This window comes from Nicotiana tomentosiformis, chromosome 4 (assembly GCF_000390325.3).
Source record: "Nicotiana tomentosiformis chromosome 4, ASM39032v3, whole genome shotgun sequence".
NCBI classification, from domain to species: domain Eukaryota; kingdom Viridiplantae; phylum Streptophyta; class Magnoliopsida; order Solanales; family Solanaceae; genus Nicotiana; species Nicotiana tomentosiformis.
In genome coordinates this window covers 127,831,696-127,975,874 of record NC_090815.1, presented here as the reverse complement: position 1 = coordinate 127,975,874, position 144,179 = coordinate 127,831,696, and the positions used below count along the sequence as shown (strand labels likewise).

Below are 144,179 nucleotides of genomic sequence, written 5' to 3'. Positions count from 1 at the left end.
GAACTCGAAGGCAATAATCCTGGCTAGCCTCTTTTCCTTCGCGAATGCGAGGCTTCGGTCGCGAACGCGAAGCTTTGAACCTCAAGCCTTCGCAAACGCAGTCATTCTGTCGCGAACACGAAGCACAAAACATGCCAGCCCCAATTTGCTCTTCGCGTTCATGAGAGTACCTTCGCGAACGTGAAGAAGAACACACCAGAAGCCTGAAGTCTGCAGAAAACTAGATTTCCTAAGTCCGAAAATGATCCGTTAACCACCCAAAACCAACCCGAGCCCTCGGGGATCCAAACCAAACATGCACCCAAGTCCTAAAACATCATACGAACTTGCTCACGCGATCAAATCGCTAAAATAACATTTAGAACTACGAATCAGACATCAAATCAAAGGAAGTTTTTAAGAAAACTTTAAAACTTATATTTTTACAACCGGACATCCGAATCACGTCAAATCATCTCCGATTCTCACCAAATTTGGCAGACAAGTCATAAAATTTATAGTGGACCTATACCGGGCTCCGAAACCAAAATACGGACCCGAGGTCAATAAATCCAACATCAGTAATTTCTTAAAAATCATTAAGCTTTTAATTTTTCATCAAAATTTCATATCTCGGGCTAGGGACCTCGAAATTCGATTCCAGGCATATGCCAAAGTCCCAAATCACGATACAGACCTACCGGAATTATCAAAACACTGATCCGAGTCTGTTTGCTCAAAATGTTGACCAAAGTCAACTCAGTTGAGTGTTAAAGCTCTATTTCACATTTTAATCCATTTTTCACATAAATATTTTTCGGACAATTGTACGGATTGCGCACGCAAGTCGAGGAATGATACATGGTGATTTTTGAGGTCTTAGAACATAGAATTACTTATTAAATTTAAAGATGACATTTTGAGTCATCACAATACTGTTAGGACCCACAGAGGTCGGGTACTTGTTGAATTGCCTGCTAAATGCTATATGTACTCAGTCTCAGCTTTTACTTGCACATTTTATCTCAGTCTCTATTATTATTATTGATACATCATAACATTGTTATTTGGGCTGATTTCATGATTATTAAGAGCCTGAGATACTGGAGAGATTTATGACTGAGTGAGGCCGAGGGCCTGATTGTGAGATATTGATACTATAGCACGTGAGTTGTCCGCGCAGCATGTGAGTTAGCCGTACAGATCCTTATATTATACTATAGCAGGTGAGTTGGCCGTGCAGCACATGAGTTGGCCGTGCGGATCCTTATATTATACTATAGCACGTGAGTTGGCCGTGCGGATCCAGATATTTATATTATGGCACATGAGTTGTCCGTGCAGTTTATAGCGCTTGGGCTATAGGAGCCCCTCCGGAGTCTTTACACCCCCAGTGAGTGCTGGTACCCATTGAGAGTGAGTGAAGAGGGCTCGGAGCCCAGTGAGTGAGTGTTTTCCTAAGAGGTTGTACTTGATTTTCATTTGTTGTTGCACTTAGTTGCTATCTGCCATTGTTGTGAAATATCTGAAAGATTGTTGATATACGGATTACATGAACAGGAACTGTATAAAAAATGATTTGACATTAAACTGCCAGATTTGATAGCATGTCTATTCTTTGCTGGAATTACTGGAAATGAACCATAACTGTGTAGCTCGTTAGTATCTTCAGTTTCTTATTTATTATTTTTACTTGCTGAGTTGGTTGTACTCATACTACACCCTACACTTCATGTGCAGATCCAGGTGTTCCCGGACATAGTGGGTGTTAATCTTTTCGCGCAGTTGATTTTCAGGAGATTTTGAGGTAGCTGTCGTGTTTCGCAGACCTTATCTCTCCTTCTCTATCTCTTTGCTTACTGTATTTGGTATCAGACTATTATAAACTATATTTTCCAGACTTGTATTCATATTATATGCTCATGTACTCAGTGACACCAGGTTTTGGGGAGTGTTTGTATTGTATTTAAATATTATATTTTTAACCTTAAAGAGATATTTTGGTTTATTGAGCTTATTGGCTTGCCTAGTATCGAGATAGGCGCCTTCATAACAATTTGGGATTTTGGGTCGTGACAAGTTGGTATCGGATCCTAGGTTATATAGGTCTCACGAGTCATGAGCAGGTTTAGTAGAGTTTTGCGGATCGGTACGGAGACGTCTGTACTTATCTTCGAGAGGCTGCAGAACCCTTAGGAAAATTTCACTTTCTTGTATTCTGTCGTGCGGATTTGTTGATTCTGGAAACTAAATTTCTGCTATTCTATTCTCTCACAGATGGTGAGGACACGTACTACTGGATCGGACAATCAGTCACCAGTTAGGGTCGCGAGAGGCCGGGGTCGTGGTAGAGGCCGTGGCCGAGGTAGAGGTCGAGGTGTAGCTCGTACCATAGTTAGAACAACACCTGTATTACCACCAGTTATTCCAGCTCAGGAGCAGATTCCAGATATAGTTGAGCCGACAAGGTCAGCTCATGCACCAGCTGTGCCCATTGAGATTGCAGGAATTCAGGAGACTTTGGCCTAGATATTGGCAGCATGCACTGGTCTTGATCAGGTGGTTTCGGCTCAACCCGCACCTGCCACTTCTCAGGATAGAGAGAGGATGGGTACTCATACCCCTGTTGACCGTACTCCAGACCAGGTAGTATAGGGACTTCAGATACCGAGAGAGCTACCAGCCCAGTCGGTTGCAGCTACTCAGGCCCCGGTAGTTCCTGTTATGGCAGATGATGAGCAAAGGAGACTTGAGAGATTTGAGAGGCTTCGACCTCCACCATTTAGCGGTACTGATTCAGAGGATGCTCAGGATTTTCTGGATAGGTCTCAACGGATGCTTCGGACAACGGGTATCTGGAGACCAGTGGGGTCTCATTCACTACTTTTCGGTTTTCTAGGTCTGCACTCAGATGATGGGAGATTTATGAGAGACGTAGGCCTGTTGGCGCATCACCCCTTACTTGGCATCAGTTCTCCGTGGTCTTTTTGGAGAAGTTCGTACCTCAGTCCCGTAGAGAAGAGCTACGCAGACAGTTTGAGCAGCTTCGCTAGGGTGATATGTACGTGACGCGGTACGAGATGAGATTTTTTGAGTTGGCTCGTCACGCAATCTAGTTGGTTCCCACTGATAGGGAGAGGATTAGGAGGTTCATTGATGGCCTCACATATCAGCTGTGGTTACTTATGACTTGGGAGAGAGTATCTGGTGCTACTTTTGATGAGGTAGTGGACATTGCTCGACAGATAGAGATGGTTCGTAGCCAGGAATGTGGAGAGAGAGAGGCTAAGAGGCCTCGTGGTTTGGGTGATTACAGTGGTGTTCCTTCAGGGAGTCAGTTTCATCGAGGTAGGGGTCATTCTTACATACACACTCATACGGGTCGTCCAGCTCATCGTGGTGCATCAGCTAGCCATGGTTCTTACAGTGCTCACTCAGGCCAGTCTTCATTCAGTGCACTACCAGCGTAGAGTTCTCATCACGCCTCGTCCGCATAGGCTTCTGCAGGTCATTGCTCGGATTATCAGGAGCAGCAATTTCATTAGAGGAGGGGTTGTTTCAAGTGCGGAGAATTTGGTCATTTCAAGAGAGAGTGTCCTAGGCTGTTGAGTGGGGTTTCACAACAGAGTTCTTGACCGATGGCACCAGCACCAGCAGTTACACCACCCACCCTGCTATTTCGGGGTGGGGGTCAGGCAGCTAAGGGTTGCCCAAGAGGGTGAGGCCGATCAGGTGGCGGGCAGGGTCGATTCTATACTTTTCCCACCAGGCCAAATATTGTTGCCTCAAACGCAGTGATCACAGGTATTGTTTTAGTGTGCCACCTGGAGGCTTCTATATTATTTGACCCCGGTTCCAGTTATTCATATGTATCATCATATTTTGCTCATTATCTGGATATGCCCTGTGAGTCCTTAGTTTCACCTGTTTGTGTATCTATACCGGTAGGCGATATTATTATTGTGGATCGTGTGTATCGGTCGTGTGTGGTAACTATTGGGGAACTGGAGACTAGAGTTGATCTCTTATTACTTGGTATGGTTGATTTTGATGTAATCATGCATGTGGATTGGTTGTCTCCATGTCATGCTAATCTGGACTGTCACACAAAAATTGTGATATTGACGATGCCGGGGTTGCCAAAGATTTAATAGAGGGGTTCTCTAAATCTTGTTCCTAGCAGGGTAATTTCTTATTTGAAGGCCCAACGAATGGTTGGAAAGGGATGCTTGTCATATTTGGCCTTTGTGAGAGATGCTGATGCAGATGCTTCTATTATTGATTCAGTACCGGTCGTGCGAGACTTTTCAGATGTATTTCCTGCAGACCTATCGAGTATGCCACCCGACAGGGATATTTATTTCGGTATTGACTTGGTGCAGGGCACTCAACCCATTTTTATTCCTCCGTATCGTATGGCACCAGCTGAGTTAAAAGAATTGAAAGAGCAACTTCAGGAACTCCTTGAAAAGGGGTTTATTAGGCCTAGTGTGTCATATTGGGGTGCACTAGTTCTGTTTGTAAAAAAGAAAGACGGTACTATACGGATGAGCATTGATTATAGGCATTTGAACAAAGTTACAATCAAGAATAAATATCCATTGCCGCGTATTGATGATTTCTTTGACCAGCTTCAGGGAGCGAGGGTGTTCTCCAAAATTGATTTGAGGTCTGGGTATCACCAATTAAAAATTTAGGATTCGGGTATTCTAAAGACGACATTCAGGACTCGTTATGGCCACTATGAATTTCTTGTGATGTTTTTTGGGCTAACCAATACCCCAGCAGCATTTATGCATTTGATGAATAGTGTATTTCAGCCATATCTTGATTTATTTGTCGTGGTATTCATTGATGATATTCTGGTGTACTCACGTAGCCAGGAAGAGCATGCACAACACTTGGGTATTGTATTACAGAGGTTGAGAGAGGAGAAACTTTATGCCAAATTCTCTAAGTGTGAGTTCTGGCTTGGTTCGGTGGCATTCTTGGGACATATAGTGTCCAGTGAAGGTATTAAGGTGGATCCGAAGAAAATAGAGGCAGTTCAAAATTGGCCCAGACCATCCTCAGTTACTAAGATTCGGAGTTTTCTCGGCTTGGCCGATTATTATCGTCGTTTCGTGGAGGGTTTCTCGTCTATTGCATCGCTTATGACTAAATTGACCCAGAAAGGTGCTCCGTTCAGGTGGTCGGATGAATGTGAAGAGAGCTTTCAGAAGCTCAAGACAGCTTTGACTACAGCTCCAGTATTGGTGTTGCCTACAGGTTCAGAGTCTTTTACTGTGTATTGTGACGCATCGCGGATTGGTCTCGGCGCAGTACTTATGCAAGATGGTAGGGTGATTGCCTATGCGTCCAGACAGTTAAAGGTACATGAGAAGAATTATCCAGTCCACGATCTTGAGTTAACAGCTATTGTTCATGCCTTGAAAATTTGGCGGCATTACTTGTACGGTGTCCAGTGTGAGGTATATACCGATCATCAGAGTCTACAACATTTGTTTAAACAGAAGGATCTTAACTTGCGGCAGCGAAGGTGGTTGGAGTTGCTTAAGGATTATGATATCACCATTCTCTATCATCCCGAAAAGGCCAATGTGGTGGCCGATACCTTGAGTCGTAAGGTAGAGAGTTTGGGAAGCTTAACATACTTACCTGTAGAAGAGAGGCCTTTAGCCTTGGAAGTTCAGGCCTTGGCTAATCAGTTTGTTAGATTGGATGTTTCCGAGCTGAATCGAGTTTTGGCCTGTGTGGTTTCTCGGTCTTCTTTATATAATCGCATCAGAGAGCGCTAGTATGATGATCCATATCTGCTTGTCCTTAAGGACACGGTTCAGCACGGTGATGCCAAGGAAGTCACTATTGGAGATGACGGTGTATTACGGATGCAGGGCAGGCTATGTGTACCTAATGTAGATGGTTTGCATGAGCTGATTCTCCAGGAAGCTCACAGTTCGTGGAACTCTATTCATCCAGGCGCCGCAAAGATGTATGAGGATTTGAGATAGCACTATTGGTGGAGGCGGATGAAGAAAGATATAGTTGGGTTTGTATCTCGGTGTTTAAATTATGAATAGGTAAAGTACCAGCACCAGAGACCGGGCGGATTGCTACAGAGACTTGAAATTCCGGAGTGAAAGTGGGAGCGTATTACCATGGACTTCGTAGTTGGACTCCCACGGACTTTGAATACGTTTGATGTTGTTTGGGTGATAGTAGATCGGTTGACCAAATCTGTGCATTTTATGTCGGTCGGTACTAATTATTCTTCGGAGCGGTTGGCTGGGATTTATATTCGTGAGATTGTTTGCCTACACGGTATGCCGGTGTCCATTATTTCAGATCGGGGTACTCAGTTTACCTCACAGTTTTGGAGGGCAGTGCAGCGAGAATTGGGCACACAGGTTCAGTTGAGTACAACATTTCACTCTCAGACGGACGGACAGTCCGGGTGCTCTATTCAGATATTGGAGGATATACTACGCGCTTGTGTCATTGATTTTGGGGGGTTCTTGGGATCAATTTCTACCACTCGCAAAGTTTGCTTACAATAATAGCTATCAATCAAGCATTTTGATGGCTCCGTATGAATCTTTATATGGGAGACGATGTCGGTCTCCAGTGGGTTGGTTTGAGCCTGGTGAGGTTAGACTATTGGGTACTGATTTGGTTCAGGATGCTTTAGAGAAGGTCAAAGTAATTCAGGAACGGCTTCTCACGGTACAGTCTAGACAGAAGAGTTATGCCGACAGGAAGGTTCATGATGTTGTTCACATGGTTGGGGAGAAGGTTCTGTTCAAGATTTCACCCATGAAGGGTGTGTTGAGGTTTGGGAAAAAGGGCAAGTTAAGCCCGCGGTATATTGGGCCTTTTGAGATACTTAAGAAAATTGGGGAGGTGGCTTATGAACTTGCTTTGCCACCTAGTCTATCAGGTGTTCATCCAGTGTTCCATATATCCATGCTCCGAAAGTATGTCGGGGATCCGTATCACATTCTGGATTTCAGTACAGTACAACTAAACGGTAATTTGACTTATGATGTGGAGCCGGTGGCTATTTTAGAATGGCAGGTTTGAAAGTTGAGGTCAAAGAACATAGCATCAGTGAAGGTGCAATGGAGAGGCCAGCCAGTCGGAGAAGCTACTTTGGAGATGGAGCACGAGATGCGGAACAAATATCCACACTTATTTGAGACTCCAGGTATTATTCTAAGCCCATTCGAGGATGAACGTTTGTTTAAGAGGGGGAGAATGTAACGACCATGCCGAGCGTTTTGAGTGTTATAACTCCGTTCCCCCATTTACTACTAAATTTATGCTATATAGTTGTTTTTGACTTACCGGATTAGTTGGTTCGGGTCCGGAAGAAATTCGGAATGAAATGAGACACTTAGTCTCATAATTGAAAATTTTAAGTTAGAAAAATGGACCGGATATGGACCTATGTGTAAACGACCTCGGATTCGAATCTTGATGATTTCAATAGCTCTGTATGGTAATTTTGGGCTTAGGAGAGTGTTCAGAATATTATTTGGAGATCCGTAGTGGAATTAGGCTTGAAATGCCGAAAGTTGAATTTTTGGAAAGTTTAACCGGGGTGTTGACTTTTTGATATCGGGGTCGAAATCCAATTTTGAAAATTTGAATACCTCCGTTATGTCACTTATGTCTTGTGTGCAAAATTTGTGGTCAATCGGACGTGATTTGATAGGTTTCGGAGTCATTTGTAGAAATTAGAAATTTTAAAGTTCATTAGGCTTGAATCTATGTGTGATTCATGTTTAGTGTTGTTGGATGTGATTTGAAGGCTCGACTAAGTTCGTATGATATTTTAGGACTTGTTGGTACATTTGGTTGAGGTCCCGGGAGCCTCGGGTGAGTTTCGGATGGTTAACGGATCAAATTTGGACTTAGAAGAAATAGCTGAAGTTTCTGCCCTCTGTCACCTGCGGAATTCTATCGCAGGTGCGAGCTCGAAGAAGCGAGCCTGGCAAACGTAGATGCGCAAATGAACTATGGGGCAGTGGTCGCAGGTGCGAGGGAAATTCCGCACCTGCGTGAGCGCAGATGCGGAGGGACGCGCGTAGAAACGGCCTGCGCAGGAGTGCAAACAAGCGTGCAGATGCGGGCAAAGGCGCAAATGCGGGACTTTTTACGCACATGCGGTTGGCGCAGAAGCGGCCAAGTTTCCACATATGCAAAAATCCCTGGACTGTACAAAAACAGAGGGGTTCTGAGCTTTTGCCATTTTTGGGCATTTCAAGCTCGGGTTGGGCGGTTTTGAGCAAGGTTTTCATGGGAAAACTTGAGGTAAGTCCCTTGTGATCATTTCTACTCCATAATATTGAATTATCATTGAATAATCCGACTATATTACATGTTTTTTAGGTGTAAATCGGGGGTTGGAACTTAGGGATTTGAAAATAAGATTTGAAGCTTTGGGGGTCGAGCTGAGGTCGTATTTTGGCACAATTTGTATGGTTAGACTCGTGGTTGAATAGCCTTTCGGATTTTGTAACTTTTGTCAGGTTCCAAGACGTGGGCCCCACGGGGCAATTTTTGAGCTAAATTTCGGATTTTTATGAAAAAATTAGTATTTTCTTGTGGAATTAATTCCAAGAAATTTTATTGTCTGAAACGAATTATTTGTGACTAGATTCGAGGCATTCAGAGGCCGATTTGCGAGGCAAAGGCATAGCAGAGTAAAGAGTTTCACGTTTTGAGGTAAGTAACAATTTTAAATTTGGTCCTGAGGGTATTTAACCCCGGATTTTGGTATCATGTGATTATTTTGGAGGTGACGCACATGCTAGGTGACAGGCATGTGGGCGTGCACCGAGGGGATTGTGACTCGATCCGTCCCGGGAAACTGTAAAGCTGAATAATTTATTATTAGCTATATGCTCTCTATGTGTTGATAAAATTTGACTATAAATCATGTTAGAAATCATGCTTAGGCTATGTGATAGTACTTTTGGGACCCACAGAGGTCGCGTACTTGTTGAATTGCCTACTAAATGCTATATGTACTCAGTCTCAGCTTTTACTTGCAAATTTTATCTCAGTCTCTGTTATTATTATTGATACATCACAACATTGTTGTTTGGGCTGATTTCATGATTATTAAGAGCCCGAGAGACTGGAGAGATTTATGACTGAGTGAGGCCAAGGGCCTAATTGTGAGATATTAATACAATAGCATGTGAGTCATCCGTGCAGCACGTGAGTTGGCCATGCAGATCCTTATATTATACTATAGTACGTGAGTTGTCCATGCGGATCCTTATATTATACTATAGCACGTGAGTTGGCCGTGCGGATCCAGATATTTATATTATGACACGTGAGTTATCCGTGCAGCACGTGAGTTATCCGTGCAGTTTATAGCGCTTGGGCTGTAGGAGCCCCTCCGGAGTCTGTACACCCCGAGTGAGCGCGGGTACCCATTGAGAGTGAGTGATGAGGGTTGGGAGCCCATGGAGTGATGAGGGCTGGGAGCCTAGTGAGTGATTGTTTTCCTAAGAGGTTGTACTTGATTTCCATTTGTTGTTGCACTTAGTTGTTATCTGTCATTGTTGTGAAATCTCTGAAAGATTGTTGATATACGGATTACATGAACAGGAACTGTATAAAAATTGATTTGACATTAAATTCCAAGATTTGATAGCATGTCTATTCTTTGCTGGAATTACTGGAAATAAACCATAACTGTGTAGCTCGTTACTATCTTCAGTTCCTTATTTATTATTGTTACTTGCTGAGTTGGTTGTACTCATACTACACCCTGCACTTCGTGTGCAGATCCAGGTGTTCCCGGACATAGCGGGTGTTGATCCTTTCGCGCGGTTGATATTCAGGAGATTTTGAGGTAGCTGCCATGTTCCGCAGACCTTGTCTCTCCTTCTCTATCTCTTTGTTTACTGTATTTGGTCTCATACTATTATAGACTATATTTTCCAGACTTGTATTCATATTAGATGCTCATGTACTCAGTGACACCAGGTTTTGGGGAGTGTTTGTATTGTATTTAAATATTATATTTTCAACCTTAAAGAGAAGTTTTGGTTTATTGAGATTATCGGCTTGCCTAGTATCGAGTTAGGTGCCATCACGACAGGTTGGGATTTTGGGTCGTGACATAAACATAACAAAAGTGAACCATAATTAGGAAGATTTTCATGGTTTCAGCTCATTTGAGCATTTTATCAAACACTAGGTGTGCAAATTTGGTTACAAGGTTCTTTTACAAGATTTCCTTCATTCCACAACCCAATCTTTACTTATTTGATCTCAACCATCTTCCCATAAACCTTATTGGTACTAGAATATATACATAATACTCTTACACCCAAGAATCATACGCCCAACCACCAATCTTTTACCCCAAACTCGAAATTGAAGACTAGGGGTTGAATCTTACCTCTTTGATGAAGATCTTGTGATTAGCTTCCTTGATTCTTGAAGATTGGATGATTAGAATGTTAGGTTCCCTCATTGTCTCTAAAATGCTCTTACCTCTCTCTAAAACCCTCAGAAAAATACCCCAAAATAAGCCCCAAAGCCTATTTATCAAAATGGGGTTGGGTTATGAAAATAGAAAAATTAACCCTGCGAAAGCAGGTCTGCGGTCGCATAATGGACCACAGAATGGGTATGCGAGCTGCAAAATTGATCGTAAAATCAGTGCCCAGAACTGGGCTCTTCTGGTCCACTCTGCGACCAGTTTGCAGTTGCAGAAGCAGTTTTGCGATCGCATAACTGTTTTGCGATCGCATAATTGGTCGCAGAATTGTATTTTTTCCAGCCTTTGGTAATTTGGTCATAACTTCTTGTAGTAATGTCCAAATGATGAAAGGTTTGAAGATTTGGAAAGTAGACACATAAACCTTGATTTTTATGGGTAACACACCGTATAACTCTTCATATCAAGAGAGGTATGATTGTTTGAAGTTAGATCTTGTGCGAACTCACTGGAAACTTTAGTCAATTATGAAATTTCCAACTTCAACATTCGATGCCGAAACCTATCGAATCAAGTCCGATTGACCTCAAATTTTGCACACAAGTCATAAGTGGCACAACGGACCTATTCAAATTTCCAGGATCAGATTCTGACCTCGTTATCAAAAATTCAACCTTCGATCGAACTTTTAGAAAATCGTCTATTTTCCAACTTTCGCCAAAATGCGCCGAATTGTCCTACGGACTTCCAAATCCAAATCCGAACACGCGTCTAAGTCCGAAATCACCACACGAAGCTATTGACATCATCAAAATTCTATTCCGATGTCATTTGCTCAAAAGTCAACTCTTTGGTCAACTCTTTTTATTTAAGCTTCAAAATGAGAATTTCTCTTTCAATTAAATTCTAAATCTTCCGAAAATCAAACTCGACCTCACCCGCGGGTCATAATACATATTATGAAGTTGATCGGGATCTTAAGTTGTTGAACAGGGCATTAATTCTTAAAATGACAAGTCGGGTCGTTACACAATTACTTTCGATGGCATTAACAGTACTTTGGCAACATCCGAAAAAATGGGAACTGCTATTTTGATTAATGGAAGACGAAGTACATTGGCATGTTTATATGGTAAAGTGATTTACAAATGTTTGCTTATTTATGACTAAATTTGTAAATTAAAAATTAGTATCAATAATCTTGTAAAAGAATCATTATGGCATATCTAAATAATTATGAAACAAATCAGTATACAATAAATTTGTGTCGAGAAAATAATTAATGTTGGTCCAAATAAAGTTTGTTTTGATGATTGACAAAGGAACTCAAGCATGAACCGGGTCCATACATAGTGTACACAGACACGGGCGAATTCGAGCATAAGGGATGCATATGAAGGAGATAAGCTTAAGTTGTTATATCTGATATCTCATGATCGAAAAGTTTGCATAAATGATAAGGAGAAAGACTCCTTACTCTAAGAGAACTTTATCCAAGATAAGGGAGGAGTTAGAAGTTAAAGATAACTAGAACTATTCCATCAAGGAAGAATATAGTATTAGAACTCTAGTTATTTCCCATTCTACTAGCTCTATATATTGCAGGATGTTCTCATTTTATAGGTCGAGAGCAAAATAGCAAGGCATTTTGCAAGCAATTCTTGTGTGATTCAAGTGTGCGAATCTGAAGCTACATGAACCAGATAGAAGAACCAGTTCCAAGTATCTGTCTTTTATTCTAGTTTAATTGTAGTAGGGCTTTTCAAATTATACCTTTTAGCTTTATCTAGAGGCAATTGTATTAGGTACTCTGTGTATTCAAGTTAGAGTTAACTTGAAGTTATCGCAACAGTTAGAGGATGGTTGCCACAATGGGATTAGAGGTAATCGTTTACAAAGAATTTTGTAAATGCTGTTTTGGCTCAGTGATTTAGTGAAATGTTGGGGAAAATCCTACTGAGTAGTAGGTCGTGGTTTTTTCACCTTTTGAGCCGAGTGTTTTCCACGTAAAAATACTTGTGTTCTTTACTTTCCGCATTTACTATTTCCGCAACAATAGTATAAGGAACACTTAGAAGAACCAGGTCGTTCTATAGTCAGTGCATGCAAAAATCGGACACCACACAAATCACTCCCCCTCTTGTGTGGCATTAAAATATAAAACAACAGTTGGTATCAGAGCGGGTTATCCTTGAAGAGGCTAACACCTTAGGAATAGATCAAAATGAGTGCACTACCTAAAAACTATAAAGAGCAGTCCACTAGGCCACCACTATCTAATGGTCACTATCACTTGAAGATGATTGATGGATGCTTCCGGAACCAAAATGTAGTTCTTTTGGACTCAAAGAACAAAAATATGTGAAAAATATATATAGTGACCAAAATATATATAGCGTCTTTTTAAAAGATGCTATAACTTAACGGCCATTTGTCCAGTTAAGTATAACGTCTTTTAAAAAGTCGCTATATTTGAATTAAAAAGCGGGAAACTATAGCGTCTTTAGTTAAGACGTTATATATATATAAAAGACGATATATATATATAATATAGATCGTCTTCTTCCTTCACCCAAAACAGAATCATCGTAACCCCCCTCCCCCCCCCCCTCCCATTTTTAATCAAAAAAAACTTGTGTGGAGCCCACCCGTCCCACAAAAAGTAAAGATTCTCGGTCCCACGTGCTAGCTAAGGCGTTATCTCGGATACTGTTGCTTGTTTCGGCTCCAAATCACAAAATCTTCGACTTTCTAAAAACCTTAAATCGAGGTATTCCGACTTAGTTTTTATTAAAACTTGTATAAAAAATGCATATTAGTTATTTTTTATGTGCTCTATGTTATTTTGTGATTGTTTTGCGATTTAACTAATTTGTTGTTTTTTATCCGGACTATAGTTTTAGTGTGCTAAAAAAAATTCAAAAATAGAGAAACTATTACTAGTTGTCAAAAAAATGTTAATTAGTTACCTTTTACAGTGGTATATGTATTTTTGTGATTGTTTTGTGATTAAATTGATTTGTTGTTTTATCCGGTTTAGATTATTTATTTGCTAAAGACTAGTAAACTAGATAAATTGTTACTTTAGTTCCCTATAGTGGTATCTTGTGGCCTAATGTAGTGTTCGTATTTGTAATATAGTGAACTTTTAGCATAGTAAAACGTAGTACCCTTTAGCGTAGTATCCTTGTAGTTATAGAAATTAATCATTTAAGTATCTCTTATTCCCAAAAATACATCAAAAACTGATAGTTCAAACACAAATTATCTCCAATTATAGTCAACAAACGTAAGAACATAAGAATTCAGGATACATTCGTGCTACTGGGCCTCAAATATTGTGTCTGGAACCAAAATGTAAATATTTAATAATTAAATCTTGTATAGTTATGAAAATTAATTATTTAATTTTAGTATAGTAAAAAATAAGTCAGTAACAAACAAACAAACATATAAAATAACAAAACTAACATATTAAATAATAAAACTAACATATAAACTATTAAACTAACATATAAAATAACAGACCTGTTGAGTGAAAAATTGAAAACATTTTCTCATCATGAGCATAAGAATTCAGGATACATTGGTGCTACTAGACCTTAAATATTGTGTCCGGAACCAAAATGTGAATATTTAATAATTAAATCTTGTATAGTAAAAAATAGGTGAATAACTAACAAACATATAAAATAATAAAACTAACATATAAAATAATAAAACTAACATATTAAAGTAACATATAAAATATAAAATTATAATATTGAAAATGTATGAACCTAATTAACAATATAGTAAAAATATCGAATAAAATTTAATATTCAAGGTATTGCAATATATTTGAGCAATGGAAAAGAAAAATAATGTAATTAATTTTGTTCAATTTACAGTAGTCGTCATGGAGGTTCCGCCTTTGCATCCCGGACCTGCCTCCTTAGAGCTACTATTGCTACTGGCCGAGCATACGTCTTCCTATATATGGGAGGGGCAGTTATTGGCCCAGACTTTACGTTCTAGGAGAGTAGACGATATGTGGGACTTTCTTAAGACCCGCCTGCTCCATACCCATATAGTCAGACACCTGTAGGATATGGGTTTCTATAGGATCATTGAGATCAGTCGGCTGTAGCTGGATTGGTCGTTGATCATGACTTTGATAGAGCGGTGGCGACTAGAGACGCACACATTCCATTTGCCCATTGGCGAGGCCACTATGACGCTGCAGGACGCGGAGGTTTTGTATGGGTTGCCAGTTGATGGGCTTCTGGTTGCTTTGCTGCATGCCATGAGAGATTATACGGGAGATCAGTACCTAGAGACGTTGCAGCGACTCACCGATTTCCGGCCAGAGGATGAGGGTGTATTGGTTGGGGCTAGTCGTCTTGCGTTAACGCCCGTCCGGCTGCATTTGGAGGCCATGCATGATGACATTACTCATGATACACCGGATCTTCATATTAACCGGTATACAAGGTTGTTGTTGCTGCTTATGTTTGGAGGCATATTGTTCCCGAACACTTTGGGAAACCTAGTCAGCTTGAGATTTCTTCATCATCTTGATCGGCTAGATGATTTACATCAGTACAGCTGGGGTGTTGTTCTTCTTGATTACTTGTACAGGCAGATGTGTCGGGCATGCATGGGCACCCAGTGAGACGTTGCAGGATTTATGCCACTGCTGCAGGTGAAAACATAGTCAAATACTCTCTTCATTATAATATACATCATAAAAATATACCTTAAAGTTTACGTCCAAATGTTTAGGCCTTGGAGAGGTTCCTGCAGTTTCAGCCACCTCTACCACCCATAACTCAGGATGCACCACCTCTACTGTTTCTCCCTATGGCTAGGAGGTGGGTTGATAGGCGGGGATACGGACGCGAGTACGAGGCTCGACATAATCTCCCCTATTGCAGGGATTTGTTGGATTTACTGGAGGACGCGCACATAATTCTATACTTAAGTATACTTGGCCTGGATTAATATGTCTTGTGTATACTCACGGTTCTTGTTTTAACATAATAGTTTATTTGGAGGCCATATAGTGACGAGCTAATAGCTAGTTTTCCCGATTATTGCTCGACCGGGCAACTTATCTGGAGCTATTCCATCCCGTTGATGTGTCTCGATATTGTCGAGCATCATGCCACCGAGTGATTCCTTTACCAGTTTGGTCGACCGCAGCTTGTACCTCCACCGCCCGCTTGGCTTATGACACATTACCAGTGAGATGATCGTTCGAGGGTTGACCAGGCATATGAGGCATGGCTAGAGTTGCAGATCGAGACTTAGGACCAACGGCGTGACCTGATTCTGCCACCCCCTCCACCCGATCTTATGGATGGTAAGCATGCGTATATGGGCTGGTACCGCAGCATTACCCGACTTTTCGTCGGGAATCCCGTTCATCGAGATGGTGGTCGGTTCGTTCCATACACCAGGAGGCATGAGGCGCTGATATGTTATTTGGTATACTTAGTTATAACATTAACATTACCGTTTCGTAATTAATATTTTACATGTTGTGCAGGTTATTGTCCTACATCTGTTCCACCAGTTGGGACTGCAGATGCAGCAGCATACCGGAGAGAGAGCGGCCGCTTTGCACGACTATGGCCGGCAGGTTACAGATTTGGCTGCTCGGACATTGCAGCGAGCCCGGGATGATGAGCTCTTAGGACACGAGGTTGATTATATGGCACCAGAGCAGTACCATCATAGGCCAGCAGTGCAGCCTGCACGTGGTTAATGTGGCAGGGGTGTCCCACGAGGTAGGGATGTCCCACGAAGTAGGGTTATCTCACGAGGTCGTGGGGGTCTGCGAGGAGGTGGTCCCCAGCAAGGGGGCGTTGAAGCACCTATTGAGAATGTTGGAGTTGATCGGCTGGGTGACCACCCTGAGCCACAGTCAACTCCTAGTGATATCCCGTCATTTAGTATAGGGCTTACTCTAGGGACTTCGCAGGTGACCCCGTCAGCTCCATTGTTGATCGCGGGCATGACCTTTACCTCACATGACTAGGATGCGTATTTTCCTGACCCTCTAGAGGCATCGACTGTTGTTGTTGTTCGTCTTCTACGAGATGTGGATAGTGGGCGTCGACTGAGTTATGGCTCATCATCAAGGGATGCGAAGGATCTTTCACAGGATTTGGTTAGTTTATATTACTATTATTTATATTTGTGTTTATATCATTGATTAGTCATAAATATCTAAAGCCTATTTGTTTTTTTGAAGCCATCTTCCTCGCCCGTCACAGACAGACCTGAGACAGATGATTATATTGAGGAGGCCGCTGAGACCATGGTAAGACATTTTAATTGTTTTTAGCTAACACGTACATTACTAATATATATTTCATTTACTAAAATATCTCATTATTCTGTAGGTTACTGCTGGATCGACGGCCCGTTCTACCGAGCCTGCCAGCCTTACTGACGATCATGAAGCAGTGCATCCTCCGATAAAGAGGCGACATGATGAGGATGATCCTGAGAGTGTAGTCGGGCGGGATGGGATGCACCTCAGGCCAGTGGCTGCTTTAAAGCATAAAGGTTGTGGGACACATTGATTTTTTTTGATTTTATGTACATATGAAAATCAGTAAATAATAGCAACTTTATCTATGGTTTAGCATTATAGCAACTTTATTATTTCTGGGCAAAACAAACATAGCAACTTAACATAATTTAAACTCAATACAACTAATAAAAATACATGACACGGAAAATTTAAAGATAAAATACCACACTCAACACATACATGTGTTTGTTTAGTCACTACCGCCCATTACCCCCTGCTCCAACCACTTAATTTTCTCTTCCATTTTATTTTTTTATTCTTCCGCCTCTTTTAGTTTCTCCTGCAGTGCCTCAATTTCTTGTTGCATTTGTCACGACCCAAGCCGATGGGCCGCGGCGGGCACCCGGTGCCTTACTCAACCAAGTACCAACATAATGTATCTTTCTTATCGTACTATCATTGGAAAATGGCCAAACGGGCTGTCATGGGCTAACCAGAATAAATATAGAACGACCCAACCTGATATAGAAAGTTATATACGTGACATACGGGCCTATAAGGTCAACATGATCATTTGTAAACTCAAAACATAAGCCGACAAGGCCATACAAGTATTCGTATACATGACATCTGTCTACAAGCCTATAAGAGTACATAAGTATCATAAAGGTTGGGACCGGGCCCCTCCATACCCATCAATAGATGTCCTAATTATACTGACCAAATAAGCAACTCCGGAGCAAATAGAGCGCACCAACACCTTCCGCTGAGCTGATAGCCTACTTGAAGGACTCTCAACCTGTCTATCGGAACCTGCGAGCATGAAACGCAGCGTCCCCGGGCAAAAGAGACGTCAGTACAAATAATGTACCGAATATGTAAGGAATGAAATTCAGTAATTAAAAGACATGAGAGACATGTAAGTATGAATAGCTCTGTGAACCATTTAATACTTATAATGTCATGCATATGCATATAAATGTCATATCATGCATAGGTATATGCGTTCATGATATCATCAAGCCTTTGAGGGCATCCTATCATACCATCTCAGCCATTGTGGGCAAATCATCAACGTATACCAGCTGATCAGGTGGTGGTGTATATATAACGCCGTAACCTTTTCCCATATCCCATGTACATATAATATATATATATATATATATATATATATATATATATATACGCGTATATAACGCCATCTTGTCATGGGTCAATGTAAATGAATGCAATGCATGAGAAGTACATCAATAAAATCTCTCGGAATGTCATAAAACCATTATGCCTCTAATTAATATCATAAAATAAACTTTATCAACTTACGTATTTTCTGAGACTCATGAATAAATGATAGAATAATAGGACACATGGGGAATCAAGAACATAAGCATCTCTAGCATTTCTATGAATAGAGTCATTTGTGGAAGTTGTGCATTTTCTCATTTCGTTTGTAACGTATGGATCATGTGTAACGACCCGGCCGGTCGTTTTGAAAGTAATAGCCCGGATCTCGTATTTACTGCTTCTCCCATATCTATTATTGTGGCTTGTCGGGAGGGGTCGTTTTAGTTTTTAGAGTGTTTTGGGACACTTAGTCCCTAAAACGGAAGCTTAAGTCTTAGAATTGTGACCATAGTCGGAACTGTGTGAAGACGACTTCGAAATGGAGTTCCGTCACTTCCGTTAGCCCCGTTAGGTGATTTTTGACTTAGAGGCATGTCCAAATTGTGTTTTGGAGGTCCGTAGCTTATTTAGGCTTGAATTGGCGAAAGTTAAATTTTTGGAGTTTTGGACCGGTAGTGGAAATTTTGATATCGAGGTCGGATTCCGATTCCAAAAGTTGGTAGGTTTGTAATGTTGAATGTGACTTGTGTGCAAAATTTGGGGTCAATCGGACGTGGTTTGATAGGTTTCGGCATCGGTCGTAGAATTTTGAAGTTTCAAGTTCTTTAAGTTTGAATTGGAGGGTGATTCGTGATTTTAGCGTTGTTTGATGTGATTTGAGGGCTCGACTAAGCTTGTATGGTGTTTTAGGACTTGTTGGTGTATTGGGTTGAGAACCAGGGGTCTCGGGTGTGTTTCGGATGCTTAATGGGTCATTTTTGGACTTAGAGAAGTAGCAGATTTCTGGTGTTTTATTGCAGAAAAATCCTTCATCGCGTTTGCAAGAGGTGCCTCGCGATCGCGTAGAGCATCTTGGAAAGGCAGCTAAGTTGTTCTTCACGTTCGCTATATTGTTCCCGCATTCATGAAGGTGTGGGACCTTAAGCCTACGCGTTCGTGATATGGTCCTCTCGTTCGCGTAGAGGAACGGGGCAGAGGGAGCTTCGGGCATTAACCCTACGTGTTCGCGAAGAGGTTCCCGCGTTCGCAAAGGGTCCGTCAGTGGAAGGCACGCGTTCGCGAGAGTCCCATCGCATTCACGAAGGAGGAATTTTGGGCCAGTGAAGATTGTTCATCACGTTCGCGATCGTGATGTCGCGTTCGCGAAGAAGAACGGACCTGGGCAGAATTTAAGGTTCAAAAATGAGGGTTGAGTTCATAACACAAAAATTTGATTGAGAGCTCGGTAGAAGGTGAAATATGGAGAGATTTTCGGAGGAAGTTTTTGGGTAATGATTCCTAACTCCTTTATGGTTATATTCCACTAATCTATGGTTGATTTCACTATTTAATTTCGGATTTTGGGGTTGAAATTGGAAAAAATTTGGAAGAACTTCTTCAACAAAGATTTCGAGTTTTGAAAGGGGATTTGTGGTCGGATTTGAGTAATTTTTATATGGTTAGACTCGTAAGTGAATGGGTATTCGTATTTTGTGAATTTTACCCGATTCCGATACGTGGGCCCCACGGGCAATTTTTGAGTTAATTTCGGATTTTTTGTTAAAGTGTTGATTTCATTAATTAGATGAGTCTATTATGGTTGTATTTATGATATGTAATTGCTTTTGGCTAGATTTGGGCCATTCGAAGCCGGATATTCGTGGCAAAGGCATTGTGACCAATTGATTGAGCTTGGTTCGAGGTAAGTGGATTACCTAACTTTGTGGGGGGAAATCCCCTTAAGATTTGTAACTATTGTGATATGTGAGCGTCGTGTACGTGAGGTGACGAGTACGTACATGGGTTAGTTGTGTTAAAACCCGATTTTCTTACTGAACAACAACACGTTTTCCTGTTATTTTGAGTTATACCATTTTAATGAGTACTAATCTATTTTCATTCTTAATTGAGTTATTCCAATATGTGTAGCTATCATGTTTAGTCTAATACAACATGTCTACGTGTCTTAATTGTTTTTGTGAATTCTGTGCAACATGCTTAGTGAATTTCCTGCTTCTTCCCTGACTGGTACTTAGTCTAAATTATAAGAATTTCGTGATGTAGTTGTATTTCTATCGTTCGCGCTACATATTTACTTTGGGACTACAGAATGGTATTCCGGGAGATCCCCTTGTACTTCATATTTACTTTGGGACTACAGAACGGTATTCCGGGAGATCCCCATGTACTGCATATTTACTTTGGGACTACGGAACGGTATTCCGGGAGATCCCTTTGTCTTGCATATTTACTTGGGGACTACGGAACGGTATTCCGGGAGATCCCCCTGTACATTTACATTTGGGACTATGAGACGGTATCTCGGGAGATCCCCTGTTGTGTTTCTGTGTACTGAGCTGTTACCTTCTATGATTTCATTGTTGTTAAATTTCAGCCTTTATTTTATTGTGGTATTACACTCTATATTGTTTTTATTATATATCTACCAGTATGGCCCTGACCCGACCTCGTCACTACTCGATCGAGGTTAGGCTTGGCACTTACGGGGTACCGATTGTGGTGTACTTATGCTACTCTCTGCACATGTTTTATGTGTGCATATCCAGCTGCACCTTATCGGCCGCACTATCAGTGAGCTGGGACAGCTTTGGATATTTCAAGGTATATCTTCCACGCCCACAGACCTCGGAGTCCCCTTCTACTCTTTCTCATGTCCATTATCTTCTGTATTTTTCCTTGTTAGACTCTGATATATAGAGACACTAGATTTTTCCTTCTGTAGTTTGTGATTCACGATGTTCCGGGTTTTGGGATTTGTTGTGTATTTTTGAATAGTTGGTTAAATTTATATTTTTATTTCATTATTCCGCAAAATGTTAAGCTTACCTAGTTGTAGAGACTAGGTGTCGTCACGACATCACACGGGGGGGAAATTGGGTCGTGATATCATGCCAAAAGAAAGAAGGGATAACCTTAACATACCTGAGTCGATTCTCTTGATAATCCCTCTAATACACATCACTTGCGACAACACTTAATGACAGATCAAAGTAGGAAAAAATTCGTATGATATTCTTGACAAAGATTGTACAGTGCTTTCTTAGAATTGCATCTCACGCATAATAGGATCTTGTATGATTTTTTGTTGAATCACTTTATGTGCCATAGCAGATCCGTATGATGCCTTTCCCAAAATGAATGAACGAATTTGAAAGGTCCCTTATTATAGTGGTGTGGGCCCCACTTGATAAGGCTTACTTAACCAGCCAAAAATCTCCTAAAATGCCACCTAAATTTCCTAAACCAAGAGTCACTACTTGGTTCTTTATCTAACCTCATGGGCTGCCACGTGGGGAGCCCTTACTCTTATCCAAATACCCACCCATATTTCCTTAATCAACTTTGTTAATACCCCACTAATTCAATAATTAATTAATTACTCATATAATTAAGAATTATCTCAAAGTACTTAAAATACTACTTACTTTTAACACACTTTATACACCTTACTATCATGGTCACATGGTATCTTGTATGGCACTAGTCCATAAATACCGGGTCTTATAGCTCGAACCGTATTTTATCTCAAAATGACAACCTTCGACGAAACTCATTTTCTTCGATTCACTTATCCTCTCACCTTCATAAATTTACTTATCACTTGTTTGAAATAGCATAATATTTAAAACTTCAAAATAATCTCATTTCCGAGCTTTCATCAATTTACTTATTGCATACTTTCACGTATGAAAACATGGGGTGTAATACCATTCTCCCCTTTGGAACATTCGTCATCGAATGTTGACTGATGCACTTATTATCATCATAACCTACAGCTCTTGTGAATACTTTTATACTCTCCTTGCCCTCTAGGCAACTGTTCTGTGAATAAATCCAAAGTCCAGGGTATTCCCACCTGTAGGTCTCTTTCTCATACGACATCTTGTGGTCGAAATTCTTCCAATCTCGTAACTCTTGCTACCTTTTGTCATGAGCCTGTATGACTTTTTTCTTATATGTGCGCCTATGCGACTCTTCCCTCCAGCTATTAGCCAATCTCTAGGCCTTACTTTGTAAATATATACAGAGCTTGACAAGATGTCCCCCTGGGCATCTATAGGTATACTGAAGTTCTTCGCTCGGTACTTTGTTGAACTCACGAATATTGCTATATCTTATCTCATAGACCCGGTTATCTATCCGTATGACTTTACTGCATGTAGGTAGGTCATACTATACCATAACTCTTACTTCGATTTATCGTTGCTGAGGTCTGCTACCAAATTCTAGCTTACTCTCATTGCTTATCTTATATGTATAAGTCTAAGTCCTTTAATGCTTCCTCATTACTGTTCATCTTAAGAATGACGGCCTAATCTCATCTCATACTTTGTAACTTTTATCCATCCATTGTTGATTCACCTCAATATTGATCTACAATCTACCACTGATAACTTGAAACTTCTTACGTAATACATTGCCACTAGGGCTTACGTTGCATCAAGGAATATTTGAAGCGATTTTCCTGATCCACTTAGGGGCGATACTATACTATACTTCCATAATCGTATTACATAGCATCCCAATGTGATTTACCTTATGTGGTATTTTAATCATGTACAATTCATGAAATCATTACTCAATCGAAGGCCCAAACGTCATCCTTAATCTATCACAATTGCACCTTCATTCTACTACCAGGGCAGCATTCCATCTCTTCTAAATGCTACTAGTCTTAGACTCCTTTGAGTTCATTCAGGCTATACTGAGCTTTCTATAACTTAGAGAAACCATCAGCTCTCTTGTTTTCATTGGCTTAATCCCGAGGACTTATCCATTCTCATCACCTTCTCACTCGCCCTTTCTTATCCTTACTCATGTCTTCCAAAAACCTTGTCGCTTTACCATACTTTAGATTGCGACCTACATATCTATTTATATTATTCGCAACCTTCCTTCAACTTGCTTGCACCATAAATTTCCTTATGTTATGCTGGAACATCAAGCGAGACATCACATCATCTCCAACCCTTCTTTGCTCTCTTGACTAGATCTCTCGGTACCTAGAGACCATAGGCTGGAAGACATGCCACTGACGATGCCGCTATCACTCCTGGATACTGAATCCCCGCGCTTCTAGCCTTCTATCCGAAGTATGAACTGTTCACAACCTTCTGTATTTGAGTATCTCGTATGTTGTTCACCTTTACCTTACTTACCTTAAAATCTCGCATCATATCTTCTATCTCTTTCATGACCTCTCTTTAACACAGGTATAATTCACATCCACAACTTGAAGCTCTATTATAATACTTGCCCCTCTGGTGCATACACAATCCTGTGAAAGCTTCATACTAACTTCCTATGAGGATGGTACTCTTTCTAACTGGCTTTATCGTAGAGCCATTATAGAATATGGTTGTTGTACTATCTCTCTTGTACCTCTGATATTAAGAGTGATTTCGCAATGTTCTCAATCATGATATCTAAAATTTTCTAGGTCCAATAATCAGACTCCTAATTTTCTTCGTTGATGTAACTCTTTAATTTCCTCTTCCTTCTGATCAGCCTTTATGTAGGCTTAAGCTATCTTCCGATCTACGGCTCCTGATATTAGTTATTACTTTAGCCTTCCGTGGACGCTAGGGAATATCCATGATACAATCTTCTAACAATTCAATCCTTTGTCTATGACCTGGACTCAATTCTTTCTTTTAACTTATATCGGAGTCTTCTACGGCTGTATGATTGTCAACATATATGCTGCATGGATTATACTCCAAAATCTTGAGTGCATTCATAACGTAACTAACTCTGGATCATCGATCGAATAATTCCTTCCGTTCCTTCTCAACTTTCTTTAAATGTAAGCAATTAATTTTCCTAGTCGTTCTGCCACTTGTTGCATGAATACTTAGCTTATCTTAGTGCCCACACATATTGGAATTCCATACAACCCATATGATCATGAATATCACCTTTTGAATATTTTCTTCTTCTCGTTTATTAGCCACGGTAGGTGCCACTTTCTTATGGAGTACATACAATGTTGTTGTGAGACTGCTGTTACAAGACTATTTCTTCTTCAAGTTACTATGTTTAGGTTGAAGCCTTTTTCCTTATTTCCTTAGCTAGTCTTTCATTGTAGTATTTAGGGAGGACCTTCTGACTCTTGTAAAGTTGTGAGCTTATTACATCGTATACTTGACGGAATTTTTGATGTCCTTCCTCGCCTATAATTATCCGTAGTTACTTATTTCCACGCCCTTGTGCTTGTAGGGTTGCTTCTGAACTAATATTTTGATTGTCTTCCCAGTGGCATTCTCTTTTATTTCTGTAACACTCATACGGTACCTTTAACTACCCCAACTCCTATATGAATATTTCTCAAGGATCACGATGTCGTATCTGCGAGACTGAATTCCCCATGTTGGGGTTCACTATGTTTATCTCGCACGATCTGTTGATTTGTTTGTATCCTCTTGTCTAGCCATAACTAGGCTCTTCCTGAATCAACTACTCGTTGGCCCATTCTCATATAAATATTCATTGTAATCTTTCTTGGGTTATTTCTTTTGTCTTAACTTACCTCTCGCACTGGCTCCTTATTTATCCATAACATCCTGGGCAGGAACCCTTACTTTCTTTCTTTGACGTCATGTTTGCATAATGTTCTGGAATCGTAGCATATCTGTAGGATTCGGATAAGTGCAATCCCATTCCTTTATTATTTTTATCTCATTCTTCCTTTACCATTCCATAATTACTAGAACTGCTTAATTCTGTCTTAATGCCACATCACTCCATATTCCCCCTTTTAGGGGAGTACTAAGATTTAGTGTTACGACGAGCTACCTATAGATGTTTTACCTCTTCCTCTTAGGCATCTTTTCACATCATCGATGATCCTTACTCACCTTGCGGTAATCCTTCTATACCAAGGATAACAAATTTCCTTACTCGCAAGGGTGACACTTAGTATACTGGCACATACAGTCCCTTAAGCTTAACTTTCCTCACATTGCTTGCTTTAGGAAAGCGTCTTCCTGAATGACCTTCAAAGGTTATTCTTCTGTCGTCCATTCTATTATCACTGGAACACAATCTCTGAATTTCTCACAATGCCGACTATTATCAAATCACTCAGTCCCTAATTCATGTTTAGTTTATCTTGTTCACCAGTCCATACTGATTTCTGTTACTCTGGGGTCTAACTTTTCCTTCTGGTAGTCGCGTTAGAGTCACGAACTTATTTCTCGAAATGAGGATATGACTTTATGCCCTATACTCTTTTGTTGTCTCAAGGCTTGTCACCTCTCGTCCTTTCCCTCACTTGACTATAAACTCTGTAATATTGTCATCATTTTGATCTACCGTTATCATACATGTATCACATTAATGTTTCATTAACTCTTTGCTTATTTCCCGCTAACATTCTTTCTCTACTAGGGACGGGAGCCACACTAAGGTAATATTTATCCCCTCAAGGCTTCCAGTGTCTATCTTTGTAGTACTCATATCTAGCTGTACTATTTTAGAGTGCACCATATGGGTGTCTCACAAGGAGATCTATTACCACATTGGCAATATCCTTCGAAAATGTCAACTAGCACAAACAACCCATTCACCATTTTGGGTTACTCTAACCCCAGCTGGATCCTGATATCCTGCCCTTCTCTTAAACTACACATGTCATCCCCCATAGGGCATAACTGAAATGGGCGTGATCAATTGTATATATCTTTGTTACTGTTGAAAGTAACTCAGAATGCTTATATCTCCCTTCCTGAATGGTAAATAATGATAATCTTCACTAGCTGGGTACCCCCTACCCTTTTTCATCTTGCTTCTTTTACTTGCTGAAACTTGTGTCTACCTTTAGGTTCTCTTATTTCGTTTTACCGTAAGAGTGGATAGATATTCTTGCCTTAGGGATCCTTATCAAGAATCTTACACGTCTTAGTAGACACATGTTCTGTTAAAGACCTCACATTTACTCATCATAAGCATGATGCAAAATCGAATTCCTCTAACTCCACTCTTCCACAGCCACATTCAATCTTTTACCAACTATCTTTCTAGATGTAGGTATCGTCTTATTACGAATAAAATAGAATTAGGGGTTTGAATTCTTACAAGTGAGCTCTACCACACGGTCTAGAGTAAGAAGAAAGAGTGACAGTCCTAAATGCCCTGTTGTATCCTACTTATAAGTGTGGTGCACAACACACCTATAAACAAGACTCTACTAGACACGACTTGTAGACTCCCTAGGACGTAACTACTTTGATACCACTTTTTTCATGACCCAAACCGATGGGCCGCGACGGGCACCCGGTGCCTTACTCAACCAAGTACCAACATAACGTATCTTTCGTATCATACTATCATTGGCAAATGGACAAATTGGCTATCATAGGCTAACCAAAATAAACATAGAACGACCCAACGTGATATAGAAAGTTGCATACGTGACATGCGGGCCTATAAGGCCAACATGATCATTTCTAAACTCAAAACATAGGCCGACAAGGCCATACAAGTATCCATATACATGACATCTGTCTACAAGTCTCTAAGAGTACATAAGTATCATAAAGGTTGGGACTGGGCCCCGCCATACCCATCAATACATGTCCTAATTATATTGACCAAATAAGCAACTCCGGAGCAAATGGAGCGCACCAAAACCTTCTGCTGAGCTGATAGCCTACTTGAAAGACTCTCAACCTGTCTATCGAGACCTGCAGGCATGAATCGCAGCTTTTTCCAAGCAAAAGGGATGTCGGTACAAATAATGTACCAAATATGTAAGGAACGAAATTCAGTAATTAAAAGACATGAGAGACATGTAGTAAAAGACTCGACACGTAAGTCTGAATAGATCTGTGAACCATTTAATACTTATAATTTCATGCATATGCGTATAAATGTCATACCATGCATAGGTATATGCGTTCATAACATCATCAAGCCTTTGAGGGCATCCCATCATATCATCTCGGCCATTGTGGACAAATCATCAACATATACCAGCTGATCAGGTGGTGGTGCGTATATAATGCCGTAACCTTTTCCCATATCCCATATATATATAATATACATATATACGCATATATAACGTTATCTGGTCATGGGTCAATGTAAATCAATGCAATGCATGAGAAGTACATCAATAAAATCTCTCAAAATATCATAAGACTATTATGCCTCTGATTAATATCATGAAATAAACTTTATCAACTTACGTATTTTCTGAGACCCATGAAAAAATGATAGAATAATAGGACACATGGGGAATCAAGAACATAAGCATCTCTAGCATTTCTATGAATAGAGTCATTTGTGGAAGTTGTGCATTTGCTCGTTTCGTTTGAATCGTATGGATCATGCCAAAAGAAAGAAGGGATAACCTTAACATACCTGAGCCGATTCTCTTGACAATCCCTCTAATACACATCACTTGCGACAACACGTAATGATAGATCGAAGTAGGAAAATATTCGTATGATATTCTTGACAAAGATTGTACAGTGCTTTCTTAGAATTGCATCTCACGCATAATAGGATCTTGTATGATTTTTTGTTGAAGCAATTTATGTGCCATAGTAGATCTGTATGATGCCTTTCCCAAAATGAATGAACGAATTTGAAAGGTCCCTTATTATAGTGGTGTGGGCCCCACTTGATAAGGCTTACTTAGCCACCCAAAAATCTCCTAAAATTCCACCTAAATTTCCTAAACGAATAGTCACTACTTGGTTCTTTATCCAACCTCATGGGCTGCCACGTTGGGAGCCCTTACTCTTATCCAAATATTCACCCCTTTTTTCCTTAATCAACTTTGTTAATCCCCCACCAATCCAATAATTAATCAATTACTCACATAATTAAGAATTATCTCAAAGTACTTAAAATACTGTACTTACTTTTAACACACTTTATACACCTTACTATCATGGTCATATGGTATCTTGTATGGCACTAGTCCATAAATACTGGGTATTATAGCTCGGAGCGTATTTTATCTCAAAATGACAACCTTCGACGAAACTCATTTTCTTCGATTCGGTTATCCTCTCACCTTCACGAATTACTTATCACTTGTTTGAAATAGTATAATACTTGAAACTTCAAAATAATCTCATTTCCGAGCTTTCATCAATTTACTTATGGCATACTTTCACGTACGAAAACATGGGGTGTAACAACATTTCATAGATATGGCATTGGTATTCAGCGTTCATATTCCAAACATATTGCAAAATTGATTTGTAGTAATGGGTTTATCATACCATTCCTCAAACATACAATGATTTCTGTCATTGCCTCCAAACCTATATAGACACGTCCAGTAGTTGCGCCCAACATTACCATCGGACCAACATGCCTTAATAATCGCATGTTTGCCACAATAGCACATTGGTTGGTCATTGCGTCCAGACATTTGTTAATGCAAGAAAAATGAAAAATTTATGGAAAGTTTTGCTATTTGTTTTGGCTAAGCGCAGATAATAACTAAAATGCGCTAGTCATTTATAAGCAAAAAAACACATAACGTGGTATGTAACCGCGCTATGCTTCGCATGCTAATGATTCTTTAGCTTTTCCAGAAGACAACTTTTCCAGAAGGGCAACTTTATTAGGTTTACAAGAAAAAAACACATAACGTGGTATGTAACCGCGCTGTGCTTCACGTGCTAATGATTCTTTACGGTAAAATAATGCTTTTCCAGAAGACAGCTTTTCCAGAACGACAGTTTTATCAGGTTGACAAGACAATACACATAACGTGGTATGCCACCGCGCTATGCTTCGCGTGCTAATGATTCTTTAAGGTACAATAAGAAAGCTTCTTAAACTGAACCAAGTCATATGTATTTCTAAGACCTTTTGAATAAACATTACAACATCCATTAAAACAAATGCCACTACGTGTATTAATGTTAAATATCAAAAAGATTGTTTTGAAGGTTGTTTTTTAAAAATGGGTTTATGTTAGATTATTGTACTGAAGTATTAATGTTAAATATCAAAAAGATTTAACAATAATAGAAACATAATTTTATTTCATACATTTTGCAAGATAAATAAGTACATACACTTATTACAACCACATAACGGGGAAAAAAACACTACGTGTATCCTTGATTGTTGGGCACATTAGATGAACTTCCACCGGGAGCAGGATTACCACCGACACCCAAAGCAGCTGAAAGATATTTACGACTGTCGTGTCCTGTTTGCGAGCATATGCCACATTTACGCGCATAAACGGTATTACCAACATCCATTTGGTTTTGTATACGCGTTCTTTTTTGCATTTGTAGCTTACGCAAATACTCCTTGTTACACACCATTTAAATGGTTTTGGCGGACAATAATGCTCAGCACCCACTGGCTGCAACTGCCCACTATAAGTGTTTAAGTATGCAGCAATACTATATTGCTTATCAACGTACCGGGTTGCCGCAAAACCTGTATGTTGAAAGCACTTCATGGCATGAGAGAATGGCATGTGGTAGATGGACCATTTCCCACAAGAACATAACCTACTGGCTTTATTTATAGTGTGTGTATTATTCCCCCGGTTTTGATGGATAGCGATGCGAGCTTCAAAAATATTTTGCTCGTTGCAATACTGTAAAAATGAATGCCAATGTGCTCGCCTCCTATATTTCTCAAATCTTTTCATTGGTGTTGGCCCAAATTCTACACCCCTCTCCATCAATTCTGATGCACCTATATGCCTTTCAACAAACCTCTCTGCCATATGTTTGAATGACATCCGCACCATGGCAGTGACAGGCAATCCACGTGCAGACTTCAATAACCCATTGAAAGACTCTGACACATTTGTAGTCAGGGTTCCCCATCGTCTACCACCATCCGCATACAATTTCCACTTGTCAAGCTCATGTATCATCAACCAATGATAGGCTCTTTCAACTTCTTGCCTGATAGATTTCATGCGCCTCCTGAATTTGCACTCCTGGTGATTAGTTACAGCCATCCACATTAAATCATGCAAGTCCTTGTTGGGATGTGCCTTCTAGAAATTGGCCTTCAGGTGCCTCACACAATAATAGTGGTATGCATATGGTTCCTGCCATTCAGGAAAATGTTGTACATAACTTAAAATACTGCCATGCCGATCAGATATTAGACAAATACCTGAACGTTGTTTGACAACGTGCTCCTTCAAGTGGTTCAAAAATAGTGTCCACGTCTCTTGGCTTTCATTGGCACAAATAGCAAAATCTAGGGAAAATATTTGTTCATTAGCATCTACTGCAATGACGATCAACAGCTTAATATCATACTTTCCATAGACATGAGTGTCGTCTATGGATATTACCGTCTGGCAATGCACAAAACCATCAATTGTTGGTTTGAAGGCCCAGAAAACATATCTGGATATATATTCCGGTATTCCTGGACTCTGCTCAAGCTTCCATTCAACAACAGTCCCGGGGTTAAAGTGTTGCAATGTGGCCATGTACCTGGGTAGAGATGCAAATGACTTATCCCAATCACCACAAACAATTTCAAACGCACGTTTGCGCCCGAGAAATGCCTTTCTTTTGGTAATGGTATACCCATATTCCTGGTGGACAGATGTAATACACTCTTTGATCTTGTACCCTATAGAGGCTTCAATGTGTGGAATCAAGACAAGAGAAATCAAGTCAACATCTAAGTTAAAGTGATTCCCGCTGAATGTGTCCATTTCACAATTGTGGGTGACAATGTATTTACCCACAACTCACATATTTGTTTTCTTCTTCCTTGCACGCAACATCCAATTACAACCCGTAAACCATCTATGACAAATAGCCTTGTATACATATGGAGATAACTCACATACTATCATCTCACGGCACTCTTTTACGATGTATATTTTCACCGCCCTTATTAGGCGCACCTTATCAGGAAAACGCATGCTCTTTGACAGCACCGTTGGTCTAGATTCATTCCACATTGCTGTCCGAATTTCGTCAATATCCCTTGTGAGGGCATCCATATCCGGCATACTTGGAAAATGATCAAGGTAGGGAATATACCTTGAATGAAACGGCATGTGGGACTCGTATACTCTTGGTCTAACGGGAGGTGGAGCATGCTCCCTCGTCAAATCAGGTTCGGCATTCTCTTCCTCTTCATCATCACCCTCGTCAGGGAAGGGTGTGTCATCTCCAGACTCATCGGCATTATTGTCATAATCACTATTCTTTTCCTGACTCTGCGCATCTGCCAGATCCCAATTAAATACATTATCTTCGGAAAATTGAGTAAGGACAGGACCATCAAGTTGCTCGTTTTCATTGCACAACCAAAGAAATAATGAGTTACTCAAATTGGTCCAAACAATACATATAACTTTATATATTCACTTACAAATCATAATGTGTTGATATCCCATGATGCACATTATCTTGTTGATGCTGACTCCCGGATGGACCACCATGATCCAACACACCAAAACTCGGAATATTCCAACTGGCCGTTGGTTCATAACTTGTAAAATTCATATCTGGTCGGTACCCCATGTGGAATATATGAGTGTTAATACAAATACAATACACAAAAATATACATCGTAACATAAAGGAAAATTAAAGTTTACCACTCTGCTTGTGGATTATGTATACTAGGGGAGAAATTATTTCCTCGCTCCTCATTCGCCCGTGGAGATAAGTTTAGATCCGGCCAAACTCTTTCAGCCGGAACCTGTTCGGCTAAAAATGCTCCAAAATAACCACCCGATGATTGAGGGATTTTCCTACTTTGCGCAACCACATTATTGCGAACGTCTCCAGCCTTGACGTACATTTTCAACATTTTTATCACAATAAATTCTTGGTATTCATCCGGAGTCCTCAAACAATCTCTCAGAGTTTCATCGTCTTCAATGTTAAACTCATCATAACAAGCAACCCCTTGCGGAGTCACAGAATATAGATATCTTCCGGTTATTTTAAGATTCACCAAACGTTTGCTCGCACTCATTTTTTTACATAACAACGATACCAATGTATCGTACTCCATTGTAAGTGACAACTTAACATGAGACTGTGGAGATAAACTATAGCTTACTGAGTTATTCACCACCACAACCTCACCCCCCCCCCCCCCAATATAATAAAACCCTAATTCTTCGCTCTTCAGACATTATGACAAAATGCAAAACAACTTAACAAAGAAAAATTTCACAACACTTGAGAGTATTTCTGAATGTATTTTTACAAAATCCTTAACGTCCTTATATAAGTCAAAAACTAGTCTGGGGGTGAATTATTTGAGGTATATCGTCTTAGCTTAAGACTCTATACCCAGTTGAATTATTGTTATGTCAATTAAGCCCAGAAGAATTATTTGTGGGCCCACATAATACATATAGCGTCTTAGTGAAAAATGTTATATATATAGCGTCTTTTTAAAAGACGCTATACTTAACTAGCCAAACGGCCGTTAAGGTATAGCGTCTTTTAAAAAGACGCTATATATATTTTGGTCACTAAGTATTTTTTTCATATATTTTTATTCTTTGAGTCCAAAAGAACCACATTATGATTTCGGACTCGATAACCAGGACCACATGATCAAGAATTGTCCTAAGTGGGAAGTTGAGTAGAAAGAGGAGAGATCTGAAAGAAGGATCCATAAGAAGGAACAGGATCATGATAAGAAGAACTACAACAAAAGGCCATTCAAAGCAATGGTTGCTACTTGGAAAGAGGGTTCAGATGAGGACAACGATGATGATAATGTTAAATGAGCTCTTATGGCAATTGGAGAATCTGTAGATAAACCTGATGAAGAATGTGAGATAAGTTTTCTAGACCTTAAATAAAAAATTAAATTCCTTTCTAAAGATAGACTATTAGAATTGTTGCTAACTTTAATTGATGAATCTAAGAATATAAGTTCTGAAAAAGAACAATTGTCAAAAGAGTGTAACCTTTTAAAAGCAAAATGCAAAAACTTGAAAATTAGGGCTTGTGAAACTAAAAAAGAAAATACTACCTTGAAGAACCATGTTCATGCATTTGACATAGCTATCTTAGAACTTAGATCTAAAAATTTGAAATTGAAGTTTGGAACAGGTAAAGAAATAGCTAGTGTCACACAACTCACACTAGAAGAAGATCTAGGAAAGGTAAAAGATGAACTATACAAAAGGGATGAACATGTAAGAGCTTTGAATGAGGACTTGACTAAAATTAAGCATGAACTTGATAGAATATGTAAATGGAACAGGTCCTTCGATGCACTTTCATGGCTACAAGAACATCATAGTAGCAATAGAAAGGGACTAGGCTTTGGGAACTCTGCACCTAAATGGGATTCCAAAAGCATGTACCTAACACTTTATGAGAATAAGATTTGCACTCACTGTGGTAATACTGGACACTATAGGAGTGAATGTGTAGCAAAAGAAAAGGCAAGTCTAAGGAACAAAACATTTTTTCCAAGGAAGAATAAGTTGCCAAGTTGGGCAAAGAAAAATTTAATTTATCCATTTGCCCATTAAAAGGGACCCAAACTATTTTGGGTTCCTAAGACTAATCTCTAATTTTCTTTTGCAGGTCCAAGTGAGAGAGAGTAGCCAAAAATGATATATGGAAAGAGGTTGCTTAAAACACATGACAGGAAATAAGAAAAGGTTCCTTTCACTTGAGGAACTTTTAAAATGGGAAGAAAGGTGAGATCATTGGGGTTGGAAAAGTAGGTAAGACTGATTCTCATTCTATTAAGAACGTCTACTTGATAGATGGACTGAAATACAGTCTAATAAGTATATCACAATTGTGTGATATAGGTAACATGGTAGCATTCACCTCTACAAAATACTTTGTGATTAATCTTACCACTGACAAGATAGTTTTGCAGGGAAAAAGAGTGAACAATATATATGTTGTAGATCTGTCCACACTTTCAGATAATGAACTCACTTGCTTAAGTGTGTTGGATAATGATCCCCTCCTTTGGCACAAGAGACTTGGACATGCCAGTCTAAGTCAACTCAACAAACTAGTATTTAAGGACTTGGTGATAGGGCTTCCTAACATTAAGTTCAAGGAAGATAAAGTTTGTGAGGCTTGTCTAACAGGGAAGTAGGTAAGATCCTCTTTCAAAATCAAGAAAGTGGTAAGCACCACCAGGACGATGGAACTGGTCCATATGGATCTTTGTGGACCAATGAGAACATTGAGCATAGGTGGTAAGAGATATGTGATGGTGCTTGTTGATGATTACTCTAGGTTTACTTGGACATTGTTTTTAACATCTAAATATGAAGCATTTGACATGTTCACTTCTTTTGTTAGAAAAACTCAGAAACAACTAGGTAATCAACTTGCATCAATTAGGTCTGATCATGGTACTGAATTTGAGAATGCTAAATTTGCCGAATTTTGTGATGAGCATGGAATAAATCATAATTTTTCTGCTCCTAGGACTCCACAACAAAATGGAGTAGTTGAAAGAAAGAATAGGACATTGGAAGAAATGGCTAGGATTATGCTTCTTTCTAGTAAACTGCCCCATAGTTTCTGGGCAGAAGTTGTGAACACTGCATGTTACATCATAAATAGGTGCATGACTAGACCTCTTGTTGAGAAGACTACCTATGAGTGACTTAAAGGGAGAAAGCCAAGTATATCCCATCTTAGGGATTTGGATGCAAGTGCTTTGTGCGCTATAATGGTAAAGACTCCCTAGGTAAGTTTGATCCCAGAAGTGATGAGGGAGTATTCTTGGGATATTTTTCACATAGTAAAGCTTATAAAATTTATAACAAAAGAACAATGTGTGTAGAAGAAGATGTACATGTGGTTTTTGGTAAAACTAACATTCTTTCTGAGAGGTAGGAACATGATGATGAAGCAATTGGGCTGGTAAGAAACTCAAATGAAACCACAGCCTAGATTGAAGCTGCACCAGAGGGAGGAACATGTGATGGAACAGGTCCTTCCACCTAGGGCAACTTGATAGGGGGAACTAAACAAAGAGGAGCTGATCCTCAAACCTCGAGAGAACATGTCCATGAACCTGTTCCTCAGTAACAAAACATTGAAGGAACATCTAAGGGAAACCAGCTGGTTGTGAAACCTTACAAGTATCAAAGTTCTCATCCCATTGAGAACATAATTACTGACCCAACCTCTAGAATCAAAACCAGATATTCTTTGAAGAATCCTTGTGCTTTTGATGCTTTTTTATCTCTTATTGAACCTAAAAATTTTGTTGAGGCTTTGCATGATGATGATTGGGTGAATGCAATACAAAATGAACTCAACCAATTTGAGAGAAGTCAAGTTTGGCATATGGTACCAAGACCCAAGAACAGATCAGTAATTGGTACAAAATGGGTCTTCAGAAACAAACTTGACGAAGATGGAACAGTTACAAGGAACAAGGCAAGACTGGTGGTTCAAGGATATAGTCAAGATAAGGGCATAAACTATGATGAGACTTTTGCTCCAGCTGCAAGATTGGAAGCAATTAGACTCCATATAGTCTTTGCTGCCTACATGGAATTCACTCTCCATCAGATGGATGTCAAGAGTGCCTTCCTCAATGGCTATCTAAAGGAAGAAGTGTTTGTCAAGCAACCTCCGGGATTTGAAAGCAAGGAATGTCCTGATCATGTGTACAAGCTTGACAAGGCACTTTATGGGCTCAAGCAGACTCCAAGAGCATCGTATGAAATATTATCAAAATTCTTGCTTGAGCATGGCTACAAGAGAGGTAAAATTGACAATACTTTATTCTTGAAAGAAAAAGATAAAGATCTATTGGTAGTTGAGATATATGTTGATGATATAATATTTGGAGCAACTACTGATAAGTTAAGTAAAGAATTTGCTAAACTAATGGGGAGTGAATTTGAAATGAGTATGATGAGTGAGCTTAATTTCATTTTAGGCTTACAACTTAAACAAAATTCAAATGGAACTATGATCCATCAATAGAAGTATGTAAAAGAGTTGTTTAAAAGGTTTAAAATGGAAGACTCCAAAGAAATTGACACCCCTATACAATAGCCACAAAATTAGATGTAGATGAACTTGGTTCATCTATTGATCAGAATCTGTATAGGGGAATGATTGGCTCTTTGTTATATCTCACTGCTAGCAGACTTGATATTATTTTCAGTGTAGGCCTTTGTGCTAGATTTCAGGTCAATCTAAAGGAGTCTCACTTGACTGTTGTTAAGAGGATTTGGAGATACCTAAAAGGCACCACTGAACTTTTTCTATGGCATCTAAAAGGTAGTAATTTCAACTTAGTGGGATATGCTGATGCTAATTATGCAAGTTTTCTTGTGGATAGAAAGAGCACCTCAGGTATGCCACGTTTTCTTGGCTCATGTCTTGTGTCTTAGGCCACCAAAAAGCAAAATTTTATGGCCTTATCTACTGCTGAAGCTGAGTATGTTGCTGATACCTCATGTTGTGCTCAATTGTTGTAGATCAAACAACAATTAATGAACTTTGGAATTGATGTAGGTTGTATTCCCATCTTTTGTGATAACACTAGTGCAATTAGTATGACCAAGAACCCAGTTCATCACAAGAGAACTAAGCACATAGATGTTAGGCATCACTTTTTGAGGGACAACTATGAAAAGGGTTTGATCACCGTGGAATTTTGTGCTACTGACAAGCAAATAGCTGACATATTCAAAAAACATCTCTACGTAGAGATCACTTTGAAAGGAACATGTTAGAATTAGGGATGATTAAGATCACCTAAAAGGAACCGGTTCTAACTCAAAAATCTGGTTAGAAAATCTGTGAATTTTTGTACATAATTAGATTAGATTTTGCTCAGTCTCATACTTTCATCAGTATACTCTTGTGACATACGCTAAAATATCTCATTAATCTCTAATGATATTATCTTTATTTTCTTGGAAAATTCAGACTTACACAAGAGATTTCTCAGTGAAGAACCTGGTTCATTAAGATTACACAGTACGTACTCTCCACTCTACATATTTTGAAATAATTATATTTGGATTACGATCAAAAGTAGAGTCCCAATTAATCCTAACCTCCTTGAGTTTATTCGTTACGAAATGGACCAATTTCATCCAAATAGAGTCCCAAAATGCAATAGGTTCCTAGATTCTAGGGAGAGTCTTCAACGTCTTTTCAAACTGACTCCTAGTTGATTAGACTTCTGAGCTTTTGAAAAAGTTTTCGTTACCCAATTAAACTCTTCCCCTTTATATTAATTAGGCCTTATTTGTTTTTTCACTGCTATTTCACAACCGCCAAACAATTCCCTCTAATCTTCTCTCATCTTCCAAAAAACACATAATCATCTTCTCTCATCCTCTAATCATCAATGGCTAACACTTCTGAAAATCTCTCATCACCACCCAAGAATCCATACCCACTTCTTCGACCACACCCTCAACCACACCTATCTCTAAGAAAGAAAGATTCAAAATGCTTGCTCATAAAGTAGTCGCTGGAGGAGAATAAATCAAAAAAATCAATGAGCAACTGAAGGCAGGTCAGGAAGATGAACCCCGAAAATCTGAAGATTCTTTCAAGTCTGTAACGGAGGGGGAAGAAACTGTTTCTTTTGAAACAGAGCAGGTAATATCTGGTCCTAAAATTTCATATGAAGTAATCTCTAAGGTTGTTGTAAATCTGGAAAATAGATGTTTTCTTGTAGGAACTATGGCTAGGGTAGAGACCACTGAGTTTGGGAAAATTGGTAGTAAAAATAAAAGGATAAAAGAAAATGAGAGTGAGGGTGCTCAAGGCGATGTGAGGGGAATTGGAAAATGAGTGATTGAATCTTCACCCACTCCTATTGGTTTGACTGTAGAAATTGGAACTATGGTAGTATGGAGTGAGGAATATACTGGAGAAGAAGAAAGTGTGAGAGAAAAAGGGGGAAGTGGGTCTGGCGAAGCTGCTGAGGGGTTGGCTAGGTTGAGGGAGAGACTCCAAGAACCTATTCCGTCTGTTCAGGAACCCCTCGCAGACCTATTGAGAAGAGTGTCTGATAGATACAATCCTAAAAAGAAAAGGATTTCAGTAGTATAAATTCATGGTACTGCGAGGGCAAACAAGAAAAGAAAGATTGCCTCTTCTATACCTGTAGTGACTCCTCCTACAAGAGGAAGAGCTACAACGAGTCAGAAGAAACAGAGTGAGGCTGAACTGGAAAAGGCCCTAGATGAAGGTAAGAGAAAAGTTGCTGCAAAGGGAAAGAAGAATGTTGTTGAGCCTGTTCATGCAGTTGAAATAGAGGAGATGGATCTGGTTCTTCGTGATGAAGAGGAGGCGGAAGAAATGGAGGTTGTGACTCCAAAGGCAAAGAAGATCAATACTTCCACAAAGAAGTCTGTTTCAAAGACAAAGTTTGCAGTGCCCTCTACCTTGGCTAAAAGAACCAGGTCTGCGTTGAAGTCTAGAAAAGTGAAAAAGGTGGAAGAAGAATAGAGTGAATAAGAAGAAGAATATGATGCAGAGAAGGACAAGATGGTTAAGTTTGGGAAGAGAACCATCTTAAAAGGTAGACTCCTCAGGGACTTAGAGGAGGAAGGCATGATGATGATGCTGGAAAAGTTACAACTGCATGGTTGGAAAGGCATGGTCCTTCAAATAGATGGAAAGCTTTCCAGAACTGAGATTGTGGAGTTCATGGCAAATTGTGAGATCAACAATGGCAGAGTCCCCAGTAAGGTGAAGAGGGCGACAGTGAGTTTTGATGACAAGGAAATGGGAGAGATCTTAGGTGTACCTGCTGAAGGGTACAATGATTACAAGAAACTCAAATGGCCAAGTTTAGAGAATCTCTCTACCTCCATTGCCATTACAAGGAAGTTTGGTGACAATGAATAAGAGCTTGAGCCCAAGGCTATATACAAAAGTGATATGAATCCACCCCACAAAGTGTTGTTCGAATTTGTTAACAAAGTTGTGCTACCTAGGCAGGAAATGAGGCATATTGCCACATTCATAGACCTGATCCTTATGGAATGTGTGGATAGTGGAAGGCAAATCAATTGGCCTGGATTCATCATCCAGCTTCTCGATAGGGTTCTGACTAGCACCAAAACTCATGCCATACCCTATGGGTTCATTCTCACGGCTATACTCGCACACTTAAAGGTACCCATCAAGAAATGGGAAGTTGGTACAAGCAAGGATCACTTTGGGGAAAATACTTTGACTGCTTGTGACTATGAAGTCCACACCACTCCCAAAGAACCTGGTTCATCCAAGAAGGTACCTGTTAACAACAAAGTTTGAGCCTTAGTGCAAGAAAGTGGGGCTAAGGATGCTGAGATTGATAGGCTGAAGAAGAGGTTAGCAGAGGTGGAGACTGAGAAAGATGCTCTCAGAGCTGAGCTTGTAAAGGAAAAAGAGAAGAATGATGGCATTCTTCATGATATCCTGAAACTGCTTCAAGCCAAGAACTAGAACATGGTCCTTCCCAGCCTTAAAACCTTTCCTAGCCTAGTTAGACAAACCAGTGACTCGAATGGAATTTCTTTTTGATCTTTTTGCTCATGATCCAGTGGTTTTATTTCTCTTTATGCTTTATAGATGACTAGTATCAATGATAATCAACTATTTTTGTGCTCTAACTGTTTGTTGATGCTTCTTAGTTGACTAATATAATTAGATTGATAAATGATACTTGATTCCATGATTGCATTTGAAGTATCCCCAGTGGCCATGAGTAATTTCTATTAAAATTTGGTTATCTAACATAATTATGCAACTTTTCGATGATGCCAAAAGGGGGAAGATAGGTTGTTCTTTTTACTTTGGACTATGATGTTTATAACCTAATGAACCGGGTCCTTGATGATTTGTGACTTTCAAATGGAAAGTGTTCTAACATTCTGTCGATGTTGAGCTGAGTTGACACACGGCCTATACTTATGAAAAGCACAAAGTTTGTCATCATCAAAAAGGGGGAATTTGTTGGCCCAAGTGAAGTTTGTTTTGATGATTGACAAAGAAACTCAAGCATGAACCAAGTCCATACACAGTGTACATAGACACGGGCAGAATCGAGCATAAGGGATGCACATGAAGGAGATAAACTTAAGTTGTTATATCTGATATCTCCTGATCAAAAAGGTTGCATAAATGATAAGGAGAAGGACTCCTTACTCGAAGAGAACTTTATCCAAAATAAGGGAGGAGTTAGAAGTTGAAGATAAGTAGAACTCTTCCATCAAGGAAGAGTATAGAATTAGAACTCTAGTTATTTCCCATTCTAGTAACTCTATATATTGCAGGTTGTTCTCATTTTACAAGTATGCACAAACGCTGAAGTTAAACGTGAGTTGAGAGCAAAATAGCGAGGCATTTTATAAGCAATTCTTGTGTGATTTAAGTGTGCGAATTTGAAGCTACATGTACCATATAGAAAAACCAGTTCCAAGTGTCTCTCTTTTATTCTAGTTCAATTGTAGTAGGGCTTTTCAAATTGTACCTTTTAACTTTATCTAGAGGCAATTGTATTAGGTACTCTGAGTTTTCAAGTTAGAGTTAACTTGAAGTTGTCATAACAGCTAGAGGTTGGTTGCCACAATGGGATTAGAGGTAATCCTTAGGTTTACAAAGAGTTTTGTAAATGCTATTTTGGCTCAGTGATTTAGTGAAGTGTTGGGGAAAATCCTACTGAGTAGTTTGTCGTGATTTTCTCACCTTTTGAGCCGGGTATTTTTCACATAAAAATACTTGTGTTCTTTACTTTTTGCATTTATAATTTTTGCAATAGTAATATAAGGAACACTTAGAAGAACCAGGTCCTTCTATAATCAGTGCACATGAAAATTGGACACCACACAAATCACTCCCCCCCCATGTGTGGCATTGAAGTATAAAATAACAATAATCTAGACTGAAAAATATGACAACAATCGTAGTATTTTATTACGAGTAATATGAGTGTTACAGTCTCTATGAATCCTCTGATTCTGCTATCCAATAGTAAATAAATTTAAGGACCCTTGAGCTTGATTTTGAATCTATATTTGTTGCCATGAACGATGATCTTGAATTCAACTAGCACGAACTTTGATTTGAACTCGTACTCCTTGAACCTTGATTTGTTCTTCGTTTTTGAGCTTGAACTTGATTTCTTGAACTTGAACTTGATTGTTTGAAGCTTGAAACTTATAGAGAAATTTGAGGCGTTTGATCCACGAGCTCTCTTTTGCTTCTTGTTATAACTTCTGGTGTTTTTTCTGTGTTATGAAGACCCATATTTATAGTTGTGGAAGAGAAGAGTTGTGATGAGAACAAACTCTTTTCGACCAATCAAATTGAAGCGTGATAAGGCTGCATTTGATTGGCCAGAACATGCCACTTGTACGCGTGGCGCACTATTATTGTCCTTTTATTTGACTTGGTGTGCCTTATCATTTTTGACACATGGCATACTTCTTGTGATGACCCAAAAGGCCATCTTATGTTTTAGAACTCGAATTTGTGCTCTTAAGCCTTAAAAATCTCATTTTTACCCTCCTCAATTTGCGTGCGCAGTCCGGGCGTGTTTCCAGAAAGCTTTTATGTTAAAAATTGATGAAAATGAGAATTTATGCCTTAAAAGTTGATTTTAGTTGACTTTGGTCAACATATTTGGTAAACGGTCCCGGATCCATGTTTTGACAGTCCTGGTGGGTCCGTATCGAATTATGGGACTTGGGCGTATGCCCGGAATCGAATTCGGAGGTCCCTAGCTCAAGTTATGAATTTTTGATGAAAATTAAAAGTCTGAAAATTAATTATTTTTAAGAATTGATTGATGTTCTGCTTTGTTAGTGCCAGGTCCGTATTCTAGTTTCGGAGCCCGGTACAGGTTCATTATGATATTTAAGTCTTGTCTGTGAAATTTGGTGAGAAACGGAGTTGATTTGACGTGATTCGGACGTCCAGTTGAGAAGATATGAATTTTAAAGTGTTCTTGAGAAATTCATTTGATTTGGTGCTAAATTCGTAGTTCTAGGTGTTATTTTGGCGATTTGATCGTGAGAGCAAGTTCGTATGATATTTTTAGACTTCTGTGCATGTTTGGTTTGGAGCCCCGAGGGCTCGGGTGAGTTTCGGGTAGGCCACGGGATGTTTTGGACTTTGAAAATCTGGTATTTTGCTGCAGCAGGTGTTCTGGGAGGTTCTTCTTCGCATTCGCGAAGGTACTCTCGCGAACGCGAAGAGTAAACTGGGCAGCTGAAGTTTTCTTCTTCGCGAACGCGAAGGCTAAGTCGCAAACGCGAAGCGATGGGGGCGTTACCCTTAGCGAACGCGTAGTGTTAGGCATACCTGGGGGAGGGTTGGTCGTTCCTTTATCGCGAACGCGAGCAATGTCTTGCGAACGCAAAGGCCGGGGGGGTAACCATCGAGCATGGTCTCGCAAACGCGAAGGCTTGGCAGCCAGTACCCTTCGCGAACGCGACAGTGGCCTCGTGAACGCAATGCACATTGTCGCCCAATGCATAAAACAGAATCAAACACGGGTTTAAGCCATTTCTTCAATATTTTTCAAGAACCAAATGGGTAGAGGAGATTTTCAAGAGTCATTTTCTTCCCCAAAGTGTTGGTAAGTGGTTCTAAATCATTTTCTTTCAATTACCCATTACATTTTTTGAATTATCAACCTAAAATCTAGAGTTTTCATGGTAGAATTAGGAGTTAGGGTAGAAACTAGGAATTTCGGAAATTTAGGGATTTAGACCTCAATTTGAGGTCGGATTCCAAAACCAATTATATATTCGGGCTCGGGGGTGAATGGATAAATAGATTTTGGTCCGAACCTCGGGTTTTGACCAAGCGGGCCCGGGGTCGTTTATTCGACTTTTTGGAGAAAAATTAAGAAAATTTAATTTATGCAATATAATTAATTTCTTTAGCAATTTTGATATTATTGAGTTATTTTTGAATAGATACGAGTGGTTTGGAGGTGAATTCCAAAGAAAAAGTTGTGATTCAGAATTAAGTGGCCTTCGGAGCAAGGTAAGTATTGTGTTTAACACTGACTTGAGAGAATTAGGAACCTTAGATTATTTGCTAAGTGAAATTCATGAGAACGGCGTATATGTGAGGTGACGAGTATTTATGCGCCGCCAATTTACCTGTATTTCATGTTTCTTCCATTTTCTTATATTGTCTCTTTCCTATGCCTAATTGCTACATATTTATACTAGTGTTGTTAAATTGATCGTCATTATCATAGTTACAGATTTTCTATTAGTAATCGAGTATTCATTTAAAAGTTGAGATTTATATTGTGGAACCAAATATTGAAGTAAGGTTTGTACTTATTATTCTATCTCCCTGTTGTTATTTATGCATTGCATTATGGTAAGGGAGAGTGTTAATGCACGAAGGGTGATGTCGTGCCATATTGTGAGTGTTAATGCACGAAGGGTGATGCCGTGCCATATTGTAAGTGTTAATGGATGAAGGCTGATGTCGTGCCATATTGTGAGTGTAAAAGCACGAAGGGTGATTCCGTGCCATGATATGAGAGTTAATGCACGAAGGGTGATGCTATATCGTTTCTATTAATTTTATGGTGAGATTGAGAGTAAAACCACGAAGGGTAATGCCGTGCATTTTTCCTTTACTGTATTCACCATTCCTGTTGATTCATGGTATATCGACTGCTCCGGTGATCATTCTGTTGTAGTTCTTTATCTTGTATTCCCCTCAGTATGTTCCCCTCCCGATATTTCCTATATAGTTCTTCATTTTTGTTATTTGTATATACACTGTTAAATTGTACATGTTGATTTGTAGGTGCCTTGCCTTAGCCTCGTCACTACTTCGTCGAGGTTAGGCTCGACACTTACCAGTACATGGGGTCGGTTGTACTGATACTGCACTTTGCACTTTCTGTGCAGATTTTGATACCGGCTAGGGTTGATCGAGATTTTTCTATTGGTCCGCTGTCCGGAGACTCAAGGTAGATTTGTCGGCGTTCACATATCTTGAAGTCCCCGTTTATCTTTTATGTTCTACTGTTTCTTTCATTCAGACAGTTGTATTTCTTTCAGACTATTACTTGTAGTAAATTCTAGAATGCTCGTGAATTGTGACTCCAGATCCGGGTGGTAGTAATTAATACAATTTTATGATATTCCGCACTTATTATATTTCATCTTAGTTAATTATTGATAATTACTTAATGGGAATAAGGAATTGGTTTAATGATTCTCTAACGTTGGCTTGCCTAGCAAGTGAAATGTTAGGCGCCATCACGATCCCGTCGGTGAGAAATTTCGGGTCGTGACACTTCTATTGGCTCTTTTGTTTGACTTGGCGTGCTATATCATTCGACACGTGGCATGAACATTGGGCTAATAAAGTGGGTTTTTCTCTTGAAGGCTAACTCAATGGACTAGCCCAAATAAAGTTGGACTTATAGTTTGAATCCATGTCTTAGGCTTAAATAATACAACTTGATTTGGTCCAACATCTTTTGTATTCTGGAATTATAATGACAAGGCTTGAAGTATAGACTTGTTAAAGCTTAGAGATGAGGCTTGAAGTACTTGTCGATCGACAATCTTTACGTGAAGTGATCGGCTTGTTTAATTCTATTCCTTGCAAGAAATTACAAGTTGCATGCTATGGTAATGTACAACCAATAACTCCATCTATTTAGTCAAATAAGAACTTAATTAAAATTTACAGTCCCCTAACTGATTAAGTGATGCACCTGAACCAAAATAATTCCATGTATCTGTGCAACAATTCTGCATAAACATATAAGCATATATCAATTTCAATAAAGTTCCAAATGTCACCTAGTTAGGAATCTTCGTAGAGACCATTGTTTACTGCTTTTGGAATTTAATTTGGAGAGTTTGGCTTCCACTTGACTTCATATGCAATTATAATGTCTTATCTTTGACACATTACAAATCGCAACAGTAGCAGCAAACTACTACGCGGATACAAGTCCATTCCCCTTCCTTTTTGCTGCCACTTTGCAAACAAATTGAATTCCAACAATTTGAAAATCAATTCCGTGAAACATAGCAATTCCACTTTGATTAGGCCTTTAGGTGCCAGAATCAATGTAGAACTCTTTGGATGAGAGTATAACTCAAGATAGGACTTCTAGCTTCACTTACGCCTATAAAAGGAGCTTGTGTGATTTATTTTGTATCAACCACTACTTGAGGTCTCTAAGGGAATACATGATGGTGGCTATCACTGTCCTGCACACTTCGCAACTATTACCGCAAATACAGACTAACAAGGGTCCTTATTTTCTTTCTCTTTTAGCACTTGATAAACACGTGATTTCTTTTTTGTTTTCAGAATCATTGAAGGATGCACCAGCACAAGAAGTCTCAAATCTGCAAACCCTTGAGAAACAGAGATAGAGTTCGTGAATAAACTTGGCCACAAGTTGTAGTTTCGTGCATTCTCGCCGAATAAGCCATAACTTGAGGCTGGAGCCTCTAAATCACAAATGGTTTGTGTTTCTTAAAATTAGACATCTAGAACTTCAACATATTTATATTTCAGGTCATAATTCCATGTCGATAGACCGGTACAATGTTTTTCGAAGTTGATCGAGACGTCTGACCAGGTAGCATTCCAGTTTTGCATACTTTCATGAGCTCTTTCATCAGACTATCCCTATATCTCCCCAGATATTTTCTTGAAGTCAAGCAACGAAATCTGTCGTGTTAGCTTGTCTTCAGTTTTGCGTGTTTTCATGAGCTCTTTCTTTTTTTTTTTGCAGATTGTCAACGCGTAGAGAACCTTGAACCCCATAAGCAAAGACGCACTTCAGTCATGATAACCATACCCGTTCCTTGAGATCGTTGGCGGCAAGTAAAATTCGCGCGCCGAAGTTCTTGCTTTGAAAGTTCATCCTCTGGTGAGAGGTGCCTTCCTTTTACAGTTTTTGACCTGGCGAGGGACTAGTTGGTATATCCACCTCTCTTGAAGAAGCACGTGATTCATCTCCTTTTTGCTGCTTGATAAAGTAGTACATGCGCGTCTCCTTCTTGCGGCTTGGTGAGAAAGAGGCTTGGACCAACCATATTCCATCCTTGCGGCAGTGGCGAGGAGTAACTTCTTCTGGAACTTGGTGAAGAAGTCATGGAGTTTCCTAACCTTAAGGCTCTGACTTGGGACTACATCTTCAAGTCATTACGAGTTGATCCTTCTATATACATCACAATACATAGATAACAAATCCATATCACCATATAGACGGATAAATCTACATCACCATATAGGACAAATTCTCAACAACATATAGATGGATCAACTCGCAACAAGACTGGCTTAAGGTGCAAAGGAACTTAAATGTCCATCTTAAGCTTGGAAAATTGCAGATCCTTTTAAGAGCAAAACCATGAAGAGGGCAACTTAAGGTGCAAAGGGACTTAAACGTCCACCTTAAGATTGAAAAATTATAGTTCATTTTAACAACAAACCAGTGAATAGGCCAACTTAAGGTGTAAAGGGCCTTGAACGTCCACCTTAAGATTGAAAAGCATAGTTCCTTTTAAGGACAAACCGTAAAGAAGCCAACTTATGGTGCAAAAGAATTTAAATGCCCACCTTAAGATTGGAGAATTAGAAAGCCTTAACTTAAAGACGTAGTGAATTTGTAGACCTCAACTTGAAGACCGACAAACTTGATAATTTGGCAGACTTTGACGCGTCAACTTGAAGAGCGATGGACTTTAAACTTCAACTTGAAGAATTAGCAGACTTGAAGGCTTCAACTTAAAGAATTGGAGGGCTTAAAAAACTCAACTTGAAGATCGATGGACTTGAAGACTTGGAGGGCTTGAATACTTCAACTTAAAGATTGGCAGACTTGCAGACTTTAACTTGAAGGATAGTGGACTTGAAGACCAACAAACTTGAAGGTTTGTCGAACATGAAGACATAGCGAATCCCCGGATTTCAATGCAAATACTTGGTATCCTTCTAAAGTCGTCCCATGGAAGATACCAATTTACCATAGAGGATTGCCCCCTTTAAATCAAATGAGATCCAAAGTTCCACAGAAGAATAGTGTTTCAGCTTGATTTTACATTCCTTCATACTTCACTCGGACAACAATTGGGGCAATATGTATCTTTTGAATTTATGCGACTGAACTTAGAATGAAACTCTAAGTTGCCTACGTACTTCGGTGAAGAGGATCAAGTCATACCGTAGTTCAAAATGGGTTATTTTGTTTTTAATGTCCTAACTTTTGCGCCTAGGCCGCCTCTTTCAAGGTTTTCAACCTAGCGGACTTTATTTTTTGGCCGTACACAGTTTATACTCTAGTGCCAGGAGAAACATACAGTTTATGCTCTTACGTTAAGGAGCATAGCGACTTGTAGTTTAACCTCGCATTTTGAGCAGCTTTGCAACTTGAAGATTTTGCTCAAACTTGAAGAGCATTACAACTTGAAAATTTAGCTCAAATTTTTGGAGCATCATGACTGCAGTTTAGGCTCGTGCCTCTAGGAGCATAGTAATTTAAAGATTTACCTTACATCACGAAACGCTTTGCAACTTGAAGACTTGCTCAATTTTGAAGAGCTTTGCAACTTAATATTTTGCTCGATTTTGAAGAGCTTTACGACTTGAAGTCTTTGCTCAACTTTGAAGAGCTTGCGACTTAAATATTTTGCTCGAATTTAAAGAGCTTTATAACTTGAAGACTTTTCTCGAATTTGAAGAGCTTTACGCCTTGAAGATTTGGTTCAAATTTGGAGATCTTCGTGACATACAGTATAGGCTCATGTGCCAAGAAGCATCATAACTTGCAGTTTAGCCTCGTGTGTTGAGGAGCATAATAACTTGCAGTTTAGGCTCGTGCATTGAGGAGCATAGTGACATGCATAGACTCTTCAATTTCATCTTCGAATGAATACTTGCCCCCATTCTCAGCATCCTGTGCTTCTATTTCATCATGAGGCTAAAAGCCAAAAAACCTTTGATCTCCACTTGTAGCCATACTTAATTCCATTTCATGTGTAGAGTTGCTAGTTCTTCAAATGTTTTGGGCTTTATGCCTTGTAAGATATAGCGAAGACTCCAATGCATGCCTTGAATGTACACTTCGATGCCAGAAGTTTCGCTAAGGCGATCTTTGCAGTTAAGGCTTAAGCTCCTCCAGCGGTTGATAAAGTCAATAACTGGTTCATCCTTTTGTTGATGAGCGCTTGTAAGTTCAATCATTCTTACGACGCGTCTTGTGCTATAGAAACGATTGAGAAACTCATGTAACTGCTTTCAACTATCGATAGAACCAGATTCGAGATCTGTGTACTAATCGAATGCATTATCTTTGAGAGATAGAATAAACTGTTTGACAAGATAATCACCGTACGTTCTAGCATTATTGCAAGTTTCAACAAAGTGCACTACATGTTGTTTCGGATTTCCCTTACCGACGAATTGTTGCAACTTAGGAGGCTGATAACTAACATGCATCTTCAAGTTATCAATTCCTTGTGTATACGGCTTTGTATATGTGAGAGATATTTTGGACGACGGTTAAGGATTATCTTTGATAGCCTCCATGATGAAGTCCTTCAATTTCTCAACGGGAATCAGACCTTCAGCGGAAACTTGGATCTCCTTAGTTGTTGTTGCTTGCTTTTTGGATGAGTCTCCTTTCTCTTGTGACCTTTGAAGATTTAAAGATTCTTGTGTGGATTCTCCTTCTACTAGGCTATCCAACTTGTTTGTTAACTTAAAAAGTTTAGAATCTTGATCTTGCACACGCTTTGACAAGCCTTCAACTGCTCTTGTCAAATTTCAAGTTGTTCTTCTATGGTAGAAGCTTCAATAACCATTGCTTGCATTATCGCCGTAAAGGATGAAGAATGATATGGATCATTATTAGGATAGAGCTCAGAGGTCGTATTAATGTTGACTAGAGTAGATCCAACGCTTAAGTCGTCATCCTCGGCTGGCATGAAAGGTTTCTCGAACTTAGATGAACTAAGTTGGGCAAGAACCTTTTTTTATCCTTTTGACGACGTCATTTCCTTTTGGGGTCGTGCTTGTAAAGGATCTTGCTCCTTTTGAGGATGATGATCCGAAAATAGGGGTTGATGTGGACGACACTTGGAGTGCTTGTTGTACTAAAAAGCTTGCTTTGCTCCTTTTAGTCGGCCCAAAGCTTCCAAAGGTAACATGGAGGATGCTTTCCACATCAGCATAGAACTTGGAATTAGCAGCCTTAGTGGAAGTTGATCTGGAGTTGATTTTTTGTGAAGCCATTTCGATATTCTTGAACTTTGGTTATTGAAAAGTTGAGATGAGAGGTAGAGATTGTCCCACTGGGTATGCCAGATTTTATAGACAATAAATTTGCGTCGAGAAAATAATTAAGATTGAAAAATATTACAATAATCGTAGTATTTGATTTCGAGTAATATGAGTGTTACAATCTCTATCAATCCTCTAATTCTTCTTTCCAATAGTAAATAAATTCAAGGGCCCTTGAGTTTGATCTTGAATCTATATTTTTTACCACGAACGATGATCTTGAATTCAATTAGCACGAACTTTGATTTGAACTCGTACTCCTTGAACCTTGATTTGTTCATCGTTTTTGAGCTTGAACTTGATTTCTTGAACTTGAACTTGATTGCTTGAAGTTTGAGGTGTTTGATCCATGAGCACTCTCTTGCTTCTTGTTATAACTTCTGGTGCCTTTTCTGAGTTATGAAGACCTCTATTTATATTTGTGGAAGAGAAAAATTGTGATGAGAACAAACTCTTTTCGACCAATCAGATTGAAGCGTGACAAGGCCGCATTTGATTGGCCAGAACATGTCACTTATACGAGTGACGCACTATTATTGGCCTTTGGTTTGACTTGGCGTGCCTTATCATTTTTGACACGTGGCATACTTCTATTGGCATTTGACTTGGTGTGCCATGTCATTCGACACATGGCATGGACATTGGGCTAATAAAGTGGGCTCGTCTCTTGAAGGCTAGCTCAATGGACTAGCCTAAATAAAGTAGGACTTATAGTTTGAATCCATGTCTTAGGCTTAAATAATTCAACTTGATTTGGTCCAACATTTTTTGTATTTTGGAATTAAGACCAAATTTTATATGGTTAAAATTCACTAAAATTTGAATGTCTACAAAATCAACTCTAACTAAAATATTATTTCTAAAGTTTTTCTTTTTACTTTTATGAATGATGTGATTTAATTTACAACACTTATTAAAAAATATTTTTAAGTCTCTAAATTTATTTTCTTGTAAAAAAAGGTTAGTAGCCAATTTTAATATCTTCTAATATGATAATTTAATATCGTTTGATGAAAGGAACATCATGTTTATACAACTTCAAGAGTGAAATCGGATACTAATTGTTCCTTTTTTCACTAGAGAATTTGCAAAATTACCACTATTGTTAGTTTGTTACTATATGGAGAGGAGAGTCAAAAAGTTATTTTTCCGTCTACAATATTTCCAAACTTTTCTCAATATTTTCAGTTACAAAAGATTGTGATCGGTTGTAGACTTGTAGTTTTATGTAATCCTTACTTGTGTAAATTATTTCCAAAAAAACAGCTAAATCATTTTGGAATTATAGAAACAAAATTTTAGATGATGTTTTTACCATGTGACATATAAAAGGGGAGGAAATAATCCTAAGTTCACTTAAAATTTAAATAGAAAAAATATCACTATAAAGATTTCCCGATTTTGTATGTTAAATTTTTTTATTGATCTCCTATAAAAAAAATTATATAACTAAAATAACATTTATAATAATAGATATAAACCAAATCAAATTCAAAAGAAGGAAATGAGTAATAAAAAGCGCCGTTTTTATGTAAGGTAATTTCACTAATTTGGTGCCGAAGTATGCCCTAAAATGCAGTAGAATCCTATTCATATACCACCAGAGGAAACCCTCATACCCTATTTCTATACATAGAATCAATCGATCTCTTGTACATATTTATACACCAAAATACATTTCCCCTACCAATAGAGTTTGAAAGCTTTTTTTGTATCCTGTAAGTTTTATTCTCTAAAAAAATTACCAACTTTTCTAATAACGACCTATGGATCAGAGAAGGGAGGCACAAGCTAACGAGATTAATGGGAGTCGGAGCAATGAAAACGACAGCGTTTCGTCGAAGGGGCCAGCGCTGCGGCTGTACCCATGTGTAGAGAAGAAGGCGGAGAAGTATGAGGATTTAGAAGAAGAATTGGAGTTCAGCCCACATCTATACAGTGCTCTTGAGCGGCATCTTCCGACCAGCGTCCTCAGTTCATCTCGAGACAACAAGGTCCAATACATGACTGATATTCTCCTCCGTTACTCTCCCCGCTCCGATCGCAGTCGCGTAAGTATAGTACTGTATTTATAATTTTATATACAGTTTGCATGCATGGGATCATTGTTACATAATCGCCTTTGCCCGGAACACTTTATCTCCGATGTATGACTTCCTAGTGCAGAAGCACTTTTTTGAAAAATCAAGCTTTTGGAAGAAGAAAAAAAAATAGCTTCTTTTCAAATACACTTTTGAGAAAAAATACATTTAGAAGCGATTTTTGAAAGGCTGTTTAGAAGTGTTTTTTAAATTAATTAGCCAAACACAGAAGTGTTTTTCAAATTAATCAGTCAAACACAAACTGCTTCTCACAAAAAATATTTTTGAGAAAAACACTTTAATTTTGAGAAAAAACACTTCTCAAAATAAAATAAAGCTATTAGTGGGGTCCTTACTGAACAGCGGGTGGAAATCAAGGAGATTCAACGCTTATACGGAGTAATAAAAAAGTTCACTTTTGGCCTATTTGCATACAGTATTAATGTTGTTTCAAGTTCTTTCCTACAGCCACTGTTTGTATGTAAGCGTTGTTACTTATGCATAAAAATTCACTTTTACCGCTGCTGATCTGAAAGTTATTATTTGATCACTAGTATACTATAGTCCATTTGTGGGTGGTATACTTGCTGCGATTGTGGCATGGTTGGATTTAGAGTATTGAATTGAGGTTAGAAGCTAAGGCGTGTATATAGTCAACTCTACATTAGCATTCATCTTTGATAAGTTTTTACCATTTGACTTCAGTAAAAAGAGGATTTTTAATGATATGACTAGTATTTTTCTTAAGGATTGCCAATCCTTTGTGAGCTAATTAGTTAAGGAGCTTATGGAACAAAAAAGTTGAAGCTTTTCAGTTTAAATTTGTAATAATAGGTGGAGATTTTTCTTTGACTTTTGGAGCATGTTGGTATGTATATTTGGTGGGTGAACATGTCAGTGCCCCAACGTGAAAGCTGTCTTCAATTTATCCTTTAGGTCTTCTTCCTTTCCAAATTGCCATCCATATTTTATGCCTATTTTTGCTGAATTCAGTTTTTTTAGTATAATGAAACTTCTTTATTATGCTTAGGTCTTTTACCAATCAACTCATCTTGATATCTTTTAACTGTGTTGCTACTACATATCAGTTGCAGAAACATGGAGAATATAGGCAGAAAATCATATCAAACTATCAGGTACATCACACATTATATGTTTTTTGTAAATAAGCTAGTGTTTAATAAATTAAATAAACATGCTTCCCGGACCTTCAGTGCCGCAATTGCGAGGTTTTAGTCGGAATTGCGTGCGAACCCATATCGCAATTGCGATAACTGCAATTGAACATAAGGTCTAAAAGCCTGGATTATTATAGCGCCTGGGCTGAAGGAGCCCCTCCGGAATCTGCACACCCACAGTGAGCGCAATGGATATTATATTTGGGATGGAGTTTTCTAGGCATGGAATTGCCCTATATATTCACATTTGGGTAAAAAACAAAAATATCCTATAATTCATAGTACCGAGCCTTTCTTACGTGTCATTGATATTGTTTTTCATCTATTTTCTGGTACTTATGATGCTGTTATTATTTCTATGCTTTCTGTTATTGGTACTGATATATTGTCTTTTTCGTCTGCTGGAGCCGAGTGTCTATCGGAAACAACCTCTCTACTTACTCAGACCCCACTTTGATCCTATAGTATATAAGCAAATCTCAATCTTCTTCCTTTTTAATTGTCTTCCCTTTTATCTTTCAGCCTCTACATAGGGTGTTATATACCATGCACGCTGCAGATTTCTTTGTGCCTTCATTTATTAAGGCGATCAGTGAGAATACGGAGGAAAGCTTCAGAAAAATAATGTCTGAAGCTTCTCCAGGTGTTTTTACATTTGAAATGCTTCAACCACGTTTTTGTGAGATGATGTTGGCTGAGGTACTAATTTAGGATCTGTTTTTCCTCTGTGTAATTTATTTCTTTTCTGTTTTCTTATCAAATTGTGATAATATCTACTCTAATTAGGTACAAAACTTTGAGAAATGGGTTCGTGAAACAAAATTCAGAATCATGCGCCCCAATACTATGAACAAATTTGGATCCGTTCTTGATGATTTTGGCCTTCAAAACATGCTTCAGAAGTTTATGGAAGATTTTATACGCCCTATTTCAAGAGGTAACAACTAATTATATGAAGAATCTAACGAAAAATTAACGAAACGGAGACGTTAGGATTGATCTCATGTTGATCTTAATTATTCTTTGATATAATTGTGCAGTTTTTTTTACTGAAGTTGGTGGATCCACACTCGATGGTCATCATGGTTTTGTCGTTGAGTATGGGACAGACAGAGACATTGACTTGGGTGAGTATGTAACGATATCTAATTCAGTAGTTACATGAATAGACTCTATTATGCGACATTGAGCATAGATTTTTGCAGTATATATATTAATAGCTTTACTTTTCAGGTTTCCATGTTGATGATGCGGAGGTCACTTTGAATGTGTGCTTAGGAAAGCAATTCACAGGTGGAGAGTTGTTCTTTCGAGGTGTGCGGTGCGAGAAGCATGTGAATTCTGATACACAACCAGAGGTAATTATTACTCTCTTCGTTTCAAACAGATCGTCTTAGTTTGACTTGACACAAACTTTAAGAAAGAATGGAAGACTTTTGAGACATGTGGTCTTACACAAGCCATAACATTTGTGTGGCTGTAAAACTTTTAAAACTTGTGGTCTGAAATCTGTCGTAGCATTTGTATCGCTATAAATACTTCTTATTAGAAAAATAGACTAATAAAGAAAGAAATAGTGTCAATCTTTTTTAAAACATAGGGAGTACTACTATTATTCGTCAAGTTGATGAATAATAATTCCTCTATATTTTGGTAGCAAGTGATATTCTACTATTAATTTGGTTCCGTGTAATTGATATATTGATCTAGTTCTATATAATTATTTTTTCAACAGGAGATCTTTGATTATGCGCATATCGCGGGGCGTGCAATTCTTCATTGTGGTCGCCATAGGCATGGTGCTAGAGCGACAACATCTGGGCAGAGGATCAACTTGTTGATATGGTGCAGAAGGTACTGATCAATTCCCTGGCTTTCTATATGTTCTTGTTGATCTTTACTGGCCATCTTGCTTCTAATACATATTCATAGAGGCGGAGCGAGAATTTGAAGGTTATGGTTTCGGGGTTCTGATCCTTTTAAAGTTACTGGATTCTGAATTAGTAATTAGTACATATTTAATGAATTTCACAAGACAAATATAGGATTTGGACCAAAAGCTACTGGATTCGGCCGAACCCGCAGTTGATTGGCTATCTCCTCCCCTGCATATTCACATAAATGTCGTGATATTTTTATGATAATATTTAACAGTTCTTGGCAACATTAGAGAGCGTTTATGTCAGTATAATACCAATTACGACTGAATATGCAAACTAATCATGTGGAAGAGGGTAGTAGCATGACATAAAAGAATAACTCTCTGATTATGTATATTAAGTACCTAATTATTTACTATTTTCAAAATATACTAATATCGATTATGTAATTATAGTTACTTTCATCTTGCAGCTCCGTTTTCAGAGAAATGAGGAAGTACCAAACAGATTTTCCTAGCTGGTGTGCAGAGTGCAAACGTGAGAAGGAAGAAAGGATACGGCAGAAAGTTTCTACTCTCAAATCGGTAGGTTCTCTAGTATTTTTCTATTTGTTTTTCCTTTCGACTGGTAAATAATAATCATTCCGTTTTATTGTATACAATAATATTCAACAGGGCATAAAGCTTGAGTAATAAAAAAAAGATTTTAGACACATAATCTAAACAAAATATACATTCGCAGTACTCTGTATATCTTGCTTCTATAATATGTCACGTACTCTTGCGTAATATGGCCATTAATTTGACTTCTTCTCAAGTGGGCGTCAAATTTTCATGACATTTGTCATGACATAATATCCACTATAACAAAATTTGTGGATCGTGACATTTGGCATGACATAATATCCACTATTAGGCCAAGAATTTCTTGCTATAAATAGAGGTGTTTCTCCTTATTTGTAAACACACAAATTCAAGAGTTTTTCACTCTTGTCTTTTCTTTCTCCTCCTTTATTTTATTATAGAGTATTTTGTAAGAGAGTGAGTGTTGGGAAACACTTGTGTGAACCCTTTCTTTGGAGTGATTTTGTGAGGTTATTCTCTTGGGGTATTTGGGAATTAGAGTATTTACTCTAATTTTGTACTCTCTTTTGTACTCTTGTTGGTATAGTAAAATTGTTATCTCCGCTTGTGGACGTAGGTCACCTTGACCGAACCACATTAAATTTGTGTCTTCTTTATCTTCTTTAATTGTCGTTATTATCAACTTGCATTGTCTTTGTTATTGTCATTATAACGTTGTTTGGCTTAATTCCGCGCTACCTGATTTTTCGATCCTAATAAATTGGTATCAGAGCCAGATCTAACTTGGTTAGTTTAAATAACCAAAATGACTCTAACAAAGTCTTATATTGATAAATTTGACCGAAGTGCAAATTTCGGAATGTGGCAATTAAAGATGGAAGCTATCCTAATTCAGGATGGCTTAGATTTGGCATTGCAAGGAAAGGAGAAGATGCAGGATAAAATGACGAACGAGGAGTTTGCCATTATAGACAAAAGATAAAAGCATGTATTATTTTAAATCTTTCAAATGAGGTTTTGCGTGAAGTTGCAGAAGAAAGCCCAGCCAAGGGCATATGGGAAAAGCTTAAAACCCTATATATGAAAAGAACAATAGAAAATAGGCTTTACCTAAAACAAAAACTCTACACTTTTCGTATGGCTGAAGGTAGCTCTATACTTACACATCTTGATACTTTTGATTCTCTTCTTATGGATTTAAGTAACATAGATGCTGAAATCAAATATGAGGATCAATCTGTGTTATTACTTATTTCCTTACCCCAGTCGTTTAAACATATAAGAGATATTATCCTTTATGGAAAGGATAATATCTCTTATAAAGATATCAAATCTATTTTGAAATCAAAAGAACAAATAGATAGAGATTTTTACTGGGAAACTAGTGGGAACCAATGGGAAGGCTTTCATAAGAGGTAGATCCAATAAGAAAGATTCAAGTAGTGAGAAACCTAAATCAAGGTCAAAATCCAGATACAAAAATGTCATGTGCAAATATTGTCACAAGAAATGTCACATTATTTCTGAATGCTTTAAATTAAAAAACAAAGAAAAGCATACAGAAAAGAAAAATGAGCACAAAAATACTGACACTGTCGAAGCAAGTGTAGCTGCTGATGAGACTGAGGGAACTATTTTTTAGCAACTAATAATAGTTTCAAATCTAACAATTAGTGGATTTTAGATTCGCATTACTTTTTCAGTTGTCCATTTTCTCCCCCTATTGTTGGGATCACCAACACATATCCCTAGCATTATTTGGGGATCCATCTTTATGCATTGTGGTGGAACAATTAAATCATATAGCACATTCATATTTCTAGATGTAAATTATTTGGTTCCTGACCCTTAACCGATTGTGATAGGGAGAACTTATCATAACTTGGCTAGATGCGTAAAAGTGCTGTTGTATATTAAATAATACATCACGTACCAAATTTTATTTTGACAGTTTTGTTCTCATAATCAATGGTTTAGATATAATTGGAGGCATAAAATTTCTGCTAAACCAACTTAGATTTAAACCAGTATTATCAAGATAAATCATCATAATTTATATTCTGGAACTGTGCTCTAATAATTTGAGCAATCAATCTTGCAAAAGCCAAATTGCAAGTTGATAACAAATGCACATGTGACCATAGAATAGATGCATCTATTAAAATTATATAATAGTAAACGGTCTACATGGCATGTAACTGGCCCCATATATTTATCACCTTTTATTTGTTTCAGAAATCAAGGGATTCAATCCCAACCTTAACTGGTATATCATGAGAATAAGCAGCACAAGAGAATTCTTGAAAAATCTTCTATTTCTTCAATATATGCCAATGTAATTTTTAATTAATTTTTTGCATCATAATTGAATCGGGATGGTCAACCGGTCATGCCAACTAATATTTGTTTCAGTAAACCTCTAGTTTACTTGTGCCATATGATTCCATCATCATACTTATATTTGTGTAGTACAAATAGAAAGAAAATCGGGTAACCTTTCATATTTACCTGGTATGATTATAGAAATATGAAGATATTCAATATTTCTTTCATTTATAGTCTCAATATGCCAACCACTTTGACTTATACATTTGAAACTCAAAAAGTTTCTTTTGAGACTTTACAATATCAATGTCGTGAATAATTTTATTCATCCGGGTAATAATAAATTACTTTTTCCGGAGCTCTTAATAACTTTTGTACTACAAGATCTTTTGTCACACCATTCATATGGTAAATGTCTCCTTCAAGGAGGAAATTATATCATAATAAATTGTCATTGTCAAAATCATCATAAGCAAAATCATTTCTTGCTTTAATTTTGCCTTTAATAACTTTTTATAAAGTACAAAAAAATATTTTTTTTTGGCGTATCACATGTACGCGACCAATGACATATTCATGTAACCACACAATAATATTTATTCTCTTTATTTCATTCAAACCTCCCTTAGAGGTGAGTTGTGTGGTATTCATCTAATCATGCATTGCATGTCTTTATTCATTACTTTTATCACATATTGCCACATTCACCTTTAGGAATGGGTCTGCATTCTCAATGTTTATCACAAGTCACATTCTCTTCAAGGAATGGATCATAATCAACGGCGTGCTTTATTATTTTTCATACCAATTTGATGGTAAGCATTGCCTTCACATTTTGAATGACTATTTTGAGAACCCTTATTGTTCTCCTTTTATAATCATAGTGATTATTATTATTATTTTGATCTTTGGAACGCCCACGTTCATTGTTCAGCCACTTGTCTTCATTTAGACTTATTATGCGCCGCTACCACATTCGCTTCAAGAATGGAGCAAATCAAGTGGGACAATATTCATACCTTTTCATGAAAAATATATTATTTTTCTTTAGTTATCATTATATCATCAATATGGTATAGTGAGACTCAAATCCAATGTCTTACCAATATAAAGGCATGTTGGGCCATAATGAACCGGGACTCAAACCCAACTCTTATCATCATGGAGCATCAAGACTTGATCTTGATGTCTTAACCTCATAGTGCATTGCGACTTGAACTTATTGAAGTTGATATCATTAATAGCAAAGGACAAAAACAATTTCAAATACGAAGGAAATGCTTACCTCTTGAGTTAAACTCTTCATAATGTTATTTGGATATAATTCTCAACAATAGACTTTCGTTTACTCAAATCAGCTAAGTAATTAGTGTCAAACATATATATGAAAATACAAAATAATATTGAAAATTCACATGTGGTTTTTGCTGCAATAAGCTTACTTCAAGATGAAAATGATATGACCAGAACATTAAGGAAAAATTATGTATCAAACAGAATAATAGTACTACTAATTACCATGCACTTTTGTGGGAACTAAGTATTATGCTCTCTAGAAAAATAAAAAGATATAGCAGAACCTTTAAGTCAATCAGGGAATTAAAAAAATAGTGGACAAATCTCATATGTGTGCCAATCGGGATTTATTTACCATATATAAATCTATTGGAGGTGGAGTTGTCTTGATGAGCAACAATGTTGCCTGCAAAGTTATTGAAAAAGGTACAGTCCGAATCAAAATGCACGGTGGTATGGTGAGAACTCTCACCGATGTTAGACATGTTCCTGACTTGAAGAAAAATCTCATCTCTTTGGGCACTGTAGAATCTCTTGGGTGCAAGTATATAGGTGAAGGTGAAGTTCTGAAAATTTCTCATTATGCTCTTGTGATCATGAAAGCACGTAGATCTTGTACGTTGTATACTCTTTTGGGATCTACTGTTACAGATGTTGCTGTTCTTTCAATATCAGATAAATTAGATTCGGATACCACCAAATTATGGCATATGCGATTGGAACATATGAGTGAAAAAGATCTTTCCATACTCAGCAAAAGAGGTCTCTTATGTGGCCAAAGTACCGAAAATATGGAGTTCTGTGAACACAGTGTGTTCGGGAAGCAGAAAAGAGTCAGCTTCAAATCTCCAACGATTCATAGAACAAAAGGTACTTTGGATTACATTCATTCAGATCTTTGGGGTCCTTCACGTACCCCATCAAAAGGTGGTGCCAGGTATATGTTAACTTTCATTGATGATTATTCAAGGAAAGTTTGGGTTTATTTCCTGAAAAATAAAAGTGATATTTTCTTAAATTTCAAACAATGGAAAGTTTTGATTGAGAAGCAAACAGGAAAACAGGTTAAGCGGCTTAGAACAGATAATGGCTTGGAATTTTGTAATGATGAATTCAACGAATTTTGCAAGAATGGAGGAATTGCTCGACATCGTACTGTGAGAATGACACTTCAGCAAAATGGTGTGGCGGAAAGGATGAATAGAACTTTTTTGGAAAGGGCTCGTTGCATGATTTCAAATACTGGGTTGACAAACGCCTTTTGGGCAGAAGCTATCTCTACAGCTTGTTATATTGTCAACTGAGCTCCTTCTGCACCTTTGAACTTTAAGACTCCAGAAGAAATGTGGTCAGGTACTCCTGCTAATTATTCTGATTTAAAAATATTCGGTTGCCTTGCATACATGTATGTAAATAATGGAAAATTAGAGCCAATGGCTAAAAAGTACATTTTCCTTGGGTATGCATCTGGGGTGAAAGGATACCAACTATGGTATCCTGATCCCACGGCACCAAAATTCATAATTAGCAGAGATGTAACCTTTGATGAATCATCTATGTTACATTCTAGAAAAAAGTTTTCTAGTTCTTGTAATACAGATAAAGGAAAGAGTACACGGAACCATGTGGAGATTGAGATTGACATTCCTTCTGATCCAAGCTCATCAACTTTGGAGCAAAATACAGTTGAAACTCCTGAAGTTGAGAAAGAAGCTGAAATTCCTGAAGTTGAGACTCCTGAAGTTGAACCAGAAGAAGATAAGCCAAACATAGACCAAGAAGAGAAGGTAAACAACCATTAAGGTTTGGAGATTATGTTGCATTTGTTTTTTCAGTTGCACAGGAAACTAAAGAAATTGGAGAACCATCAAAATATTCAGAAGCAGTTTCTGGTGCTGACTCAGCCAAGTGGCTGATTGCAATGAATGAAGAAATTGAGTCTCTCCACAAGAATGGTACTTGGTCTTTTGTGAAGCCGCCATTAGTAAAAAGAATTATTGGTTGCAAATAGGTCTTCAAGAAAAAGGATGTTATTCCAGGGGTTGAAGATGCGAGGTATAAGGCACGATTAGTTGTAAAGGGCTATAGTCAGGTACAAGGAGTTGATTTTAATGATATTTTCTCACATGTTAAACATAGCTCTATTTGTGTCTTGCTTGCCTTCGTTGCCATGTATGATTTGGAATTAGAACAACTTGATGTTAAGACAGCTTTCTTACATGGCGAACTTGAGGAACAAATATACATGCATCAACCCGAAGGATTTGAAATTGAAGGAAAAGAAGATCATATTTGCTTGTTGAAGAAATCATTGTACGGATTAAAGCAGTCTCCAAGACAATGGTATAAAAGGTTTGATTCATTTATGTTGGGTCATGGTTATTCGAGGAGCATGTATGATAGTTGTGTTTACTTCCGGAAGTTAAATGATGGTTTATTTGTGTACCTATTGTTATATGTTGATGACATGCTCATTGCTGCTAAAGATTTAATAGAAATTCACAATTTGAAAGTTCAGCTGAAAAGTGAATTTGAGATGAAAGATTTGGGAGCAGCTAAGAAAATCCTTGGCATGGAGATCAAAAGAGATCGAAAAGCCAACAGGCTATTTCTGACCCAGAAGAAGTACTTGGAGAAAGTTTTGGAGAGGTTTGGCATGAAAGATGCTAAACCAGTTAGTACCCCTCTTGCTGCTCATTTTAAGTTATCAGTTGCTCAATCCCCGCAGTTAGAGGAAGTAGAGAGGTACATGGCACAAGTTCCTTATTCCAATGCAGTCGACAGTATTATGTATGCAATGGTTTATACACGTCCAGACATTTCACAAGTAGTGAGCGTGGTAAGCCGGTATATGGCTTGCCCTGATAAAGCTTATTAGCAGGCTGTGAAATGGATTCTCAGATACTTGCGAGGTATTTCAAACACACATTTGGAGTTTGGGAGAAATACTAACACTTAGGTTGGTTTTGTAGACTCAAATTATGCAGGTGATCTTGACAAAAGAAGATTACTAACAGGCTATGTATTTTGCATTGGTGGTTGCGCTATTAGTTAGAAAGCTACATTATAACATGTAGTAGCTTTATCTACTACCGAAGCAGAATATATGGTAGTGACCGAGGCAATCAAAAAAGCCTTATGGTTGAAGGGTCTATTTGCGGAACTCAGTTCACACCAAGGTGGTCTTACCATTTTCTGTGATAGTCAAAGTGTCATTCACTTGACTAAAGATCAGATGTATCATGAGAGGACGAAACACATTGATATAAAGTATCATTTCATCCGAGAAACCATTGTTGAAGGAAAAGTATATGTTCAGAAGATCAACACTAGAGACAATCCTGCTGACATGTTCACAAAACCTCTTCCAGTGTCCAAGTTCAAGCTTTGCCTGAACTTGATTGGCATTTATGAAGAATGATTTTGCCCATTGGGATTTTTGCGGAGAAGGTGGAGCAAATTTACTATATATAAGCCGAAATTAGGCCAATGTGTCGATTTGTAATATGGCCATTAATTTGGCTTCTTCTCAAGTGGGCGCCAAATTTTCATGACATTTGTCATGACATAATATTCACTATAATAAAATTTATGGATCATGACATTTACCATGACATAATATCCACTATTAGGCTAAGGATTTCTTGCTATAAATAGAGGAGCTTCTCCTCATTTGTAAACACACCAATTCAAGAGCTTTTCACTCTTGTCTTTCTTTCTCCTCCTTTATTTCATTATAGAGTATTTTGTAAGAGAGTGAGTGTTGGAAAACACTTGTGTGAACCCTTTTTTTGGAGTGATCTTGTGAGGTTATTCTCTTGGGGTATTTGGAAATTAGAGTATCTACTCTAATTTTGTACTCTCTTTTGTACTCTTGTTAGGTATAGTAAAATTGCTCCTCTCCGCTTGTGGACAAAGGTCACCTTGACCGAACCACGTTAAATTTGTGTCTTCTTTATCTTCTTTAATTGCCGTTATTATCAACTTGCATTGTCTTTGTTATTGTCATTATAACGTTATTTGGCTAAATTCCGCACTACCCGGTTTTTCGATCCTAACATCTTGTAAGATCACTCAATTAAAGATAAAATGATAACATTAAAATTAAAGAAATTTCAAATATAAAAATATGTTAATATTTTGAATCGGCTAAAAAAAGAATATCATAAAAAATGGAACCAAATACCTAGTAAATATCAAATACAATCAATGACACAGCTGTCTCATTATCGTAAAGTGGTCAATATATACTTTAAAATTATTTTTCTTACCTTTTCAGGAGCTGCGCCTGAGAACTGTATAGCAATTTTTCTTATCCATTGCGAGAAGAGTAGGGGAAGCAGCTGCATATCTGTTTGGTGATTTTATTTGACTTTCACCTGCTGTATAGGATTGGCCATCATTTTCAAGCGATTTTCTTGCAAATGATATATGAATGGATGCTAGTTTTTGCCATTTGCAGAATAACGTGCTTTACATAAAAATGAACCTTTTATTAAGAAGGGAAAAAAAAATCAAAACAAGAATGAGAGTTTTGGCCTTATTTATTTGCATTTAATGGAGGTCTGAATCGTAATCATTCAGATCTCAAGTTTATTTATTTTTTTTATTTCACAACTATTTAATGGGTATGAATAGATCTATATGATTAAGATATATAACAAAAATTTAATTTCATTAATATGCTACCATCTGCATTCATTACTAACTACGGCCACCGCCTATCGTTATCAATTACCGCAACCGTCACCACTACCACCACTATCCTCAACCATAACCACACACTTACTCACCTCAACTATCACCACCACCAACCCCATCACCATCAATAATCATAGCCGGCACCGCCCACTATTATAAAATACCACTACCCACCATCACTTTCCTCAATCATAATCACAACCACCACCCACCATTATTAACTATCATCCCCATCCCTATCTCCATTACCGCCATCCTCAACCATAATCGTTACCGCTACCAATCACCACTAGTTACTACCTAGAACCACCACCATCAACCAAAATCACCACCAACTGCCGTCTCTAGTCAGCACTCACAAGCACCTCTGTTAACTATCACCACCACCAACTACCATATATATAAAGACCAATTCTATTAGTATTTTTTAGATGTATTCATAAGTATTTTATTTGAATTATATTTATTAATTTTTAAATAAAGACCAATTCTATTTATTTAGATGTTTAAAAAACAAACCGTCTTAATTATTCAGTATTCAAATTTTAAAATACATCTTAATATTGAGACGTGTATTTAGATTCAAATGTCTTATAGCATGTTTGGCCAAGCTTCTCAAGAGGCCAAAAGTGTTTTTCTCTCAAAACTATTTTTTTCCTAACTTGAGGTGTTTGGCCAAGCTTTTTTGGGGAAAAAAGTGCTTTTGGGAAGAAGCAGAATCAGTTTCTCAGAAGCAAAAAAAAGTAGCTTGTTCCCAAAAGTAGAAGCAGAAGCAGTTTTGACTTTTTTTCTTACCAAAAATACCCTTAACAAAATATAGTATATACCAAAATAACCGTTAAACCTAATACTTAGGATATTAATGTATAAATATTTCTTATTATTTTTAGGATAGCTTTCTAATATATAGTGACTTTAGGGGTGAATACTTTTATATTTGTTGAATGATTTTTAATATATTTAACTTATATTTGTGAGGACCTAATTTTTTTCCCACATAGGAAATTACTCCTAAAAAATAGTCCAAAAATAATTTTTATAAATTTTAGGAGTTTTTCTTTTATTTGTTTTGCATTTATTCGCATTGTTCACGCATATTTAGAAATATTTTAAATCATCAAAAAATCATCAAAAAAAAATAGTTTATCTTTCATTTAGTGTGTTAATTGCATTTAGTAATTAATCATAAGTTAAAAGCATGATTAAAATAAAATTTATTTGATTAATTGGCCAAAATATGAATTTTAACAATGAGGGAAAGAGAGCTGCCTGAAATTGGGCTAATTTCCAGTGGCCCAAGTGAATTTCACAAGCCAGCAGCCCAAATTCCCCCACAATTACCCGGCCCGGCCTCCTTGACTTTCAGTCACCCAAACGATGTAGTACCATATCAATACTACGTCGTTTCTTCTTCTTCAATTATTACCCCCATCTCCCCAAATTGCGAGAGAGAAAAAAATCGAACCCCCTCCCTTTACACCAAAACCCTAGCCGCCTTTCAATTCCAAAACCCCTCGACACATTCATTGATCTCTCACTCATCTGCATCCACACACCATCATTCTCTTTTATTATTCACTCATATCCCACCTCACTCTCCCTTTCACTTATACGAAAATCTAAAAAAAAAAATCTAAATTCGAAAATTGCATCTCAAATCTGGAAACAAAAGCTTCATAAAAATGAAAAACAAAACAACAAAAGAGGGGAATTCAGAATTACTTCAATCTCTATTCATCCGGTATACAAATTAAAAACTTATATACAACTTTCATACATTATTTCTACCCTATTATATACAACTACAATATCATATCAATTAAATACAAATTTTATACAATATGTCTTTTGTATATTTTGTATCTGATTTATACATAGTAAAAACAAATTTCAACAACTAATTATATATTATACAATTTATCTACAACTTTCATATATTATTTTTACCCAGTTATATACAACTACAATATCATACCACTTAAATATAATTTTTATACAAATTTTATACAATATGTCTTTTGTAGATTTTGTATCTGATTTATACATAGTAAAAATAAATTTCATACAACTAATTATATATTCTACAACTTATCTATAACTTTCATACATTATTTCTACCCAATTATATACAACTATAATATCATACAATTTAAATACAATTTTTATATAATATTGTTCAACTTTCATACAATATTTAAATAAAAAATAATTATATAAGTGTCAGGACCCGAAATTTCCACATTCGGACCGTGATGGCGCTTAACATTTCACTTGCTAGGCAAGCCAATGTTAGAATAATATTAACTAATTTTTAAATAATTTTTTAAATTATTAATTATCAAACAACAAATACGGAAGAAAAGTTTGAAATATAATGAATAATCTATAAAAATAACGGTGTCTAAATACCATCTCATAATTGGTGTCACAAGTGCACGAGCTTCTAGAATAAATACAAATAAAGGTTTGAATAAAATAAAGTTGTCTGGAAATAAACACACAGTTAAAGTAAAATAGACGGGGACTACAGAACTGCGGACGTCATGCAGTTATACCTTAAGAAGTCTCCTCTTGTAGCTGAAATTCGAGCAAGTCTATGGTACGCCGCTAGGATCAACTCCAAAATCTGCACAAGAAGTGCAGAGTGTAGTATCAGTACAACCGACTCCATGTACTGGTAAGTGCTGAGCCTAACCTCGACGAAGTAGTGGCGAGGGCTAAGGCGGGTCACTTACATTACTTGTACGCAATATTAGTAACAACAACAATAATAGAAATAAATCAAATAACTCATTTATAATAATTGAAGTCAACGCAGCAGTCATAATCAATTATCATTTCCATCAATTCTGTTGCAGCGTGCAACCCGCTCTCACAATATATTCACATTCAATTCTGTTGCAGCGTGCAACCCGCTCTCACAATATATTCACATTCGGTTCTGTTGCGGTGTGCAACTAGCTCCTGCAATATATTCATTCTAATCAAGTCGGTTGCGGCGTGCAACCCGATCCCCAATATATATATATGTATGTCGACTTTTAAATAAGTCTGTTGCGGCGTACAACCCGATCCTCCAATATGGACTTTTAATAAGTTTGTTGCGGCGTGCAATCCGATCCTCCAATATGGACTTTTAATAAGTCTGTTGCGGCGTGCAACCCGATCCTCCAATATGGACTTTTAATAAGTCTGTTGCAGTGTGCAACCCGATCCTCCAATATATGGAATTTTAATAAGTCAGTTGCGGCGTGCAACCCTATCCTCCAATATGGACTTTTAATAAGTCTGTTGCGGCGTGCAACCCGATCCTCCAATATATTCATTATAATCAATCATGTTGCGGCGTGCAACCCGCTCCTCCAACATATTCATTTACCAATTCTTATAGATGAAATTTTTCCAATAAATGTAACAATTAATATAAAATTATAAGACAACAAGCATACAATAATTATAATTTAATTATGAAACATACAATGACAAATAACAAATTATTATGAAAATCAGGGAGAAAATACGCAGTTTAATATTTAATATGTTAAATGTCAAATAACAATTAAGGCACATAATTCAAATAACATGTAACAATTAATGCAGGAATTCACGAATTAATATTTGACAAAGAATAGGAGCGAAATAATTATTATAATAATTAATTCATGATTTAAAATAATTTATGATTTTTCAAGTAAGCAGGCAAACAGTTAATTTGACGACGTATAGACACTCTTCACCTCGCCTATACGCCGTTCATATGCAATTCACATAAAAAATAATTTAAGGGTTCTATTCCCTCAAGTCAAGATTAACCACGACATTTACCTCGCTTTGCAAATTTCAATCAATTACTCAACCACAACTTTTCCTTTTAAATTTGTCTTTGAAAGCTTCAAATCTATTCACAAACAATTTAATATACTCAATCCGAATCATAGGAATTAATTCCATATGAATTTATTAATTTTTCGGATAAAATCGTAAATTCATTAAAATATTCGGTAGTGGGACCCACGTCTCAAATCTCGGAAAAACTTACGAAATCCGAACACCCATTCCGAGACGAGTCCAACCATATAAAAATTATTCAATTCCGATATCAAATGGAACTTCAAATCTTAAATTTTCGTTTTTGGAATATTTTAGAAAAATCTGATTTATCTTCCATAAATTCACGGATTTATGATATAAATGAGTATGAAATCATGAAATATAATCAATATAGGATAAGGAACACTTACTCCAATGTTTTCCCGTGAAAATCGCCCAAAATCGTATCTTGAGGCTTTAGGTTTTGAAGATTTGGGAAATGAATCAAAACTCCCGTCCAAAAGTCATTTTGTTCAGCTGTAGGTGTCGCAATTGCGACCTGAGCTTCGCAAATGCAAAGGAACACTCGCAATTGTGATGCCCTTCACAATCCCGTTGCCTTCGCAAATGCGAAGATTATGTCGCATTTGCGACAATTGGCCAGATAAACTCGCAATTTCGAGAACGCGCCTAGGCTTTCTTCGCAATTGCGATAAAAACCTCGCAATTACCATACCTGCTTGGTTCGCATTTGCGATGCCTGATCTCGCAATTGCGAAATCAGAGGCCTGCAACAGGTTCAGTTATACCAGCAAAATTTTCTAAGTTCAAAACATCATGTGGCCTATCTGAAACTCACCTGAGCCCTCGGGGCTCCAAACCAAACATGCATGCAAGTCTAAAAACATCATACGAACTTGATCGTGCGATCAAATCTCAAAAATAACACCTAAAACTAAGGATTTAGCACCAAAACTCATGAATTCCTTTAGAACATTTCAAAACTACTATCTTCTCAACTGGACATCCGAATCACGTCAAATCAACTCCGATTTCTACCAAATTTCACAGACATGACTTATATATTATATTAAACCTGTACCGGGCTCCGAAATCAAAATACGGGCCCGAGATCAATAAATCCAACATCAGTAATTTCTTACAAATCATTAAGCTTTTAATCTTTCAAGCTTTCAAGCTTTCCGCAAGTCTAGGAATGATAATTGGTACTTTTCGAGGTCTTAGAATACAGAATTACTTATTAAATTTAAAGATGTCATTTTGGGTCATCACATTCTCCACCTCTAAAACAAACGTTCGTCCTCAAACGGAGTTAGAAAAAGTACTTAAATTGGAGAAAATGTGTGGATATTTACTCCGCATGTCCGACTCTGACTCCCAGGTAGATGCCTCTACCGGCTGACCTCTCCATTACACCCGAACTGAAGGATAACTCTTAGACCTCAACTGTCGGACCTGCCGGGCTAGAATAGCCATCGGCTCCTCCTCGTAAGTCAAATCTTTGTCCAACTGGACAGAGCTGAAATCTAACACATGGGATGGATCACCATGATATTTTCGGAGCATAGACACATGGAACACCGGATGAACCGCTAATAAACTAGGTGGTAATGCAAGCCTGTAGGCTACTTCACCCACCCTTTCAAGAATTTCAAAGGGTCCGATATACCTAGGGCTCAACTTGCCCTTCTTTCCGAACCTCATTACACCTTTCATCGGTGAAACCCGGAGCAATATTTTTTCTCCAACCATGAATGCAATATCACGAACTTTACGGTCGGCATAATGCTTTTGCCTAAACTGAGCTGTGCGAAGTCGATCCTGAATAATCTTGACCTTATCCAAGGTATCCTGTACCAAATCGGTACCCAACAACCGAGCCTCTCCCGGTTCAAACCAACAAACTGGCGATCGGCATCGTCTTCCGTATAATGCCTCATATAAAGCCATCTGAATGCTCGACTGGTAGCTATTATTATAAGCAAACTCCATAAGTGGCAAGAAATGATCCCAAGAACCTCCAAAGTATATAACACAAGCGCAAAGCATATCTTCCAATATCTGAATAGTGCACTCTGACTGTCCGTCTGTCTGTGGATGAAATGTTGTACTCAACTCATCCCCCGTGCCTAACTCAAAATGTACAACCCTCCAGAAGTGTGAGGTAAATTGTGTACCTCGATCTGAAATAATAGACACGGGCACACCGTGTAGGCAGACAAATCTCACGAATGTAAATTTCAGCTAACCTCTCTGAAGAATAGGTAACTGCCACTGGAATGAAATGTACTGACTTGGTCAATCTATCCACAATGACCCAAACTGCATCAAATTTTCTCTGAGTCTGTGGGAGCCCAACAACAAAATTCATGGTGATATGCTCCCACTTCCATGCAGGAATTTCTAACTTCTGAAGCAAACCACCAGGTCTCTGATGCTCGTACTTAACTTGCTGACAATTCAAACACCGAGCTACATATGCAACTATATCCTTTTTCATTCTCCTCCACCAATAATGTTGCCGCAAATCTTGATACATTTTGGCGGTACCTGGGTGAATAGAATACCTGGAAATGTGTGCTTCTTCAAGAATTAATTCACGAAGCCCATCCACATTAGGCATGCAAATACGACCCTGCATTCGCAGAACCCCATCTTCCCCCACAACAACTTGTTTGGCATCACCGTGACGCACCGTGTCCTTAAGGACAAGTAAATGAGGATCATTATACTGCCTCTCTCTGATGTGCTCGTATAAAGAAGACCGAGCGACTGTGCAAGCTAGAACCCGACTGGGTTCTGAAACATCTAACCTTATGAACTGATTAGCCAAAGTCAGAACATCTTCAGCGAATGGCCTCTCACCAACCGGAATATACGCAAGACTGCCCATACTCACAGCCTTTCTACTCAAAGCATCGGCCATCACATTGGCCTTTCCGGGGTGATACAAAATGGTGATATCATAGTCTTTCAACAACTCCAACCATATTCTCTGCCTCAAATTACGATCTTTTTGTTTGAACAGATACTAAAGGCTACGATGATCAGTAAATACCTCACACGAGACACCGTAGAGGTAATGCCTCCAAATCTTCAGCGCATGAACAATGGCTGCCAATTCTAAGTCATGAACAGGATAATTCTTCTCGTGAACTTTCAACTACCGCGACGCATATGCAATTACCATGCCACCTTGCATTAATACTACACCAAGTCCAATGTGAGATGCGTTATAATATACCGTATACGATCCTAAACCTGTGGGTAATACCAACACTGGCGCCATAGTCAAAGCGGTCTTGAGCTTCTGAAAGCTCAACTCACACTCGTCTGACCATCCGAATGAGACACTTTTCTGGGTCAATCTGGTCAATGGGCTTGTTATAGATGAAAACTCTTCCACGAACAGACGATAATAACCTGCAAAACATAGGAAACTCCGGATCTCTGTAACTGAAGTAGGTCTAGGCCAATTATGAACAACCTCAATCTTCTTAGGATCCACCCTTATGCCTTCTGCCGATAAAACATGCCCCAAAAAGGCAACTGAGTCTAACCAAAACTCACATTTTGAAAACTTGGCATATAACTAATTATTCTTCAAGGTGTGAAGCACACTTCGAAGATGCTGCTCATGCTCCTCTCGACTGCTGGAGTAAATCAATATATCATTAATGAATACAACCACAAAAGAATCAAAATAAGGCTTGAACACCCGATTCATCAAATCCATAAATGTTGTTGCGGTATTTGTCAACCCAAATGACATCACTAGGAATTCGTAATGCCCATACCGAGTTCGAAAAGCTATTTTAGGGACATCAGATGCCCTAATCTTCAACTGATGGTGACTAGACCTCAAATCGATCTTCAAAAATACCTTGGCACCCTGAAGCTGATCAAATAAGTCATCAATTCTTAGCAGCGGATATTTGTTTTTGATAGTGGCCTTGTTCAACTGTCGATAGTCTATACAGATCCGCAGAGAGCCATATTTCTTCTTTACAAATAATACTGGTGCACCCCAGGCGAGACACTGGATCTAATGAATCCTTGATCAAGCAAGTCTTGTAATTGCTCTTTCAATTCTTTCAACTCTGGCGGGGCCATACGATATAGTTGAATAGAAATGGGCTGAGTGCCCGGAGCCAAATCAATACAGAAATTAATATCTCTGTCGAGTGGCATCCCCGGCAAATCTGTAGGAAATATTTCTGGAAATTCACGAACAACTGGTACTAAGTCCATAGAAGGAACATCCGCACTGGGATCGCGAATATAAGCCAAATAGGCTAGACACCCTTTCTCTACCATACGTCGAGCTTTCATATAAGAAATAACCCTGTTGGCAGAATGACCAGGAGTTCCTTTCCACTCTACCCGAGGTAACCCGGCATAGCTAGGGTCACTGTCTTGGCATGACAATCCAATATAACATGATAAGGGGACAGCCAATCCATACCCAAAATGACATCAAAATCTACCATATCAAGAAGTAGAAGATCCACACTAGTCTCAAGATTACCAATAGTAACCATACACGAACGATAGACATGATCTACTACAACAGAGTCTCCCACCGGTGTAGATACACACACAGAAGCACTCAAAGAATCACAAGGCACAACCAAATATGAAGCAAAACAGGAAGACACATAGGAATAAGTAGATACTGGATCAAATAGAACTGAAGCATCTCTATGGAAAACTGAAATAATACCTGTGATCACAGCATCAGATGACTCGGCCTTAGGCCTAGCTGGAAAAGCATAAAATCGGGGTTGGGCCCCACCACTCTGAACTGCGTCCCTAGGACAGCCTCTGACTGGCTGGCCTCCACATCTAACAGTCTGACCTCCACCTCTAATGGCCTGACCTCCACCTATAGCTGCCTGACCCCTACCTCTAACTGGCTGAGCAGGCGGTGAAGAAATCGGTGCTGGTATGATGGCACGAGAATCTTACCGAGATCTGTTACTCGCCAATCTAGGGCAATACCTCCTGATGTGACCAATGTTCCCACACTCATAGCACCCATCCTGATGTCGTGGATGCTGAAGCTGACCCAAATGGGCCGGATAACCACTATAGTAACTCTGGAGGGGTGGTGCACTAATAGGAGCTGAATGTGCACTAAATACTGGCTGACCAGAGTAAGGCATAATAGGACTGTGACTCCCTGAAGAACCGGGAAGATGACCCCTCCCAAAATTACCCCTGCCTCCAGATGAGGCACCACTAAAACTGCCGAACTAACAAGGCCACTTATCGGACCTCTGCCCTCTCTCCTGTGCAAGAACCATCTCGATCCTCCTTGCGACATTAGCAGACGCCTGAAAAGAAATCTCACTTCCGGTCTCCTTGGCCATCTGAAGTCTGATAGGGTGAGTGAGTCCCTCAATAAACCTCCTCACTCTCTCTCCATCCGTAGGTAGTAAAAGGAGAGCATGACGGGCCAAATCCACAAAACGGGACTCATACTGAGTAACAGTCATACTGCCCTGCTGTAGACACTCAAATTGCTTGCGAAATTCCTCCCTCAGTGTGATAAGAAGGAATTTCTCTAGAAATAGTTGAGAGAACTGCTCCCAGGTAAGTGCAGGCGATCCAACTGGTCGGGTCAATGTATAATCTCTCCACCACCTCTTGGCGAAACCCGTCATCTGAAATACAGCAAAATCAACCTCATTGGTCTCAACTATATCCATGTTCCGCAGCACCTCATGGCAGCGTTCAAGATAATCTTGTGGGTCCTCAGAAGGTGTACCACTGAAGTGAATTGGAAAGAGCTTAGTAAACTTATCCAGTCTCAATAAGGCCTCAAAAGACATGGCGGGCCTATCACCGATCTGTGCCACAACAACTGGCTGAACTATCCCAACTGGCGGGGCTACTGGAGCCTGATTCTGGGGAGCCATCTGCTCTGGAGAGGGAGTAGTGGGAGTTTGTGCTCCTCCCCCAGCCTGTGAGACGGCTGGTGCCACTGGAAATATTCCATTTTGGGTCACGCCCTCCATAAGACTTACCAAACGGACTAGAGCGTCCTGAAGTACTAGAGTGGCTATGAATCCTTCTTGGACCTGAACTGGTCCAACTGGTACATTCTGAATTGGAACCTCCTCCTGAAGGTCCACCTGAGGTTCTACAACAGGTGCAGCTGCTCGAGCTCTGGACTGAGCTCTACCTCGGTCTCTGCCTCAGCCTCTAGCACGACCTTGGTCTCGACCTCGACCCCTGGCCATAGTTGTCACCGAGGGTTCTGTTCCTTGTCTATCGGTAGAGGTATTACGTGTTCTCACCATCTGCGAAAGAATAAGAGTAGAATGGTTCAATCATCGATGATAGAATAAAATCACACGACAGAATAAGAAAGAAGTGATATTGTTCCTAAACTTCATAGCCTCTGAGAGATAAGTACAGACGTCTCCGTACCGATCCTTCAGACTCTACTAAGCTTGCTCGTGACTCGTGAAACCTATGTAACCTAGTGCATTGATACCAACTGTCAGGACCCGATATTCCCACCTTCGGACCGTGATGGCGCCTAACATTTCACTTGCTAGGCAAGCCAACGTTAGAATAATATTAACCAATTTTTAAATAATTTTTTAAATTATTAATAATCAAAGAACAAATGCGGAAGCAAAGTTTGAAATATAATAAATAATCCATAAAAATAACTGTGTCTAAATACCATCCCATAATTAGTGTTACAAGTGCACGAGTTTCTAGAATAAATACAAATAAAGGCCTGAATAAAATAAAACTGTCTGGAAATAAACACATAGCTAAAGTAAAATAGACGGGGACTTCAGAACTGCGGACACCATGCAGTTATAACTTAAGTCTCCTCTTGTAGATGAAATCCGAGCAAGTCTATGGTACGCCGCTGGGACCAACTCCAAAATCTGCACAAGAAGTGCAAAGTATAGTATCAGTACAATCGACCCCATGTACTGGTAAGTGTTTAGCCTAACCTCGACGAAATAGTGACGAGGCTAAGGCGGGTCACTTACATTACTTGTACGCAATATTAGTAACAACAACAATAATAGAAATAAATCAGGTAACTCATTTATAATAATTGAAGCCAACGCAGCAGTCATAATCAATTATCATTTTCATCAATTCTGTTGCAGCGTGCAACCCGCTCTCATAATATATTCACATTCAATTCTATTGCAGCTTGCAACCCGCTCTCACAATATATTCACATTCGGTTCTGTTGCGGCGTGCAACCCGCTCCTCCATTATATTCATTCTAATCAAGTATGTTGCAGCGTGCAACCCGATCCCCCAATATATATATATATATATATATATATATATATATATATATATATATATATATATATATATATATATATATGTGTGTGTGTGTGTGTGTGTGTGTGTGTGTATGTCGACTTTTAAATAAGTCTGTTGCGGCGTGCAATCCGATCCTCCAATATAGACTTTTAATAAGTTTGTTGCGGCGTGCAACCCGATCCTCCAATATGGACTTTTAATAAGTCTGTTGCGGCGTGCAACCTGATCCTCCAATATGGATTTTTAATAAGTCTGTTGCGGCGTACAACCCAATCCTCCAATATGGACTTTTAATAAGTCTGTTGCGGCGTGCAACCCGATCTTCCAATATGGACTTTTAATAAGTCTGTTGCAGTGTGCAACTCGATCCTCCAATATATGGACTTTTAATAAGTCTATTGCGTCGTGAAACCCGATCCTCCAATATAGACTTTTAATAAGTCTGTTGCGGCGTGCAATCCGATCCTCCAATGTATTCATTATAATCAATCATGTTGCGGCATGCAACCCGCTTCTCCAACATATTCATTTACCAATTCTTATAGATGAAATTTTTCCAATAAATATAACAATTAATATAAAATTATAAGACAACAAGCATACAATTATTATGATTTAATTATGAAACAAACAATGACAAATAGCAAATTATTATGACAATCAGGGAGAAAATAGGCAGTTTAATATTTAATATGTTAAATGTCAAATAATAATTAAGGCACATAATTCAAATAGCATGTAACAATTAATGCAGGAATTCAAGAATTAATATTTGACAAAGAATAGGAGGAAAATAATTATTATAATAATTAATTCATGATTTAAAATAATTTATGATTTTTCAAGTAAGCAGGAAAATAATTAATTTGACGGCGTATAGACACTCTGCAATTCACATAACAAATAATTTAAGGGTTTTATTCCCTCAAGTCAAGGTTAACCACGACACTTAACTCGCTTTGCAAATTTCAATCAATTACTCAACCACAGCTTTTTTTTTAAAATTTATCTCTGAAAGCTTCAAATCTATTCACAAGCAATTCAATATACTCAATACGAATCATAGGAATTAATTCCATATGAATTTACTAATTTTTCGGATAAAATCTAAAATTCATTAAACTATTCGGTAGTAGGACCCACGTCTCAAATCTCGAAAAAACTTACGAAATCCGAGCACCCATTCAGAGACGAGTCCAACCATACAAAAATTATCCAATTCCGATAACAAATGGACCTTCAAATCTTAAATTTTCGTTTTTGGAAGATTTTAGAAAAAACTGATTTTTTCTTCCATAAATTTACGGATTCATGATACAAATGAGTATGAAATCATGAAATATAATCAATATAGGATAAGAAACACTTACCCCAATGCTTTCCCGTGAAAATCGCCCAAAATCGTCTCTTGAGGTTTTAGGTTTGGAAGATTTGGGAAATGAATCAAAAATCCCGTCCAAAAGTCATTTTGTTCAGCTGCAGGTGTCACAATTGCGACCTGAGCTTTGCAAATGCGAAGGAACACTCGCAATTGCGATGCCCTTCACAATCCCGTTGCCTTCGCAAATGTGAAGATTATGTCGCATTTGCGATAATTGGCCCTTCGCAATTGCGAAGATAAACTCGCAATTGCGTGAACTGCTGGCCTATGCTTTCTTCGCAATTGCGATAAAAACCTCGCAATTGCCATACCTGCTTGGTTCGCATTTGCGATGCCTGATCTCGAAATTGCGAGATCAGAGGCCTGCAACGGGTTCAGTTATACCAGCAAAATTTTCTAAGTTCAAAACATTACGTGGCCTATCTGAAACTCACCCGAGCCCTCGGGGCTCCAAACCATACATGCACGCAAGTCTAAAAACATCATACGAACTTACTCGTGCGATCAAATCACAAAACTAACACCTAAAACTATGGTTTTAGCACCAAAACTCATGAATTCCTTAAGAACATTTCAAAACTACTATCTTTTCAACCGGACGTCCGAATCACGTTAAATCAACTCCGATTTCTACCAAATTTCACAGACATGACTTATATATATTATATTAAACCTGTACCGGGCTCCGAAACCAAAATACGGGCCCGAGATCAATAAATCCAATATCAGTAATTTCTTAAAAATCATTAAGCTTTCAAGCTTTTAAACTTTCATCAAAATTCCATATCTCGGGCTAGGGACCTCGGAATTCGATTCCGGGCATACGCCCAAGTCCCAAATCATGATACGGACCTTCCGAAATTGTCAAAATACTGATCCGGGTATGTTTGCTCAAAATATTGACCAAAGTCAACTCAGTTGAGTTTTAAAGCTCTATTTCATATTTTAATCCATTTTTCACATAAAATCTTCCCGAAAAATTGTACGGACTGAGCACACAAGTCGAGAAATGATAAGTGGTGCTTTTCGAGGTCTTAGAATACATAATTATTTATTAAATTTAAAAATAATATTTTGGGTCATCACAATAAGCAACAGAATATATTTTTTCTACAATTATACTACAACTTTACTACAATTTCGTAAGTATAATGTATGTCATGTTTTCTTCTTCTTCTTCTTTTTCTTCTTCTTCTTCGAGTTTCAATCTGAAATTCTGCCAAAATCAAGTCTAATCTTCACAAAAACACCCTCAAAATTGAGATATAAACTCCAAACAATATTTTCCATTTGTTTGCAACAATATCCAATCCAAACAAATAACGGTTTCTGAAAACCCAAATTCAAATTCAAAGTTTCAAAACTTTTTAATGGTTGTCAATTGTGGAGAGTCAAACACCTTCAAAATTTATTGATTGACAATTTCAATTTGAACACCAATTGTGCAACATTACTGGAATTTGAACACCAATTGTACAACACCTTTAGCTCTACGTTACTGAAATTTCAATAAGCATAGAATTGCTGCTCTCTTTCCCTTTACTCTACATTACTGGAATTAGGGATTGAGAGATAGAGAGAGACGTAGAGAGAGAGAGAGAGAAAGCGCAGGAGAGAGAGACGGAGAGAGAGAGAGAGCGATGGAGAGAAAATAAGGATGTGAAATAATTGATTCGTAATATAAATGGATACTCATTTAATTTCTAAAATGTATATAATTGGTAAATTTGTATATAATATGTAATTAAATTGAGACTTGAGTATGAAGGATAATAAAATTTCAAATAGTATATAAGAATATAAAATTTTTTTTTTTATTCAAAAAATAATTTTCACACACAGACAGTAAAAAATATTTACGAAACGGGACCACTTGAAGTCTTGAACCACCAATGTGGGCCCGCCCCCGGTTAAAACCACGAGTCTCATTCATTCTTTTTCTTTTTGGCCAGATCAAAATCATTTTCCAACCATCTTACTCCTGTTCCAGATTCAAACCATTCTATTTCTTCTTAAATCCATATTTTTCTTTCTTTTTCTTCTCGATTCAAGATCCATTTTACTCCTCCATTCAAACCCATTTATTCAGCATAAAGCAGGGACTAGGTTAAGAGGCAAAGTCAAATACCTTGAAGTAGTGGATTCAATTTTGACGGAAGCACAGGTTGCAACTGCAACCGTGAAATAGCTGGATTGTCGGAATCCGAGGGAAGACAGTGGCAGGGAAAAATTACCGGCAGCGGCAGAGTTTGAAGAACCGAACGGGTGGAAGTGGAAACCACGGGTGTGATTTTTGTGCAAGTGTAATGAGTCGGAGCAGAGGGGGCATAAAGTGGTTATATAGAAGAATGGGATGAACTTTTAACCGTGGTCTAAAACAGAGCTAAACATGAGATGACTAAAACTGAAGCAAAAACAATGTGGGAATTAGGGGCGTTCGTCGGTCGTAACGGTACGGTATTTAGATGTTTCGGTTCGGTATTTTTAGTATTCGGTATCCTAAAATGCTATACCAATACCGTACCTAATGAAATTCGGTATGGTTCGACTTTTTGCCTTTCAGTTTCGGTTTATTCGGTATGGTAACTTCGGTTTATTCGGTTCTAAGACAGCTTCTGAATGTTATATTTAGGGGAGAATAACACCTTAACTAGCAGCAAAATTAAAATTATAACTAGCCAACAAAATCAATCTTATGAATGCAATAACACTACACATCATATATGAGACTTCTATAAACAAGAGCATAAGATTAGAATAATGTTTACAAACTTCATCAACATGTAAGCATGTCTGGTTTAAAGTTGTAACTTGCATCTCCAGACACCAATAAGCTTCTCAAATGTGACCAATATAAGTTTTTCACAAGTGTTGTTTACATAAATCATTTGGGTAACATCTATTAACCATATAGACAAAAATATGTGGTGCACAGGCTTTAACTAAAGAACATGGAACTAGAAACATTCTCCTTAAGCTCTCTGGTAACTGCGGGCTGCAAGGATGGCAGGATATTTAAAATTAATCCAATATATATTTCGATATGGTATCGGTATTTCGATATTTTTAAAAAAAATACCAAATATCATACCTAATACAAAATTTTTTTTAAATATAAACCAAATACCATACCAAATACCAAAAAATTCAATTTCGGTATGGTAATTCGGTATTTACCAAATTATGCACAGCCCTAGTAGAAATCCTCACTGAATTTCAGACATAATTTATTCAAGAAAGAGCAGTTGTTACAGATTTGGAGAAGAAGAAGATTCGAAAAACCTAGGGTCGGATCATTAAGTGGGTCGAAATAAGATCCATTTTTGTTTCAGCCCGAGATTGCCACGTGGCCCAAGTAAAAATTGCCATGTTATTAAATTGAAGGCCTACGGGTTTATTAATTGCCACGGGTTCAGCCGTTAGACGTGGGGGCGGTTTTGTTAATATAATTAACGTCGTGTGTATTTTTTAACGGATAAATAGACCGAGGATATTTATAAATTATTTACCAAATAATAGAGATAGTTTAGGCCCATTTCTCTACTTAAAATACAGAAAGTATTATTTAAGGAATATTTAAGTTAAACAAAAGTTTTCGCTGACAAATTTCAACTTTTTTCTAAATGAAGTATATATGTCTAAACTTAACTTTTAACTTTCAATACTATTTTTCAATTTCATTTTTATTTCAACCTTAACCAAATATTGTCCACACTTCTATCATAAAAAGACAATTACATAAAAAGGTAAAATACGAGAGAGCTTTGTAATATTCGAAATGAGTACGAAAAGCAAACTTAAAAGGTGTTTCATGTGATTCAATGTTATTGGCAAACAAGGGCGTACATTTGGTTTAGAAAATAGTCAAAATACTAGTGCAAAATTTGAGCCATATGTTAGAGAAAATTAAATTATGGTAAAAAAAAAAAAAAAGAAATATTCGTATCCGATTATCTCTAAGCTGTCAAAGTTATCCGACACTATCATTTCCCTTGTTTGTTAAACGTGTTCTATTGGTCGTTGTCACTAGCAAAGACTAGAAACTTAAAACTCCTATTGTTTGTTTCGACTGTAAGAATCTGGAGGCTTACAAAAGAGAAACTTGGAGCCATTCTGTACCAATAGAAAAAAACCATGTTTCTCTTAATCTTTGGTTACTAGCTCCGATATTTATTCTTAACTGCAAAAATCAACCAACCCCCTTTACATTTTTCTCCCACCTCTCCAATTTCTAAGGCACCCTTTAACTAACATGAGTTGGTTATGTCCATCTTTGGTTCTTGTACTTCTAATTTTTCAAGGACCAATTTGCACTTGTTCATCAATTTCTGATCTTTTTGAAAGTTGGTGTCAGCAAAATGGAAAGACATATTCTTCTGAACAAGAAAGGGTGTACAGACTCGAGGTGTTTGAAGAAAATTATGCTTATATTATAGAGCATAATAGTAAGGGGAATTCCACTTATACCCTTGATCTCAATGCCTTTTCTGATCTCACTCACCATGAATTCAAGAACTCTTTTTTGGGTTTGTCCTCTTCTGCTAATGATTTTATTAGATTGAAAACTGGGTCGTCTTCTGCTGGAGTTTTTAATGATGTTGGTGTTGTTGATATTCCTTCTTCTTTGGATTGGAGAGAGAAAGGAGCTGTTACTAAAGTCAAGAATCAAGGCAGTTGTGGTATGCTCAGTTTATTGCGTTATCTTTTAGTTGTATCTTTATAGTGATTTCATTTATGTGGAGGATATATAACTTGTGCATAGTAGAGCCAACATTAGAAATTTTTACAAAGTTTGGATTTTGATGATTTTTTTCTCAAATGACAATGGAAACTTGTGATGTTAGTTTTGCCTTTTTCTCTTGTCTGGGAGCTACCCTTTTTTGCTTTTCCTTGTATTATTTGACAGGTTGAAGTTCAGGACTAATTTACTTCATTGAAACCTAGCCTCAGCACTTACTTTAGTTCATCAGTATTAGACAGGAGCACTTTCAGTTTGGTTAGGATTTGAATGTTTGTATAAGGAGAAGTGTGAGATTTAGAGAATTCTTAGCTTTAGGAACCCTTGAGTTGCCCCAAAAGACAAATTATTAGGTATTGGAATCAAGATGAAGTGGAATAAACAAGCATATGGTTGTTGTTGTTGAAACTTAGTCTCATGAGCTCGTCCTTTCATGAGTTGATTAGGAATGAATATACTGTTTGTTTCTTACTTTCAATTTTCTCACTGTTCTTGAGCCGAGGGTCTATCAGAAACAACCTCTAAGGTCTGCGTGCACATTATACTCCCGGACCCCACTTATGTGATTCCACTGGTTTGTTGTTGTTGTTTCTTACTTTCAATTTTTGTCTCTATGTATGTGAAAATCATTTCTTCAGAGTGACTGGAAGACAACAATAATAGGACATACTGATACAGTATCTCATTCTTTATTGATTAGCGGATTAGCGAGAAATATTAAAAAGATCATGAACGGAGCACATCGGAGGAGTAAAATATGGTTGAGTTGTCATTCTTTTTAACCACTGGACCATAAACTTCACCAGACTGCTCGGAGATCCGCCATTTCATTGTTTGTTTCTTTCCAATGAACTTTGTTGAATAGATTAGGGGAGATCTACTCACTATCTTGGTCTGAGCAACTGAGGTGGTTAGTGGTCTTCTGTCTTCCAGAGAATATTACTCTCCACATCCATTCATGTGCATCACAATCAAAACTGGATTACCAGCTTCAGTCTTCACATCATGCCCTTTAAGTTTTAAAAATAGAAATAAATATAAATATCCACTGATCCATTTCTTGGTCCTGTTTTCGACCATTGAATCATTGACTCACAATTCATTGTTTTAGCTCTTCTTTCTTGTTTTTGGAACTGTGTACACAATTGTATCCTATGATTCTCTACTTGCTTGTGCAATCGAAGGAACATGTTTTATAATTTTACTGTCAATATTGAGTCACATACTAGTGTGATGTTTTATAGCAACTAATTTGGCTGTCATATACGCGGAAATATACTTTCCTCCCAATGCAGAATTTGCTTCAGGGACTTAGACTTGTTACTTTTATGACTGCACACAATTCTCACTAAGTATAGTTTATTCTTAAAATTTATCACTGCCTTTATGTTTCTCAAGTAATTATTTTCTGTAGATATGTCTGGTAATGTCAGCCTGAATATAGGACGGAAGTGAAGATCTAGCCTTTTTGTGAATTTGTTCTGAGATAATATGAATCAAATTTGCCCTTGTCCACAACACTGTCATTCTATTGTCATTCCATATACTTAATCTCAGCAACTAGCTTCTGTAACTAAAACCAGTTACTTCTGTTTCATTTTCCCAGGTGCTTGCTGGTCATTCTCAGCCACTGGAGCAATCGAAGGTATCAATAAGATTGTCACTGGATCTCTTGTAAGTCTCTCTGAGCAGGAGTTAATTGATTGCGACAAAAGTTACAATGACGGCTGTGGAGGTGGATTGATGGACTATGCTTTTGAATTTGTCAAAAAGAATGGTGGTATTGACACTGAAGAGGATTACCCCTTTAATGAAAGAGAAGGAACATGCAACAAAAACAAGGTACATAATTGTTCTCTCATCTTCTTGCTCCTATTCTTGTACTAAATCTTTTTTTGTCCTATATATGCCCTCCTGCTTCTGGATTTCATAATTAATATAGAGAACCTAGGACAAGTTTATTCCAGATAAAACATAATGAACAACGTTAACATATGATTGCTTGGCTTAACTTGTCGACTTTGCAGCTACAAAGACGTGTTGTAACCATTGATGGATATACTGATGTTCCCCAATATGATGAGGACAAGCTTCTAAAGGCGGTGGCAAATCAACCCGTGAGTGTTGGGATATGCGGCAGTGAGAGAGCATTTCAATCATATTCAAAGGTATCTTCCATCTCCAAATTACCAATCTCCTAATCAGTTAAATTGTTTGTCGGAGAGAAATATAAAGGTGCTATCTTTGTGTTGCAGGGGATATTCACTGGACCGTGTTCTACAGTACTTGATCATGCGGTACTGATTGTGGGCTATGGTTCTGAAAATGGAGTTGATTACTGGATTATAAAAAATTCATGGGGAACAAGCTGGGGAATAAATGGTTATATGCACATGCAGCGTAATAGTGGGAATCAAGAAGGGATATGTGGGATCAATAAGCTAGCTTCATATCCAACTAAGAGTAGCCCAAATCCACCATCTCCTCCATCTCCTGGTCCAAGCAAATGCAGTATGTTTACCTCATGTGGTCAAGGTGAAACCTGCTGCTGTGGGTGGAGGCTTCTTGGAGTTTGCGTTTCTTGGAAATGTTGTGGGTTGGATTCTGCAGTGTGTTGCAAAGATGGACGCCACTGTTGCCCACATGATTATCCTATTTGTGACACAAGTCGGAACCTCTGCCTCAAGGTATATCTCCACTTCTGCCATTCCTTTCTGTATTTGATGCATTTCTCATCCTATTAGGATCCATACAACATGAAATATCAATTTAGAGATTAGAGGAGACATCTCTTGTTATCTGTCTCTCATTAATGAGATAAGCCAACTTATTCTGAAAAGGTTCACTCATTGTCATTTCATTGTTGACAGAGATGAAATAACCGTTAAAGCAAAGCCAATTTCTCTTGACGTGCTGTTCATGTTCGTTTTCTTTAACCTTTTGCTACTGTAGTTTTCACAGTTAATTTGTTTTAAATGCAGCGAATGAGCAATGCAACTATAGTGCAACAGCCTCAGAAGGAAGCATTTTCTGGGAAGTTCGGAGGTCTCATTTACCCTTTTTAGGTGTAGGAGCTTGCCACAGCATCATTATCTTTTAGCCATATTCATGATGTTGTGAGTTTAGAGCACGGAAATGTTCAGCTCGGTAATTACACTATGTGGGGTACACATCTACCCCTTAGTAAGTATATATATATATATATTGTTGTTGCTAAATATAATATTGTCAGTGCAAAATCTGATATTGTCGCTGGTGGTCAGATGATAATTCCCACTGTAACTCTTGCATCACGTTATCAGCTTGTATTTTAGTAGTATTTCAGATTTCAGATGATGACCTTGTTATCACCATGTTACTATATTATTCTGTTAAAAAATTAGTAGTTGAACTGCTGAGCTATTCCTTTCATCTCATAAAATAATAATAGTAGTAGTAGTAGATTCTTGAAACTATATATTATATATTACTACATTAGTGTTCGGTTGGGTGAAATATGTTTTGGAAGCAATCTATCATTTCCATTGAGCTTGCATGTTGAAGGTGGGTGAATATCATGAGTGCAAATTATACCATCTTTTACCTCACCTCATATACAAAACCTTCAATGAATCTAATTGGAGGCGCATGCAATGGTGGATTCTGCAAATATACTGCTGAGAGCATAGGAAAATACTCATAAACATTGCTATTCGTTAATCTCTTTGAGGAAGAGAGAGCATGACTTAAGATCGCAGCATTTGTTTGTTTATAGTTACATATAAGCAAACAGAGAAACTGTTGATGCATTATTTAACATTAAGTTCTAAGATATTTATACAATCAAGTCACTCAAAGTAAATCTCTGTAATGAACATTAATAGGTGTTATAGCAAATATGATAACTGACCTGCTATTCTTAATCAGCTAAGATTTCCCCGTTTGAGAATGACTGTCGCGCCTTGTTGGTGAGGGGGGAAGTTTGAGTTCTCTGAGCATCCTAATGATTTTTCATTGAAAATTTTCAAAAAATTATGAATGGTTTGCATCTCACCCTTCAGGTAGACTAACCTCTTCTTAGCGCTATAAATTTGTTTTCGGTTTTGAGGAAAATGACAATAGAAAGGAAATGGCTACTTCATCAGATGAGGGACAAAACATCAGCTGCCACAAGGTCGAGAGCTGGAGCCTTGAAGGAACATTTTTAGGTTTATTCCACTATTTTACTCTTTTCAGAATGGTAATTTTGCAGGGGTTTTAATTACTTCATCCTGCTCCAACAGTCCCCCAGCTTCAAATACAGAACTGTCCTTTAAAGCAGATACATCTTCACATTAAGTCCCCAAGAGTGCAGCTGGGAGCTAGTTGGTAACATTTGCAACTTCTAGTCTCAACATTAGCAAGAAAAGATGTTTTCATCAGTAAGCTGAAATTTGAAGATCACTGTAAAGAAAAACAGTCGTGATGCAATGTCTCTCTGGCTTATGAGAATGCATAGTGTGGGTTCAGGGTTGGCCAATCTGTTATTGAGATCCAAAATTTTCAGCAAAACGGTACAACTTAAACAGTTAAACCTTACATACCTTTGCAGTACTAAAGACAGCAAGAATACTGATAGACCAAGGACTAAGAAGGCAATCAAAGTGCATGTTACTAAATATTACTCTTGCAGCATAGTTGCTGTCATAGTTAGACGAAATGCTTCACAGTTCTTTCCACTTGGTGGACGTTGTAATTAGACTGCTGTGAGATAGTAAAATACTCCTGAACATTTTTAATCATAACTCTTTGAAGAAGAAGAGAGCATGATACAAGATTGCAGCATCCAGTTGTGTGTAATAACACAGTAACTAGCAAGAGAAGATGTTAAAGCCCCCATCTGCAAAAGACTACTCTTTCTTTGCTGGTTTAGCTAGCATCTGCAGATGCTGAATGCGAGATCACATTAACTGCTCGAAATCAAAGATGGTATACACATACTCACAAGCCTAAAAAGATAATTCCTTTTTGATCAATTCATATTCAAACTAAGGCAATCTCCCTAATCCCTACTGCCGAAGATGCTGGATGCAAGATCACATTAACTGCTTGAAATCAAAGATCGTATACAACTACTCACAAGCCTAAAAAGATCATTGCTTATTGATCAATTCATATTCAAACTAAGGAGGTAGATCAACGTACCTATAACTAAAAAACTACTCTTGCAGCATAGTTGCTGTCATAGATTGACAGCAACACTACGCAGTGATGGACATCGTAATTAGACTGTTGCAAGCATAGTAAAATACTCCTGAAGAGAGAACATGATGCAAGACTGCAGCATATATTTGTGTATATAAACAGAGTAACTAGCAAGAGAAGATGTTAAACTCCCGTGTGTAAGAGAGTGTTCTTCCCTTGCTGGTTTAGCTTACATTCTCAATATTGCTAAAGACATGAATGTAGATCATTGCTTTGGGCTTTGGATAATATAATAAGCTAACATTAACTGCTTGAAATCAAAGATGGATCATAAAATCTATCTCACTTACAAGCCTAAAAAGATCATTGCTTTTCGATCAATTCATATTCAAACTAATTCGAGTTGCACGGAAAACACACAATTTCAGCAGAAGTTAATCCATCCAAACAACTGCAGCAAAACATAAACCAAGACCAACACTATAAAACCTTTCGAAACTAGTATTAGGTATCAAAATTTACAAATTCATAACACAATTCATCATCACCGTGTATATAAATTACAGAAACCGCGATTTCCATTAATAATAAGTAAACCAACCTAACAAGTCATTTTTCATCACGAAGATGGGAAGACATCCTTAACAGCAGAAGCAGCAGTTAAATAATTCAAAGTATTCCTCAAAGTCTCCTTTTCCCTTTTCAATCTCACAGTTGTATCTTCTAACTCAAGCAACGCTTGTTGTTCCCGTGGGGCTCCTTCAAACGTACTCCCAACGAAAAACGAAAACGGCGTCGGAAATAAATTCCGTCGTAAATCTGTTTCCTCCTTTTCAGCTTTCCCGTTCAATCTGTTAGACAAACGGATCACGTCTTTCATGTAATTTTCCACTTCGTTAGCTAAACCTTCCACGTCATCTTCTCCGTTAGCTGACGGACGGTCTTCCAGCCACGTCACCTCAGCAACTAAATACGGTTTGGACCGGACGAGTTTACTGACCCGGAACCGCTCTTGACCTTTACAGATTAGAAAAAACCGGTCGTCGACGAGGCGTTCGTGTTTAACGACTTCGCCGACGCAGCCGACGTCGGCGGTGCCGGTAGCGCTATCGGAGTAAATAACGCCGAAACGGAGGTCGGTTTGGAGGAGTGTATGCATCATTATACGGTAACGGAACTCGAAGATTTGGAGAGGGAGGATTGCGCCGGGGAAGAGGACGAGAGGGAGAGGGAAAAGTGGGAGCTCAACGACGTCGTCGGAGTTGGGTGAGCTGCCGGTGTGGTGTTTCTCAGGGAATGATGAAGCGGAGCAACGGAGAGTGTAGTTATTAAGGCGGCGCCGGCGGTGGAGGAGTGATTGAGGGGTAAAGTGACATTGGGGATTAGATTGAGGGGTTAAAAAGAAATTATTACTAGGGTTTATTAAGTGGGGTTTGTGAGTGAAAGAAGAAGAAGAAGGTAAGATTTGAGGCAAAGCCATGGGAATAAAAATGGGTTCTTGGAAATCAGATAGTAGACATTGATGAAGAAAACAGAGGAAAATAAAAATAAAAAAAATCTGAGATTGGTTTTGAATTAGCGCAAAAGTAGTAAGTGTAGAAGCATAAATTTCTATCTATCCAAATCCACAAGTTTGTAAACCTAAATATCTATAGGGGATGAGTATTTGAGTGTGGTGTGGAGATTTACACGTGGAAATATGTTATCTTAAGCTTATGTGGCAAGTGTGTTACTTACTAGTCGACGAGTCTTATGGTGAATGGTTCCTACCATCTGCAACATCAATTTTTGGATTTTTATTTCCTCATCCTTAAAAAAAATAAAATAGAGAAATTGATCATCTCTAAAAGGAGATCCATCTTAGTAATAAAATCATCAAAAGTAAGTAGCGAGACAGTAGGTATTACCCTCCTGTCATTAATCAGAATTGTAATCCTAAAAATAAAATTATTTTTAGTATGGAGTATTTTACTCCCAAAATGGGACTTATTTGCTTGAATTCGAATTAATCAATTAACAAAGCAAGTAGTAGTGACGAGAAACAGAAAATTATAGACATTAAATTTGCAAAACTTGTGTAGGTAGATTGGTATCAATACCCCATTTGGGGAGAAAGAAGTTGGAAAATGGAGTAGTAGATTCACAATTAGCTAGTGAACATGCTTGGGCGAATAAAATTACGAAGCGTTTGTAGGGTTTGTGAACCAGAAATCCGAATACATGTCCCTAATGGAATAATGCACATAAGCACGTTTCGCGATTGTTCATAGTTAGTTCGCAATTCTTACAATTATATAAGGTCATTAGACTAGCCATTGTTTTTATTAAGCTATTAATTTTTCATAAATATTTATTTTCTTATAGTTATCTAATAAGTAACTTGGTTGAATAAGGCCTTATTTGTTTGCACTTAGGCCATCTCCAATAATGCAGTCGGTTTTTGGAAAAATTTGACTCCAATGCTGTTACATTTTTTGCTTCAAAATGGAGGATGAATAGTGTCACTCCAAAGGTCATCTCTAACGCTACTTTCATTTGCCATAATATAGTCGATTTTTGGAGAAATTTGACTCCAATGATGTTGTATTTTTTGCAGCAAAATGGGGATGAATAGTGTCACTCCAAATTTGAAGTGATACTATTCATCTTCTCCAATAATATTCTCTATTACTTTATTATTATTTAACTCTTTCAATTTATCTCTTTATAGATACGTAATTATGTTTATGTAATATCTTTTATAATATTAATTTTACATCTTAACTTTGGCGTATAATTTCGATAAATTAATTTTCGTGCATTTATTATTTTTATGTAAAATTGTAAGTTAATTTTATTATAAGTTATAATTGTACAAAAAATATATAATCATCTCAAAAAATGAATGGTGCAAATATAAAATGGTAAACCCTTGTGCAAACTATTCGTAACACACGTTCGCCACAACAGAAATATTTCGCGATGAAACAAGAATCATGTGAAAAAGATGTTAAACGTGCATTCGGAGTTTTGCAAGCTCGTTTTGCAATTGTTGCAGGACCAGCACGTTTTTGGAGAAAAGAAATGCTACATGATATAATAACTATGTGTGTTATACTGCACAACTTGATAATCGATGATGAGCGTGATTTTAATGCACCAATTCAAGATGATTGAGAATGTCCACCTCCAACGGTAGAAATGGTAGTAGATGAAAATCACCGATTTGAATAATTTTTAGCTCGACACAAAAGAATTAAGGACAAAGATGCTTATTTTGCACTTCGTAATGCATTCATAGATCATTTATGGGAGTATACTAGAGGTGAAAGTTGAATATTTATGTAGTGTTTAATCTGAATTTTATCATAATATAATATGTATTTAATTATTTTGTTTCTCAATGATTTCACTTTTATTTGAATTATCTGTTAATATATATAATCTATACTATTTGCTTACAAATTATATTATTTAAAAATTTATGGTATAAAATAATTTTATATTAAATAGCTATATAAGAAAGGAATATAAATTATATGTGATGAATATGTAAAAAAGAAAAAAAGATAGAATTTATTTAATAGAAATAAGAAAATAAAATTTAAATAAAAGATAATAATATAATATTGAAGAGAGAGAAGAATATAAAATAGAATATTCTTTTTTTGAGTAAAAAATGGAGTAATTGTTGAAGTAATTTTACTTCATTTTGGAGTAGAAAATGGAGGGAAGGGTTTGAGATGGCTTTTTACCTCCAAGCCCCATTTTGGAGTAAAAAAAAGGAGGAATTTTTGCTCCAACCCACCTCCAAATTTACCTGTATTTTGGAGGGTGAATAATGATTCATCTACTCCATCACTATTCTCTATTATTTTATTATTATTTTTTATTATTTAACCTTTTTAATTTATCATATTATATCTACCTAATTATGTTTATGTAAAATATTAATAATGTTAATTTACATCTTAATTTTGGCGTATAATTTTGATAAATTAATTTTCGTGCATATATTATTTTTATGTAAAATTGTAAGTTAATTTTACTATAAGTTATAATTGTATAAAAAAAATATATAACCATCACAAAAATGAAGGTTCAAATATAAAATACAAGATGTTTCTAAAATCGAAAAGATGTTCAACGTGCATTCGGAGTTTTGCAATTATTATAGGACCATCACATTTTTGGAGAAAAGAAGTGCTACATAATATATTAACAACATGTATTATATTAGACAACATGATAATTGAGGATGAACGTGACCTTAATGTACCAATTCAAGATACTTGGGAAGGTCCAACTCCAATAGTAGAAATGGTAGTAGATGAAAATCACCGATTTAAACAATTTTTAGGTCAACACAAAAAAATTAAGGACAAAGATGGCTCATTTTGCACTTTATAATGCATTAATAGATCATTTATGGAAGCATAATGGAGGTGGAAGTTAAATATTTAAGTAGTATTTAAACTAAATTTTAAACTACATGTAATATGTATTGAATTATCTTGTATCTCAATGATTTCACTTTTATTTGAATTATCCATTAATATGTATAATTTATAATATTTGCGTACACATTATATTATTTAAAAATTTATGGTATAAAATAATTTTATAATGGTTATATAAGAAAGAAATATGAATTGTATGGGATGAATATATAAAAAAGGAAAAAATAGGATTTGTTTAATAGAAATAAGAAAATTAAATTTAAATAAAAAATAATAATCTATATCTATATCTATATATATATATATATATATATATATATATATATATATATATATATATATATATATATATATATATAATTGAGGGACATTAGCATGTGATGTGGCATGTCTCATTGGCCACGATTTGGTTTTATCTTTTATCTCTTTTTCCTATATTTCTTTTCCCTCTTCACTTTTCCCGTAATTTTTTCACATTTATGTTATTCCAACAGTTGCATCATTTATAATATAATATGGAAGGGAGAGAAGAATATAAAAAGGAATAATTTTTTTGGAGTAAAAAATAAAGTAATGGTTGGAGTTAGTTTACACCATTTTGGTGTAAAAATTTGGAGTGAAGGTTGGAGATGCCCTTAATGGAGGTCTAAATCATAATTATTCAAATATTAGACATTAAGTGTGCTTGTTTTTAAAGTCTAAATCATAATTATGTAGATCTTAATCATTAAGTATGTTTATTTTTTTTTTACTTCACAACCACTTAATGTGTTTGAATAGGTTTGTATGATTAAGATTTATAACAAATACTAAATTTTATTAAGATGCTATCATCTCTATTCATTATTAATTATCGCCACCTCCTACCATTATCAACTATCACCATGCCATCTACTACCACCATACTCAACCACCACCATCACCCCTATACTCAATCATAGTCGCCACCATTATCGACAACCACCACCCACCATCCTCACTATCCCCCCCCATCACCACCATCACTCTCAACTACAACCACAAACTCATCCACCTTAACTACCATAACTAAGTACCCCCATCACCATTAACAACCATAGCCGGCACTGCCCACAATTATAAACTACCACCACCACCACCATCATCCACCATTATTTATTATTACCACCACCACCACTATCCTCAACCCTAATCGCTATCACTATCAATCACCACTAGCTACAATCCAGAACCACCACCGTCAACCAAAACCACCACCAACTACCGCTTCTAGTTGGCATTCACAATCACCACTGTTATCTATCACCGCCACTAAATATCATATTAAAAAATATATATTTTATTAATAGAATATCATATTAATTAGTATTTTATTTGAATTTTATATTTATTAATTTTTAAATAAATATAAATTTATACATTCAGATGTTAAAAATCAAACAATCTTAATCTTTTAGTATTCAGATCTTGATACACATCTTTATATTCATGTGTATTCAGATTCAGACGTCTTAATCTTAATGCACATCTTAATATCAAGATGTGTATTTAGATTCAAACATCTTAATCTTAAAAAATAAATAAATGAGGCCTAAGAATCTTCTAAACTTGGTACATAAATCTTTCTTAATAATCAGACCAACTCAAAATGAAACCAAAACCTAAGTGTTTATCCAAGTAGAATGCCACCTAAAACTAAAAGGTTCTTTTAGCTACAATGGACCATGTCAGACCATTAAGGGATGGGCCAGACTAGCCCAATTACCCGTCCATTTATGTTGTTGCTTAGTATTTGGGCCTAGAAAAGAACAATAATAGTGTTCTTCAAAACCTAGAAAGAACAGAGACAGACCTATTACTTGGAGAGAAGGGGTCCACGTTAACTTCGACATTTTGAATATATAAATGTATATTAAAAACGGCCATACATTTTGCTTGACACTTTTAAAATTCAAAGTCTGTCGAGGAGCACTGGTTGATCATTTGCTTATGTGTCTATGTCACCTTCAAATCCTAACATCACCTATGGAAAAGGAAAGCTGTGGTTTCACTGGTGGCGAAGCTACGTATCGATCAACACCCCTTTGTTGGAAAATTATATTGTTTAGCTCCATAATTACTTTTTAAAATATGTATATAAAGTATATAATGACATCATTTGACTTCTTGATGAGTTTATTTTTTTATTTTGACTATCCATAATAAAAATTCTAGCTCTGCCGCTAGGTTCCACGGTTATTGCTTGGCCGTTAAGTATAGCACTTATCTTTTTTTTTCTCTCCAACATTTACACTTGTCCTTATAATAATCTGTAGAATTCTTAAGATGGTCGGTTTGAGCCTGGCCGGTATAAGATAATGAAAACATGAACTCAACTAACCATATATTATCTTGAAATTATGGAATAATCTAGAAATACATCGTACAAATGACAACTTTGCAAAGTTTAAATGAAGACTAGTGGGCATTAAATTAATACTTTTGACCTTAGAAATCATCAAAGTCGTAATTGTTCGAGACAATTCACACTTAGAAATTTTTCTGCGTCACAAGTACAACCTCATCAGTGACGCTACTCTCTCAAATAGAACTTAGCCAATATCTTCTGTCTCTTTCTCTTGTTGCCCACGTGTTTCCTCCCTCGCAATATCCTTCATTTTTCTTTATTCTTTTTAATTTTTTATTTTCGTTCGTTTTTAATTATTCACTTTTGACAAATAAATAAATAAAATATATATTTTATAATTTTACTTATAATAAAAATAATATTTTTAAAAAGTCTTGAAAAATAATTTGGGAAATCAATAGTTAATGATAAGGGTAAAATTATCCAAAAAAAAATTATTTTTCTCTTAATTTAATATAATGAACAAATAAAAATAAAAATGTATTTTTAGAATACAAAGTAAAAGTGAACAGTCGAGTAATTTAAATTTATACAACATAAGGCTCATTTAAAAAAACATCACTTTCTTTCAAAAATTTGTTTATATTTTATGTGTTAGAACTAGAGATCTTTAATTAGTGATGGAATAATTTGACTATTTCACCACAATCCTGACATAAGAATTATATAAAATTTTAAGAAAAAGTATTTTTTTTTAAGTGAAAATGTTATTTGAAAATTAGAGTTGTGTTTGGACATGAATACAATTTTGGGTTATTTTTGAATTTTTGTGAGTGATCTGAGTAAAAATTTTAAAAAATAATTTTTTGGAGCTTTTTAAATTTTTAAAAATTTTTAAAATTTATTTTTAACTAAAAATTAAAAATTTTATGGCCAAACATTAATTTTTTTTAAAAAGTAAAAAAATTCTTATGTCCAAAATATTTAGAACTAAAGTGTTCACACTATGACGCGTATGGTTATTTCGTAATAAAGCTTAAAATCGGTTACGTTTTGGTAATTTACCACATCCCTGTCCCTATATAAAGTCTGCTTGGGAAAACAGTGGCATTCAGCGTTAGTTTTACGAGAAACTAAAGTTAAGGGCTTGTTTGGTTGTTTGAGTTATTTTGCTTCTAAGAAATTTGTGAGAAATGGCTGCTAACGATGCTACTTCATCTGAGGAGGGACAAGTGTTCGGCTGCCACAAGGTTGAGGAATGGAACGAGTACTTCAAGAAAGGCGTTGAGACTAAGAAACTGGTATGATTCTATTACTTCGACTTTTTTTACTAATTTTGATTTTGTTTACTTTGAGTTCTTTGTTACTATATTTTTGTGACTTGGCTTTTGTTCAACATTTGATTTTTTAAAATGGGTTTTTTGTTTTTATGATTTCTTCAGCTGTTGCTAGTTTGTGGGTATTTTTTGGGTTTTCGTTTGCTTACATTTCTTTCTGATCTGTTTCTGTAGTTGCTTAAAATGTATACCTTTATCTATTTAGTGTTTGATTTTCAGTTAATTGTAACATGTTTACTTATGATTTGCTGTTTCTGTTGTGTAGTGTATATTTATAGAAATCAATGAATGCCCATGTCAATACAATCCCTATTTTACTCATTTGATTGGCATAATTGCGATTTTTTGGAACAAATTCCTAGTTAAAGTTGCTTCCATGCTGATTAGGTTGGGAAAAAGAGATTCGGGTGGGTCGCTATTTGGGCCCCTTGGAATTATATGTATGCGGTCAAAGGCTTTTTGAGAAGGATGATTTCTTTTTTGATAAATCGAATCTATTGTGTGAAGACAAGATCCAATTATAAAGTTGATATGATGCTTTTTGTGATTGTTTAATTGTTTAAAGTAACCATTCTAGGATTTTAAATTAGCTGAGTGGAATATAATTGCAATCACTATTTCTCTGTGACACTAGATTCGAATTTAGCATAAGCATCTTTTTGATTAAAAAAACCCTGAGTATATGTATATAGGTCGTGGCTAAGTAACTACTATATATCAAGCTACTAGTTGCTTAGCTAAAAATTGAAGTACAAAATGATGGGTATCCTTTGAATATGCTTCAGATTTCTAGAAGTTATTTGGCGGAAATCCTACTTTCAAATCAATACTTTCTTTATGACAGTCGATTTAAAGTTTTGAACTTAGTATAAGCAAATGTATTCGATGAATGTTTTAACTATATGAACATAAGTTATGCCGAAGTCTTTATACATTAGTCCCTGGCTGCTACAATTAGTACAAGAATGATGGTACCCTTAAATATGCTTCATATTTTTAGAAGCTGTTGGGGCATAAATTGGAAACCGCCTCTCTACCTTCACTAGGTGGGGTAGGGGTAAGATTTGCGTACACACTACCCTCCCCATACCCCACATGTGGTAATATACTGGGTTTTTTGTTGTTGTTGTTGTTGGGGCATATATCTTTTCCTTTAACACGCCTAACTTATGTAAAAAACAACTCTTTGGTTTAGGTGGTGGTCGATTTTACTGCTTCATGGTGCGGCCCTTGCCGTTTTATTGCCCCAATTCTTGCTGACATTGCTAAGAAGATGCCCCATGTTATATTCCTCAAGGTTGATGTTGATGAACTGAAGGTACATCATTTAAACCTTTTTTTTTTTGTCAATTTAGTTACCATTTTTTGACAGGTGTAGATAGTGATTGATAGTAAATTGGTACCGTTGTTACAGACTGTTTCAGCGGAATGGAGTGTGGAGGCAATGCCAACTTTTGTCTTCATTAAAGATGGAAAAGAAGTGGACAGAGTTGTTGGTGCCAAGAAAGAGGAGTTGCAGCAGACCATAGTGAAGCATGCTGCTCCTGCTACTGTCACTGCTTGAATCTCCTTAATCAAGGGGATGATATCCCATATTTAGTAGTATTGTCTTTTGTAATAACCAAGTAACTTGTTCGAATTTCACACTATGGATCACTGTATGGTTGTACTATCCACCATGTTTTTATTGCTTTTGTGAACCTTGTCTTGTTGCTTGGAATCTGATTTGTGCATTACTGGTGTAAGGCTATATGCCCAATTCTACAAAAAGACTACTTTTAGATTTCTACTGTTGTGAAGCTCTCATTTTGCTTAGATAGCACTGACTTATTTGCATTTGTTTTGTTCTTTTGGTTCTCTTGGTACATTTCCAGCATCCCAGAGTATCTTTGAGAATGCGTTTGGACAATAAACTTTGGTTGAAATTGGAAAATAGAGTGTTCGAGTTTTGAGTGGAAAAGTATATTTTGGAAGTTAGAATATGTGTTTGAACATAGATTTCACTAGAATGAGGAACATGATATATCTAACATATACAGTCAAACCTCTCTATAGCAACATCATTTGTTCCTGATTTTGTTGGCTGTCATAGCGAAGTGCTGTTATGGAGAATATATATTATAACATAGCATGAAAATTAGTTTCATATAAAATTCGAGTTTTACAGTGAAGGACCGTTATATAGTGAATGTACGCCTTTTACATGAAGTTACCCCGAATGATCAAAGCCTACAAAATTGGTTTTGGAGACTTTCCTAAATTAACTCAACTCTGGAAGTTGTTATTTTCACCAACGACATCTTTGGTACATCACCATTCACCACGTAGTTATCCTTAAACGTGGCATGCATGCAAGTGGAACGACCCACATCTTTGATATATCACCATTCACCACATGGTAAATTGTGAAAAGGTTTAATTGAGCTAGTTGTTTTCGATTCGAAACACACGCATATTTGTGTGTAAAAAGTAACTAAAAGTTTAACAGACATTAATTTTGAACCATAATATTGTAGAACCTAAAGATTGAACACATCTACAATTAAAAAGTTAGTGACTGATAGTGAAATCAGTACCTTTCTTGCAATAACCATGTAACTTGATCGAATTTGGATCTATTGATTGTTGTTTGTTTATTATCAATCATACTTTTATGAACCTTTGTTTTGGTGTTTGGAATCTGATTTGTACATATGGTCTAAGGCTATATGCCCTTTAATTTCTATCAACTAGACTATTTTCCGGCTTTTACTCTTGTGAAGCTTCCATTTTGCTTGGACAGAACTGAACTTATTTGCAAGTTCATAGATCTTTCTCTGCTCTTGGTGTACATTATCAGCATCTGTGAGTAATTCTGAATATGTGTGTGTGCTTGTGTCATTTGAACAAGCAACTTTTCTTGGACACACAAGCAACATTTCTTGGCCTGATACAAGTTTATAAATCATTGGGAACCAAAATTTGCTGCTGCTGCGATATGACAAGAGCCGCAACAGCAACAACAACAACAACAAACCTAGTAAAGTCCCACAAGTGGGGTCTAAGGAGGGTAATGTGTACGTAAATCTTACCCCTACCTTATGAAGGTAGAGAGGTTGTTTCCGGTAGACCCTCGATATGACAAGAGCCACATTTTGTTACATTTCGATTGCAAGAGATCCAGTTAATAAAGTAGGAAAGTGATAAATTTCCCCTTCTTGTTCCCTCTTGCTCATTCAGAAACGGATATGAAATATGACTTGAGACCTTCTGTCTAGTTATTTTCTTGATGAAGGTCATTGTTACACAATGTCAGAAAGAATGTGAGACACCAAACTGTGACCGGGAACAGAAGACGTCAAACATATACATCAATCCACCAAGCAAAGTGGAAAAGCATCCAGAAATTCTCCTAGATCTTGGCTTTTTCCAAGAAATGTGACTCTATTACATGGATTTATCCCTAATGATAAAAAAAATCTACAGAATTCCTTCCTACTGGAGACGTTTCCTAAACTAACTGAACTCATGAAGTTGTCCTTTTCACTAACAATATCTTTGATACATCACCACCTAGTTCCTCGAACAAGACAAGCAAATTTTGTGTTGGCTTCAACCAAGACCTTGGGACATGGTACCTGAGAATTAGCGGAATAGACAAAGGATTAGTTAGGAAATTCTAATGTGTATTTAATGATATAAAGGAAATTTAAGCAGTAGTAAAATGCTTCTAGCGATGACAGAATCAGTAAAAATTCAAGAACTACCATTTCTGAGTTGGTTGTCCACAACCAAGTTGACATTTAGTTTGTCTGTAAGTTCCAGCATAGTGGAAAGCATCACAATTGCCATTAGCAGATGCTGTCCAATATCTACCTATGCTTTGTCCGTTGATCCAAACTTGTCCCTTACCCATGCTTCTCATGTCTAAGGCCACAGGGTCATTTCCCTCTGGTGCATCGAAATAAGCCTGAAACAAAAATTCCAAGATGAGTCATAAGTTCCAGCAACAAGTGGAGTCGGCTATATGAATCTTCTCCAGCCATGTCGCTCTATTTTAGCTCATCATAGACCAATACCATACAAAATAAAAATGAAAATAGAAAGTACTAGCTCAATTCACGGGTTCGAACCGTAGAAACAACCTCTTGCAGAAATGCAGGGTAAGGCTGCATACAATAGATACTTGTGGTCAGGCCCTTCCCTGAACCTCGCGCATAGCGGGAGCTTAGTGCACCAGGCTGCCAAAAGTACTAGCTCACTATATTTTCTATTTGGCATAAAAATCTATGGCATGACTATAACTCCTAGAAAACATAGGACCTAAAGTAAATGGACTAACGTGTCTCTGTTATTAATATCCCAAAACTTGTGTTCTCAATTTCTTACCTTGTACCATTTAAGAGGTTGTTGTCCTTGGGTAGCTAGTGCACCACCAATCCAATCAACTGAAGACACTCCATGATGAGAGATCAAGTTCATTGCTTCTCCTTTCAATCCGACCTGTTTAAGGAGGAACATATTAATTATATCGTGAAGAAACTCTTCTACTGTCAATATCCTTTTGAAGACAAAAGAAAGAGTAAAAGATTTGGTAAGATTCAGTACTTTGTATGTCCATTTCTGCGACGATATATCTTTATGGCCCTGGTTGAGACCTTGAATAACAACTGGCCCGAGTATTCCTGTGTTCCACTCCTCGTAATGCAGTCCAATATTCTTCAAGGCAATAAGAATATTTAAAATCAGTTGAGAACGAAAAACTATTAATGCAGCAGCATAAAGTAACACAAGTAGAATTGCATTTATTTCTGCCTGAAATGAATCCTAATTACACAGTGGTAGTCTAGCAGCAATGAAAGAGTCAGAATAAATTGCCTTCTTCTTTCTTGTAGATAAGTATTGTAGGTGGTAAAGATGAGAAACTAACCGGCAGGCCAACAGCAATGCTCAGTAGCTCAATTCTATTGGTTCCGGCCTGCAGGCCAACTGGTCCTGTGAAAGTGAACTTTGTATCCCTCCGACTACCATAAGAAGATCCTGAAAATTATGAATTGATTACGTCCCGGAAAATGTTATAACCACAACAGCGGAAATACCAAAAATGTTTCCTGGTAGCTGTTCTACCAATGTGCATATATGCATCATTACCAGAAAGTTTCCCGTTGACAAAGACATGAACTGCATGCCCACTTGAGTGGACGCTGAGCGTAGGCTTTTGTCCCCCTCGCAAAAATGATTCTGAGGGACTAATATCAACACTGCATTACAAGAAAGAAAGGCCAAAAATGTACTTATTTAGATGTAATTAGAAGATTTATGTACTCATGTTGGATGATTTTTCTACTTAAATATGAACCTCACCTTGTTATGTACCACAAGTAATCACTGTTATCTCTGGTGATATTAATCTGCTCCAAAAGTCCATTAGCTGCAAATGTTGAACTGTCCTCTAGAGAAAATACATCTTCGCTATAAGCCCCCCAAGAGTGGAGCTGAGAGCCAGTTGGTATCATTTTCACTTGTGAAGTTCGAGTCCCAACCTTAGCAAGAAAAAGATGTTTTAAATCACTAAACTGAAAGGTAAAGCACATAGCTACGCATGAAATGGTGCAAATTGTACTTGCTGGAACCTTACTTACCTTCGCAGTATTGAAGGCAACATGCGTACAGTCCGGAAGAATACTAATGGACCAAGGAGGAAGATTAAAGTGCTTGTTGTTAAAAACTACTCTAGCAGCAGAGTTGCTGTCGTAATTTGAGAGAAATGCTGCACAGTTTCTTTTGCCAGACGAGAATACATGAGCCTAAAGGAAATGACTTTGTTGATTCAGCAACACAAAATAGTAAAGCATATATCATATTTTTGATCCTTATTAATTGAGGACTAACCTCCTGAGAGCTTCCTAGTGAAATAACATTGGAATCTGAAGATATTAAAGCTCGCTCACATAGTTTAATTGCCCTGTGGAGCTCCTTTAGATGGCTATATTTAGGCTCCCTGATCAAACCTGATTAAATATGAAGTTAAAGAACTTAGCTGATAACTAAATGTTCAATTGATAGTTTGATCAAGGAAGACTTCAGCTTATATCATGAAATAAAAGGACTTTATAGAAATGATAAGCTGTAAATCTGTAGAGAATACGGACTAAGCTGATTAACCTCACCATATTCATCAATTGGAGCATCATAATCATAGCTTGTCGTTATAAAAGGGCCTCCCGCTGTGCGCCCAAAGTTGGTCCCCCCATGAAACTGTGAAAAGAAGGAATAGTTAAAGGCAAGCAACCGAAAAAATAGTTAAAGTCAATCAAGATCATTTTATACATAACATGTTCAATATGAATGTTGTATTTTCTTTTTGCTGAGGAAGTTCATTTACCATGTAATAATTAACAAATGAACCACCTTTTTGTATGAAACGAGCAACCGCAAATGCCAAATCTTGAACTGGCCTCATAGGTATAGTGCCACCAAATTCAGTGAACCTTCTCTCAACAAAGAAGAATATGAGAACCAGTTCATAAAAATGAGCATATCTTTGCATTACTCAAGTCTTTGAGAAACAAGATGTTTACCAGCCACTCCAAGCTTCAGTCCACATAGTGGGCTTGTAAGGTTTGTTGGGAGAAAATTCATCACAGTAAAAACCATTGCATGTATTTATCTGATCAAGACACATGGTTAGAATCCTCAGTCAATAGTTTCAAGAACATTATTCCTAAATCCGAGATAATAATGTAGAAGTCAAAAACCAAAACTGAGAATAAGGCGAAGAAAACTCACGATAGGATCAGGGGCATCATCCTCTTTGCACATAACCCAGGGAACTCCAGTATCTAATCCAACAGCCATTTTTGCAGCCCATTGGACATATGCTTCGCCAGCAGTTCCAAGTGCCTTCCTTGCTGGTTCATATTCATTTTCAATCTAACCAAAACAACTTTAGAATAATTGCTGGACAATATATCATGTATTCAGAAAACAGAAGTTCGATAAGTTTTAAATCACCACTACTGTGTCAGTTTCATACCTGAGACAGTATAATGGGACCTCCTTGGGATTCAAACAGTTTTTCACTCTTCATCATCTCAACTATTTTTTGGGTGAATTTTTGCATCGCGGCCTTTACAACAAAAAGAATTGAAATGTCATTACTGCAACTCATGATCAGAATCTATCAATTTATTACCACATTATATTTATCAGAGGCAAAAACAAACATAAACAATGATGCTACAAACAAACATGTTCAAATATCGGCAAAATTGGTGCCATGTTTGAATATAAGCGGGTAATGTTTAGTTACTTGAATGTGACAAAAGATAGTTTTGTGATTTTACTGTTATAGCGGACAAACCTTGAAAGGTTCATTATCCGTTCTAAAGCTGATACCAGGAACATATTTCAACCATACAGGAAATCCCCTGCAGTAGATGAGAGGGTACATAAAATCATTAGCTCATTCTTGAAATTAACCAAGAAAATTTAATAAGAAAATACTAATAATAGGAACACAAAACAAGGGGGAAAGTAAAGCAATTACCCAAAATTCCACTCAGCACAAACATAAGGTCCAATGCGCAAATGTGCATAAAGCCCAGCTTTTTGCACAGTCTTTATAAACCTTACTAGATCATATCTCCCCTCAAAATCATACTGTCCACAAGAAACATAGCATATTACTAGCAATTAGCAAGCAAAAATAAAGGTAACATCTTTCAGTAGTAAAAAGCAAAGTCTTTTTGGGCAAATTGAAACACTCACATTGCCTGGGGAAGGTTCATGTATGTTCCAAAAAACATAAGTTTCAATTACATCCAAGTTTGCATCTTTAGCCTTTTTTATGAGATCTTCCCACATCTGCAACACAACCATTTACTTAAATTCATCCTTATTAACATAATAGAGTTACATTATCCGACCAAGAATATAGTAACAAAAACTGTTGAAACATACTACAATTAAATACCCAAAATTGCATTTTCAGTTTAACCTTTTAGATAAATGGACACAAGACACACAATCTAATATGGTATCAGGCAGAGTTTCTGGATTCAAATCTCAACCACCACCCATTAGCAAGAAGAATTTACACGTGTTTGGACCAAGAAAGGGAATCAGGCTCACACATGTGGGGCGTGGTGGAACATGATACAGTTAAGTAATATGAAGAGTGTTCTCTATAAAAATTTAAACTTTTAGATTAGATGGTCACACATTCAACGCGAACAAAATCAAGAATGATTGTGGGGGGGTGGGGCTTAAGAAAATGGGAGAGTACCTCAGGGGTGCTTCTGGGATAATGTATAGAGCCAGAGAGAAGAATTCTTCTTTGGCCATTAATGATAATGGCTTTCTTATCATAAGTGACTTTGCAACAAATCAACTGAGCTACCATTAGCAAAGAAAAGGCATAAACAATGAAGAACTTGGAAATTGAGCTTGTCTCCATCTTTTGTCTATTCAATCTAATAAAGAGGAGGGAAGTTTCTATTTTTGAAAATAAAGCTGAGAAGAAACGGTGGAAGAACAGAGGAATAACACGAGTCAGGAACGGTAATCAGCAGAATGGCAACTATATATGGTGCTGTTTGGATTCTTCTTGCCATTAATGCAGTTTCCTCAAGTCCTATGTTCATAAATAGGAGCCTTCTCAAATAATAGAAGTAGAGTGCAGTTTCATATGATAATAATAAGTATGGGTAATTTCAATTTCTATGCCGTTCGATTTCATCTTCATGTGCATGTTGTTCAAGAAAAAAAAAAGTGTCAATAATCTTTATCTATGGGAATTCCCTTATGTCTTGAATATAGGCGGGTCTAGAATTTAATTTTGATGAATTCAGCATTAAAAAATATATAGCACTTGACTTGTAATTTCCAAATTATATGTTTAAATTTAATATTGTCGAAATTACAATACTTTCACATATTCAAACTATGTGTCAAAAATATTGAATACGGTTGAACCCGGAGCACAGGTGCTGCAGTGCTACATCCAGATATTCTTCTTCCTTTTGATAGTTTACTAATGAAAGTAAGGAATTAGTCAATAAAATCATATATTCGTCAAAGGTCAACTTCATGACTTAAAGTTTTCGAATCTAATTTACCTTTTCTATCTAACTTCTGGTATTTGAACTATTGGCAAGGCAGTGATGAAATTTTAATCTAGTATGTATGAAAAACTATTGCACACACTATTATTTGTGACTGACTATACACTTAATATGACTGTAAAATTTTAAAACTTAATCAACTAATATGTATAGTTCAAATAGGAACACTGATGCATTTGTTGCACAAATATCAAAGTGTTCTTTTAGGAGTCTAAAAATGTGAAAATAAATGGCTGGTATTTCAAAATCTGAATTATGCAATAATTAAAGTTTGTTATCACTCTTTTGATAATATTGTATCGTACATAATGAGTGCAGTAGATGTGAGCCTTAAACAATATTAATTCAAAATAATTTAAACGAAATCAAGGACCTCGGGGTAAAGGAGATCTCGAGATTTATCTAGTCTCAGACATAAACTACTTTTTTTTTTTAATACTACTTTTTACCTCCTTTTAATTTGTCAAAGGTCATCTTTAACTGAAAAAAGGTCATCTTTAAACTTTAGTGCTTATTATATCATTAAAATAGTAGATTTAAATTTTAACTTCAGTCTATATGCTAGTATCAATCAGACGTGAGTCGTGATATTAATTAAGCATATAGTAATTGGTACGTATGGTTTAAATGTTTGGAGGGGACAAGACCGTTTTGTTAGATAAGTTGCCCCATCGCACTGTTAGAAAAATATGGAGAATATTATTTAGCTTTAGGCTGTCAAAAATATTATTCTTAACGTTATCTCGTTCACATAGTAAATAGAATAATTAAGTGTATTCCCCAAAATTGAATAAGCTCTCTTAATTTTAAACTGAGAGCAAAAGCAACAGAATTTCAATAAAGAAAATGAAGGAAAATATTTTATTAAATTTTTGAATAATCTCTACAATTTTTTATTTCTCCTCCACATATAAAATAAACTATCAATGCCCCTATTTATAATAGTATGAAATTTATCTCAACTAGAAGCATGAAAACTTATTCCTATATAATTCTAACTATAATCCTATTTAGACATGAATTAACTAAACCAATTCTTAAACAATTAAGATTTCGTACTACAATTTTGAATTGGTTTTTCAACATTCTCCCGTAATTCAAAGTTGTATACGTCTGACTTTTTATTGCTGTTGCTGTTGTTGTTGTTGTTGTTGTTGTGTTGGAGAATTTTTCTCAAACTTTCACTTTTGTTGAAACACTTATTTCCAACTCCCGTTGATGTATTTTGCTACCAACAATCAATTTTGTTGAAGCACATGTCTTCAACACCCGTTTATGCACTTTGTCACCAACACTCAATTTAGTTGAAGGACATGTCTTCAACTCCCGTTGATGTACTTTTTCACCAGCACCCAATTTAGTTGAGGCACTTGTCTTCTTCTCCCGTTGATGCACTTTGTCACCAATAAATAATTTTCTTTTACTTCTCTCCAATTCTAGAGAAGATTTTATTCTCCTTGAGCTATTTGCTTGCTCCTTTAAAATTTGCAACTTTCTTTTCCTCAATTTTTTCAACATGCTTATTTTCCATGAATATTTAGTTCACCCGATGTTTTGCCAACATAACCTTTGGCCAGACGGGCATCACACATTGGCTAGCACCGCCTGCCGGCAATGGAAGATACTTGATTCTTTCTCAAGATCGTAAAGGCTCTGATACTAATACGAAGAAAAAATATTTTAGTATAAATTTCTAAAAGATTTCTCTAAAAGGAGGCCTTGCTGGCCCGGCGAGTAAGTTTGATCAGTCCCCCTCGGAACATTCGGGGACTGTATAATCAGAGTAGATGGTTGATCATGAACCGATGAGACTCGGTCTTGTTCACGAACTAGGGGAGGAGGGTCACGATCCTCCACAACGATGGATGAATTTGCCCGAGGTACACCTCGTACCTCTTGCAAAAGTCTATAATGATCGGGTCTATCGGGCCGAGTGTGAAGGGATAAGTGTAAACACTTAAGTATCCCTTCACGTGGGTAGTAACAACGTCCTCGGGCCCGGGGACTACTACGTTCTTGCCTTCCCAATTGCAGTCCTTACGAACTATGGGAAGAACATCTTCGGTCACATAACATATGTACCTCGAGACTTATTCACCCAGGTCCTGTTTGCGCGAAGGCTTCTCGACTTTAAAGTCATCTGCAATTAGGGGTGTACAAAGAAAATCGATAAACCACAGCAAACCAATAATTCGAGTTAAACTGGAAAAAAATAATTATGGGTTAGTTTGAGTTAGTTTGGTATTAGAAAATAAAACCCGACCATAATTGATTTGGTTTGGTTTGGTTTTAACTAAAAAAAGTCAAATCGAAACCAAACCAACCCGATAATACATTTATATAATTTTTTGAAAATATTTTATACATATAAATATTTATTGTAATGTAATTTATAAATATGTCTTAAACTTTTTCACAGTTTTAACTTTTAACATATTATTTCAAGTTTGGACTTAACATTCTTGAATGGTAAATAAATTTTATAGCCCATAAATGTAGTAACTCAAACAAAGTTCAAATCAATACTAATGCTAATAAAAGAAATTCAATTCAACACTAAGAATGCCAATAATGTTGGATTTTTTAGTTTTACATTGGTTTATGATAAAAATACATAACTTAGTTTATCTTTTTTTAGTGCTTAGTTGTATAATTAATAGTATTTATTAGCTATACTTATTTTAGAATGACCTATATAGTATTTCTAGATTATGTTAATTTTTATTATGGCTTATTAATTAGCAATATTTGCTTTATGTAATTTTATTATTTTTATTATTGAATATTTTAGTATAATGCAACTTATCTTATATTATTGTGTTATTTTCATGGAAAATACATTATATAGTTATATCTTACTAGAACTAAAGAGATATTTGGAGCACAAGTTACATATTTTGTGCTATAAAGACTTTATCAGGAAAAAAAACCCAAAAGCCCGAGAAATACCGAAAAATCTGAGAAATACCGAGATTAAAAAACCCAACTTTCTTGGTTTGGTTTGGTATATAATTTAAAAAATCCGACACCATTGGTTTGGTTTGGTAATTAAAAATTCCGAACCAACCCGACCTATGTACACCCATATCTGCAATTGAGCAGCCCCTCGGAATGAATGCTATCAAGGGAGGATCGGCGGCCGGTTCGTTAGCAACCACAACGGGGGAAGCCGTTTCAAGGGTGACCACTCTAGGGGCAACCGCTTTAGTACCAGCGGCCGGTTGAGAAGATGAAGAGGCAACTTGTTGAGGAACGGTTTTTGATATTTTGGCCATTGTTATCTGGGGAAGTGTTTGAAAATTTGAGAAAAAAATGTCTTGAAAAAACGGTTTTTGAAGATGAAGAACAGAGTATGACGATTTAAAGAAAATCTGGGAAAAAATATGAAAATTACTATGAAAATTGAAGAACAAGGATGGAGATATGGGGGTTTGAAGAAGGTTTGATGATGGCTGGAAAGCTCGGACATAGTACTTTAGTCGAAAAGTAGAAAAAGAACAAAGGGAAGAAATTTTTATAGGGAAACAGCTGATGCTTCGCATTCGGAGGCAACCTGCTGATGAATGACACGTGTCTGAAGTCAGAACGACGCGACTGATGGGACGTTTCGGCTCCCTCATCGTAATGTACGAAGGAAGGAACCAAAGTCATCTGTCGTTTCCCATTGTTTCGGCAAACCTACTCTCTGAGAAACAAGGGGACTATATGTATACGGGTAAAACCGAACCCACTGAGCATCCCGATTTCACGGTGAGGCAAACGAAGCAAGGACGCGACCGTAAGGAATCACAGTCAGAGTGAGGAGCCTCTCGTATCGGGACTCGAGCAAAACACCAGCTCTCGGGGGCATCGGGATCACGTCCCCCGGGTCCGGTTCGAGCCTCAAGGCCTCGGAGAGCATTACTAGACAACCGCACACGACTAACAAAGGGACGTGATGTCTGTGCCCAACCGGATATCACAGCGTGAATCTCGGCCCATATCAGCAGAAAATCGGTGATTAACGAAATTGAAGATTTTTACCTTTCTTAGAATTGTACTTAGGGTAAAACTTCCTTACTATATAAAGGGGATGCTCATTATTCATAAAGCACATTGTAACACGCATACCAAGTCAATTTACTTCTATTCTTTTTGTTATTCAAAGTTCTTATTTTTGTTCATAAGTTCTTCATAAGTGCAAGCTCGGAATCGAAGGCAGGTTCCTCATTGAGTCATTAACCGAGCCCGGGACCACTCTTATCATTGGTTTGGCCATTTATCACCTCTTTCATTTGCTTAATCTAACGTCATTAATCACTTGTATTGAATTAATGCACATATCCTTAAAATCGCGTATAAATTCAATTGTTACCCATTTTTTAGGGTAAAGAAATAGTATGAAATCTATTTCAACTAGAAACATGAAATCATATTCCTAATAATTCTGACTATAATTTTATTTAGACATGAATTAAATAAACCAATTCCTAAACAATTAAGGTTTCGTACTACAACTTTGAATTAGTTTTCCACCAGAAATTCCAAGTTATAAAGAAACTGGATATACATAAAGTCCTATTTTCCACATTGAATTTAATTAATATCTGCTCAAATTTCTTTTCTTAAAGCTCTGGCTTAAACTATGAATTCAATTTGGTAATTTTTTTGTACAACATGAATAATATATTTGTGAAATTTTACAAGTGAGGTGGGGAAAGGGTAGAATGCAGACCTTACTCCTACCTTATAGAGATATACACTGTTTCCGATAGATCATTACGATTAAATTGAAAAATGATAAGTACTAATTGTGACGGCCTATTGGTTATGGCGTTGGCACCTCTCGTGTGTGTCAATCTCTATTCTTCTTATTAATTGCGTCGAGCTATCAGAGCCGAGAGATGTGTTCTGAAGTCTCGGTTGAATCTTTGTTTGAATTTAATTTTAGGCTAGTTGAACCAATTCAACGATCTATGACCACACTAGTAAACTGTGAAAATAGTTGACAGTGGGACTATTATATTGTTAGAGAGCAAATATCGGATCTGGTTTTCATTTTAATATCTCAAATTTATATTATGCAGCTTCAAGTTGCCAGCTTTAGGAACTAGCGAACTACTCTCTTCTATGTCAAATATTACATTTTGATAAATTGGATTTGGTTTTAAACACTACATCCAGTCTTCAATATTAATCATTTTGATAAATTAAATTGGTTTTAAAATATTTGACATTTTAGTAAAATAAAAAGTTATTCTAAATTTTTTTCTTGATCTACCATTACTATTCCAATTAGTAAAGTTTTAAATAAGATGTTTAAAGAGAGCAAAATAGGGTGCAAATATCTTCAAAGTACCTTAAAAGGCAAAAATGTGGCACAAAGGGAGTATTTTCACGTTTTAGAAAAACAAGAAATATTTATCGTTTCTTTGTCAGTCATTCTTGCTGCTTAGTTACTGCATTGTCAATTAAGTGAGGCATTTAATAGAGAGATAAAGGGCATTTTAAACAAATACTACTATATAAGACTATTAAAGATTTTTCTTAAGAAGTACTATTTAAAAACCTTAATAACGGATAATATAAATAACTAGAGATAATTCTATATTTCACTACTAGTGCAGAATTAGTTCAGTTGTATAGCAGAGTAAATGTGATTTAAGTTTGTGTATTAATGTTAAAACTACATTCCTACCGTTCAATCAAAGCTGAATATTGTAGAGGGCAAGCAACGCAGTCATGCCTTAAAATTTATGGATGTTTGAGAATTTTTTCTGACTGATGTTGCTGTTTGTTCCAATGTCTGCTATTAATGTTTACGAGACCAGTTTAGTTGCAAACTTGTAGAAGCAGCAACAAACACCGTTTATCCGCCGTTTGTTCCTCTCCACTCTTCGATTTCCAAGCTTCTTTCAATTTTTGGTGGAATTTTCACTCCTTTCCTTGTACGTTCTGTCTTCGATTATTTCACATTTTTGGGCAAGTGGGCAAACTTTCATTTAGGACACGATTAACAAAAAATAAAAACAAAAACAAACGAGGTTACTTTTGAAACAGCGCCAAATATATCCTATGATTTTATGTACTTTAAGACTTCAACTTGACGATGAAAAGTTGTGTATGAGATCGAATTTTAATACCGACGATAGTACAATAACTAGCTTGAAAGACTTTTTGTTTGGGAAGATATATGAAAAAGGATCACTCTTAACTAATCTATATAGTCAAGTTAAAGCAACTCATTTTTCTACTTTCCTTATTCGTTTTTTTTTTATTTGGCCAACACATTCTATAGATTCCTCCATAATCCAGGAGCAAGCAGGTGTATATATGTAGCTTTTATTTTGATTGTTAGATATTAAGAGAAAAAGTCTAAATTTATCCATGTATTATTCGAAAAATGTTCAATTTTGTCTTCTGTTTCACTTTTGACTCGTCCATATCCTTGGTATTATCATATTATATCGTATTAGCCTTTTTTATTAATGCTCTCCCTCGTGAAATGAGTAAAATACACATATTCAATTTCTTGTTTACTCGTTAGCAGTATGTAAATATAGTGCATATAAGTTTACTCGTTATTTTGAAAAATTTAAAAGCACTTTACGGATAAGTAGCAGCATAATCTACAGGCTACAACGCTAAATTCTAAAACCATGCTGACATAGTTTTCAAGGCCTATAGGGACTGAATTCGGGGGAAGTACACAAGCCGTAATTTTTAAGGTATCTATTTTGAAATTAGTCGGTACTTATTTTGTCTTGAAAATTTGAACTATAAATTTTATTTCAAGACAAGGACATTTGTGTTTCGAAAAATTGAACGGAAAAATTGAAATTCAAAATATATTGGCTAATTCTTAAATATCAGACTTTTAAAGTGGCTTTCTATTGTCATTTCTACCTGAATTCTTCCAAATAAGCCCATTCACCTAAATTTGTCTTAAAAGAGAAAATGACCCTCTATAACCTTCAAAATTTTAATAGCCCATGTTTTTCTCCATTGACACGAAATGACCCTCCGGCCCAAACATATTACATCTAATAGCCCGAAATGTTTATTTTGTATATTGTTTGTATAGTGATAGTCTATTTTGTATAGTGACAGTCTATTTTGTATATATTTTGTATAGTGACAGTCTATTATATATAAATTGTATAGTGGCAGTCTATTTAGTATATTTTTGTTTAGTGACAATCTATTTTGTATAGTGACAGTCTATTTAGTATATATTTTTGTATAATGACAGTCTATTTTTGTATATATTTTGTACAGTGACAGTCTATTGCATATACATTGCATAGTGACAGTCTATTTTGTATGATTTTTGTATAGTGACAGTCTATTTTGTATATATTTCGTAATATATCAATATTAAAAAGAAATGCTATCCAGTCTAATACATAGTCTAAAAATATAAGACGTGGGATCTACCTCCACATTGGTCAAACTTTTGGGACTACTACTTGATTTGGAGTGATTTTTTTTTCTTGTCTTTAAGTTGAAGGTTTCAAGAATTGAATACAAGATTTGTCAAATCTCAGCAGTTGTAGTATTAATATTAATGTTGTCTAGGCTCCAGCTTGGACCTCACCGCAAATCATGAAATCGAAATTAAAACCCAGTCAGTCTAACCCACTGTGCTCGATCTCGTTGGCTTTAGATCTGGACGGAAACTCAAATACCAGCGACCCTACATTAAATCCGGTGACTCTTTCTTCTCGTTTTATTTACTGTTTTTGGGACTTTTGATATTATAAACAACCTTGCATATGGATGAATCCGGTTCGTCACCGGTTTCACACATAGAACCGGATTATCCGCCTTCTCCACCCTATAAAAATATTTCCGGGATGTTAGCAGCGACTGTTTACTCAAATTCATATTGCTCTCAAATTTTGTTTCAGGTAAATCAGTATCAATCAAATTATCTTTTATCTAAAAACTATCTAAAAAGGAGTGGAAATAGGGAAATGTAGTTGATTTTTTTTAATTGGGGTGCATTTAGTGGTTATGGAGTCGAAAATTTTGAAATTTGAAAGGGGAAGAGTGGCAGTGGTTTGGTTTATTTTGTGGCTACCGTTTGTTATTAGTTTTTCCCGGATGTCTATATGTGATAATTGCTTGTCTTAAAATGTTGTAGGCCCAAATATTAAAGTTGGGTTCAAACTAGAGATTTTTCGTTACTATACGCTATTTGAAACCTTATTACGAAAAATGTTCATATTTTTGAATTTACCCGACCTAAACACGGTTTAGCTACAAAATATATATACAATCCATTATTAGTGCCTTAAATTAGAGATTTAGTTATATCCTTTTTTTATTTTCTCTCCATTACTCTTTTAATAAGACTCCTTCCAGTTGTGTATTATCTATTTTAAGTCATAATAAACGGAATTTCAGTTACAAGTACCTAGTTTCGTCCTCGTTTTGACGCCTCTCCAGTAAATAATCACCATACTCTCCTCCATCTCCGAACTCAAGTTCGAAACTTGTCTATTATTCCAATTTCCACTGCCGCTTGAGAAATTTCGTCGCTGACATCGGCGTCTATATTCGACGAACACACAAACCATGTGAAGCATAGACTGTAAAGCGTATCCAATAATCCAAAGCCTTAAAAGGCATAGAAGGAGACTCATTTTTGCTCATTATAAGAACATAAATTGCTACAATAACAAAAGCTAAGTTCCATATGAGATCTAATATCACTATAGGTTTTGAGTACGCCCAGTCGCTTTGTCGCTCCTCGATTAATAGGTCTATTACCACTATTATTATATTCCAAAATATTTGATTAAATAAACTTTGATTAACATGTCAAAATACATATTTCTTTTCATCATTCTTTACTTTTCTTTCCTTAATAAATCAATTGAGAAAAAGAACAATGTATGGTACATCAACATACAAATTAAAAATAAATTTCGTATAAATTTAATGCAAATTTGAATATCTTACAACAACATATATAGTAAAAATAAATTTTATACAACTAATTATATATTATACAACTTATCTACAATTTTCATACATTATTTCTATATAGTTAAATACAACTACAATATCATACAACTTAAATACAATTTTTATACAAATTTTATACAATATGTCTTTTGTATATTTTGTATCTGATTTATACATAGTAAAAATAAATTTTATACAACTAATTATATATTATACAATCTATTTACAACTTATCTACAACTTTCATACATTATTTCTACCCAATTAAATACAACTACAATATCATACAACTTAAATATAATTTTTATACAAATTTTATACAATATGTCCTTTGTATATATTTTGTATCTGATTTGTATATATTTTGTCTGTGGTGTGTAATTCTTCCTCTCTAAAATTCCAATCAAAACTTACTCTCTTAATACAATTTTGATACATATCAATAACTTTATGTAAAAAGATAGTATTGATAACTTAAATACAAATTTTATACAACGATTCATACATTATATAATTATTTTTCAACTTTCATACAATATTCAAATAAAAAATATATATATAACTACAACAGAATACAATTATAATATATATTGTATGTCATGTCTTCTTCTTCTCCTTCTTCTCCTCCTCCTCCTCCTCCCTCTTCTTCTTCTTCTTCTTCTTCTTCTTCTTCTTCTTATTCTTCGTCTTCAGTAAACACCCTCAAAATTGAGATATAAACTCCAAACAATATCCCTAATTATTTGCAACAACACCAATCCAAACAAATAATGATTTTTGAAAACCCAAATTCGATTTCAAAGCTTCAAAGCATTTTAATGGCTGTCAATGATGGAAAGTCAAACATCTTCAAAATTTATAATCCTACAGAGAATTAGGAGAGATTAAAGTCTCCACATATGCTACAGCCCAACTGTCACGACCCGAAATTCTCACCTTCGGGACCGTGATGGCGCCTAATATTTCACTTGCCAGGCAAGCCAACGTTAGAATAATATTAGCCATTTTTAAATAAATTTAAATTAATTAATAATAAAGAAATAAATGTGGAAATAAAGTGAATAATCCATAATAATAGTGATGTCTAAATACCATCCCAAAACTAGTGTCACAAGTGCACGAGCTACTAGAATAATACAAATAAAAGTCTGAATGAAAATGAAGCTGTCTAAAAGGAATACACAGCTACGATAAAGTGGAAGGGAACTTCAGAACTGCGAACGTCATGCAGTTATACCTCAAGTCTCATGCGAATAGTTGAATCCGAAATAATCTACTGTACGCCACTGGGACCAACTCCGGTATCTGCACAAGAAGTGCATAGTGTAGTATGAGTCCAACTGACCTCATATACCTAGTAAGTGCCGAGCCTAACCTCGACGAAGTAATGACGAGGCTAAGGCAGGTCACTTACATTAACCTGTACGCAATAATAATAATAATAATAATAATAATAATAATAATAATAATAATAATAATAATAATAATAATAATAAATACAATACTAGAAATAAAACAGGTAACTCATTTCAACAGCTGAAACCAACTCAGCAGTCATAATCAATTATTATTTCAATCAGTTTCCGTTGCGGCGTGCAACCCGATACCACAATATATTCATTTTCATTTATTCCTGTTGCGGCGTGCAACCCGATACTCAATATATCTTTTCAATCAATTCTGTTGTAGTGTGCAACCCACTCCTCGAATATATTCACTTTCATTTCTGTTGCGGCGTTGTCACGACCCCAAATTCCCTCTATAGGATGTCGTGATGGCATCTAGTCTCTAAGACTATGTAAGCCTATCAATGCAGAATAATAATAAATACCTGAAATAAATAAACTACAATTCAAACAATTTCAACTCCCAAAACCCGGTAGAAATAAGTCACAAGCTTCTAAGAATTTATGCTATATGTCTCTATACATCAAAGTCTAAAGCAAATAAGAAAGACAACATAGTAAGATAGAAGGGGACTCCGGATTCTGCGGACGCTGGCAGATATACCTCAAAGTCTCCTCCTACAGCTAGTTTACTGACGCGTGGTCTGATAAGATGTACTGGATCTGTACAAAAAGATGTGCAGAAGCGTAGTATGAGTACACCACAGCGGTACTCAGTAAGAGCCAAGCCTAACCTCGGTAGAGTAGTGACGAGGTCAGGTCAGGCCCTACGGGAGAATAAATAATGGCATGGTAAAATGTTTAAACAATATTATAAGATAAAATGACAATGAAAATGAAAATGAATCAAGTAGTATGTCACATTTAATTACATCAAATAATGGCAAATAAATACCTCGTGGAAACAAAACAGAATTCTTTTCAACTTTAAGAAAATCACAACAATAATCAAAGGCAACTGCGGTCATAAATCAATATCAACAAGGGCACTCCCGAGGTACCGTCTCGTAGTCCCAAATCATAAACAAATTCGCAATATCTCATTTCTTTATCTCACCGCGGGAGCCTTCACAATTTATTTTAAAGAAAATATTTTTATCGAAATAGCATCCCTCGTTTTAGCCATCCTTATCACATCGCATGACTTCTAGTAGTTCCCCCTACTAGCCATGCGTATTAAGCCACCCTTATCTCATTGTATGCGTTTCAATACCCAGACCTTATACTACCGCATGCGTATCAATATCACAATATATCATAATTTGCACCTCAGGTGATCAAATAATTTAACTTGCCAAAATAATTCAACAACAATATTTTTTCACAATAAAGAGCTTACGGCTCATGTCAAAATAATTCAACAATAATATTTTTCCACAATAAAGAGCTCACGGCTCATGTCAAAATAATTCAACAATAATATTTTTCCACAATAAAGAGTTCAATGCTCCATCACAATGAGTACGAAAATCTTACAAAAATATTCAGGAGTAAATAATTCAGGAAAATAATATTTCAAAATCTTTAATACGTTGCTTCAATATCAAGTTTAAAAATGTCAAATACTTCATATTAATAATATTTAATTTAAATAAAATCAACCTTCAAATAATGCACAGAATAAAAGAAACCAAGTTCTAACTAAACAGATAAAACAATTAGCAGGAAAAGGTCAAGCAAATTTAAAATATAAATATTAAATCAATAATGAAGAATATAACAAAATGAAATAATTTAATTAATGCGCAACATTGATCTACACAATTTAAAACATAATCTTTCACATTTAGCCTGTGTACACACTCGTCACCTCGTGTACATGATTTTCCACACATTACAATTATCAATCCTAGGGGGAATTTCCCCCACACAAGGTTAGACAAGTCACTTACCTCGACTTGTTCCAAATTAATCAAGCATTATGCTTTTTTCTCGATTTTCGACTCCGATCGACTCGCATCTAGTCATAATTAATTCGATACAGTCAACGAAAATGATAGTAATCAATTTCATAAGAAAATATTACATTTTTCAATAAAATTCGAAATTAGCTCAAAATTTACCCGTGGGGCCCACATCTCGAAATCCAGCGAAACTTACAAAATCCGATAACCCATTCAATTACGAGTCCACCCATAGCAATATTATCAAATTCCGATAACAACTCGACCTCCAAATCTTCAATTTTCGTTTTTAGAAGATTTTACAAAAATCTTGATTTTTCTTCCATAAATTCACGGATTCATGATGTAAATGAGTATGGAATCATGAAATATAATCAATATAGGATAAGGAATACTTACCCCAATATTTTCCCGTGAAAATCGCCCAAAAATCGCCCAAGAACCGTGCTCCAAAAATCCAAAACGAAATGAAGGAAATGACCATTTTTGGTCCTTAAGTTTCTGCCCATCCGTCAATAAAAGTATATTTTCCGTCACTAAAAGTCTACCAGAACTTGCTTGTACCAACCTTCCTTTAATTGATCATAACTTTATGTAAAAATGTCCAAATGATGAATAACTTAACTTTATGGAAACTAGAATCAAATGACTACAACTTTCATGTTTTGAAATTTTCCGATTCTTTATGAATTGTGAGATATAAGCTTCCAAAGTCGGCTCCACGTATCAGAAATTTCTGACGAAACTGTTCTACCAGCCTTCATTCAATCCATCATAACTTTCTGTGCAAATGTCCAAATAACAAATGGGTTAACTTTCTAGAAATCAGAATCAAACGACTACAACTTTAATGTTTTGAAAACATTCCGATTCCTTATGAATTGCGAGATATAAGCTTCCAAAGTTGGCTCCACGCACCAGAAATTTCTGGCGAAATTTCCAGCAATCCTCTTTGTCCGAAATCCATTCTGTTTACCTTCCAAAATCCACCCGATACCCTCGGGACCTTAACCAATTATTCCAATATGTCCAAAAATATAATACGAACTTAGTCGAAGCTTCAAACCACATCAAAACGACGAATCACACCTCAAATCAAAATCTATGAACTTTGAACTTTTAATTTCTATATCTTGTGCCGAAACACATCAAATCAATTCGGAATGACTTCAAATTTTTCACACAAGTCATAAATAACATAACAGACCTATTTCACTTTCCAGAATCGGATTCCGACCTCGATATCAAAAAGCCAAACCCCCGGTCAAACTTCCCAAAAATTCAACTTTTGGCATTTCAAGCCTAATTCCACTACAGACTTCCAAATAAAATTCTGATCATGCTCCTAAGTCCAAAATCACCATACGGAGCTGTTGGAATCATCAAAATTCTATTCCGGGGCCGTTTGCACATAATTTGATATTCGGTCACTATTTGAACATAAACTTTTAATTTTTCATCAAAATTCCATATCTTGGGCTAGGGACTTCGAAATTTGATTTCGGGCATATGCCTAAGTCCCAAATCACGATACAGACCTACCGAAACTATCAAAACACTAATCCGAGTCTGTTTTCTCAAAATGTTGACCAAAGTCAACTTAGTTGAGTTTTAAAGTTCTAATTCACATTTTAATCTATTTTTCACTTGAAAACTTTTCAGAAAATTTTACGAACTGCGCACGCAAGTCAAGTAATGATAAATAGTGTTTTTTGAGGTCTTAGAACATAATTAATTATTAAATTTAAAGATGATATTTTGGGTCATCACATTCTCCACCTCTGAAACAAATGTTTGTCCTCGAGCGGAGTTAGAAAAAGTACATGAGCTGGTGAATAAGTGTGGATAACAACTGCGCATATCATGCTTGGTCTCCTAAGTCGCCTCTTCGGCCGGATGACCCTTCCACTGAACCTTCACGGAAGCAACCTCAGCTTTCGAACCTGCCTATCCAAAATAGTCACTGGTTCATCAACATAAGATAGATCCTTGTCCAATTGAACCGAATTGAAGTCTAACATATGAGATGGATCGCCGTGATATTTCCGAAGCATGGAAATATGGAATACCGGATGAACCGCAGAGAGACTAGGTGGTAATGCAAGTTTGTAAGCCATCTCTCCAACTCTCTCAAGAATCTCAAAAGGCCCAATATACCTAGGGCTCAACTTGCCCTTCTTCCCGAACCTCATCACACCCTTCATAGGCGAAACCCAGAGCAATACCCGCTCACCAACCATGAATGCAACATCACGAACCTTCTGATTCGCATAACTCTTTTGTCTAGATTGGGCTGTACGAAGTCAATCCTGAATCAACTTAACATTTTCCAAGGCATCCTAAATCAAGTCTGTATCCAATAGCTTAGCCTCGCCCGGTTTGAACCAACCCACTGGGGACCGGCACCGCCTACCATACAAGGCCTCATACGGAGTCATCTGAATGCTTGACTAGCAACTGTTGTTGTAAGCAAACTCCGCAAGTGGTAAGAAATGACCCCAAGCACCCACAAAATCTATCACACACGCACGAAGCATATCCTCCAGTATCTGAATAGTGCGTTCGGATTGCCCGTCCGTCTGAGGGTGAAATGTTGTACTCAACTCCACACGAGTACCTAACTCTCGATGTACAACCCTCCAAAACTGTGAGGTAAACTGTGTACCCCGATTAGAGATGATAGATACCGGTACATCGTGAAGTCTGACAATCTCGCGAATGTATACCTGAGCCAGCTGCTCTAAAGAGTAAGTAGTAATCACAGGAATGAAATGAGTTGACTTGGTCAATCTATCCACAATCACTCAAACTGCATCAAACTTCCTCCGAGTCCGTGAGAGCCCAACAACGAAATCCATAGTGATCCGCTCCCATTTCCATTCTAGAATTTCCAACTTCTGAAGCAATCCACCTGGTCGTTGATGCTCATATTTCACCTGCTGATAATTTAGGCACCGAGCTAGATATTCCACTATGTCTTTCTTCATCTGCCTCCACCAATAGTGTTGTCTCAAGTTTTGATACATCTTTGCAGCACCCGGATGAATGGAATACCGCGAACTGTGAGCCTCCTGGAAAATCAAGTCGCGCAAACCATCTATTTTTGGCACACATAACCTGCCCTACATCCATAATACATCTCCATCTCCAATAGTGACTTCCTTGGCATCGCCGTGCTGAACTGTGTCCTTAAGGACAAACAGATGAGGGTCATCATACTAACGTTCCCTAATACGGTCATAAAGAGAAGACTGAGAAACCGCACAAGCCAAAACTCGGCTCGACTTGGAAACATTCAGTCTAACAAACTGGTTGTCCAAGGCCTGAACATCCAAGGCTAAAGGCCTCTTTGTTACCGGTAAATATGCTAAGCTGCCCAAACTCTCCGCCTTACGACTCAAGGCATCAGCCACTACATTGGCCTTCCTAGGGTGATAGAGAATGGTGATATCATAATCCTTAAGCAACTCCAACCATCTTCGCTGCCGCAATTAAGATCCTTCTATTTAAACAGATGTTGTAGACTCCGATGATCGGTGTAGACCTCACAATGGACACCGTATAAATAATGCCGCCAAAATCTTCAAGGCACGAACAATAGCTGCTAACTCAAAGTCGTGGACCAAAAAATTCTTCTCATGTACCTTTAATTGTCTGGACGCGTAAGCAATCACCCTACCATCTTGCATCAACACCGCGCCGAGACCAATACACGACGTATCACAATACACAGTATATGACCTTGAACATGTAAGTAATACCAACGCTTGTGTCAGAGTCAAAGTGGTCTTGAGCTTCTGAAAGCTCAACTTACACTTGTCTGACCCTGTAAATGGGGAACCCTTTTGGGTCAATTTGGTCTTAATAGTTGTTCATAATCAATTACAGAATCGTCATTTAACCTCACGTTAACAAAAATCTCGTTTCAAACCTTCACAATACTGATAACGAGTTACGAGGCATGAAGACCTCATAATTATTTACCCAAATTAATGAGTCACATTTAACGTCACTTGGGCGGGAACCTACCTCGTAGGTTAAAACTCAATAATTACAACACAAAATTGGCAAGTATGCACAAAGCATTTCATATAGAATTTTCAAATAAGCCTAACAGGCATGACTTCTTATTAGTACTATAGTACAAATTTAATTTCACAAAGGAGAACTTAAACACAAGAATTTTCCTCAAAAAGATCTCGTCCTTATATAACTTCCACCGCAGCTCGTAGCCCGGTTTAAACATATCAATTTATATAAAAATATGAGGATCTCGTCCTCAGTTCTGAATCAAAAGTAATATGTACATCATGCCAATCAAAAATTTCCACTTTCTCTTTTAAAATAATTTTGGTTACACCAAATCACAACACATAATGAACCCCACATCGGCAGCGCATATAATTCACAATTTGTAATTAATTATTCATAATTTACATCAAAACTTATCGAAATGAGTAACAGAAAGCCACATTTAGCCTCGCAGCTCTTATTAGTGACCAACACGAAATGATAGGCGTAGTTATCTCCATAAAATCTCCCAACAGGAGTAAACACATAAGTAGATTATAGAATTATGAAGCTCACTCATAAGTGGAGCACAATAGGAGGACTCGTCTCGATACTCAGAATCGAATCAAGTTAAGGAAATTATTCCTTTATATTAAATCAAGGTCGTACCTGTAACGAGACCAACTGATGTAGCGACCTCCGCCATACCATAAAACAAATATATCAAGGGCTGGGTCTCCACCTCTAGGACACCTTCTACCCGTTTGTGCTCCACCCCCTAACTGGTCATGTGGGTAGTGTAGTAACTGCAATGGGGCACGTAGCCTGAGTGCTTTGCTGAAATAAGTCTCTTCCAAGTTTGGGACAATTTTCTCATGATGTTCCTAGTATCACCATATTCATAACAACCCCTTTGCGGGTTAGACTGCTCATGTTGAGTCTGTGCCAGATAATTGGAATAACTATTGTAGGAACTCATGTCGGTGGTGCATTAAAATAACTTACTGGAGCACCCCGAGTAATCCGATGTGCGTACTGGGCTGGACGACTGCCCGAGCCCCCTCCATAATGATTTATACTTGTAGAGTCGAATCCACTGAATCCCCCAGAACCTCAAGACATCTTTGTCTCCTTAGTTTCCTTTTTTCCTCACCCCGAACACATTCTAATATCTTGGCAATTTGTACAACTAGCAGAAATGAAGTATCAGCTTGTAGCTCCTGAGTCGTATAAAATTTTACGATCATAATTGAGTCATTTAATGAGTCTGCGGACTCGCCCTCTGGCTGTAGGAAGCAAAGTAGGAGTATGACGGGCTAACTTATTAAACTTGATGACATATTCTGACACTGTCAATGATGACCTGACGCAACCGTTCAAACCCTATGCGCCACGCATTACGGAGAGTCCAAAAAAAAAAACTCTTTCAAAAGCATTTCTGAGAACTGAGCCAAGTGGGCGGTGTTGCATTGTCTGATCTGCCCTCTTCATAGGCTTGCCACGAACACCGGCGGAGAATTATCTCTCCCAAGGCAAATTTCTTCTTTTGTTATGCTGACTCAACACTGTTGAGCTGACCCATTTCTTAACATACTCTTCGATTCTTCTTTGGGGTAACCCTTACCCCTATTTATACATAACGATCACAAAAGTAGAGGTCCATACAGACAAATCTTGGCACAAACCACATAGTCCAGAATCTCATCAACAACTGTACTTCCTCCAAAGCACCCAAAAATCCGCAACCGTGACGTCCATGCTGAGTAGACCTTTTGTAAATTTAGAGTTGTTTCTATAACTCCTTTGGTACTGAAGTATAGGATTATTAAGGAGGCGGACATACCGCAAGTTCCAACCTTATCCTCTACAAAATCTCAAGCCTTAAACATGTGTAAATTTTAGGGAACCTTTCAGTACCACATATATACATTTCAGGCCAAAACTGATATAACACATGACCCCGTAATCCATCTATTGGTAGTGGACTCCCCCCACTCGGTGCGAAGTCATAGGTCATAACGTCCGATGATCCATAATAATAACCTTCACAGCTCGTATAAATCAACCAAACGCCAATGTCCGTTCCACCCCGCACATGATTCACTAAGTGATCTCTCAATACGCCCGCATCTTCAGTCGGAACCACACGTTAAGGCAATGTTTGAGCATATCTGGCTCCCTCGTAGTCCATCTGCGGCATCACGAACCGTCGACGCACAACTGATACCGAGTGTGCAATGTTATACATGAGTGGATACAAAGGAATATGAGATATATGTTTCAAGCTAAATCAATGTCGCACGATAAGGAATCAAAGAAGTGAATATTTTCCTAACAGCTCCATAGCCTCCCGAAGATAAGTATCGATCCGCAAGACTCTACTAAACATGCTTGTGACTCACGACACCTATGAACCTAGGGCTCTGATACCAACTTGTCACGACCCCAAATTCCCTCAGTAGGATGTCGTGATGGCACCTAGTCTCTAAGACTAGGTAAGCCTATCAATACGGAATAATAATAAATATCTGAAAAAATAAACTACAATTCAAACAATTTCAACTCCCCAAACTCGGTAGAAATAAGTCACAAGTTTCTAAGAATTTATTCTCTATGTCTCTATACATCAGAGTCTAAAGCAAATAAGAAAGACAACATAGTAAGATAGAAGGGGACTCCGGAGTCTGCGGACGCTGGCAAATATATCTCGAAGTGTCCTCGTACAACTAGTTTACTGATGCGTGGTCTGATAAGATGTACCTGGATCTGCACAAAAAGATGTGCAGAAGTGTAGTATGAGTACACCACAGCGGTACCCAGTAAGTGCCAAGCCTAACCTCGGTAGAGTAGTGACGAGGTCAGGTCAGGCCCTACTGGAGAATAAATAATGGCATGGTAAAATGTTTAAACAATATTATAAGATAAAATAACAATGGAAATGAATCAAGTAGTATGTACATTTAATTACATCAAATAATGGCAAATAAATACCTCGTGGAAACAAAACAGAATTTATTTCAACTTTAAGAAAATCACAACAATAATCAAAGGCAACTGTGGCCATAAATCAATATCAATAAGGGCACTCCCGAGGTACCACATCGTCGTCCCAAATCATAAAAAAATTCACAATATCTCATTTCCTTATCTCACCGCGGGAGCCTTCACAATTTATTTTAAAGAAAATATTTTTTTCGAAATAGCATCCCGCATTTTAGCCATCCTTATCACACCGCATGACTTCTAGTAGTTCCCCCTACTAGCCATACGTATCAAGCCACCTTTATCTTACCACATGTGTTTCAATACACAAACCTTATACCACCGCATGCGTATCAATATCACAATATATCACAATTTGCACCTCAGGTGCTTAAATAATTTAACTTGCCAAAATAATTCAACAATAATATTTTTTCACAATAAAGAGCTCACGGCTCATGTCAAAATAATTCAACAATAATATTTTTCCACAATAAAGAGCTCACGGCTCATGTCAAAATAATTCTACAATAATATTTTTCTATAATAAAGAGCTCATGGCTCATGCCAAAATAATTCAACAATAATTCTTTTCCACAATAAAGAGCTTACTGCTCCATCACAATGAGTACGAAAATCTTACAAAAATATTCAGGAGTAAATAATTCAGGAAAATAATATTACTCTTTAATACGTTGCTTCAATATCAAGTTTTAAAATGTCAAATACTTCATATTAATAATATTTAATTTAAAGAAAAATCAACCTTCAAATAATGCACAGAATAAAAGAAACCAAGTTTCAACTAAACAGATAAAACAATTAGCAAAAAAAGGTCAAGCAAATTTAAAATATAAACATTAAATCAATAATGAAGAATATAACAAAATGAAATAATTTAATTAATGCGCAACAGTGATCTACACAATTTAAAATATAATCTTTCACAGTTAGCCTGTGTACACACTCGTCACCTCGTGTACACAACTTTCCACGCATTATAATTATCAATCATATGGGGAATTTCCCCCACACAAGGTTAGACAAGTCACTTACCTCGATTTGCTCCAATTTAACCAAGCATTATGCTTTCTCTCAATTTTTCGACTCCGATCGACTCGTATCTAGTCATAATTAATTCGATACAGTCGACAAAAATTATAGTAATTAATTTCATAAGAAAATATTACATTTTTCAATAAAATTCGAAATTAGCTTAGAATTTGCCCGTGGGGCCCATATCTCGGAATCCGGTAAAACTCATAAAATCCGATAACTCATTCAATTACGAGTCCACCCATACCAATTTTATCAAATTCCGATGACAACTCGACCTCCAAATCTTCAATTTTCGTTTTTAGAAGATTTTACAAAAATCTTGATTTTTCTTCCATAAATTCACGGATTCATGATGTAAATGAATATGGAATCATGAAATATAATCAATATAGGATATGGAACACTTACCCCAATGTTTTTTCGTAAAAATTGCCCAAGAACCGTGCTCCAAAAATCCAAAACGAAATGAAGGAAATGACCATTTTTGGTCCTTAAGTTTCTGCCCATCCGTCACTAAAAGTCCATTTTCCGTCACTAAAAGTCCATCAGAACTTGCTTGTACCAGCCTTTCTTCAATCGATCATAACTTTATGTACAAATGTCAGAATGATGAATGGTTTAACTTTCTGGAAACTAGAATCAAATGACTACAACTTTCATGTTTGAGAATTTTCCGATTTCTTATGAATTGCGAGATATAAGCTTCCAAAGTCGGCTCCATGCATCAGAAATTTCTGGCGAAACTGCTCTACTAGCTTTCATTCAATCCATCATAACTTTATGTACACATGTCCAAATAGTGATTGGTTTAACTTTATGGAAACCAGAATCAAACGACTATAATTTTCATGTTTTGAAAACTTTCCGATTCCTTATGAATTGTGAGATATAAGCTTCCAAATTTGGCTCCACGCCCCAGAAAATTCTGGCAAAATTTCCAGCAATCCTCTTTGTCCGAAATCCATTCCGTTTACCTTCCGAAATCCACCCGAGACCCTCAGGACCTTAATCAATTATTCCAACATGTCCCAAAATATAATACGAACTTAGTCGAGGCTTCAAACCACATCAAACAACATCAAAACGACGAATCGCACCTCAAATCAAAATCTATGAACTATCTAGTTCCGAAACACATCAAATCAATTCGAAATGACTTCAAATTTTTCACACAAGTCATAAATGAGATAACAGACCTATTCCAATTTCCAGAATCGGATTCCGACCTCAATATCAAAAAGTCAACCACCCGGTCAAACTTCCCAAAAATTCAACTTTTGGCATTTCAAGCCTAATTCCATTACGGACTTCCAAATAAAATTTTGATCACGCTCCTAAGTCCAAAATCACCATACGGAGCTGTTGGAATCATCAAAATTCTATTCCGGGGTCGTTTGCACATAATTTGACGTCCGGTCACTATTTAAACTTAAACGTTTAATTATTTTTTTTATCAAAACTCCATATCTCGGGCTAGGGACCTCGGAATTTGATTTCGGGCATACGCCTAAGTCCCAAATCATGATACGGACCTACTGGAACTGTCAAAACACTGATCCGAGTCTGTTTGCTCAAAATATTGACCAAAGTCAACTCAGTTGAGACTTAAAACTCTAATTCACATTTTAATCCATTTTTCACCTGAAAACTTTTCGAAAAATTTTATGGACTGTGCACGCAAGTCGAGGAATGATAAATAGTACTTTTTGAGCTCTTGGAACATAAAATTAATTATTAAATTTAAAGATAACATTTTGGGTCATCACAAGCGTGCAACCCGCTCCTCAAATAATATAATTTATCAATTTTTATAAGAGAAATTACTCCAATAAATGAAAAAATTAATATGAAATTATAAGACAACAAGCATAAAATAATTATGATTTATTTAGAAATAAGTGAAGACAAGTAGCAATTAGTTGTGGAAATTAAGGAGGAAATAGGCAATTAAGAATAAGTATGCTAAATGTCAAGTAGCAATTAAATCACATAAATCAAATAAGCACGTAGCAATTATAGCATGGATTCAAGGCATAATATTGATCAAGGAATATGAGAGAAACAATTAATATAATAATTAATTCATGATTTAAAATAATTTATGATTTTTAAATAATTATGCAAACAATTAATTTGACGATGTATAGACACTCGTCACCTCGCCTATACGTCGTTCACATGAATTTCACATAACAAATAATTCAAGGGTTTTATTCCCTCAAGTCAAGGTTAACCACGACACTTACCTCGGTTCACAACAAATTTCAAGATTCCAATAACCCTTCGCCTCGCGAATTCGTGTCCGAAAGCTTAAAATCTAGTCACCAACAATTCAATATACTCAACATGAATCGTAGAAATTAATTCCATATGAATTTACTAATTTTTCGGATTAAAATTTGAAATTTATTTTAAAAATCGACAATGGGACCCACATCTAGAATATCGGAAAAACTCATGAAATTCGAACACCTGTTCCGATACGAGTTCAACCATACAAAAATTATCGAATTCCGACATCGGATTGCCTTTCAAATCTTCATTTTACATTTTTTGAAGATTTTATAATAATCTCAATTTCTTCCCTCTAAATCCGAAATAAACGATGAATATTGACATGGATTTATGAAATATAATCACTTTCGGATATAGAAGACTTACCCAAGTCGAAGTAGTGAAAACTCCCTTTGGAATCTCCCAAATCCGAGACTCAAAACTCAAAAATGAGTATATATGGTAACACACGATTTTATGTATTTTGTCCAGTATTTTCGCACCTGCGGACTCGCATTTGCGAGACAAAACTCGCATTTGTGGAACAGGGCTGCCCAGCAGAGGACCGCATCTGCGGCGGACCTTCACGTCGCAGAAGCGACTACGCAGAAGCGCGAAGGAAGCCGCAGAAGCGAGGAGGATCGCACCTGCGATCATAGCACCGCAGAAGCGAGCATCACCCCTTGGGGTCGCATAAGAGACACCGCCTCCGCAGAAGCGATCACGCACCTACGGCCAAAATGGCGCAGGTGCGAAGCACAAAAACTAGCACAGGGCAGCAGGTTCTAATTGATCTGTAGCTCGTCCGAAACTCATCCGAGCCATTTGGGACCTCGTCCGGATATTCCAACAAGTCCTATAACATAATGCGGACTTACTCAGGGTTTCAAATCACGTCAAACAACATCGAAATTACAATTCGCACCTCGATTCGAACTTTTGATTTTTCAAACTTTTCACTTTGCAAAACTAGTGCCAAAACATATTAAACAAATCCGGAATGACTTCAAATTTGGCACACAAGTCATAAATGATATAACCGAGCTATTCCAATTTTTGGAATCTCAATTGGAGTCCAATATCAATAAAATCAAATCCATAGTCAAACTTTGGAAACCTTTAGCCTTTAGATTTCTAGTTTCCGTTAAATAGCGATAATCTGAGCTAGGGACCTCCAAATTCGATTCCGGGCATATTATCAAGTCCCAAATCACGATACAAACCTACTTGAACTGTAAAAACACTGATCCGAGTCCGTTTGCTCAAAATATTGACCGAAATCAACTCAGTTGAGTTTTAAAGCTCTATTTCATATTTTAATCCATTTTCACATAAAAACTTTTTGGAAAATTATACGGAATGCGCACGTAAGTCGAGGAATGATGAATAGTGTTTTCGAGGTCTTAGAACACATAAATTAATATTTAAATTAAAGATGACATTTTGGGTCATCATATTCTCCACCTCTAAATCAAACGTTCGTCCTCGAACAGAATTAGAAAAATACCTAAGCCGGTGAAAAGATATAGGTATCTACTCCGCATGTCCGACTCAGACTCCCAGGTAGCTGCCTCAATCGGCTGACCTCTCCATTACACCCGAACTGAAGGATAATTCTTAGACCTCAACTGTCGGACCTGCCGGGCTAGAATATCTACTAGCTCCTCCTCATAAGTCAAATCATTGTCAAATTGGACTGAGCTGAAGTCTAATACATGGGACGGATCACCATGATATTTTCGGAGCATGGATACATGGAATACCGGATGAATTGCTGATAAGCTAGGTGGTAGTGCAAGCTTGTAGGCTACTTCACCCACCCTTTCAATAATTTCGAAGGTGCCGATATACCTATGGCTCAACTTTCCCTTCTTTCCGAACCTCATTACACCCTTCATAGGTGAAACCTGGAGCAATACTCTTTCTCCAACCATGAATGCAACATCATGAACTTTATGGTCTGCATAACTCTTTTGCCTAGACTGAGTTGTGCAAAGTAGATCCTGAATAATATTGACCTTATCTAAGGCATCCTATACCAAATCGGTACCCACCAATCGAGCCTCTCCCGGTTCAAACCAGCCAACAGGCGAACGACATCGCCTCCCGTATAATATTTCATATGGAACTAGCTAAATGCTTGACTGGTAGTTGTTATTATAGGCAAACTCTGCAAGTGGCAAGAACTGATCCCAAGAACCTCCAAGGTCTATAACACAAGCGCGAAGCATATCTTGCAATATCTGAATAATGCGCTCTGACGGTCCGTCTGTCTGTGGATGAAATGATGTACTCAACTCAACCCGCGTGCCTAACTCACACTGTACAGCCCTCTAGAAGTACTAGGTGAACTGCGTACCTCGATCACAAAAGATAGACACGGTCACACCGTGAAGGCAGATAATCTCGCGGATTTAAATCTCCGCTAACCGCTCTGAAGAATAGGTAACTGCTACTGGAATGAAATTTGCTGACTTGGCCAACCTGTCCACAATGACCCATACTGCGTCAAACTTTCTTTGAGCTGGTGGGAGTCCAAAAACAAAATCCATAGTGATACGCTCCCACTTCCACTTAGGAATTTCTAACTTCTGAAGCAAACCACCAGGTCTCTGATGTTCGTACTTGACTTGCTGACAATTTAAACACCGAGCTACATATGCAACTATATCCTTCTTCATTCTCCTCCACCAATAATGTTGTCGCAAGTCTTGATATATTTTGGCGGCACCCGGATGAATAGAATATCGGGAACTGTGGGCCTCCTCAAGAATTAATTCACGAAGCCTATCCACATTGGGAATACATATATGACCTTTCATCCACATAACACCATCTTCCCCCACAACAACCTGCTTGGTACCACTGTGTCGTACCGTGTCCTTAAGGATAAGCAAATGAGGATCATCATACTGTCATTCTCTGATATACTTATACAAGGAAGATCGAGCGACTGTGAAAGCTAGAACCCGATTGGGCTCTGAAACATCTAACCTCATGAACTAATTAGCCAAAGTCTGAACATCTGCAACTAAGTGTCTTTCACCAATCGGAATATATGCAAGGTTGTCCATACTCACAGCCTTTCTACTCAAAGTATCGGCCACCACATTAGCCTTTCTGGGGTGATACAAAATTGTGATATCATAGTCTTTCAATAGCTCCAACCATCTTCTCTGCCTCAAATTGAGATATTTTTATTTGAACAAATATTATAGACTACGATGATCAGTGAATACCTCACACGAGACACCGTAAAGGTAGTGCCTCTAAATCTTCAGTGCATGAACAATGGCTGCCAATTCTAAGTCATGTACAGGGTAATTCATTTCATGAACCTTCAATTATCGTGACGTATATGCAATCACTTTGCCATATTGCATTAATATTGCACTAATCCCAATGCGAGATGCATCAACACTAGCGCCGTAGTCAAAGCGGTTGTCACGACCCAAACCGATGGGCAGCGATGGGCACTCGGTACTTTACTCAACTGAGTACCAGTGTAACATATCTTTTGTATCATACTATCATAGGTAAATGAGCCAGAGAGGCTGTCGTGAGACAAGTAAAATAAAACATGAGGAAATACTCAATATAGGGTGACCCAACTTGATATACCAACTTTTACATATAACGTACTGACCTATAAAGCCTTACCAGTATCCGTATATACGACATATGTCTACAAGCCTCTAAGAGCACATAAATATTATAAAGGTCGGAACAGATCCCCACCATACCAATCAATACATATTCAAATTATACTGACCAAATAGGAAACTCTAGAGCAAATGGAGTGCACAAACACCTTCTGCTGAGCTGATAGCCTACTAGGAGAACTCTCAACCTGTCTATCGGGACATGCGGGCATGAAACGCAGCGTCCCTAGGCAAAAGGGACGTCAGTACAAATAAAGTACCGAGTATGTATGGAATGAAAATCAGTAAATCATAGACATGAGAGAAACATAGAGTAAAAAACTCGACATGTAAGTCTGAATAGCTCTGTGAATCATTTAATATTATAATGTCATGCACATACGTATAAATGTCATACCATGCATAGGTATATGCGTTCATAACATCATCAAGCTTCTAAGGGCAGCCCATCATATCATCTCGTCCAATGTGGGTAAATCATCAACGTATACCAACTGATCAAGTGGTGGTGTGTATATAACGCCATAACCTTTTCCCATATCCCATATTCATATAATATACGTGTATATAATGCCATCTGGTCATGGGTCAATGTACATGTATAAATACATGAAATGCATAAGAAATACGTTAATAAGATCTCTCGGAATATCATAAGATCAATATGCCTTTGATTAATATCATGAAATAAACTTTATCAACTTACGTATTTTCTGAGACCCATGAACAGATGATAGAATAATAGGACATATGGGGAATCAAGAACATAGGTAACCCTAGTACTTCTAGGAATAGAATCATTCATGAAAGTGGCGTGCTTGCTCATTTCGTTGTATCATATGGATCATGCCAAAAGGAAATAAGGGATAGCCTTAACATACCTTAACTCCATTGAGTCCTTAATACCTTCCAAGAAATTATTCAAACAACTCAACTCAATCTACAATAGCTTAAGGAGATTTAAAATCAGTGTTGAGTAAAGGCTAAGTCCGCAACTTAAACTAGTAGCTTGTATGTGAATTTGGACAGCATCTCCCATGTAACTAGGCCCTCCTCCAATACCATATACCAAAAACAATAAGAACACAACAATAACAACATGTAAGCATCATTTTCCAACCTTATCTCCATTATAATATACCACAAAACAGCCCACACATCCTAATCACTTCATACATAAAACGACAACCAAAGTAGTGTCCAACAACCTAAAAAATGTAACGACGAACGACCAGCACACCATTCCGTCATTATGTGGTGTTTATACACACAATTTATCCTCCAAAACTCCATTAAACAGTAGAAAAATAGACATCCCAAAGGAAACACGAAACAACCCATAAAACAGTCCACTACAAGTAAATTAACTCGAACTCACGGCATCCGATCACCGTCCTGTGAGTTCTAACTATTAAAAAATAAATTTATCAACCTTCCTTGATATTTAAACACTTAAATACAGAAAGTAAACGTTTTTTTAACTATGAAGTACCTTCCAAAACTCAAACTACAAAGAAAAAGAGAGGTAATATAGCGATACTTACGTCGTAGGGATCGTTTAAATGTTATCGCTTCTTGATTCTGTGCCCGGGATGATAATCTTATTTGAATCTCTTGCAGAGAGCTTAAGAGTAAAGTTAGGGGGTTTTATTTGGGTGTGTTCTCTGGAAAAATGGAGAAAGATATGAGATGGGATGTAAATATCCCATTTTTTTAAAAGTCAAAAAGGTGTTACTTGGCACCATATGATTAGCCCATTTCCAACACTTATAACCTTTTATCCGGGTGTCTAATGAACAAACGGTTAAGTGAGTTAGAAACTACATTCCAATACCTTTAATTTGGTGTATAATATGTCCCAAAAAGACCTCATATAGCACACAAAATTTATTTCTCTAAAAGCTCTGTTACAGGGAAAATCCTTAGTTGGTTTTTCCGTAACTTTAATCTGATTTTTCCCAAACTTCATATTTTCTATCCAAACATCATATATAGCAATATTATGACTTTAAAATTATTTAAATCATGATTAACAAGTCTCATATTCATTACGTCACCTTGGAACGCACAAGGTGTAAAAATCTCCCCCCCCCCCGAAACATTCGTCCTCGAATGTTAAACTCCGAGAAATCTATAGAAATTTAGGTAGAGTCTCCTCTGTAACGGTACTACTACCAACCTGTCACACAAAAAACCCAATAATACAAATCCATACAGGGCCACAATCATCAATAACACCAATGGCCTCACACGACCAATAATAATAACTAACATAAGAATCAAGTACCATATACGTACCTAAAGGTTGTGATGTCTCAGTCTGATCCTTCTCCGGAAGTGGAAACAAGTGAGGATACCTAGTATTCATTTCTTCTTCAGCTTCCCAAGTCATCTTTTCCACATTATTGTTAATCCAAAGTACTTTAACCGAAGCTATATACTTAGTTCTTAATCTCCGAACTTGTCTATCTAGTAGAGCAATGGGAGCTTCCTCATACGATAGCTGCTCTGTAACCTGAACATCCTCAACTGGAATGACTTTAGAGGGATCTCCAATACACCTACGGAGCATAGACACATGAAATACTGGACGTACAGACTCCAATTTGCAAGGCAAGTCTAACTCATATGCTACTTGGCCTACTCTGCGTATAATCTTATAAGGTCCAATGTACCAAGGGCTAAGCTTTCCTTTCTTACCGAATCTCATAAATCCTTCCATCGGTGATACCTTTAGGAATACCCAGTCATCTACCTGAAACTCCAAGTCTCGTCGTCGATTATCTGCATAGGACTTCTGACGACTCTGAGCTGCTAATAGCCTTTCCCGTATAAGCTTAATCTTCTCAACTGCCTGTTGTACCAACTTTGGTCCTACTAACTTAGTTTCCCCAACCTAGAACCATCCGATAGGTGACTACACTTCCGTCCGTAAAGAGTTACGTATGGAGCCATCTGAATGCTGGAATGATAACTATTATTATATACGAACTCAATAAGTGGAAGATGATCATCCCAGTTAACCCTAAAGTCCATCACACAAGCCCGTAGCATATCCTCCAGTGTCTGAATAGTACGTTCAGCCTGACCGTCTATCTGGGGATGAAATAATGTACTAAGACTTACTTGAGACCCCAATCCTTTTGGAAGGACCTCCAGAAATTAGCTGTAAACTGAGCACCTCTATCTGAGATAATAGGTATAGGGACACCATGAAGTCGTACTATCTCCCTAATGTAAAGCCTTGCATAATCCTCTGTTGAGTAAGTAGTCCTGACAGACAGAAAATGAGTTGCTTTTGTAATTCTATCGATAATAACCCATATAGCATCGAACTTACATTGGGTACGAGATAAGCCTATGATGAAATCCATATTAATCACTTCCCATTTCCAAGTCGAAATCTCTATAGCCTATAATAATCCATCGGGTTTCTGATGCTCAATCTTAACCTACTGATAATTAGGGCACTGGGCAACAAACTCTTCTATATCATTCTTTATTCCGTCCCACCAGTATATTCCCCTGATATCATGATATATCTTAGTCGCTCCTGGATGAATAGAATAACGAGAATATTGAGCTTCTCCCATAACCTGCTAGCGCAATCCTGCCACATTAGAAACACATAATCAACCTCGATATTTGAGGACTCCATCTCCTGTAATCTCAAATTTTTGAGGGGATGTATCTTTGTAATGAGCTAGCACAGGATCCTCATATTGGCGTTCCTTCACTTCAGTTACTAAAGAGGATGTTGTCGTGTCATGAATAGTAACTCCGGTATCACCTGAGTCCAGTAATCGAACTCCAAGACTAGCTAGCTGATGAATCTCATGGGCTATCCCACACTTCTCTGGCTATAAATATGATAGGCTACCCATAGATCTACGGCTGAGGGCGTCGACTACTACATTCGCCTTCCCCGGATGGTATAAAATATCAGCGTCGTAGTCTTTCAGTAGCTCCAACCATCTCCTTTGGCGTAAATTCAATTCCTTTTGATTAAAGATATATTGAAGGCTCTTATGATCCGTATAGATATCAACATAAATGCCATACAAATAGTGCATCCACATATTTCATGCATGAATCACCGCTAACTCTAAATCGTGGGTCGGATAATTCTTCTTGTGCTCTCTTAGTTCTCTTTAAACATAAGCAATTACTTTTCATGGTCGTTCTGCCACTTGTTACATGAATACATGGCTTATCTCATTGCCCACAAATACTGGAATTTTCTGTAACTCATATGATCTCAAATATCATCTTTTGATTTATTTATTTATTTCTGTTCATTAGCCACGATAGGTTCCATTTTCTTATGGAGTGCATACAATATTGTTGTGAGACTGTTGTTACAAGACCATTTCTTCCTTATGTCACTATGCTTAAGTTGAAGCCTTCTTTCTTATTCCCTCAGCTAGTCTTTCTTTGTAGTACTTAAGAGAGACCCTTTGACTCCTGTAAAGCTGCGAGCTTATTACATCGTATACCTGAAAGAATTTTTTTGATGTTCTTACTCACCTATAATTATCCTTAATTACTTACCTCCGCGCCCTTGTGCTCGTAAGGTTGATTCTGAACTAAAAAATTTTGACTGTCTTCTCAGTGGCACCATTTTTTTTGTAATATTTATGCGGTACCTTTAACAACCCCAACTCTTATCTGAATATTTATCAAGGATTACGATGTCATCATATTTGCGAGACTGAATTCTCTATGTTGGGTTTCACTATGTTTATCTTGCACAACCTGCTAATTTGTCGGTACCCTCTTGTTTAGCCATGGCTAGGCTCTTCCTGAATCAACTACTAACTACAAGTTAGTCCATTCTCATATCTATATTCTGTGTAATCTCTCTTGGGTTATATTTTTTGTCTTAACTTACCCCGCACACTTGCTCCTTATGTATCCAATGTTCATTTGAACTTATTTATCAATAACATCTAGTGATGGAACCCTTACTGCCTCTCCCCGTCATCATGCTTACATAATGTTCTAGAGTCGTATCCTATCCGTAGGATCTGAATAAATGCAATCTCATTCCTTTCGCCTTTCTACCACATTCTTACTTTACTATTCCATAGTTACCTTAACCACATAACTCCGACTTAATACCATATCACACCATCTTCCCCCCTTTAGGGGAGTACTAACATTTATTACTATGAAGATTTACCTATAAATGTTTCACCTCTTCATATTTGGCATCTTTTCACATCTTCACGGAATCTTACTTGCCTTGTGGTAACCCTTCTGTACCAGGGATAATTTAATTTCTTACACACAAAGGTGACACCTAGTGGAACTGTCACACTTAGTCCCTTAAGCTTAACTTTGCTCACAGCGCTTGTATTAGGGAAGCGTCTTCCTGAATGACCTTTAAAGGTTATTCTTCTGTTGTCCATTCAATTATCGTCGTAATGCAACCTTTGAAATTCTCACGATATCAACTATTATCAAATCCTTCGGTACCGAATTCATGTTCAGCATATCTTATTCACTAGCCCATACTAATTTCTATTACTCCGGGGGTCTAACTTTTCCTTCTGGCAATCATGTATGAGTCATCAACTCATTTCTCGAAATGGGGATATGACTTTATGGCTTATACTCTTTTATTGTCTCAAGGCCTGTAACTTCTTGTCTTTTCCTTCACTTGACTATAGAATCTGTAGTACTATCATATTTTGATTTATCGTTATCATCCATTTATTACATCTTACTCATAATGCTTCATTTACTTTCTTCTTATTCTCCTGCTAATATTTCTGTCTATTACCTTATTATGAAAACTTCTTCAAAATATTCTTTCACTTTTAGCCCCCCTTGATTTAACTCACTGGCTCATCGGGTCGCCTAACACTCTCTCTTTACTAGTATATTTATCGACGAGAGCCATACAAAGTTAAATATTTATCCCTTCTAGGATTCCAATGCCAATCTTCTGAAATTTCTGAACATTCTAGTATTCATATCTGATTGTATAATTCTAGAGTGCACTATCTGGGTGTCTCACAAGGAGAACCATTACCATGTTTGCAATATCCCTCGGAGATGTGAGCTAATGATAACAATCCATCCATAATTTTGGGTTACTCTAACCCCAACTGGATGCTAATATCCCATCCTTCTCTTAAATTATATCTGTTAGCTCCCACAGGGCATAACTGAAATGGGTGTTGTCAAGTGAATATACCTTTGTTATTGTGGAAAGTAACTCATAATTCTTATATTTATCTGCCTGAATTGTAAATACGGTTAATCTTCACTAACTGGGTACCTCGTATACTTTTTCACCTAGCTTCTTTTACTTATTGAAACTTGTATCTACCTTCTGATTCTCTCATTGCTTTTTACCATAGGGGTAGATAGATATTCATGCCTTCGGTCTCCTTATCAAGAAGCTCACACATCGTAGTACACACATAATATACTAAAGGCCTTACATTTACTCATCATAAGCATGATGTAAAATCAAGTTCCTCTGACTCAACTCTTCTACAGCCACATTCAATCTCTTACCAACTGTCTTTCTGGGTGTAGATGTCGTTGTATAACGAATAAAATAGAATTTAGGAGTTTGAATTTCTTACAACTGAGCTCTACCACACGATCTAGAGTAAGAAGAAAGAGTGATAGTCCTAAATGCCTTGTAGCTTCCTTCTTATAAGTGTGGTGCACAACACACCCATAAACAAGACTCTTCTAGACATGACTTGTAGACTCCCTAGGACAGAATTGCTCTGATACCACTTTTGTCACGACCCAAACCGATGGGCCGCGACGGGCACCCGGTACTTTAGTCAACCGAGTACCAACGTAACATATCTTTTGTATCATACTATCATAGGTAAATGAAACGGAGAGGCTGTCATGAGATAAGTAGAATAAAACATGAGGAAATACTCAATATAGGGTAACCCAACTTGATATACCGACTTATACATATGACGTACTGGCCTATAGGGCCATACTAGTATCCGTATATATGACATCTGTCTACAAGCCTCTAAGAGTACGTAAATATCATAAAGGTCGGGACAGAGCCCCGCCATACCAATCAATACATATTAAAATCATACTGACCAAATAGGCAACTCCGGAGCAAGTAGAGTGCACAAACACCTTCTGCTGAGCTGATAGTCTACTAGGAGAACTCTCAGCCTGCCTATCGAGACCTGCGGGCATGAAACGCAGTGTCCCCAGGCAAAAGAGATGTCAGTACAAATAAAGTACCGAGTATGTGAGGAATAAAAATCAATAAATCATAGACATGGGAGAAACAAGGAGTAAAAGACTCGACATGTAAGTCTGAATAGCTCTGTGAATCATTTAATATTATAATGTCATGCACATACGTATAAATGTCATACCATGCATAGGTAAATGCGTTCATAACATCATCAAGCCTCTGAGGGCATCCCGTCATACCATCTCGGCCACTGTGGGCAAATCATCAACGTATACCAACTGATCAGGTAGTGGTGCGTATATAACATCATAACCTTTTTCCATATCCCATATCCCATATACACATAATATACACATATATAACGTCATCTGGTCATGGGTCAATGTACATGTATAAATGCATGAAATGCATAAGAAATACGTTAATAAGATTTCTCGAAATGTCATAAGATCAATATGCCTTTGATTAATATCATGAAATATAATTCATCAACTTACGTATTTTCTGAGACCTATGAACAAATGATAGAATAATAGGACATATGGGGAATCAAGAACATAGATAACCCTAGTGCTTCTAGGAATAGAATCATTCATGAAAGTGGCGTGCTTGCTTGTTTCGTTGTATCATATGGATCATGCCAAAAGGAAAGAAGGGATAGCCTTAACATACCTTAACTCCATTGAGTACTTAATACATTCCAAGAAATTCTTCAAACAACTCAACTCAATCTACCATAGCATAAGGAGATTTAAAATCAGTGTTGAGTAAAGGCTAAGTCCGCAACTTAAACTAGTATCTCGTTTATATAAATTTGGGCAGCATCTCTCATGTAACTAGGACCTCCTCCAATACCATATACCAACAAAAACAAGAACAAAATAATAACAACATGTATGCATCATTTTCCAACCTTATATCCATCACAATATACGACAAAACAGCCCACACACCCTAATCACTTCATACATAAAATGACAACCAAAGTAGTGTCCAACAACCTAAACAATATAACGACGAATGACCAGCCCACCATTCCGTCATTATGTGGTGTTTCTCCACACTATTTATCCTCTAAAACTCCATTAAACAGTATAAAAATAGACAACCTAAAGGCAACATGAAACAGCCCACAAAACAGTCCACTACAAGTCAAATAACTCGAACTCACGGCTTCCGATCACCGTCCTGTGAGTTCTAACTATTAGAAAATGAATTTATCAACCTTCCTTGATATTTAAACACTTAAATATAGAAAGTATACGTTTTCTAAACTATGAAGTACCTTCCAAAATTCAAACTACAAAGAAAAAGAGACGCGATATAGCGATACTTACGTCGTAGGGATCGTTTAAATGTTATCGCTTCTTGATTCCGTGTCCGGGATGATAATCTTGTTTGAATCTCTTGCAGAGAGATTAAGAGTAAAGTTAGGGGTGTTATTCGGGAGTTTTCTCTGGAAAAATGAAGAAAGAGACGAGATGGGATGTAACTATCCCATTTTTTTAAAAGTCAAAAAGGTGCTACTTGGCACCCTATGATTGGCCCTTCTTCCAACACTTATAACTTTTTTATCCATGTATCTATTGAATGAACGGTTAAGTTCTTTAGAAACTACATTCCAAGACCTTAAATTTGGTATATAATATGTCCCAAAAAGACCTCATATAGCACACGAAATATATTTCTCAAAAAGCTCTGTTACAGGGCAAATCCTTAGTCAGTTTTTCCGCAACTTTAATCTGAGTTTTCCCAAACTTCATATTTTCTATCCAAACATCATATATAGCCATATTATGACTTTAAAATTATTTAAATCATGATTAAAAAGTCTCATATTCATTACGTCACCTTGGGACGCACAAGATGTAACAGCGGTCTTGAGCTTCTGAAAGCTCAACTCACACTCGTCTGACCACCTTAATGAGGCACCCTTATGGGTCAATTTGGTCAATGGGGATGCTATGGATGAAAATCCCTCCACAAACCGGTGATAATAACCCGCCAAACCCAGGAAACTCCGAATCTCTATAGCTGAAGCAGGTCTAGGCCAATTCTGAACTGCCTCAATCTTCTTAGGATCCACTTTTATGCCTTCTGCCTATACAACATGCCCCAAAAAGGCAACTGAGTCTAACCAAAATTCGCATTTTGAAAATTTGGCATATAATTGATTATTTTCAAAGTCTGAAGCACAATCCGAAGATGTTGCTCATGCTCCTCTCGACTGCTGGAAAAAATCAAGATATCATCAATGAATACAACCACAAAAGAATCCAAATAGGGTTTAAATACCCGGTTCATCAAATCTATAAATGCTACTGGGGCATTTGTCAGCCCAAATGACATCACTAAAAATTCATAATGCCCATACCGACTCTGAAAAGCTATCTTAGGGACATCAGATGCCCTAATCTTCAACTGATGATAGCCAGACCTCAAGTCAATCTTTAAAAATATCTTTGCACCTTGAAGCTGATCGAATAAGTCATCAATTCTTGGCAACGGATAATTGTTCTTGATAGTAGCCTTGTTCAACTGCTGATAATATATACACATCCGCATAGAGCCATCTTTCTTCTTTACAAATAGTATGGGTGCACCCCAGGGCGAGATGCTAGGTCTAATGAGTTCCTGATCAAGCAAGTCTTGTAACTGCTCCTTCAATTCTTTTAGCTCCGGCGGGGCTATACGGTATGGTGGAATAGAAATGGGCTGGGTTCCTTGAGCCAAATAAATACATAAATCAATATCCCTGTCGGGTGGCATCCCCAGCAAATCTGCAGGAAATACATTTAGAAACTCACGGACAACTCGGACTGAATCCATAGAAGTAGCATCTGCACTGGGATCGCGAATATAAGCCAAATAAGCTAGACACCCCTTCTCGACCATACGCCGAGCTTTCACGTAAGAGATAACCTTGCTGATGGAATGGCCAAGATCCATTTCCACTCTATTCGAGGTAATCCTGGCATGGCTAAGGTCACTGTCTTGGCGTGACAGTCCAATACAACATGATAAGGTGACAACCAATCCATTCCTAAGATGACATCAAAATCTACCATATCAAGAAGTAGAAGATCCATGCTAGTCTCAAGACTCCCAATAGTAACAACACATGAACGATAGACATGATCTACAATGATAGAATCTCCTACCGGTGTGGACACACACAGAGAAGCGCTCAGGAAATCACGAGGCACAACCATATATGAAGTGAAGTAGGAGGACACATAAGAGTAAGTAGATCCTGGATCAAATAAAACTGAAGCATCTCTATGGCAAACTGGAACAATACCTATGATCATGACATCGAATGACTCGGCCTCAAGTCTAGCTGAAAAAGCATAAAATCGGGGTTGGGCCCCACCAGTATGAACTACATCTCTGGGACAGGCCATAGCTCGCTGGCCTCCACCTCTAATAGTTTGACCTCCACCTCTAACAGTCTGATCCTTGTCCCTAGTTGGTCGGGCGGGCGGTGGAGAAACCGGTGCCGGTATGATGGCACGAGAATCCTGTTGAGATATGTTGCTCAACAACCTAGGGAAATGCCTCCTTATGTAACCAATGTTCCTACACTCTTAACACTCATCCTGTTGTCGTGGCTGCTGAAGCTGACCCAAACGGGTCGGATAACTACCATAGTGACTCTGGAGTGATAGTGCACTAATAGGAGCTGGATGTGCACTAAATGTTGGTTGCCCAGAGTAAGGCATAATAGGACTATGACTCCCTGAATCGCCGTGAGAAGTTTGAAGTGCTGAATAAAATGGCCCGGGAGGATGACCCCTATCATAAGTACCCCTGCCTCCAGATGAGGCGCCTCTGAAATTACCGGAATGACGTGGCCTCTTATCTGACACTTGCCCTCTCTCTTGTGAAAGAACCATCTCGATCCGCCTGGCGACATTAGTAGCCGTCTGAAAAGAAATCTCACTCCCGATATCCTTGTCCATCTGTATCTTGATAAGTTGAACGAGTCCATCAATGAACCTCCTCACCCTCTCTTTCTCGGTAGGAAGCAGAAGAAGAGCATGACAGGCTAAATACACAAAGCGGGTCTCATACCGAGTGACCGACATACTGCCATGTTGGAGACGCTCAAACTGCTTGTGGTGATTCTCCCTCAGTATGATAGGAAGGAACTTCTCCATAAATAGTTGCGAGAACTGCTCCCAACTAAGTGCAGGCAAACCAACTGGTCTAGTAAATACATAATCTTTCCACCATCTCTTGGTGGATCCAGTCATCTGAAACACAGCAAAATCAACCCCATTGCTTTCGACTATCCCCATGTTCTGTAATACTTCATAGCAGCGGTCAGGAAAAGCATGTGGGTCCTCAGAAGGTGTACTATTGAAATGGATTGGAAATAGCTTGGTAAACTTGTCCAACCCCAACAAAGCCTCAGAAGACAAAGCAGGTCTATCATCGGCATGTGCTGTAATAACTGGTTGAACTACCCCAACTGGATGGGCTACTGGAGCCTGATACTGAGGAGTTGTCTGCCCCGAAGCGGGAGTAGTGGGAGTTTGTGCTCCTACCCCAGCCTATGAGATGGCTGGTGCCACTAGAAATGTATCATTTTGGGTCACACCCTCCATAAGACTCACCAAATAGACTAGAGCGTCCTGAAGTACTGGAGTAGCTATGAATCCTTCCGGAACCTGATTTGTTCCAACAGGTACCGTCTGAGATGGAACCTCTGCTTCTAAATCCATCTGAGGTTGTACAACAGGTGCTGCTGCTCGAGCTCTGAAAGATAAGTACAGACGTCTACGTACCGATCCTTCAGACTCTACTAAGCTTGCTCGTGACTCGTGAGACCTATGTAACCTAGTGCTCTGATACCAACTGTCATGACCCAAAATTCTCATATTCGGGACTGTGATGGCGCCTAACATTTTACTTGCTAGGCAAGCCAACGTTAGAATAATATTAGCCATTTTAAAATAATTTTAAATTAATTAATAATAAAGAAATAAATGCGAAAATAAAGTCTGAAATAAAGTGAATAATCCATAATACTAGCGATGTCTAAATACCATCCCAGAACCGGTGTCACAAGTGCACGAGCTACTAGAATAATACAAATAAAGGTCTGAATGAAAATGAAGCTATCTGAAAGAAATACACAGCTACGATAAAGTGGAAGGGGATTTCAGAACTGCGAACGCCATGCAGTTATACCTCAAGTCTCCTGCGAATAGTTGAATCCGAGCAAATCTATTGTACGCCACTGGGACCAACTCCGATATCTGCACAAGAAGTGCAGAGTGTATTATGAGTACAACCGACCCCATGTACCCAATAAGTGTCGAGCCTAACCTCGATGAAGTAGTGACGAGGCTAAGGCAGATCACTTACATTAACATGTACGCAATAATAATAATAATAATAATAATAATAATAATAATAATAATAATAATAATAATAATAATAATAATAATAATAATAATAACAACAATACTAGAAATAAAATATGTAACTCATTTCAACAGCTGAAGCCAACTCGACAGTCATAATCAATTATTATTTCAATCAGTTTCCGTTGCGGTGTGCAACCCGATCCCACAATATATTCATATTCAATTCCGTTGTGGCGTGCAACCTGATCCTACAATATATTCATTTTCATTTAATCCTGTTGTGATGTGCAACTCGATCCTAAATATATCTTTTCAATCAATTCTGTTGCGGCGCGCAACCCCCTCCTCCAATATATTCATTTCAATCAATTCTGTTGCGGCGTGCAACCCGCTCCTCCAATATATTCACTTTCATTTCTGTTGCGGCGTGCAACCCCCTCCTCAAATAATATAATTTACCAATTCTTATAAAAGAAATTACTCCAATAAATACAACAATTAATATGAAATTATAAGACAACAAACATACAATAATTATGATTTATTTAAAAATAAGTGATGACAAGTAGCAATTAGTTGTGGAAATTACGAAGGAAATAGGCAATTTAATAATTAGTATGCTAAATGTCAAGTAGCAATTAAGTCACATAAATCAAATAAGCATGTGGAAATTATAGCATGAATTCAAGGCATAATATTGAGCAAGGAATATGAGAGAAACAATTAATATAATAATTAATTCATGATTTAAAACGATTTATGATTTTCAAATAATTATGCAAATAGTTAATTTGACGACGTATAGACACTCGTCACCTCGCCTATACCTCGTTCACATGAATTTCATATAACAAATAATTCAAGGGTTCTATTCCCTCAAGTCAAAGTTAACCACGACAGTTACCTCGCTTCGCAACCAATTTCAAGATTCCAATAACCCTTCGCCTTGCGAATTCATGTCCGAAAGCTTCAAATCTAGTCATAAATAATTCAATATACTCAACACGAATCGTAAGAACTAATTCCATATGAATTTACTAATTTTTTGGATTAAAATTTAAAATTTATTTTAAAATCGATAGTGGGACCCACATCTTGAATCCCAAAAAAACTCACAAAATTCGAACATCCGTTCCGATACGAGTTCAACCATATAAAAATTATCGAATTCCGATATCGGATTGCCTTTCAAATCTTCATTTTATATTTTTTGAAAATTTTATAAAAATCTCAATTTCTTCCATCTAAATCCGAAATAAACGATGAATATTGAGATTGATTTATGAAATATAATCACTTTCGGATATATAACACTTACCTAAGTCGAAGTTGTGAAAAATCCCTTTGGAATCGTCGAAGTCCGAGACTCAAAACTCAAAAATGAGTAAAAATGGTAACATCCGATTTTATGTATTTTGTCCAGTATTTTTGCACCTGCGGACTCGCATTTGCGATACAAAGCTCGCATTTGAGGAATAGGGCTGCCCAGCAGAGGACCGCATCTGCGGACCTTCACGTCGCAGAAGCGAGGAGGACCGCACCTGCGATCATGGCACCGTAGAAGCGGGCATCGCACCTGCACTCCATGCTTCGCAGAAGCGAAACTTCTTGCCTGGCTTTGGGGTCGCAGAAGAGACACTGCCTCCGCAGATCACGCACTTGCGGCCAAAATGGCGCAGATGCGAAGCACCGGAACCACCATAGGGCAGCAGGTTCTAATTGATCGGTGGCTCGTCCGAAACTCATCCGAGCCACTCGGGACCTCGTCCGGATATTCTAACAAGTTCCGTAACATAATGCGGGCTTACTCGGAGTTTCAAATCATGTCAAACAACATCGAAATTACAATTCACACCTCGATTCGAACTTTTGATTTTTTAAACTTTTCACTTTGCAAAACTCGTGCCAAAACATATTAAATGAATCCGGAATGACTTCAAATTTGGCACACAAGTCATAAATGACATAACAGAGCTATTTCAATTTTCGAAATCTCAATCCGAGTCCGATATAGATAAATTCAAATCCGTTATCAAACTTTGGAAACTATTAGCCTTTAAATTTCTAGTTTCCGTTAAATAGCGATAATTTGAGTTAGGGACCTCCGAATTCAATTCCAGGCATACGCCC

The 144,179-nt window shown here is 37.2% G+C and overlaps 5 protein-coding genes across 5 annotated transcripts; 3 read left to right on the top strand and 2 right to left on the bottom strand.

The window, feature by feature from the left end:
* Window positions 1–51,149: 51,149 nt before the first annotated feature.
* Window positions 51,150–63,438, top strand: LOC104118242 (2-oxoglutarate and iron-dependent oxygenase domain-containing protein CP2-like). Its single transcript, XM_009629447.4, has 9 exons — window positions 51,150–51,602; window positions 52,721–52,768; window positions 53,333–53,509; window positions 53,597–53,747; window positions 53,851–53,937; window positions 54,044–54,168; window positions 54,546–54,664; window positions 55,163–55,274; window positions 63,175–63,438. The coding sequence occupies exons 1-9, from the start codon at window positions 51,318–51,320 to the stop codon at window positions 63,196–63,198; spliced, it is 1,128 nt and encodes a 375-aa protein (XP_009627742.1). The 5' UTR covers window positions 51,150–51,317; the 3' UTR covers window positions 63,199–63,438.
* A 16,743-nt stretch (window positions 63,439–80,181) lies between these two features.
* Window positions 80,182–84,259, top strand: LOC104093071 (low-temperature-induced cysteine proteinase). The gene is made up of 5 exons (XM_009598786.4): window positions 80,182–80,798; window positions 82,464–82,699; window positions 82,885–83,025; window positions 83,113–83,544; window positions 83,839–84,259. Exons 1-5 carry the CDS (start codon window positions 80,372–80,374, stop codon window positions 83,920–83,922), a joined length of 1,320 nt encoding a protein of 439 aa, XP_009597081.1. The 5' UTR covers window positions 80,182–80,371; the 3' UTR covers window positions 83,923–84,259.
* A 2,242-nt stretch (window positions 84,260–86,501) lies between these two features.
* Window positions 86,502–87,636, bottom strand: LOC104093072 (uncharacterized). The gene has a single exon (XM_009598787.4). It carries the CDS (start codon window positions 87,498–87,500, stop codon window positions 86,640–86,642), a length of 861 nt encoding a protein of 286 aa, XP_009597082.1. The 5' UTR covers window positions 87,501–87,636; the 3' UTR covers window positions 86,502–86,639.
* Window positions 87,637–93,880: 6,244 nt separating this feature from the next.
* Window positions 93,881–95,909, top strand: LOC104098078 (thioredoxin H-type 1). Its single transcript, XM_009604735.4, has 3 exons — window positions 93,881–94,086; window positions 95,318–95,440; window positions 95,537–95,909. Exons 1-3 carry the CDS (start codon window positions 93,979–93,981, stop codon window positions 95,684–95,686), a joined length of 381 nt encoding a protein of 126 aa, XP_009603030.1. The 5' UTR covers window positions 93,881–93,978; the 3' UTR covers window positions 95,687–95,909.
* A 1,516-nt stretch (window positions 95,910–97,425) lies between these two features.
* Window positions 97,426–102,801, bottom strand: LOC104098070 (beta-galactosidase 5). The gene is made up of 18 exons (XM_009604726.4): window positions 102,389–102,801; window positions 101,872–101,967; window positions 101,651–101,763; window positions 101,465–101,531; window positions 101,138–101,230; window positions 100,891–101,034; window positions 100,683–100,771; window positions 100,487–100,592; window positions 100,272–100,359; window positions 99,994–100,112; window positions 99,744–99,908; window positions 99,466–99,644; window positions 99,253–99,362; window positions 99,032–99,141; window positions 98,710–98,820; window positions 98,491–98,604; window positions 97,869–98,071; window positions 97,426–97,739 (listed from the first exon to the last, which is right to left on the bottom strand). The coding sequence occupies exons 1-18, from the start codon at window positions 102,557–102,559 to the stop codon at window positions 97,628–97,630; spliced, it is 2,190 nt and encodes a 729-aa protein (XP_009603021.1). The 5' UTR covers window positions 102,560–102,801; the 3' UTR covers window positions 97,426–97,627.
* Window positions 102,802–144,179: the final 41,378 nt, after the last annotated feature.

Bases quoted from the DNA above. Each gene is read 5' to 3' on its own strand.
- LOC104093072 (XM_009598787.4), bottom strand. From the start codon at position 87,500: ATGGCTTTGCCTCAAATCTTACCTTCTTCTTCTTCTTTCACTCACAAA.
- LOC104098070 (XM_009604726.4), bottom strand. From the start codon at position 102,559: ATGGAGACAAGCTCAATTTCCAAGTTCTTCATTGTTTATGCCTTTTCT. The intron at 100,593-100,682 runs GTAAACATCTTG...TGTTGAGAGAAG, and splicing joins ACTGAAGCTTGGAGTGGCTG to GTTCACTGAATTTGGTGGCA. The intron at 98,605-98,709 runs GTACTGAATCTT...CTCCTTAAACAG, and splicing joins CGCAGAAATGGACATACAAA to GTCGGATTGAAAGGAGAAGC.
- LOC104118242 (XM_009629447.4), top strand. From the start codon at position 51,318: ATGGATCAGAGAAGGGAGGCACAAGCTAACGAGATTAATGGGAGTCGG. The intron at 53,510-53,596 runs GTACTAATTTAG...TACTCTAATTAG, and splicing joins GTGAGATGATGTTGGCTGAG to GTACAAAACTTTGAGAAATG. The intron at 54,665-55,162 runs GTACTGATCAAT...TTCATCTTGCAG, and splicing joins TTGTTGATATGGTGCAGAAG to CTCCGTTTTCAGAGAAATGA.
- LOC104093071 (XM_009598786.4), top strand. From the start codon at position 80,372: ATGAGTTGGTTATGTCCATCTTTGGTTCTTGTACTTCTAATTTTTCAA. The intron at 80,799-82,463 runs GTATGCTCAGTT...TCATTTTCCCAG, and splicing joins CAAGAATCAAGGCAGTTGTG to GTGCTTGCTGGTCATTCTCA. The intron at 82,700-82,884 runs GTACATAATTGT...TCGACTTTGCAG, and splicing joins GAACATGCAACAAAAACAAG to CTACAAAGACGTGTTGTAAC.
- LOC104098078 (XM_009604735.4), top strand. From the start codon at position 93,979: ATGGCTGCTAACGATGCTACTTCATCTGAGGAGGGACAAGTGTTCGGC. The intron at 94,087-95,317 runs GTATGATTCTAT...TCTTTGGTTTAG, and splicing joins GCGTTGAGACTAAGAAACTG to GTGGTGGTCGATTTTACTGC. The intron at 95,441-95,536 runs GTACATCATTTA...CCGTTGTTACAG, and splicing joins TTGATGTTGATGAACTGAAG to ACTGTTTCAGCGGAATGGAG.